This window comes from Molossus molossus, unplaced genomic scaffold (genome assembly GCF_014108415.1).
Source record: "Molossus molossus isolate mMolMol1 unplaced genomic scaffold, mMolMol1.p scaffold_m16_p_6, whole genome shotgun sequence".
In the NCBI taxonomy this organism is placed as follows: domain Eukaryota; kingdom Metazoa; phylum Chordata; class Mammalia; order Chiroptera; family Molossidae; genus Molossus; species Molossus molossus.
Genome location: NW_023425399.1, coordinates 114477256 through 114621434, shown reverse-complemented (window position 1 = coordinate 114621434; position 144179 = coordinate 114477256). Strand labels below are relative to the sequence as shown.

At 46.4% G+C, this 144179-nt stretch overlaps 1 protein-coding gene across 1 annotated transcript; it reads left to right on the top strand.

Annotated features, from left to right (window-relative positions):
- The first annotated feature begins 43627 nt into the window (after positions 1 to 43627).
- On the top strand, positions 43628 to 123707 carry NETO1 (neuropilin and tolloid like 1). Its single transcript, XM_036245442.1, has 10 exons — positions 43628 to 43681; positions 45627 to 45680; positions 45916 to 46053; positions 51874 to 52122; positions 96784 to 96825; positions 96938 to 97065; positions 103471 to 103699; positions 119444 to 119557; positions 121939 to 122500; positions 123647 to 123707. The coding sequence occupies exons 1-10, from the start codon at positions 43654 to 43656 to the stop codon at positions 123705 to 123707; spliced, it is 1605 nt and encodes a 534-aa protein (XP_036101335.1). The 5' UTR covers positions 43628 to 43653.
- The last annotated feature ends 20472 nt before the right edge of the window (positions 123708 to 144179 follow it).

Sequence of the window (144179 nt, the reverse complement as noted above, 5' to 3'; positions counted from 1 at the left end):
AAGTGGGGCAGGGGGAGGGGGAGGGGAGGGGCAGGAGCTAGATGGAGCAGCCACGGAGGGTCCTGGAGGTGGGAATGAAGTGGGGGAGGGGGAGGGGGAGGGGAGGGGCAGGAGCGAGATGGAGCAGCCTCGGAGGGTCCTGGAGGTGGGAATGAAGTGGGGGAGGGGGAGGGGAGGGGAGGGGCAGGAGCGAGATGGAGCAGCCACGGAGGGTCCTGGAGGTGGGAATGAAGTGGGGGAGGGGGAGGGGGAGGGGAGGGGCAGGAGCGAGATGGAGCAGCCACGGAGGGTCCTGGAGGCGGGAATGAAGTGGGGGAGGGGGAGGGGAGGGCAGGAGCGAGATGGAGCAGCCACGGAGGGTCCTGGAGGTCCCTGCAAGGACTTTGCATTTTCACTGAGTGACATGGGAAACCAAAGCAGGGGTTTGGAGCCGATAAAGTTCGTAATTAACTTGGCATTTCTACTGTATTGGGAACAGACCATGCAGGGCAATGGCAGAAAGAGGAAGCAGAGGTCTGGGGGCGACTGGACCACGGTGGGGGCCATTGAGGTGGAGAGAAGTGGTTAGATTTTGGAAAATCTATCATTGCTGTTTGAAATTCAACCAAAAAACGAGTGGGTCCCTGAGTCAAGGTCATCCTTGGATGGTGATGCTTGGATCTGTGGAATGGATGCAAGACTGTCGTAATTTATATTAGAAGTTAATTTGGCTAGGTCACCCTACCAAGATATTTTGTCAAACATTATTCTAGATGTTTCTGTGAAGGTCTATCTATCTATCTATCTATCATCTATCTATCTATAAGATTAACATTTAATCAGTAAACTCTGAGAAAAGCTGATAAATCCCCCAAACATGGTGGGCCGGTCAGCTGACAGGAGGAAGCCCGGCCCCTCTGGAGGAAGATGCTAGCAAATGGCCTTTGGACTCAGACAGCAGCTTCTCCCGGGGACTCCAGCCTGCCGCCGACCCTGCAGATTTTGGACATGCATGAACCAGTTCCGTAAAGTGAATCTTTCTTTGTGTGCATGTAGGTCCAGCTGTCCTGTTTCTCTGGAGAACTCGGACTACACAAGGTCTCTGGTGCCCTGCAGACAAGGGGCACCTGGAGAGGTAGGGCGCTTAGCCTGAATCGGTGGCTTCATTGTGGAGCTCCTACCATGTGCAGACCCTGAGAGGCTCCCTGGGGACTGGGGGGCTCTGCACGTCGGAAACACTCCGTAATGACTCCGGGTTTCAGGTTCTCCCCTTAATAAAAGTGGGCCCTTGAAGACAGAGGAAGCCAAGTGCCACCTGATTTCACTTTTTGATGGAATAAAAGAAAAAAAGCAAATTCAAATGAATAAACAAAACAACATTGTACCAGACCCATGGATAGAACAAGCCGATGGTCACCAAAGGGGACGGGAGGTGGGGAATGGGTCAAATAGGAAGGAAGGAAGAAGAAAGTGCCCTCCTCAGCTAAAAAAAGGGCATATGACAAACCTCATCCAGTGGTTGAGAAGATGAAAGGCCATAATGCCTGTAAAGTATTTAGTCACCAACCAGGCTCAAAGCAGGCTCTCAGTAAATGACAGTACAGTTATTACTGTCTCCCATTCAAACGGCATTATGTGCCTGTAATTACTGTTAATAGTACGAGTGGTCATAACAGAAGTGGTAATAATGCCTTACGTTGATCTGACTCATTTAACATGTTGTTGCATTATTGTGCCACGATAACCTGTGTGCATTATTGTGCTTTTAACTCCAGAGGAAACCAGGGGAATGTTACATGATGATGTCCCCAGTCCAGGACAGGGAGGATGCCTGCAAAATACAACCCTCTGCAAACTGTGGATGGCCTTTGATTTGGCTGCTGCGATGAGTCATCGTGGCTGAAATAATTGTTACACCAAAGGTCAACAAAATGCAGATGGAAAATATTCAGGAGGCATCCATGCTCGCCATCGGGCTAGTTTAAGGAACACCTCTACATTTTGTGGGAAATTTTATCTTAAAATAAACTTAATGAACAGAAGTTTTACGCATCTTAGTACCCAATTGTGCAGCTATTGTGTCTTTAATGGTGTTTCCCAGAATTGCCTTGGAAACGGTGTCGGTTTATATTTGATGTTTTCCAAAGAGTTTTGCACTGGAAGTTAGTCTGTTTTCCCAAAGATGAAACTGATTTTTTAAAATGTTTACTGTAATGGAAAATGCCAAAATAGGATTAATAATAGGAATGGCTGTACTTACTGAGGAGCCACAGGTGGCAGGCAGTAAGGTCCACTCCACAGGTGTTGACAGGCGGTCACCACTGCAGTCCTATGAATGAAACATCTTTTCTCATCTTCCCAGTGAATGCACCCAGCTCTCAGGAGGTCAGGCATCTCTCCTAAGCTGCTGCAGCAAACATGGCAGGGCTGGTATTTGGATTTCATTATTTGAATCTATGTCTGAAGACGACAGAGCAGAGTCAATAATTTTCCAATTTCATTCACGGTAGATCTGAGGAGCGTTGTTACCACGTAAATTCCTCCTGGATCAGAAGCTCTAAGGGTGGGGCTCAGGAACTTTGATCTCTAACCCGTAACTCAAATACTACTCTGGGGGCAGGAGGTTGGATGGAGATCTACAACCTGACAAACAGGGTAGTGTTGTTCATGGAATTATTAAGATATTGTTGACTGTGATTTTCTGTTTTAAAAGTTTTTATATGAAATCTTTGCAGGAAAAGAGTCTAACGTTCTGTCCTCATTATTGACTTGACGATGCATTATTATTTTTGGAAAGAAAATGCTTGGTTCGTGTTGAAGTGTCTTCCTGTGGCTTCAGCCAAGATTCATGCTCACCACGGGGCTGACTCTCTCTTCTCAATTTGTCATCTTTCTTTCTGTTTCATGTGTTCATGTAGTTTGTTCTTCCGATTCCACACACAAGTGAAAGCATGGGGCATTTGTCTTCCTCTAACTGACTTATTTCACTTAGTGTAATACCTTCCAGATCCATCCATGCTGTTGCAAATGGTAAGATGTCATTCTTTTTTGTGGTCAAGTTATATTCTGTTGTGTAAATGTGCCAATTCTTCTTCATCCAGTCATCTACTGATGGGCACTTGGGTTGTTTCTGTGTTTTGGCTCTCGTAAATAATGCTACAGTGAACATAGGGGTGCACGTATTCTTTTGAGTTAGTGTTTCGGGTTTCTTTGAATATATGCCCAGAGGTGAAATGGCTGGGTCACAAGGCAGAGCACAAGGAGAACTGGGCTGACCTACCTCTCTGGAGACTCAGTGAAACGTGGAGAAGTATCTCCCTGGACCATTTCTGTGTTCTGATGTTTCAGTCTACTTACATCAAATGCCATGAGGACTTCAAAATACATTTGTGTTGCATGTGTATCTAGTAGCAGGTTTAATACATTGTCATCAGTGGTTTAAAAGGAGGACGGTGTGGGATGGAGGAGAGTGTGGGGTGTTTAAAGGTAGGACAGGAATAGACATCTATTATAACAGTGCTGTAAAGGGCTGTAATTACAGTAATCCAATGTTTTAAAAATAATCATTTTATCTAAGTGATTTACTTATCCTAAATAACTATTATTCCAGCTAACATTTTTAATTTGATGGATTCCTGCACTAGAAATTACTTGATTAAACTCTGACTTTGCAAAATTTTATTTCTGTTAAGTCTCTAGCTATTAATAGCATTAGTGCACATAGTTGTTTTACGAAAACATGACGATGTTTTTGTTTTCGATGAATACTTGATAGTACTTTTTTGATTTAAATATATTTTTATCCTTAAGATAAATTGATAAAATTAGTAAGGAAAGTGATTTTTTTTGTGCATGTGTAAATAAACACATTCATGTTTTGACTTATGAATTTTCCCAAGATCATAGATGCAAGAGGTGGGACCTGGAAGACATTTAGGTCTGTGGACTTCTTGTTTATTTTTATTTATTCATTTATTTAAAAACATTTTTTTCCTTTATTGATTTGAGAGAGAGAGAGGAAGGGAGAGGGAGAGAGAGATAGAAACATCGATGAGAGAGAACATTGGCTGCCTCCTGCATGGCCCCCACCGGGGATTTGGCCCACAACCTGGGCCTGTGTCCTGACCAGGAATCAAACAGGTGACCTCTTGGTGCATGGGTTGATGCTCAACCACTGAGCCACACCGATCGGGCTGTGGACTTGCTGCTTAATGGAGGGTGAGCCCAGGAAGGAAGCTGAAGGGCGGAGGGCACCCTGACTCCTGGGCATCGCTGACCAGGCCCAATATCACAGACCTTCCAGCGACTTCATCCTCACAGCGACATCCAGATGGGCCAGCGCCCTCACCTTCACTGTCCTCGATGGATGAATCAGAGGTTCACGTTCATAGTTCTCCAAGTTTCAGTCTCCTGACTGTGTAGACAAACACTGCATGTCTGCTATGTTCAGCCTAAAGCTGAAATGTCGATCTGAGGGAAAAACCAGGACAGCACATCCTGCAATGACGGGGAGAGAGAGAGAGGGAGAGAGAGACACCCCCATAGAAGACGACCGCGGGTCCTTGGCGGGGAGTGCACTTGATCTTCTGAGAAAATGAGGAGTCACCGCTTCTGTAAGATAGCCAGCCGGTGGCTTTTTCAGTTAAAAGAAAAGAACCAAACAGCAACAATGGGGCTTTTTTGGGGGTCAAGTCGGAGTAAGAGTCCCTGACCGCTTCTCCTCCAACTCTGCCGCTCCGCACACCTTTGTCAAGCTGAGTTACGGTGTCAGTAACATCGCCCAGCTTTAAAATTCGAAGGCCATCTGCACTACCCAGGCTGCTGCTTCTGTTTTTGAACATCAGAGCTGTCCTTGAAAACGGCTGTGACTCGACCTGCACGCTCTCCTGGATCTGCAGAAATCGGAGAGACTGAAGTCACGGTCCCTCCACGTGCAAGCTGTGTGACCTTGGGCCGGTCATCTCACCTCTTCGTAGCTGTTTCTCCCTGACAAGAAGGTCGTTAGAGTAGTGGCTGCCTTGGTGTGTTGTGTGGGATCCGTGAGAATCAAGGTAAAAGACACAGAACAGCCCTTCCGAAGAGTAGGCAGTGCAGAGGTGTTCCTCGTACGGGGGAGATGCTTTGGCAACAAGCACCCCGGGAAGGGGGATGCGGACCGATGCCCACGCTGGAGCCGGGCTGCTCCTGCCAGTGTCCCACGGCGCGGGCAGGTGTTGGGGAGCCGCTGGGCCCTGCTGCCCAGTCCAGCGTGGAGCTGGTATTGACTGCACTGTGGACTCTCCTTCCATGCATAATGGAGACATATTCCTTTAAATAATTTACCAGCCACTTTGTCGCCTCTAAAATAATGTAAAACTGTGTGAAATCCTAGGGAAACCTGCCTAGCCCTTCTGTTGGGAAGCTTAAGGTCAGAGATTCAAGAAATGTTGACTCTTTTTCTCTAATGAGCCTACACCTCCAGCCCCGTGAGCCTGATGTTATGTTAAATGTCGTTGTCTTTAGGGACCCAAAGGGCAGAGGACCTCATCAGGGCAGAGGAGGACCCGAACTGTACGACTGGGGTCACCTGCTCACTCCTGGAATAGGGTCCCCTGGAGGGCAATGAGCCAAGACCTCGGTATGAGGTTCAGTGACTGAGATGTGTAACCCTTGAAAGGACACGGCGCAGACAAAGCTGGAGAGCTAACCCAAACAACGTCAAACAGAACAAACACGAAACATGGAACGGCTTGGAATAACCAAACCCACAGCTTCCCACGCTCCGGAAACCTCTGTGTGGATGGACCCGCGCCTCTCATTCCAAACTCCTCTCTGACCCGCTGGTACTGGCTCAGTCCCCCGGGACCCAACGCCTCCTTCTCTTCTGTTTGTTTCTTGGGCAACATATCAGCCTCACTGGAGCCTCAATATTTTCCCTTGCTCATCTCTCTGTTTGGAAAGTTTTCCTCCTGGGCCATCACGGGTTATTTTTTTCTTACTTGATTCAAGTCTCCAGTAAAATTCTGACCGCAGCCACCGGGCTGGCACGATGCACCTGTCTCAGCGTCCGATGAGGGACGTGAGCCCGCGCAATGTGTGTGCGAGGCCGCGAGGGCGGGCCCAGCTGCGTCACGCCCAGCATCCTCTCCTGGGGGTGGCAGGACAAGCCACCACCGGTTCTGCAACTCGTGGACACCAGGAGGCTCTGTTATTACGTTCTCCCAGTGTCATCATGTATCGTAGCATACCGAGGAGAATTCGGGACTTAATCGGTAGATGTAATTCATGTCAAATTGCAAGTATAAAATGATGGTTGCTCCTAACTTGCGTTTCGAAATCAGTGCACGAGTGTTGGTCTTTCTATCGTAGACCCACGACTAAACGCAGTCCCTCCCTACTTCTAGTACCTTCTGGCGGGCCGGCCTTTCAGTGCGGAGACGCCTACTTGGTGAGATGAGGGATCATGCGGCCAAGAGCACACAGATCGCGCCTCCTGCGCGCCAGCTAAACGCACGGTGCTCTCCGGGCACACAGGTCTGCAGAGCCCCTCGGCTCCTCACGAACTCACACTCCTAGGGGAGGTCAGTCACACGGACACGACAACGACATTGCTCACGGTGTCTCGTTAGAACCGAGTGCCTGCTGTGGCGTCAAGGGCGTAGAAGTGGAGAGAAAGAAATCCCTGGGCCACTCGGTGAGGCTGCGGGGAATGAAGCGGAACTGGAGCTTGACCTTGACGAGTGGCTGCGGCAGCTCTCACTCGCCGCCTGCAGGAGCCCGGGTTGGTCAGCACTCAGGCTGCCCTGAGTCAGCCGTCTCCCACCCGCCTCTGCACTCAAGGCCGAGCGTTTTGCCTCGTGTGTCCCTGAGTATCTGGTTTGAGTCACCGAGCATCAGCTACCATGGACACTGTAAGGCACTGGGTCAAACATGAGTGCAGACAGGTCAAGAGCCCCGTCCTTGCCCTGACCTCTTGGTGCAGGGTCGGCGCTCAGCCACGGAGCCACACCAGCTGAGCAAGAGAACGATTTTCAGTCACGCTCCTCAGTGTTCTGAATTGGAGAATCTTCCCAAGGAGGGTTAACGTGAAGGCAGCACATGAATGAAGGGTGGGAGTTAGCAAGTGACAAAGGTGAAGATGGGCTGAAACCAGGTGAGGCTGTGCTTGGTTTCATAGTAGCGTTGATCATAATCACAGCTGACACCTATGTGCCACTGGTAATACATACTCGGCGTTTGGTAAGTTCTTTCCTTCAATCAACTCATACAGTATTCACAGCAACTTTATGAAATAGGTACTATTATTATTTCCATCTTCTAGATGCGGAAGCTAAAGCACAGAGATGTTAATTAACTGGCCCCAAATCACACAGCTAACAGTGGGGGGGGGCGCCAGGTAATCTGTCTCCTGCGTCTTGCGGTGGCTCTGGTCCCAAGGAGGAAACCTCTCTGAGTGCCAGGGAAATTAAAACAAAAAAAAAGAGCTTGATTTAGATATATGTGTCTCTCTCCTATCTCATTAAAAGGTGCATTTCATAGGTAATTTTGTTTTATGCTACTTTTCAACTACTTCATATATTTTTATTGTTCTGATCATCTGGATTCCAATGATAGTTATAGTAATGTGCCAACTGGAATGAAAAAACACAGCCAGCAATGTAGAATGACACCATTCTAAATGGTGTCATACACGATGGTACTTATTATCTACAAGTACGTATGAGTATATATACTTGTGGGAAGTCCTAAGGGGATTCAGTTAAGTATTTTTAAAAATAAAAGCATATTATAACAGGATTGAACAATGAGGAAGGTCAAATGCGGTGAGGAATTTCAAGACAAGAATGGAGCAGTGTAAAGCTCATGTCTGTTAAAGAGGAGATTTTGTGTGTATTGCAAATGGATTCTGGTAGGTGATGAATGACATTGGTGTTTACAGTCGATGGCGTATAGCTAAGTGGGATTCAGTAGTTTTAGTGCATAATGTCAATATGTACAATATTGCAAATTACATCCTTGCCATTTTAACTTGGGATGAAAAGCCTAATATGTCAATTTAAATGTAAGAGGAAATATATACTTTTCCAAAGAAATTAAGAAAAATAGCCCAGCCGGTGTGGCTCAGTGGTTAAGCATCGACCCATGCACCAAGAGGTCACCGGTTCGATTCCCGGTCAGGGCACATGCCCAGGTTGTGGGCCCGATCCCCAGTGGGGGGCATGCAGGAGGCGACCGATTGATGTTCTCTCATCGATATTTCTCTCTCTCTCCCTCTCCCTTTCTTTCTCTCTAAAATCAATAAGAAAAAATAAAAAAGGAAGAAAAATATATGGAAATAACTATTCCAGATAATGGGGAAGTTAGGGTCTTTCTCCACATCTGGGAACCTCTGCGGCGCCTCAGGGAGATGCTGAGTGCTGAGGAAAGGGACCTGTTTCCCTCCCGAACCTGTATTCTTTCTGCCTCCCGTCTGCCCCGCTCAGGAAGAGGAGCTAACCTCCAACTTGGCCACATCCTAGACAAGGTCACAAATAACCACCCAGGGGTTTGAAGGAAAACACATAGTCCGTGATTCTTAAGCTCCCAGATGTCATGAATGAACTCATGGTGGTTACATTACAACATACTTTGGATGCCTGTGTGTTTGCAGGGTGCAGCAGGATGAGCCTCGCGGATCCGTAGGAACGATGCTAATCGCTGAGGAGACGTTTCAGCAGATAATGTTTTAGACAGAAAAGACCCGAGAGACTTGTTCTTTTCATTTTCACTTAAGTTCCACAGTTACAAGTCACTCCGAGGAAGGGTTTGCGACGTGGCTTCTGAGATGGTGGGAGCTTCGCCATGGCACGCTGCCAGGGCCGCGTTCACATCCAGACGAAGGAGGTGGTGTGGGAAGAGCTCACCACGCCCGTTACCGGAAACCTCTGGCTCGTGGGAGTTACGCGCACGCCACACGCCACACGCCACACGCCACCGGACGCCACCCAGCTGCTTGGCTCCCTGGCACCAGGGTTCTGGAAGGAATAATGGTCGCCGTCCAGCCTTGGTCTTGGACTGAACCCCAACTCCAGGCAGAGGAGCACGCCGTCAGGAACTAAAGGGTTCCCAAGCCACTGCCTGTCTCTTCTGTTCCACAAGCTCTGGGTCACTCTAGGTAGAAACCAGAGCAGGGGTGGAAACGTGCAAGTTTCTGAAGCAAACGTGAGCCTCTGGGCCCTCGTGGCTGATTGGTGGTCTCGGCCTGAGGTCCCCGGGCCAGCAGCAGCCTCACCTGCAGCTCGTTGGAAACCCAGGGATTCTTGGGCCCCAACCCGAACCTGCTGAGCCAGAACCTGGGGTTTAATAAGCCCGCCAAGTGATTTCCATGCACGTTAGGTTTTGGGGACAACTGGCCTGGAGGAGTGTCCATGTTCTTGGGGGGGACACATCCCTGAGCGCTGACACTGTGGATGACATCTGCTCAGTTACTTACCTTCTCTCAGTCTTAGCTTGTGTCTCAGTCTGTAGGTTGAAGACAGTGTTGACTGAGGTGATGCCCTCGTACACAGGATGGGGTGAAACACCCCGGGGTGCACGGATTGCTCCTCGATCCCCGAACTGGAGGTGCCATAGAATGGGATGCTGCGAAGGAATGTACTTCAAGCCTTCGGAGAGGACGCACTCTGTTCGCCAAGCCAGATGTGTGAGCACCCTCGTGTTCTGACACCGACAGCTGCTCCTGGTGGCTGCTGTTCCCAGAATGCCACCCACCCCCCCACACGGCAGGGGTGCTACGTTCCCTAAACTTGGTTGCGGTGGGTCCTTCCCAACCGCCAGGTGCCTTCTGTGCAAACGTCTGAGGCGGATGCGGAAGGCCCCGGGCTGAGTGTCCGTCTAGTTGGGGCTGGGAGAGGGGACCGGCCTGTCATTGTGTTCATCCGATCAGGAGCGTGACTGCCGGGCGCGGGTCGGTGGGGAAGAGCCGTCGGCTCACCTCGGCTGTGTGGACCCTTCTCAGGTGACGGGTGTGTGAGGTGTTGAGTATTCAGTAGGCACAACTCCTCACGGGGGGCCCTTGGAAAGGGCCCGATTCCGTGAGATTAGTGACAGCTCATGATTTGTGCGTCTGTGGCAGTGTAATGGTGATCCGTACTGTTAGTTTTAAGAAAAGTCACACCCCATGTTTGGAACCAACAGGGGATCTTTTCAGAGACAAGCCACCCAGGAGTGGGGCCCCTTCCCACATCAACCCGGCAGCCGGCAGGGATCTGGACAGTGTCATGGGAACAGCTTCCTTCCGACTCTGGCTAATGAGTAACCCCACTCTCTTGTCCTTCTTCCTTTACTTTCTCTGTGGTACTGATCAGTGTGGGCCTCGTGAACACGGGTGGCTGGACACGTCCCCTCCCGCGGCAAGCCTTCTGCCTGTGTGCTCACCACGGTGTCCCAGCACCGAGAAGCCTGGACGTAGCAGCCACTCAGTATTTGTTGAATGAGTTTGTCTCTTTGCTATTTCCATCCATCTATAATCATCAGCACACATTTTCAAGGTATAATTTTCATTAGAAACGAAAAGCTGGGCTGCGTAAATCCCCTCTGTTTCGAACAGCGGTGATTCCCCAAACTCCGAGAAGGTATTCCCAGAGGCCGCAGGGATGCATCTCCTCCTGATCAGAAGTCAGAACCGAAAGCATATACCTCGGTTTCTATATCATCCCGGTCTTCTAATATTCGGTGTTTTATTTTTTATTCCTATTTTTCAGTTACAGTTGACACTCAATATTATTTTATGTGAGTTTCAGGTGTGCAACTGAACAACAGGAAATAAAAACCTGTGACACCCCCATGAATTCACAGGGCGAGGCGATTGTTGAGCTTTTCGCAGTAAATCTCCATTTGGAGTTTTTTTTAAATGTCAGCAATCCACAGATCCGTGGAGGAAAAAAATGAGTGGGAAGAACCGCCTAGAGAACAGTGAGACATCGGTTTGCTTTCACAGCCTCGGGGGCAGGACGGTCGGGGGCACCAAAACCAGGGCAGGAAGAACAGGGGGCATGGTGGGCAGCGCCCCAGAGTGAGAAGCCCCCCAGGGAGGCCCGAGAGGGAGCCTGTCTGCAGAGACACTGCGGTAACAAAACCATCACCCGACTCGGAAACTTATTCGTGACACTTCCTGAAGGAATGACTGAAGCATGTCCCTGCTGCCAAGTGATTCTGGGAGGAAGAGCATGGAGAGGGATATCTCTGTGGCCCCGCAGGTGCAGAGCATGTAAGAGGTTAGCACTGTGGCTCCGCAGGTGCAGAGCATGGAGAGGGTTAGGTCTGTGACTCTGCAGGTGCAGAGCATGGAGAGGGTTAGGTCTGTGACTCTGCAGGTGCAGAGCATGTACAGGGATATCTCTGTGGCTCCGCAGGTGCAGAGCATGGAGAGGGTTAGGTCTGTGACTCTGCAGGTGCAGAGCATGGAGAGGGTTAGGTCTGTGACTCTGCAGGTGCAGAGCATGGAGAGGGTTAGGTCTGTGACTCTGCAGGTGCAGAGCATGGAGAGGGTTAGGTCTGTGACTCTGCAGGTGCAGAGCATGGAGAGGGTTAGGTCTGTGACTCTGCAGGTGCAGAGCATGGAGAGGGTTAGGTCTGTGACTCTGCAGGTGCAGAGCATGGAGAGGGTTAGGTCTGTGACTCTGCAGGTGCAGAGCATGGAGAGGGTTAGGTCTGTGACTCTGTAGGTGAAGAGCATGGAGAGGGTTAGGTCTGTGACTCTGCAGGTGCAGAGCATGGAGAGGGTTAGGTCTGTGACTCTGCAGGTGAAGAACATGTAGAGGGTTAGGTCTGTGACTCTGCAGGTGCAGAGCATGGAGAGGGTTAGGTCTGTGACTCTGCAGGTGCAGAGCATGGAGAGGGTTAGGTCTGTGACTCTGCAGGTGCAGAGCATGGAGAGGGTTAGGTCTGTGACTCTGCAGGTACAGAGCATGGAGAGGGTTAGGTCTGTGACTCTGCAGGTGCAGAGCATGTAGAGGGTTAGGTCTGTGACTCTGTAGGTGAAGAGCATGGAGAGGGTTAGCGCTGTGGCTCTGCAGGTGCAGACCATGTAAGGGGTTAGCGCTGTGGCTCTGCAGGTGCAGAGCATGTAAGGGGTTAGCACTGTGGCTCTGCAGGTGCAAAACATCTAAGGGGTTAGCGCTGTGGCTCTGCAGGTGCAGAAGATGCTACAACTATTCTAAAGGAAAAACATTCAAAGACAATAAAGGTATGAGCTTTCTTATTTTAGGTCAAGAAAGGAACAAAAGGACATTAATTCTCATTTTTTCTTCATGTAGGTTATGTAGAATTTGTACTTGAGTGTTCTTATTCCTGGCTTTTATTTTTCAACAAAAATACCGTTAATGTCCATATGCTCAAAATGATCGAAAAGGGAGTGTCAGGGGTGAGTCTCTGGGGCCATCGTTCACAGATCCCGGGATCACTGTGGACTTTGGAGGACTGGTCAGGCCACAAGGTCAGGGGTTAGGGGAGGGGCCCCCGAGGGAAAGCCACCTGCTTCCACAGGTAAGACTCCGTTTTGTACCTTATTATGTAAGAGCCGTCATCAGGGAGCCCTTCCACATCGCTTTGGGCAAAATCGTGTGTGTGGTGACAATGTGGCTATTTTACCCTCCATGGTCCTCTGGCTTAGTGAGACCAGTCTGGTTCCCACAGTGTGACCTCTGACCTTCACGACAGAGCCATTGCCTTCCAAAGCCCTCTGTGTTCTGCACACTTGCAGTCATGGACTGCATCCTCTTACGGAAACTTCTGTAGGCCCTACTCACTGATGGACCCCTCGGTTCAGTTTAAACAGTGTCTTGACGGGCAGGTGCCTGAAATGTAGCAAGCTTCATTAAGAAGGCTGTGTGTTCTCAGTTTCATCTGGTGTGAGAATCCTTATTTGCCAGAAAAAGAATAATCTGAATATGGTATCACCTCCTTTCATCCCTAAGCAAATAGCAATCACACTTCATTGATGGTGCTGAATAAAGTACATTCATAGCGGAAAAGTTCAGTCTCCCTAAACTTCTGAAGGTCCTTTCGCTAGACGGTCACGGGTGAGCCACTCGACCGTGGAGCCCCTGGGGAAAATCAGGACCAATCGACACGCAAACACCCAGCAGTCTTAATGTATTTACGTTTGCATTTTTTAACTTTGTATGAAAGTAGCAAAATAGATTTTAAATGAAAACTAGTGTTGTAGCCTTGGCTGGTTTGGCTCAACGGTTAGAATGTCAGCCTGTGAACCAAAGAGTGTCAGGTTCGATTCCAGTCAAAGGCGGGTACCTCGGTTTCGGGTTCAAACCCTGGGGTTGTGTGGGAGGCAACCAATCAATGTGTCTCTCTCACATGGATGTTTTGTTTTCTCTCTCCCCCCTACCCCCCATCTAAAAAAATCAATCAAAAAATATTCTCAGGTGAGGATTAAAAAAATAAAACAAAACAGAACTAGTGTTTGAGGTATTACAGGCAGATAATTCACATTCATTCACCCTGGAATTAATACTCAAGAAACAATAATTTTGGTCTTTGTTAGTAGAACAGAAATTCAAAGAAACTTCTAGATATTTTGGAAATATGACTAAAGGAGAGGAGAAAACCCGGGAGACACCAGCTTGCTCTTGATGAGTATGATTTCTCTATTTGTATTGTAGACACGTACAGATGTCCCGTGTCCCCCCTCTGCCCCTCCACCCTGCCCCGCCCCCTGTCTCTGTCCATCACCGCGCTGTGGTCTGTGTGGGTGGGTTATGCACTAATGTTCCCTGGCTAAATACTCCACAAGCATAAGCAGAGGAGCAAAGATCTGAAGCCCCACTCATGTCTCCGGAATCTTTCTCATCATCTTAACATCCTCGGGTCTAGAACATGAGCACTCCCTCCCCAAGTCACACGGTTCATGTTACCTACTTGGAAGAGTGTGACTTCGCCCAACCGGTGTGGCTCAGTGGTGGAGCATCAACCCCTGCACCAAGAGGTCTCTGGTTCGATTCTCGGTCAGGACACATGCCCAGGTTGTGGGCCTGATCCCCAGTGGGGGGCGTGCAGGAGGTGGCTGATCGATGTTCTCTCTCATCGATGTTTCTATCTCTCTCTCCCTCTCCCTTCCTCTCTCTCTAAAATCCATAAAGAAAAAAAAAATTCTTTTAAGAAAAGAGGGTGACTTAGTCATGAAACATTTTATTCTCAGTTGCATAACTGCTGTGAGCTTATGTGACATTTTCCAAGGAGCCATGCCTCATCAACTCTCAGGAGGCAGTTTGGGCTATGGTACGGCACCCTGGACAACCAGACACATCCTGCTTCTGCCATCGATCAGCCCTTGCTGGCGGAAACTTCTCTTCTCGCCGGAATACCTGGTCACGCGATGCCTGCGAGCAGGGGGCTCACGGGCCTCCCCTCCTCCCGCGGGGCTGCTGCGGGTCGGGGAGAACACATCACCGAGTTTCTGCTCCACCTTTTCTCTTCCCACGGTTCCTATTTAAATGTCCCCACTTGTCTAAAAAATGCCCCTGACCACATTCTGTCATCCAGTTTTCATGTCTCTTTACTTAACCCAACCCATGAGAGGCCCCTTATGTTGTCTTCTATGAGAATAACCCTTTGGAAGTCCCGGTCGCTAGTTTGCAGACTCCCCCACTTCCTGACTTCTCTGCTTTGTCTTTTTCCTCATTTTTAGGACACAGGTGAAACACAGTTGCCCCCCCCAATAAAAACAACTGCATAATACTACATATATTGCTATATACATTTTTATTTTTGTATTCCTCAATTATTTAACAGATGATTGTTATTAATAGAATGTACAGCAAATACCAGTGACTGACTGATGAGTTCAATCATCAAGCCCAGGAATTAATGGTGCCATGATAGATTATTCATTAATATAAAAAAAACCCCAAAGGCACGTGGCTTGCACAGGCATCTGAACACCTTACCAGACGCGTGGTTACTAGACACGTAGCTTTTCTCGCGACCAGGACCACGTGCTGCTTGGGCGGCTCCGAGCACATTCCAGGTTGAGTCATCACGGGGAGAATGACCTACTGAGTGTGAGTGTTGACTAGAGCGGGTGTCCGTCAGCGTGTGACTGGCGTCTCTTAACTGCTTCCAAGAAGGTAAACGAGTGACTGTTTGCTTCTCCGTTATCTGGGCAGTTCTTCGGCTGGAAGTCTGTCGGGGTGTGCACAACCTCTGGCGGCACGTTGTCCCGGCCGCGGGCATCCTCAGGTCTCGGCAGTGTCAGGGGTCGCTGCTCCCCGTCTTTCCTGGTGCCCAGCCCTTCGATGACTCTCTTCGTGATCTCTATATCTCCATTACCCCTCCAGATGTAAAAGTCCCTTCTTTGCCTTTTTATTGAGATTCCATCGTACATTCCTAAAGTGGTCCCTCTGATCTCTGTACCTTCTTCAGGGAAGGCTCCAGTGTGGAGAGCTATACTGATGCTGGTTCATTCTCTTGGCTTTGCACATAATTCCACTTGGCATTCGCTTAATATTGAATGGTTGCTCATATTTGTAAATTGAATGGTATTTTTCTACTGAAAATTTTCAGCATCTCATATTTGTACCTTAGGAGGGTTCTTATTCTCAATACCATCAGCCTCTCTAACTCCATAGAACCATGTCTACTATGGTTTTATAGTACTTCATGCTTTCTCAATATGAGACCAACATTTCCAAGTACGTGATGCATGTCAAATCATTTTCAGAGAATTAACAATGAGTAAAAATAGTATGGACTATAATGGCATTGCTTCTGTTTTGTACATACAAGTGACATGGGACATTTAGATGATAATTAATTCCAGCAATCATAATTGTAACCAAGAGCGAATTTGTTTAGTTGGAATAACCATTGGATATCTTTTTGTTGAAATGTAATCTTTGGGAAGAATATATGTTTCTTCAGTTATAGAAAATGAAATATAAAAATATCTTATTTTAGTAGTTTTAGGGAGTATGATCCTTATTAGTAAAGGCCACTGTCTTAAAACAAGTGTTGCTATTATTTTAAAGAAAATTAGAAGGCGAGAGGCCATAAAAATATTTTTAGAGATAAGGGACATCTTGATTATTTCCATATTACTATCCACTGGAAAGAACTTGCAATGTCGGCAGCTTCCAAGAAGGGAGGGGTCCTAAAGGGGATGGTTATGACCTGGTGGAGATCAGGAAGCAACAGAAGAATGTGTGTATAGCTCATCATTTGAGAATAATGTGCAGAATGAAGAATAATTTCGCATTAAAGAGTGGAGTACTTTGGTGCCTGAAACCGAAGAGAATGAATTCACTTGACTCCCATGGTCCGTGCCATTATTACAGGTGATCATCATAGTAAAACCCGTCACACCAGCCCTCTCGGGAACATGTGCTCGTTAGGGACCGAGTGAGTCAAATTATATCGGATCATTTTGTTAGAATCACTAGCTACATCTATTCCAGTCCATTTTCATTTGTCTAAGGCTTATTAATTAACACGTTAGTTCTAGCATCCAAAATTCATACTAACATAAAACTTCACAAAAGAAAGAATATCATAGAAATTATGTTTTTAGTTTGACTAATATGCCATTCCATTTCATATGTTCATCCGTTTGCAGCCGGTTGTCACAGGCCAAGCCCACTGCAATAGGTTAAAAGTCATAGGTTAAAAGTCATCTTTGCTTTATTTTCCCAATATTGCCTAACTTGAGTTTGATTTAATTTCTGCTTTTTGACATCAAATATTTTATCAGAAAGTATCATGAATCCACAGTCCATTTCAGACTTAAAACCATGTGATCAGTGACAAGTGAGCTAACTCATCATATTAATAGCCTCTTACACGACACAAGGTTATAATAGCTGATGGAGTGCAGTAAAGTGGCAAATTCCAACACCGTATAAATGATGACAACCCAAGACTGATGAAGGGGAGAATATTTCAGCAGGTTCAATGGATTCTACTGAGAGCTTTCTTAGGGAGATGAATGCATAAAATAAACAGGTGAAGTCAGTTTCTGACTTTACAGTTAAATTATGTCAAGAATGGGTACCATATCATTACTGTCTGGATGAAGTAAAGCATCACGTTAAAGCCAGGCGAGAAAAATTTCCCCCAAATAAACTGTAATGATTGTTTTCCCATAACTGAGTTACAAAGTATCTTTATTTTGTGTCCTAGCTGTCAGGAAAACTAAATCCACAATAAGTTTACAAATATTATATATATATATCAATTTTATTAAAGTATTCTATGTATCCCATAACTTTTAAAAATTTTTATTTACTTACATATTTGTCATCCAAGTTGTTCTCTTGATTGTTTGTATTTAATTGATTTATGCTATTTCTTGTTACATGGGTTCACTATAAATTAGTTACAATATATTTATGTCCTAGGGCTAAAAGAATGCTTATTATAAAATAAACCTTATAATCTGGAACTTGTCTCTTTCTACTCCCCAAATAAAGCCTGTGGGACTATTGAATGTGTGTCAGTGGCCTTCAGAGCCCAGTGATCCCGGGACTCGTCCCCCAGCAGCTGTGCGAGGGCTGGGGCGCCCCGGTGTGCCCGCCCTTTCTAGGGAGACGCTGACCACCCAGACCTGGCTGCAGGGACATGATAAGGCCCGTGTCTGCTGGATCCCTGCACCTCTGGGAGGCTCCCAACCAGCCCCTAGGTGTGCTCAGTTAGAAGCCCGATCCTCCCTCAGGTGGCAGACTTCAAAGTGTAAGGTGGAACCCTTTGGGGAAGACGGGGAGGGGGCGTTTGCCAGGTCCCCGTGTGCTGAGCCTGCGGGCAGAGCCAGGGTGAGTGTTCAGGTTCCCGCTCACGACTCCTTCTCTGTTTGCTTCAGTCTCGCGGGTCTCCTGCGGGCACACCCCACTGGCTTTGAGATGTAGGTGTTGTGGGGACCCGGCCCCTGGGTGTAAGTCTTAAAGTCTGTGGTGCAAATGGTCCAAATTCTCCTTGTGGAGAAGCCAGGGGTTTGGGGTTCCCTCCTGATGCCAGGTCACTGTGTTGCGGGTGGAGTTGATGGTAAGAATGTGTCCGGTCTTTCCTGTTATTACTAATCCAAAGCCCACGTGCTGGATGCTTCAAAACAAACTCAAAGAGTCAGGGTTTGACGCAGGAAAGGTTTACTGACCGAGAACATGCCAACTGAGAAGCTGGGAGACCTAGGGTCTTGCTGGATGGACCAAGTCAAGGATTTTTTTTTTTCCTCACCCGAGGATATTTTCCCATTTTTTGTACAGCTAGAGTGGGAGGGAGAGAGAGGAAGGGAGAGAGAGAGAGAAACATCGACGTGAAGGGACACATCGAGTGGCTGCCACCCACACGACCAACCAGGGCCGGGGACAAACTGCAACCGAGGTACATGCCCTTAGCGGGAACCGAACCCGGGTCTCTCCGGACCGCAGGCCGACGCTTTAACCGCTGAGCCAAACTGGCCAGGGCCAAGTCAAGGATTTTTAAAGGGCTGGAGAAACAGGTGTGTGGAGGTGCGGGTGGGGTGAGTTTTAATTAGAGGACTTGGAGCTTGGCCATTTGGGGTAAAGGGGTGTCCGCACCCAGGCTTTCTAGACATGGACCCTTGGCTTCTGAAAACGTCCTGTGTTCAAGTTTGGGCTCCGTCCTGGTACTTTGGCTCCATGAGTGTGGAGGAGGGGTCAAGACTTTGGTTCTGGGTGCAGCTAGAGGCCACTGTGCTCTCCTCTGTGTCCACCCACAGCTGCATGACTTGGGGTGTTGGTCTGTTGAGTCTGAAGAGCAACTCAGTGTCTTATCGACCAATGGAACAGAAGATCATTTTGAGCCGGCCCTGAGGTGGCGCCATCGGTTTGGGCGTGGGTTTCTCTTCTCCCGAAGTGTGCGAGTCTCCTGGCTAGCTCCCAGATGCTCCAGGCATGCTGCACGGCGTGTCCACGGGGGGAGGGTTCAGGAGACACCCCATCACCATCTTAGCGAGTCCCCCTGAGTCATTCTTTAAGTTTGAGACCCTGGCTCAGCCTTGTCCTCAATTACCTCTGTGTATCTTGTTTCCTGTTACTGAAGTTCTGTCCTGTGTGGACACATCCTTTCTCCGACTGATGAGGTTTTTGATTTGAGGACTGGCTACTACTCACTAACCCCCCCCCTCGGTTTTCCACATCAAAGAAGATGCTCTGTGGTCCTTATCAAACATCAGGCACGCCGACTTCGGCAGTGAGTGGGGTTACCCACAGCCTTCAGGCGGGCATTTCTCCTGATCACACTGACCCCTCTACGGCCTCAGACCCTCTTGCACCACTACCGACCTCACTGCGGTCCATCCCCAGCTTCCCTGCAGCCTCTTGCTAAATCCACATTCTCTCCGTCTCCCTGCCTCCTCCCCGAAACAGATCCAAAGCCTCAGGACCTCCCAGCCCTCAGTTTGAAATGATAGCAGAGGGCAGAGCTTGCTAGACAAGCAACCCCTTCAGAAGACGGCTGCTTTGTGTGTGGGCAGCAGCCAGACGGGTTCTGTCCCTGACCGTTTATTGGGGGATTTCATTGCTTACGTGCTGGGATGTAAAATGCCCGTTGAACAAATGTCTCAATAGGGTGAAGCTCGGAGCTGTCATGGAGAATGGCGGAAGTGGCATTTATAGTGGATTTGGGAAAACAACCATGAAAGACCAAAAGAGGAGACAAAAGTGTCATAGGAGGAAAATGTTCTGTGTCCCACACACGGTGTGTGTTTTAGGAGGAAGTGTTGGAGGAGTTAGAAAGTGGGCATGGTCCAGCCGGTGTGGCTCAGGGGTTGAGCATGGACCCTGCACCAAGAGGTCGCCGGTTCGATTCCCGGTCAGGGCGCATGCCCAGGTTGTGGGCCCGATCCCCAGTTTGGGGAGCATGCAGGAGGCAGCCAATCGATGTTCTCTCTCATTGACGTTTCTATCTCTCTCTCCTTCTAACTTCCTCTCTCTCTCAAATCAATAAAAGAAAATAATAATAATAATAATAACAACAATAATAAAAGAAGAAAATGGGCTTGGGCATTCTATAGAACTAGGAATCAAATCAACTAAGTCCAACAATTTCTTCTGTGACGTTGGTCAATTACTTCCCAAGACTCAGTTTTCTCTTTCTGAAATGGAACATCGGAGGGTCACAGGAGATGGTAGGCACAAAGAGCTTGCAGGGTCCCTAACGCTAGGTCACCACTCAGACATGGTAGTGGCCATGGGCATCATCATCATTATCATTGTATGGGAGAGGCTGAGATTAAAAGCAGTATATTTGAAGAAAAAAAAACCAAGCCTGGGTGATTGCTAGTTCATCGCCAGCACCATATAAGCTATCCTGTGTTTCGCTGTCCAGAAAGGTAAGCCAGTTATACACACGTTACCAGAAAATCAAAGCTACCTCAAGGTGAGAGAGCGACCAGTGTTGGTCAGCTCATGGCCCGGTGCTCCCCTAACCTGAGGGTTCACCTGAGCACTGGGCCTCGACCACATCAGGGGATTCAATGGTCAGGGGGAGCCTGAGAATCTGCATCTCAAGCTCCCAGTTGGTGCAGCGTCTGGAGCAAACCAGGAGTGTGTGTTTCATGTGAGGCACCAAGTCCAAGGACTACTGGCAAACTGGACCTTGTTTTATGGAAGTCATGGAGAAGTCGAAAGGTCAGAAACTTGTTTAGATGATGGGAGAAGTAATAGAAGGCACTGGGGACAAGAGCATAGTTCATTTTTGTTATTTAAGTCACAGGGAAAGCATCACAAATAATTTATTAAATGTTAAGGAGAGAGTGCTCTTTCTGTTTTTACGAACAGACAGCTTGGAGATGCTAAGCTGGGATACTTAGCAAATGTCATATGTGAAAGTGCCCCAGATGACTATTATATGCTTAGTTTTGCTAATATCATCTTGTTAAAGGTCAAAAATTAATTTTAAAACATGTATTAAAACAACTCATGATATATAAGTCTTTGTACTTGGACCGGGAAATTGCATAGCACAGTCTGCGTTCAAGAAGTCTCCCGAAAGTAGGTGATACCCATCCATAAACATCTACTTATCATATAATAAATAAAACATAAGCAAATGCAAACCATTTTCCAAAATTGCTACTATACTAGATCAACGTAATGTTCTAGAAAACCAAATATAAAAAATGTATTAAATCTTGTATCAGAAAACTGAATGGAACAAAAGGTCCGTATGATTCTAAGAGTCAGATCAATGGCCCGATTCAATGTCACATTTACTTCATCGTTCAGAATAATATGCCATGCTTTATTCCTGAAATAATCTTAGCCATTTTGTCATTATCGTTTATTCTGAGTATGCATCTACGGAATGTATAACAGGGAGTCGTGGTTTATGAACAAATGACCGTCTTATAACCTCTAGTTCTTTGAAATTACTCCAAATGCAACAAGAGTAGACTTCAAGGGAGCCGGCTGATTTGGATGTTGCTTCATTTTCACATTGCTCTCTGCTTCTCTGCCAGAGTCACTATTAAATAGATTACAAGGAGCATTCATAAGTGTGTTTCCCTTTAGAGGTTGCTTTGTCAAAGGTACAGACTGTATGTGTTATTAAAAATTGGGGACTCTCTGTGTGTGTGTGAGAGAGAGAGAGAGAGGGATTTTCTCAGAACCTTTCCATGTCAGACATGATCAGGTGGTATCTTTTCGCATGGTCAGCATCTCTCTTTCCCAAAACTGTGGCTGACAGGAAACCACAGGAAGAAGGGAATGCATTTGCAGAGCTTGACCTGCGTAGGCACCATTGAACAAATGATACACACGATAGAAAATATCTAGATCATTTATGTTAAACTGTTCATTCGTAATTAGTATCGCATCAAGTACTGGTGCCCTGGTTATCTACCAAGGCAGTTGTCAAATAGCCCTCAAGGTCTGAGCGCCGACACTCACTGAACGCCCCAGCCTGGGTAGTATCACATGAGCGCTAGACTCCGCGTCCGAGACATTGTCAGATGAACTCAGGCAGTAGCCTGGGAAAATGGTAAAACTAGGAGAGTGGGTCATGTTCACAATGGAATCTTTTGATTTCGAATGAGGCTGGGACTCTGGGAAAATGTGACATGTAAGAGAGAGTAACTACACATGGACTATGACATCATGACTTCCCGCTGGCCGCAGGATTTGACGCAAGGCCGTAGACCAATTTGTTCTCTTGGCCTTCGGAGCTCATTAAAGTGCAGTTGGCCTCGGTTTTATCTGCTGGCTTGAGGCCTGGAATGGAAGCTGTATCAGAGGGAGACCTGTGAGCACGCAGGAGGACCAGAGGCTGAGGACCTTCAGGTGAGCCCGCGCTGATCAGAACAACCCTGGGACTCTGCAAAGATAGGGTGCTGCTCCCCGAATCCATGTGGTGGTGGCCGTCCTGCAGAATGGCTCACGCAGCAGACTGATAGATAGTTTGAAAGAAACACATTTAAAAAAGTGGAGCCATCCAGGATCCGTGAGAGGTGAGAATAGAGTCTCGTAAAGTCCCTGTCTTTTGAAGTGTAAAGACAACTTAGGTGAGCTTTCCTTCCAACAATATCCATCCAAGGCAAATCTGGGAGGACCAGATAGGGCGAGCTGAGCACTGGAAACAATGTTAACTCTTCCATTTCCCATGCTCAAGGCACGGATGAAGAACAGCGAGGGTTTGCTCAAAACTGTTCTGCATTTTATTTGAGGGGAGTAAGTACAATCCCTTTAGGATCCATGTAACTAACTCACCCTTAAATATGCTATTATATGCAGAGTGAAGAGTCAGAATATATCTTAAAAAGCATCTCTATATACATCTGCCTTTCTGATTCTATTACAGCTTGAGGTTGGCCCCCTTCGCAATGGCATTCATTCCATTCTAAGACCTTAATTTGTATTTGGCCCCGGCTCAGTTCACTTTAGACGTAGACATGCGCCATGAAAGGTGAATGCAACGCCTGCCATGACTAAGTGCTTGGCCCCCGCCCCGATGCCCCAGCACTTAACACCTCCTCTTCCTCAGACCAAAGTGATCCACATTGCGCTTCTGTCTCAGGCGTGCAATTCATCCTCCGTCCACCAGAGGCGCCAGGAAGCTCTCAGTTCTGAACTGAGGGGGATTCTGTGGTCAGGTTCAATGATGAGGGCCCTCTTGTATAATATGGTAGTCCGATATTTTAAAATATAGTTGTCACACCAGCTTCTGAAAAGTAGAGACAGAGTTTCTATTAAGGGTTTTTAAACTATAAAAATAAATTTAAAAAAGCTTAGCTTCAAATATATATGATGTTTGGATTGTATGTCATGAATATGGAGATTTGAGGTTGACTGTTGGCTCTCTCTCGATATTATAGCTGCGATTATTTTTTTTCTGCAATAGAAAGTGTTTTGAATTAAAATTGTTGTATTTTTTTTCAAATACAGTTGTTATTTTGTAGGCTAAACAACTGCATTGCCTCCTGAATTTCAGAGCTTTAAAAAAATACCACACTTCTTAGATTTTATAAATGTTTAAATATAATTAAGAAGAAAAAATTACTAAATGGAAAATGTCAAGCACGTAAGGGTGATGATAAAAATAAAACTGATTAAAAGAGATTTTTAAAATTATTAGAAATTTGTTGAAGGATCTTATTCTTTAATGTTTTTAATTTAGACAATCTAATATTTCCCTTTCTGTTTTGTTTTATTTAAATTTCTACATAATGGTATCATGTTTTTAGTCAATTTTATGAGAACACACATGCTCTAAACTTGCTTATGGAAATTCATTTACCCCAAATCAGATGTTGTAGATGGAATGTGGTGTCCTGGGTGGGACCCTGGAAAGAAAAATTAAAGGCTTTAAAGGGGAAGGGGGCTGGAATGTAACTAAGTGTGGACTTGAGTTAGTAGTAGGGTCCTGATGTCGGTTTCTCAGCTGTGGCAAATGCATCGTGGTGATATAAAATACCAACGTTAGGGGACCCAGACTGAGAAGTGTACAATGACGCTGTGTGATCCTTGCAACTTTTCTGTAAATCTAAAATTGTTTCAAAGTGAGCATTTTATTTTGAGGATCATAATACCTCAATCACACATTTCTATACCTCTGTAATGGAAATCATGGTTTTTCTTGATGATAACCTACCTTTACATTGTATAATTTGTAAGAGTCAAAATATTAATTGTAATTAAAATTAGTTTGTTATATTCTTCCCCAAAGTAAGTGTTAACAGTTAGAGTTTATTTTTTGTCGTTGTTCTATAAATTGTGCCATTCTGGTGATGAAAATAAAGGTGAATTAATAATTTTTTTTGAGTCATTTTCATTTATTCAGCAAATCATATTTTCTATTTAATGCATTTTAGAATATTTTTGGACCCCTAAGACAGTGATGCATTGCAAGTCAATAAATGAAAGAAATATTATTTTAGATAAAAATAGGCTATCTCACACCTCAGAGTCTAGGATTAGGACCATCAATTTTGATACTTCATCACTACATGAAGTGTCACAGAGACTGTTTCCTTGGATCAAATATTCTTTCTACAGGACAGGGTCTGTCTACTTCCACACACCAGACAAATAAAAGATTAGCAATATTCCTCACAGAGAATACACTTTCTTTCCCAGATGTTAAAGAGATACACCCGCTCTGGAGATTCTGAATTGATAGCAGTCATTAGGCATGAAACTCACTGTCTTCCCGGAAAGAGAGAAAGATTTAAAGTTCAGGGACTCAAAGCCAAAACACATCGGGACGCAAACACTGGCACTGACCTTGCTGTGCCGATTCCGAGGACACCGGCCAGGTATTCACTTAAGATCAGGACCGTGCAGTAATCTGACATGAGCTGAACACTTGAAGGACCTTACTCGGAGTGTTTAGAGCCAAAGAATGGGGATGTTACTAACAAAAAGAGAAACAGCTTTGGGATGGGGAGAAAGATGAGGTTCAGTTACCGAGAAATTTGACAGACACAGTAAAAGCAGAGGAAACGCACAGAATACGTTCTCTGTCCCATTGTTTAATGCAAACCAGACCTGTACAGAAATAGGTACAGTACAGTGTGGCTGGGAAATGGATGGAGATGTGTCCATGCACCACGGGAGCCCAGGGACACGCTGGAGAGGAGTTTGTGAGAGGCCCTGTGTGCTGTTCACAGCTGCCCAGGGATGGAAGCAGCCTCGGGCCCTTTGGCAGATGCACGGTTAATGCAATGGAATATTACTCAGTTTTGAAATAAGGACATTCTGCCATTTGTGGCAACATGGATGAATCTGGAGGACATTAGGCAAGGTGAAATAAGCCAGAAACAGAGAGGCAAATACTGTATGATCTTACTTACATGTGCAATAAAAAAAAGTCTAACTTAAAGAAACAGAGACTAGAATGGCAGTTGCTGGGGGGCTGGGAGGCGAGGGAAGTGGGGAGATGGAGGTCAAAGGGTACAAGCTTCCAGTTGTAAGACAAATAGGACCTAAGGACCTAAACTACAGGATGATGACGATAGTTAACAATACCGTGTGGTATAATTACTATTTGCTAAGAGTGTAGATGTTATGTTTTCTCACAACATACACACATGCAGCTGTGAGGTGATGGATATGTTAATTAGCTTGATTATGATCAATCATCACAATGCATATTGTGCTCAATATGCATTTCTTATTGAGTGCTAAATCTTGGTAGTTTCTTTAATAATTTCCTATATTTCTTTTCTAATCCTCCTAGACTAGTGTGATTTATCCTCTGGGTTATTAGGCCAATTAATTTAAAATAATAATATGCTTTTAAAAATGACTTTCTCATGACCAGGGGAACCCTTACTTAGGAAGCGTATAGTAGGGAATAGCAATCCATTCATGTTTATAATTGCTTTAATTAAAACAGCAATTTATTCGGAATCGTAGAAGTAATTATTTGTTGTATTGCCTCAATTTTATTAGTGTACTGTTTGGTGCATAGGAAAAGAATAGATAAAGCAGTCTTAGGGATTTTAGATAATGTTAGAATATGGTGAGTAAATTGAGAGCTAATAATTATGTCCAAGAACATCTTGTCCACTTAAATATAAATGTCTGAACTTGAAAAATCTGCATCCTTGCATCTAGGACAAAGATGGCATAGAAAGAATGGGTAGAAAATGATCTCACTCGGTGTTAGCAGTGTATTGATGCCACATTGTATTCTGACCAGGACTTAGAACATCACCGAGTCTCCGTCATGAGTTCGCTGCTGTGGCACCAAGGGCACGCCCTCCCCTGGGGAAGAATTACAGCTCACAGGTGAATGTGTTCTGTGCTAGCTTCAGAAAAATGTCCTTTCCTCACCACTTACAAGTCAGTGTCATAAAAATGATTTAAATACTCTGTTACATTTTACTGAATTGGCTGAAAAGTAACCTTTGGTAACTAAACATGCTTAATGTTTTCATTGATACACTGTTGACATCCATTCATAACAATGTAAGTGTAAGTAATTTCACTAGAAGTCTGCCCTACAGGCTACTAGAAGTCTTACCAATAGACAGAGCAAACATATTTAGAACGAAACTTAAGGTAAATACTATGCATATTCTTTATTTTTTAAATATGTTTTTGTTGATTTTTTTAGAGAGAGATAGAAACATCTATGTGAGAGAGATGCATCGATCGGCTGCCTCACGCACGCCCCCTACTGGGGATCAAGGCTGCAACCCTGGCCTGGGCCCTGACTGGGAATTGAACCGGGACCTCTCAGCACCATGGGATGATGCTTAATCCACTAAGCCACTCCAGCTGGGCTACATATTCTTGATACATTTAAAAATATTTAAAATAGCTGTGTCAATTTCAATAATGTTGGTTCCTGTCAAAATTTACATGATCATCTTCATAAATGCATGTCAGGATCCCATGTGCCATATGATGTAATTCCATAAATTCAGGGAGGTTATTGAATTTAATTCCCAATATTTATACAGTAGCATTTGCGCAAGTGCCCAGAGTCATAAAGTGGGTATTATGTTCAGAGATTGAGAGTAGGAGACAGATTCACTTCACATTGTGATAATGTTTGCTATTGTTTTCGAGACTACGCTGTTTCCATAGTGACAGCATGAAGCTCCCAAATCCTCTCTTTTTCCTTGTAATATGCTGGAGGATAACTTTGTAATATTCTAATAGAGTAGAACGCTCACTGAATCATGTAAACAGGTTTTGTGTTGGCCACTCCAGCAATGTGAGGTTCTGAGCAGGAATGTCTTGGTCTTGGATAGAAGAACCTTTAGAGGTTCTTCTCAAAACAAACTGGAGAAAGAGGCGAGAAACAAAACAATGTCAGCGTTGTTGGTTTGGTCATAGCATCCTCATTATGTGGCTCACTTTCACGCATGGCACCCCAAGGCAGCATTGTTTGTCCAGACGGATGCTGAAGGCTAGGCTACAACTCATCCTTCCTCACATCAGTGGGGCACTGTCGTGACCTAAGTGGTGACCATTTGATGGACGCTCTTTGAAAAGGAGTCTCCCCCACTCCCATATCTCCAACCTCTGGGGAGTGTGCATGTCCCCCACTCTTCCTTCCTCATCTAATTCTGTTTATCCCCGGAAGCCCCCCGTCTCTGCAGCCCTGACTTCCTGAGCTCTCCCCAGCAAGGTGGTGACCGTGAACCAGCTAGAATGTCACGACAAGGAAGGAACAGGCCCCTCCAGCGAGGGTCTTGAACTTTTCTTCCAAAGAACGATCCTAGCACATTGCAGGCGACCTCTTTATTTTCATGGCTTCTTCAGTTAGAGAGGCAAGTATGAAAAAGGAGCAAACCGGTAAAGAAAGACCCCGGCCCCAATGCCGATGCCTTGGGATGCTTTATCCTGAACGTCTTTGATGTCCACCTGGCGCGAGCGGCTTCCAAGGAGGATGACCGCCTCTGTGGCGGTGAGGGGTTTAGTTTCAGCCCTGACTCAGCCAGGTGCCTTCACAGCTCCGCGGCCGGTGCCTGCCTACAGCCCCCCGTCCAGGGCCGGCGCTGAGGCCTCCATCCGCGGCCCTGGGGTCCTCGGGCGGAGGCCCCATGATTGTTCTCTAATGAAAAGCACACTCAGTCTGTTTACTCCTTTTCTTCTCCGGAGGTAACATCATTTTGTTCTCAATTTAATGCCAAATACTATTATCAATGTCCCTTGGAAATTCTACTTAATGAAAATGCTCTAGTCATAAAACTGCCACATTAAAACTTGGTTAAGATTTTTCAATTAACTGCACTTAATTAGAATTATATAATGTGAAGTAGGTCTGTTTGTGTAGCTCAGCCTAATCAAAGAGGTTCTGGTTTGGTCAAAATAAAGAGAACATCCACAAAGAACGGGGCGTCTCTAGATGACAGGGTCTTCTCCCCAGATGGAGTCCTGACCTGCTGACACAGCAAAGCCCATGTCCCCCCTAGCGTGTCAGCGGGAGCCGGTGCCCAGGACCCCGGGCGTCCTGCGTGCTGCAGCCACGCACTGTGGCTCTGACCACAGGGAAGATGCGTCTGCACCCAGAGCCGGCCCAGAGCCCGGGACGCCCCCCGTGGCACCCACTGACAAAGGCAGGGACGGAGAAACTACACAACACTGGCGCGGAAGTCATGTGGCTTCTGAATGTCATTCCCTTCAGTTCAAAGAGACAGACGTGGTCTCTACTAGTGTTGACGTACAATGTCCCGAGAGCCTACCCATCTTTTCAAAGAAAGAAAAGGAAGCGTGTTGTTAGGACGACCGGGCGAGCAAGGTCTGGTTCCTGTGCTGCTCCTGTGGTCACGGTCATTTCTTTCGAGGGTGTCGCCTGCTTTCCACGCAAACCGCATCGGGGACCAACGCGCAGAAGGGAAATGTCCTGAGCTCGGCGTGGGCGCTCCCTGGGCACCATAGTTAGTGTCTGTAAGTCTGCGCTGGGAATCTTCACGTGATGCAAATCCCGACTGGGGGTACAGGCTCATTGTCCCCTAGGAGATGGGGGTGTGGAAGCATGGAGTTTGGAGGCTCTGAGTCCACGCTGACCCCACTCGGGTGAACCGGGACACTCCCTGGGAGAAGGGAAACAGCGCAGCCACGCTCGTGGCTGGACCTGCATCCGCGAGAGGACAGAAGGGGACCTGAGCCCACAGCGGTGCTCGCACTGTGGCCTCGCCGGTGCTGGCCCTGATGCTGGCCGTCATTCCTTCCGTAGGAGGACTACATTGTAAGCCATTCTGCTAAATCGTTCGTGGAAGCTGTATCACAGAAACCGGAGCGGCAGCTCCGTGGGGCTCATGTCAAGTCCAACAGGTGAGCGTCCTACGCTGTCTCTTCTGGAGGCAGAAGCTGAGACAGGCTGCGGCGCGAGGGGTGTTTATTTGGGATAAGTGACCGTAGGTACCAGAGAGGAGACAGCAAGACCGCTCAGGGAGAAGGCAGATGGCAGAGCAGATCCAAGAAGCCTCCGCCACCGGCGGGGCGGGGGGACCTGCACGAGCAGCCGGCCAGACTTCTCTGGCCGGGGGGCTGGAGGGCTCCACCTTTATCACCTGGCCCCCTTTGATGGGGTGCAGGCTCCCCAGGTGAGGCAGCCAGAGAGGCAAGGCCTGGAGGAGCTGACATCTGCCTACTGTCTGCCAACAGCATCCTCTTTCCTGATGGAACGGAAAAGGACGTATCAGACAGATCAGCGGTCGTATGGCTCAGAGCCAGGCCATGATTACCTGCCCTGGCAACTGGGGTTACCACTGCCGCCGGCCAGGGTCGCCCTCCAGGACGCGTCCTCTTCCTACAGGGGCCAGAATGGGCAACGCTCATTAAAGAGGCATATTGTGGGGACTTGAGTCATTTGGATCGGGGGGCAGTTTTTCTGGAAAGGGTTGGATAGTACATACTGTAGGTTTTCTGAAGCACCTGTGTGAGCTAAGTGACTTCTTCTTTGCTTGTTTGTTTTCAGGATCCTTTAAACATATAAAGAACCATTCTTCAGTTCTGGGTCAAATGATAACAGGCTACAGTTTGGATGGGGCTCACAGGCTGTCATTTGCTTATCCCTGAGTTAGATTCCGCAAGGTGACCTCTGATTTCTGTCGTCTCTACCACTCCGCGCAGGGTTGTCCGGATTCACCACCATGGCCGAGGGTGCAGGGGCTTTGCTTGGCCCTCGCACAGTGAGACGTAGTGGTTACCTGGCTCCTCTGTCCCCTGTCCTAACCCAGGCCATGATTCTGTTTGGGACCTCCAGATAATAATGACAGCATGAACCTGTGTCCAGCGGTCCTCACAGCACTTTGATTCCACCCGTTCTTCAGTGTTATGGATTGAGCCGTGTCCTCCCAGATGGAGATGATGCCATCGAGACCCTCAGTACCTCAAATCTAATCTTATTTGTAAATAGTCACTGCAGGTGTAATTAGAATGAGGTCATGTGAATGGTGTCCTTACAGGAGAGGTTCATGGAGAGATGTGGGTGCTGCAGACACACCCACAGAAAGGACATCATGTCGAGGTGAAGGCAGAGATCGGGGCGTTGAGATTGGTCTGTTGTTTTAGGGTTTATCTGCTTCTCTTCATTTTTCTGTCGTTTCAATACATCTTAAATGAACAAATCCAACTACCTTGAATGAGAAAATAAAGACATGTTATGTCACAAAAAGGAGCATACGGCTTGAGAGCGAACTCAAGTAACGGGAGAGGGAGGGCGCGCCTTCTAGCTTGCGTCCGTCCACTCGTGTCTCTGAATAGTCGTCTGTGAATACCGGGAGCTTGTTTCAGTCCTGCGGGTGGGCTCCACCTCCTTCTGCTCCACCTGCTCTGTTTCTGAGCACCTGGCTCCTCTCCCAGCAAGTCTCTGCGGCACAGGACCGGTGGGAACAACTCTATTCAAAACCCTCTTTTTGCTGCTTGAGGATTCTTGAAACTGGTTTAGGAAAAGGGGGATGGGAGGAAGAATACTCTGGCATCACCAGCTACAAACGATGCATTTGATTCTTATTTTTTCGAATACCCAGTCCTTTTCTGTGTGCGTGTCACGGGGTACTTCTTCCGGGCATCCACAATCCTAAAATGTTTTTGCATCACGCATGGTGAATTTCAATACAGACCAATCTGAACCCAAGTGTAAGAGCTGTATAATCAGAATCTAAATTTCAGCGTGTATTGGGAAAAAGTGGTATTTCATGGAACAAGGCAACACCTTGAACAATAATAGCGTAGATCATCCACGTACTGGACATTGTGGAGGCGATGTTAACAGCACACTAATTTCACCAGCCAGGTTCTTTCTGTCTGTCCGTCCCGCACTGTCAGGAAGCTGACGTTAGCCTAGCCTGTCCCCTTGTGATCAAAGGGGCCACGGATCCATCTCTTTACATACCCTCAGGAAATAAGTCTTTACAAAGATGTAGATGAGAGTATTTATAATTGATGGGGGTTTGCCCTTAGTCTGATATCATTAAAGAAATAATGGATCACATCATCTTATTGCTCAATATTGGGTTTTCCTAAAAAAGTAAATATTTATCAACAACCGACTAAGACATAGAGAAGATACTGTATCTCTGAATAAGCAGCTAAGTGCAATTATTTCCTATTTATTTAAGGAATATTTTGGCTAATTCAATTATTCATAGTTAAGTTTTCCTCCTAAGACATTTCTAAATGGCAATTCTAGTAACTGATTATTTTTAAAGATGAACATCATCTCTGAGTCTTACGTTTTATTATCATGTCAGTCCTGTTTATTTATTGAATCACTAATTCATTCACACAGAAATGCAGTTATTTATTGACTTGATTCAACAAGCAATAACATAATGGAGAGGCAGTGTGATCTAATGTTTAAATCTCTGCACCCTGCTGTGAGCCTGTGTTCGAGCCCCGTCCTCGGTATATCACCCCTTCCATCTCCCGACGCCCACGTTTCTACCTGGAAAGAGGGACAAAGGCACATGCCTCCCAGGGTTATTATTTGTACATGAGCTCACATATACAAATGTCTTACAATAATCCATGGCTTCTAATAATTACTAAATAATTGTTAAGTGAAAATAAACAAATATACACAAGTGAAGGAAAAGATATACTATTTTTTATGAGCGCCACACTGGACTGTTTCTGTATGATCGAAAAGCATAGACATCCAGAACAAAAATAGCCAAGTGGGATCACATCAAACTACAGAGCTTCTGCTTAGCAAAGGAAACAACCAACAGAGAGAAAGATAACCTACGACTGGCCAGTGCGGCTCAGTGGTTAAGCACCCTCAAATCCACCAAGAGGTCGCCAGTTCGATTCCTGGTCAGGGTACAGGCCCAGGTTGCGGGCTTGATCCCCAGTGTGGGGCATGCAGGAGGCCAGTCTATGTTTCTCTCTTCTCAATGTTTCTATCTCTCTCCCTTTCTCTCTCTTTCGAAATCAATAAAAACATTTTAAAAAAAGAGATAACCTATGGAATGAGAGAAAATATTTGCAAACCATTTATCTGATAAGGGGTTAATACTCAAAATATATAAGGAACTCCTACAACTCAACAGCAAATTAAAAAGGGGGGAAAACTTGAATAAATATTTCTTCAAAGAAGTCATGCAAATGGCCAACAGATATATATATATAAGCTCAACATCACTGATCATCGGGGAGATAGAAATCAAAACCACAGTGAGATATCACCTCACACCTGTTAGAATGGCCATTATGCAAAGCAAACAGAAAATAACAAGTGTTGATGAGGATGTAGCAAAATTGAAACTCTTATACATTATTGGTGGGAATATATAACAGTACAGCCTTTATAAAAAACAATATAGAATTTCCTCAAAAAATGAATAATTAAAGTACCTACCGTATAACCCAGCAATCTCACATATATCCCCCAAACTGAAATCCAGATCTCAAAGCAATTCCTACACTTCCACATTCACTGCAGTATCATTCACAATAGCATAGTGGTTGAAACAACCTTAATGTCCATCAGTGGATGAATGGATAAAGAAAACATAATTTATACATTCAGTGGAATATTAGTCAGCCTTTAAAAAGACACAAATCCTGCCATAGGTGAGAACATCCATGGACCTTGAGTTTCACCAAGCATTTCTTTGTACTAAATGAAACAAACCAGTCAGAGAGAAACGAACACTACATGAACCCATTTATATGAGGAATCTCCAGTAGTCAACCTCATAGGAGCAAATGGAATTGTGGTTGCCAGGAGCTGGGGGTGTGGAAACGGGAGATGTTGGTCAATGGATACAGTTTCCATCATGCAAGATGAAAAAATCCCAGAGACCTGCTCCACCACAACGTGCATGTAAATGACAAGACTGTACACTTAAAACTCAATGAGGGTAGTTTTCATGTTATTAAGAAATAATCAGATTGATCCATTGAAACCCGGAAAGGCTGGGTTTGTTTGGGGTGCTCACACCCTCCAGCTGATGATCCACATCTTTTGTGCTCATTGCTCTGCCTGACTGGAACATGATTTCATCAGCCGAAACCGACTTTTGCAAAACTGGGCTTATTGACTCATAGAATGGAAAAACCCAGGAGGAGCACTTTAGGTGCAACTTCGTCCAGAAGCTCAAATGATTTGGAATCGTTTGTTTCTGTTCTGCATTTCCCTCCACTGGCTTTTTTCTGAGTCCTGGCCCTCTCCTGGCTCATTCCTTTGTGTCTGACAGCTCTCCCATCCTGAAAGCATGCTTCTTTCCTAGCTCATCTGTGCCCTCCAGATCTGGATATAGCGCGTATTAGCATAACATTGTCATTCCCGAGAAGTCCGGTGGGCTCAATAATACTCAACAGACCCTTTAGCCATATTCGTAGAGACCTCAAATCAACATGCACTTGGCTGCTCTTCTCTGCAGATACCTGGATCAATGGACTCTGAACATTTGGCAGAAGCAGTGTCATTATATTTAGTTGCTTGATTTGGTCCCATATTCATCCCTGACCAGCCACTTTGGCCGTCGAACTGAATGTTTTGCTTGGCTGACCCTCGGTCACCCTGACACCCTGGAGGCAGAAGCGGAGCGGTACGTTTTCATATTTTATGTTGTTCAAGCAAAGGGCAGCGTTGTTAGAGTGTAGTAATCCCTTTACCAACTTGGTTCCGGCGCTCATTCCGTCTCCAAATTCTGCAGGCAGTGGTGGGCTTCCACTCCACACAGCCGCCCCGGAAAGCACACTTCCTGTGACGCACCTCTGGCCACACTCGCATGAATCCCGAGTGTGTGCCTAAAATAAAGGAATATGAGTCGAAGGTGTAGACCAAGAATAAATTACAGAACTGTCTTATTGCTCAGGGTAACAAGAGAATTTGTTCCATCTTTAGAATAATACATAGGTTTCCTAAGGAAAGGCAAGCCCTTCATTTCAGAAAGGTGGAGAAGACGGTACTTGACAGTAGATTCTAGCTAGATAAGAAGTCCAGCGTATGAATGTTCACTTGCTCCGTATGTATCTATTATTGATCTATAAGATCTATTTTAATGGACTGAATGTGTTTTTCCTACTTGGGGGTTTCACATTTAACTCTCTTGTTTTTCCGAAGGAATCGATCCGCGTTGGCCGTGGGCGGGCACAGCTTCCCTGGGGCCGAGCGAGAGGCGCAGTTGTAGACCACGGGACCTTTGCGGATCAACCTGACCGTCTTCTCAGCCTCTTGCAAACCTGCGCTCTGTTCGTTCAATCCAGAGTCTTCTTGAGAAGGAGAACAGCCACTGGGAGCGAAGAGGCCACGTGTAAAACCCCCGTTCTTCCCCGGAAGTCTCTGCCATTGGAGAATGGTTTGGGAGACACTCCAAAATCAAGCCCACAGACAAAGGCAAAGGTCTCCTCACCAAGATGATCGTCATTTGCCCAGGTAATATATTGGGCATCAATTTGTCCCCCCGAGTTCTCTGGGGGACAGCCAAACGAATGTTTTCTCATTTTGAGGGTAGCTATACGGATGTCATGAGATATGCCCCCTTGACATTTAAAAATCAATCTGTGGTATAAATCTAATCGGCTGTGTCCTCAGTGCACACAGGCATGCGAGCTGGGTCCTGAGGCATGAACCCAGGCTAGCCCTCCAGCTCAAATACTTGCTCAAATACAGGAAAACAACCAGTTCTGAGCTGGAGATAGTATCATCACTTATGGTTCAGGACTCAGTTCCCCGCCTTCCTTCGCTGATTCTAGACCAATGCCTGGGCTCGAGGGTCAGCGTGGCCCAGCTGGGGAAACCCAGTTATTGTTCTGAGAGGAAGAGAGTTATTAGCAGCACCTGGGAATCCATGAGCAGGGGCCAGGCTGGGGACAAACTAGAAATACCGGTAAGGCGATTTTGACATGGGGGAACTTTCCCATGACTCGGGGCTTAATGGTTGACAAGGACACCTGAAGCCAGTTCTACTGGTAAACAATTGGAATGTCTCCTGGACATCTTGAGAAAACTAACGGGTGGCAATGGATCCCATGGAGACTCTGCTACTGAGGGCAAGTGACACCCTCAAGATACATCCGCGGATTCTGCTACTTGTCTCAGCACACAGACAGACGTCCCCCGTTAAGCCACACAGAGACTTGCACGTGGTAATTGGCTAGAATCAATGAAGAGAGAGGAGGTCAGACCGTTCCTGCGTGGCCCTTGGCCTAAAGTAGGGAACCCCAGGTTTGAGACAAGGAGGCTGCTTTTCTCTGCAGGAGCCGGTGAGGCACACAAGCTGGCCCAGGGGGTGAGGGCAATCCGAGTGTCCAGCTTTCTCCAGCACAACCACCGTGGCCTCTCCACAGGTCTTAGGGTCCCACTTCTTCCCTACACAGCCTGACGCTACCCAGAGACGGAAAGACGATGGTTTACTCCAGGGCACCTTGTCCTAATTATTTTCTATCCCATTTTTTCACAGACAAAAGCCTTAGATTTCACAATCATCTGGGGCACCAGGATCCCAGTTCTCCCCATTAGTAGAGTGCGTGTGACCATGGGCCAGGGAGTGATGTAAAAGCCAGAATCCCCTCCTCCTAAGGATCTGCATCCCAGGGACACTGTGCGATAAACCCAATGGTTTTCTTTGTCTTTCCTCAGAAAACAAAACAACCCCTGGGGTAAGAGTCAGAATGTAAGTAGGTATTTTATAGATTTTTCCAGGAAATACTGGTAGAGTACCGGAAATGAGACGAGGGAAGATAGACGGCCAGACAAGTGGGCTACGAACAAGCCGTCACTGTGGGCTACTGGTCCTTGATCCTGCTGGGAGGCCTGGGAGCCCGGGCAGAGCACCCACTTGGCATTGTGAGGGCACCCTACAGGCTGGTGAGGGACCAGCTCCCAGGAGTCGCTGTCTGAAGGTCACTTGTACTTTTCTGTTTTGAGCCTACTCAGCTGCACCCCAGCCAGAGAAAGGCCAAGAGAAATACTTGTGGGTGCTGGCAGGGGAGATAAAGCCAGTGACCACCGACGTGGTATCTCCGAGGGGGTAATTCCGGAACACCCACAGCAGAATCCAGCATGTCTGGTTTCCTGGTTTTGATGCCAAACTTCTAGTAGTTTGACGACATGAGATTTATAGCTTTTCCTCTCTCTCTTTTTTTCAAATTTTCAGAAACACCTTGTATAAGACATGGATTCTCATGTCCTTAGAAGATCTGAGGTTTCATCAGTTATTATGTTACAAAGAAAGGGACATGGGGATGTTATTACACTTTAATTTTTTTAATCTGGTTTTCTTCATTTTGAAAATGCGAAGGTGGGGCGAGGTACACCCGCCCCAGCAATGCCCTAAGCAGTCAGAGCGGGAGTCACGCAGGGGTGGACCGAGATGTGAGTGTCCATGTAAAGTGGGTGAGCGGGTCCCACACAACGTCTGGGAACAGCTGGGGTGGGTGGAGGCTGCAGCGGTTGTCAGTTGTTTGTTCGGACTGGAAGTCATTGGGCATGGTGGTCAGCTGTGGGCCCCCTGGGCTTGTAGGAGGAACAAGCAGATCTGGATTTTACCCCGAAGCATCAGCTTATCACCTTTGGCCCAGAGCAACTCTGCTGTGCTTCCCAATCATGAATTAAAATACTTTAACCTCGTCCTCTCTGAACTGAACTCAGACATCACTCAGTTCTCATACCCTGACCTGGTGAGGAAGCCTAGTTCTTATAATACCAAAGCATCTCTTCCATCCTGTAGTCTTCAAGTAAAACAAACAAAAAACCCCGTCTTTTTAATAAAATCTTCTGATTTGTGTCCTATGCATAGAAAATGCCCCCCCCCCCCCTTATATATCTGTCCATTTCCTCGAGGATTGTGTGTGGACAGCTCTCGGAGTGGCCCTCGAAATGTCATTGCTGTGTCGTTTCCAACAACCTTTTCCATCTTCCCGCTCCCCTGGAAAGCCTAATTTAGCAAGGGTGCAGTTGTGATGGGAGTCATGCATTATGCATAGCCCAGGAATAACTACAATAAATCCTTTTACTTCCCAGAGAAATGTATTAAAAGATTAACCGCGTATGTCAATTAGAAAACTATTTGGAAGACTGTTATTTTAAATGCTACATTTACTTCAAATGCATTGCTGACATTTCTCCTCGATTCTTAAAAAATTATCCCAACCATGACTGCTTGGCAAAAATTCCGGGGCAGTATTACTCCTTTCTGAAACCATCATTTTTTTTGCAACTTGGTTGGCCCTAAATCTGGGAGAAATGGCCATTCCATATTGCTCTTCTTGTCTTGCAAAAGGAAATAAAAAACACTTGGGACAGTGCCTTATACACGTTGCGTATAACAAAGAATGGACAGTCAAAGGAAGGAGACTCGAGAAATGGCTTTTCCATTCTTAAAATAAGCAGTATTGTCACTCAGCATTTATTGCTATGAGCCAAAGTGTGTTTCTCTCTTCAGAATTATTTCATGAGGCAGATAGAAGTCCTGTGCTGCCTTGACACTGGGTGTCAGTTACAACTAGCCAATCCTGGCTTTCATTACTCCCCAAACCATCCACATAACACTCATAAATCATAATAGTATAATGTGCCCCAAAGAGAGAAAGCAAGTAAATTTAGGTAATGCCATTGATTTATGTAATTAAGGATAACATTTTAAATCTAACAGATAGGCAACATTCATATACCTGATTTAGCAATTTTAAGTCAAGTTTTTGTTTGTATTGATAAACGGATGTTTTGAAATAGAATATGTAGATTCCTTCTTCAGCGTAACTCCTATTTTTCAGATACGGTTAAATCCATTTCTCGACTAGGGATGGAAAGCTGTTTTCTCCCCACAATACCAGTGCGTGGATTTAGTGGCGTGGCAGTCAGTACCAAGGTGGCCCTTCACAGAGCAGTGCCCTCCCTATGTCGGGATCCAGCTTTGTAAATGTTCCTTCAGGCCGATTTACAGAGTACTAGCTACTACTTAGGCTGGTGGTTATAAAAAAAGAATCTTGATGTTATTTTCACAAGCCACTGTCAATGAAACATGAGTCAGAAGGAAAGAAAAGCCTTTCTAAAGTTCTAGCAGAGGTTGGAGGATCACGACATCACCCGGGTCCCCCGCACGTCTCTCCGGAGACAGGGACACGCTCCTGGAGCACAGATGTCATTTCAGGGGAACAGCGCGTGACCACAGTCCTGGAAGAAAGATGGTCATGGCAGAAGACAGTCGTGTGAGGCGGATCAGGCCCACGAGAGGCTACTGTTCTCCAGACATTGAATAATACAATGGAACATCTGGACTTCGCAGAAAACCATGCCTTAATCTCCAGCCATGTTCATAAGTGGTCCTGTCTGGCTTGAATGTCTGACTTCAGAGACTGTAACTCTTCTGTTTATGCAGATGTTCTCCTCTGTCCTGCTGCCCGTGCAGACTGTGGACGAGAAACAAAGGGCCACCCAAATGTCGCCGAAAACCGGTGACCGGCTATTGCAGATCACTTCTAAAACCATTCCAATATTTGCACGCATATGCTTTATTCCCAAGTGGTTGTGCTAAACTAATGTCATGGCTTGTAGAAGGCTCGGTTCATAGAACACGGAACAACTTTACAAGTCACAGCCATGTCAATAAATGAAAACATTTAGACAATTTCAAGAAATGCATGTGATAGAGAATGTGTCAGAAGCACTATTTTCTTTCCGTTGTTTTTCTATGACGTCACCTCTTACACCCACCGAGAAACAACCTTGGAGAAGAGCCCAGTACTGCAGACGAATGAAGAACGAGCCCCTGTAGACCTGGAACTGGGTTCTTTTCTCTAGGAAACACGAGAGTGTGGACGAATGTCATTTGCATCCGAAGAGCAGTCTCCCACGTCCGTTCCTTTCAAGATTTTGGAGTCCTTCTCACCACTCGCTGGGATGAGGTGCGCGATGAAAGGAAACCAACAGCCTGTCAGGGGTCCCAGAGCGTCGGTCCTGTAAGTCGTCCCTTTCAGCGCGAGCCCTGGAGCACCGTGACGGAGCGCCTTCTCTGGACAGTCTACTGAACGTGTCACACGCTCTCCCTCCTGAAGAATCACATCCTGAAATCTGACCATATGTGTGCCTCACCTTCCCTGGAGAAGCTGAAATTTTCCCGTATGTTGATTGTTCTCAGGAAGCAAACACACCAACAAATGTGTGGGTCCCCCCTGGGGAGGTAGCATTACTCACAAGTGGTGGTTTGGAGCTTGGAAGTGTGAAGAAGGCAGTGTGCCTGGCCAGCAGGATGTGGTGGATGAGTGACAGTAGGTGTGCGTGTCTGTGTGACAGTAGGTGTGCGTGTCTCTGTGACAGTAGGTGTGCGTGTCTGTGTGACAGTAGGTGTACATGTCTGTGTGACAGTAGGTGTGTGTGTCTGTGTGATAGTAGGTGTGCGTGTCTGTGTGACAGTAGGTGTGTGTGTCTGTGTGACAGTAGGTGTGTGTGTCTGTGTGACAGTAGGTGTGCGTGTCTGTGTGACAGTAGGTATACATGTCTGTGTGGCAGTAGGTGTGTGTGTCTGTGTGATAGTAGGTGTGCGTGTCTGTGTGACAGTAGGTGTGCGTGTCTGTGTGACAGTAGGTGTGTGTGTCTGTGTGATAGTAGGTGTGCGTGTCTGTGTGACAGTAGGTGTGTGTGTCTGTGTGACAGTAGGTGTGTGTGTCTGTGTGACAGTAGGTGTGCGTGTCTGTGTGACAGTAGGTATACATGTCTGTGTGACAGTAGGTGTGTGTGTCTGTGTGATAGTAGGTGTGCGTGTCTGTGTGACAGTAGGTGTGCGTGTCTGTGTGACAGTAGGTGTGTGTGTCTGTGTGACAGTAGGTGTGCGTGTCTGGGTAGGAAAACAAGTGGAATTTTCAAGGAAAAAGTTGCAGCCATATCCTGGTAGGATTAAGGAAGCTGTGTGATGTCTCAGCGTCTGCCTGTCTCGGTCCCTTGGTGAGGGGACACGGTGTTTGAGAGTGCCTCTGTCACGAACCTGGCCCAGGACTGCACACTCACAACCTCAGCCCTGAGCTTTGAGGACACGTGCAACCCCGAAGCCCCGGGTTCCGAGACCACCCACACGCTGTGCATGAGATTCGATTCCAACCACAGACATACGGGCCACCGGGTTATGGGGGCAACCGGGACATGAACAGAAGGTGTGGGTGGACCCAGTCCCCCTTTTTCTTTTTCTTTTTCTTTTTTTTATCCTCACCCGAGGATATTTTTCCATTTTTTGTACAGATAGAGTGGGAGGGAGAGAGAGGAAGGGAGAGAGAGAGAGAAACATCGACATGAAGGGACACATCGAGTGGATGCCACCCACACGACCAACCAGGGCAGGGGACAAACTGCAACCGAAGTACATGCCCTTAGCGGGAACCGAACCCGGGTCTCTCCGGACCGCAGGCGAACGCTCTAACCGCTGAGCCAAACTGGCCAGGGCCCCCTTTTTCTTTACCCTGGGATTTCTTTCCTGTGTTTCCTGCCCCCCCCCCCGCCCCAATTCAAGGGCAAATTTCCACAGCCTGCCACTCGCTTGGCCAGGTGACAAAATCTGTGTCCTGGGAAACCGACCGGGGCAAAGGGAGGGAAAAGGTGAGGTGGATACACACGACCGGATGGATTCAGCAAAGACCCAATTTCCATGCTCTCTTCAAACTGCGCTTGAGAAAGGCAGTAATTTTCCTTGAGATGATTTTTAACGCCGTCACTGTTTCATTGAAAGATTTCATCATTTTCATAAAGCTGTATTTCTGAATGTAAAAAATAATTACCAACCCATCGTAATGATTTCAATATTACAGTGTCACCTCTCATCACTGGCCATTTTCCTGGGATCCTCCCTCCCCCATAGGTGACCAGTATCCTTTGTCATCTACCCAGTGGTCCCACAACTCTTCGGTGTTTTTGCTTCTGTGAAGTTGGGGCATTTCTTCCTCAATACCCCCCCTTCCACCCCGCCCCCCAGCAGCAGGAGAATAGCACGTGGGTCACATGACTCCTAGGGCCCTTCTGCCTCTCTCCCCTGGATCCTCTTACAAGTACGCACGTGGCAGACACTAGGGGAGTCTGAGAAGCTCCTCCCGCCCTGCTCCCCATCAGGACAGCCCGCCTCAGCTCGTCCGGAGCCTGTGGCTCCTCCCGCCCCAGCAGCGTTGATGGAGTTGGCTTTGCAGGCGCGCAGTCTCTTTGTCCCTCTGTTCTTCCTCGCTCTAGTTCTCCCTTCTCTCCTGCCCATCTAGTACCCACCTGTCATTGAATGGATGGACACACACACACACACACACACACACACTCCTCTCCACTTGGTGACTTTCCTGCACCTCCAAGGACTTGCAGCCGCCTGGAATCAGGAAGCTGAGATCTTGGTAGAGGGAGCCTGGGCGGTTGCATCTGGGCGCCTGGATCCTCTTTGGACTTGGGGTCACATCATTATCCCTCACCCCCAATGATTAGCGGGAGGCCACCACCCTCTCCCAATACCGTTGCCGGAACGGGGGCTGGACCGCCCGAGCCCGGCCCACCTGCGCGTCCACGTGGGCGCCCGCGCGCCGCAGCAGCAGGTGCCCGAGCTGCGGGCCTGGCTCCGAGCGCCCTGCTGGCCACTCCAGCGGCCCGTTCCTCCCTCCTGTGGCTTCTGAGGTGACCCCGGGCTCTGCAGCACAGCCTCTCTTCGCTTCTCACTGTAGCTCTTCCTATTCCCACCCCCTCACCGCCACCATCCCCTTCCCAAGCCCCGAGCCGGCTGCGGAATCCGGAGGCGCGGGGTCTGCGGCTGAACCCTGGGTCCCGGGTTCCAGGGCCTGTGCGTGGCCCCGGGTCGGCTGGTGGCGGTTCTGCGCAGAGCCGGGGGCGGGGCGGGACCGGCGGCGCTGGGGCCCTCTGCGGCCACCACCTTGTTTACTGTTCCTTCCTGTTTATTTGCCTTTTAGGAGCCGGGGCTTTTCCAGGGCTGTTTCCCCGGCAACTCTGTGCCCCCTCCGAGCTGAACCCCCTGAGCGCCAGCCGGTCCCCGGGGGGGGGGGCAGGAGGTCGCTGGCGTGCGCCTTGGGCTGTTCAATTCCTGCCGAGGCTGGAGGGAGGTTGCGAGCAGCCTATGTCTTTGCACCGACAGTTCGGCGGGGCGACCTCCGCGCGGAGCCAGGAGACGAACCAGGAAACTTTTGCCGCCAGCGCGGCCTCCCTGCGCCCCTGCTCGCTTTCCCGGCCGAGACCGATCCAAGGCCAGGCCTCCGCCCCGGAGACAGCGCCCGCCTCCTCCACAGATGGCATGTAAGGGCTGGGGTCGCCGCAACTCCTAACCCTTAAAAAGTGCGAAGTTAACCCTCCGAGGGGCTCCACCTGCGCCCCTCCCCCTTGCACGCCTTTTATCAGGCGCTGGGATCCAGCTCCGATTCGCTCGCTGCCTTCGGGCCCCTCGGCCTGGGTGGCCGAGTGACGGATCCCAGCCTCCCCCCCGCCCCCCCAGGATCCGAGAGGCTGTGCTGCCCTTGCCGCCGCCGCCCCAGCCGCCACGCACCAGCCCGGGGGCGCCGCCGCGCCCAGCTGCTCCACCGCCCGGCCCCGGGCTTCCTGGAGGGTCGGGCAGCCCACGGCTATGACTCAGGCGCCCACTTGGTAACTCTGCCATCTTCCTGCTCCTTCCCCGCCCTCCCTTCCCCGCCCCCTCCGCCACCCCCGCGCCCCTCCGCCACCCTCCAGCCCTCCTCCCAGACGCCCACCACCCTCTCCTCTCTCCGCAAGATCGCAGAGGTGGTGCGGACCCCGGCGCGCCGATGACAGACCCTGTCCTCCTGTCTCCGATGCCTCAGCGGAAGGTCCCTACGGGCTGGGCAGAGGAGGGCTGCTGGTCTTCCTCCCGGAGAGGCTGCCCTGACCGACTGCTCGTGGTGGATGAGACTGGGGACTGAGCACCCCGCCGCCACCGCCGCCGCCGCCACCGCCGCTGCCGTCGGTCCCAGGTCCCCGGCTCCGGGCGCCCCGGGCTCGCCGCCTGCGCCCACTGCCCGTGCCCTCCTGACAGCTGCGGCGGCGGCGGTGATGCAGAGGAGGAGGGCGCTGCCGCCCGCTGCGCGGGTGGTGGCGAGTGGCGCCCGGGTGTGATGCGAGCGTCATGGTGGGGCTGCTGGCTTCGCCGCGGTGACAGCGAGGGCGAGCCGGGCGGAGGACGCGCGGATTCGGATTCTAGGCTGTGTGGGCTCGCGTCTCGTCCTGCCCCTCTCTCGCTCCCCCTTCGTCTTGTCCTGGCCCATCCCTCACCGCCCCACTCCGTCCTCTCCCACCGCTGGGCGTCTTCCCGTCTCTAAATGGAATTAGTGCAGCCCGGAGCCTCTGCCGTAAGGAACAGACATGATCTATGGACGCAGTGTGCTTCACAGTGAGTACCGCTCGGCGCGCCGGCCCCTCCCTGGTGGCCCCGCTCGGAGAACCCGCAGTCCCCGCGAGTCTGGGGCAGGTGTAAACTTTCTGTATTGCAGCAAATAGCACGGGGCGTGGGGGCAGCGCGGGCAGACGCAGCTGGATCTGGGCACTGGCCGGGGGCAGCCTTTCGGTGCGCAGGACCCTCCCGGGGGCCAGGGTGGCTGGTAGTGGGAGGGTGCGCACGTGCGGCGGGGCTGGGAGTGGGCCGGAGGGCGGGCGCAGGCGGAGAGGAGAGACCGAGCTGCAGACAGCTCGCCGGATGGTGGGGAATATTCCTCCTCCGGCTCCAGGGGCTCAGCCGGCCCACACTCCCGGACGTAGTTTAGGGCACACCTGAACTCAGCTCTGGAGCGGGGGGAGAGGGAGGGGACCCCTCAACTCGCCGGCCAGTAGACCACTAGTGTGGCTTCGGGAGCGTGGGGTATGCCTGCAGTCATAGGAGAGAAACTGGAAATAAAAGCTAATGTCATCAAGTAAAAAGCAGTGTGAGAAACGTGTGGTGAAAATGTCACATTGTAACGCAAGGATTGGAGAGAGTTAATCCCCCGCCACAGAGTTGAAAGGCCGGTTTTGCCAACATGTTACCAATAGTACCTGTTTCAGGGTGCTGACCCCGCTGGGGCAGGGGACACACAGCAGACGGAACACCAACAGAGGTCCTGGTTTTGACGCTGCGTACCTGGGTGCTTGTGTGTGGACAGAGTTAAAATAAGGTTGTGTTCTATTTCAACACACATGGCAACAGTGGCTAATGTCTTGTTCTTAAAACAGATGACCAGGCTACAGCACAAAGTCATATAATGGTGCAGGTCTCAGACACTAACACCAAGGCCCAGGTACTTTTTTCTTGGAATAATCCTGAAGCTCACATTTACAAGCTCCCATAGTGAGCTTGCCTCGGGCAGTCACTGTGGAGTATACCCTCCCTTCCTGAAATTCATTTGAAATGGAAACATGAGTATATGCCTAATGGAAGGTATCTGCAGCTTTTAGATAATTGGGCAACGAAATAAAAAAATAAAGTAGAAGAGGAAGAATCGGGCGTTATGAAGAGTCGATTGCTTTCACACATTTTAGTGCTGAGTGAATCAAGAATGTTAGGAGTAAACAGAAAGTTCAGGTTCCAATGGTCGTTGTGAAGAGACAGGTCGGAGTCTCCCTGAGACCGAAACCCGGACTCAATGACATGCTTGTAGTAGTCACCGCTGTCAAATTAATAACCTGTCTCTGGGAAATACTGACTAATAAACCAGTTAAGGCTAGAAGAGATGAGGGTGATAGCTTAGCACATGCTGAGGACAGGGCTACTTGGTAGTACAGTACCTTTTCATAAGGAGCATTTTTATAATCCTGCTTAATGCTTCCAATCCACTGTCATTTGTCTGCCCCTGTCCCCCTGCCCCTCCCACCACAGGATTTGCTGTGTTGATTTTCTAAAACACAACAGCATTGCCGGTGGGTTAGCCTCAGCCCTGCGGTCTGTTGCTTCTCCTTTTCACCTTCTTTCACCTGCTGCCAAGTTCTCTCCCCGTGGAGATGCTCACAGCCCCACTCGAAGGGCAGCCTGAAGCACTGTGGGTCTCAGATCCTGCTGTGATGTGACACTGGTAGATCATTGATAACATTGCCTTTGGCCGCGAGGCAGGCATTTGCCTGAGGAGTTTGGGTCTCACCCATTCGTAACTGGCACTACTTTTTGAAGAGATCCCTGAGTTTTTCTGATTTGTGCATTTTGAAGCAATGGGTGCAAGTTCTGAGTCAACTTGGGACAGTTGATGATAATAAAATGAACCTGCTTTGATAGTTTATCGTTAAATTGTGTTATGGTGTTAGAGTTCTTGATCATTTGGTTGCATGTGAATATTATCTCTTTCTAATTTTTTTTTTTTTTTCTGTTTCAGTTGTAGCAAGTTTAATCATCCTCCATTTGTCTGGGGCCACCAAGAAAGGAACAGGTGTGTTTCTTTGGAAAACTGAGGGAGGGAGACCTCTAATTACTCCTATTTCCCCATCTCCCCCATATTCTTAATATTGCAGAATATCTGAACATGTGTTAGTGTGTATAATTGATTGGTTTTGACTAAGGCAACATTTAGAAATTAATTTACTAATGGATATTATAAAAATGTCCTCTATTTTTAGTTCTATAGAAAATTGGATGATGGCTCTTTTAAAACATTTTTTTTACAGAGAAGCAAACCACCTCAGAAACACAGAAGTCAGTGCAGTGTGGCACTTGGACAAAACATGCACAGGGAGGTGTCTTTACCTCTCCCAACTATCCCAGCAAGTACCCCCCTGACCGAGAATGCATCTACATCATAGAAGGTGAGGACAGGGACCTCCGGGCTGTGGACGGACAGTGTGCACAGAGACGCACAGATGGGCTCTGGATCTGCACACAGATATCTCTCAGTGGGCCAAGTGACTGTAAAATGTGGGATTAAGCTAATAACTGACATTATTAATAGTGGGTTAAGAACAAGTGCATTCTGAGAATTACAAACACGTCAGCAACCTAGTTTATTTGGCAGTTGATTTCATTGATGTGGAATGCTAAATGAATAGAATGGACGCACAGTTGGCCTAATGTTATCTAATGTGTCACAGTTTTGGAAACTAGTGTTTTCCTGGTTTAACAAGCACGACAATAACCTGTATGTTTGTTAGTTTTCTCTTTGCTAATATGAAGCACAAAACACATATGCATGTCAGAAATAAATCTCTCACCCCGTTTTCCAAACATCAGCCTGAACAGCAGTTGCCTGTCTGTGCTAGCAGGCGACTTCGTCGTACCTGAACGCCAAAGTCGGGGTCCCAAACTGTCGTGCCTCTTTGCATCATTTTCCCGGCTGGAAGGACAGACAGTGCTGAATAGAGACTCAGTGCCCTTCAGACATTTCCTTCCCACTACCCTTGCAGGCACCTCCCCATTAAGTATGATTTAAATGTTCATAGATGAACATTTGATCTGTGATAGGTTTTAATATGTGTTCGTAACTAACAATCCAGAACCAGCAACCTCCTTCCCAACCTGCCGCAGACAGACAGACAGACAGAGCTACCTTAAGGAAAAGATGTGTATGCTCAGCATTTCCTTATTAATAAGGGACAGGCTCATTTGATTGATCTTTTGAAGAAAAAGTCTTCATGTGTAACTGATTTCAAGAATTTCTGTTTGGAAATGACTCCTTTGCTTTTCGCAATTTGGGGACCAGGACCTTTTGTCTCTCCGTGTTGTACTTGAGCTTGAACTTTTAGCAGAGGTGCGCTTCTCAACAAGGAGGAGTCAGCTGAGAACAGGTCTGGCGTGGTAGCTTCCTCTTATGGTTGACAGAAAAGGAGGAGGAAACATGCAAATTCTGGGTTAAAATTTATTATTTTCATTAAGTTAATATTACATATCTACTATATAAGTATAGGTTAGGAACTTCAAATGACTTAACACAGATGAAAACATTTAGTCATAAGAAGTAGGTAATTTTTTTGGCCTGTTTTACAGATAAGGAAACAGAGGTTGAAATTCACAAAACTTGTGTTTTGAAGCAACAGTATTTTAAACTTTGAAATTATTAAAAATAATAGCATTAACTGGTTCTCTCACTTAAAAAAATTAATTCAGAAGCAAATCCTTGCATGTTAATGTGCTTTTATGTTCATTATAATTTGGAATGAAAAAGCATTGCTAACATTTGATTTTAATATCAGGTACATATTTGCATTCATTCCTAGTGACAGGAAGGACAAAGCTTAAAGTGAGTAACCAGACCTTCTGTGACTATAAATCATACTTCTATAGACTATTTGAAGTACTTCATACTAGTCATTTTTTATTCGTAAGTTTATTTAGCAAATACTTATTGAAATAACTACCAAGAAACAGCCACCCATCCAGGTACAGTTTCGAGAACGCTGAACCACACAGACATGATGCCCTGTGGGAGTCACCCTATGGCCTGGGGGCTCGACCTCTTTCAAGAAACAGTGCAAAGTCCCCAAACTAGCACAGTGTGTGCGACGGGGGAGGGGGAGCAGGCTACCAGGAAGAGGAGGAGATGCTCACGCTCATTGTTGAAGGACATGTAGGAGGTGATGTTGTTCTCTCTGGAATAAAGAGCACGTGCGGAAGTGGAGGTCAGGTGTGCTCCGCACCCACAGCAGGTCGTCGGCTTCCGCAGAGGGTGAGCCCAGGAATCAGCCAGGAGGCTCAGGAGGTAGCGTCTCAGAGAACTGGGAACTACACGTGTGTCCCCGGGAAGGTGTGAGCGACAGACGAGGGGCACTGCTGAAATGATTTAGAGAAATGAGAAGGTGACACTTCGATGAGGTGGCTAAGGGAAAAGCATGCTAGTTGAGTCTTACTGTGGAAGACGGAGGAAATATGAACAGCAGTAAATATGAACGACAGAAATGATGCTGGTGATGAAAGGGAGGGATGAGTGGTGTTTAGGGAACTGAACCCCGAGTGACTGGCCGTGGGAATGAGAGCTTGGGGGACCCTTGTGCGATTCTCACGTTTTTGGCTTGGTGACTTGTTAGATGGAGTTGTGTCAGACAAGGGATATGGGTAGAGGAAGGGGGTTTAAAGAAAAAGTAATGTGTTCAATTTTGGTGTTCTTAAAATGTCTTGTAAAGAGATTGGATATATGGATCTTTAACTCAGTGGAGGGTTCTGGGATGAAAATATATATATTTATAAGACATAAATGTAGAGATTGCGGTTTAAGATAGACTGTTGTTGAGGGTAATGAATAAAATTATCCAGAAAGAGTACTTGGAGCACTGTTTTTCAACTCTTTAAAAAATACAGACGCCTAGGTCCGTCCCCAGAAATGTTGAGCCACAGGCATCATTATACTATGGTGGCTCTCCTTCGCAATGACAGCGGCACCCACACCACTGGTCTAGAGAGAGAGAGGAAAGAAGACATAGACATTTTGGAAAACGAGGTGTAAGGGATGGTCAGAGGGAAGGGAAGGAAAAGCCAGAGGAATGGACTGGAGAGTCAGGTAAATGATCGCAGCAGCTGAGTGGACAAAGTCTCAAGGAGCAGGGGACAGCCTGTAGCTTCTACATCACAAGAAAAGTCAGTTCAAAGCAAATGCGTCTGCTGTGTGAGGCAGTTAAGAATCTGTTCATCATTTCAGGATGTGTGCTCTCACTGACACATTGGGGGGAGCCATGTCCCAGTGGCTGGAGCACTTGGGGATATTGAAGGACCCACCATGGAAATACCCTTTGTTGTTTTCCTTTGTCTCCTCTTCTTTTTAATTTTTTAAAAATTGATTTAGAGAGAGAGAGAAAGGGAGAGATAGAAACATCGATGAAAGAGAATATCGATCGGCCGCCTCCTGCATGCCCCCCACTGGGGATTTGACCCACAGTGGGCATGTGCCCTGACTAGGAATCAAACTGGCAACCTCTTGGGGCCTGGGTTGACACTCAACCACTGAGCCACAGTGGCTGGGCTGTCTTCCCTTTTTTTAATGGGGCCAATTGTCATGTTTAATTCTGTGAAGGACTGCCTATTCTGTAGGAAAAGATGGATTTCACATACGAGACCAAAAGGGCCAAAGAGTTGGTCAAGTTTCTTAAGGTAAGAAGATAAGTCGGGATCAGCACAGGGGGAGGAGTCACAGAAGGGAGGATCCCTTTTACGTCCTAATGCTCCCTCACATGGAAGGCAGGGTTCCGTGTACACGAGCAGTCTTCAGGTGAAAGTTCTCGGAGTCCTCAGCGTGTCCGAAGATTCTCCAAGAGGGTAAGGCCTCTTGGAGAGGAAGCTGTTTTGGATCAAGGATGGCTTATAAAAGTGCTACAGGGAAAGGCATCTGTGACTGGAGAGACTTGGGGGAAGACCAAGGAGAGTCGGAGTTGGATCTAGAGAGCTCCAGATGGTGAGCATGTACCATCATCACTCACCTTCCATCTGCCACGAAAACTGTATGACGTACTTAGTTTTAAAGAGTTATTTTACTACCTTCTAAAGTTCACTGAGTGGAATTTTAAATGTGAGTGTACATAGTTAACTTCAATATTCTGGACTAAAGAAAATGAGTTGTCTACCAGTTCATTGTCTGCATGGTCTACCCCATGCCGTGTGATAGTACATTTCCTGAAGGAACATTGCGAGGTTGGTTCATCCACATTGGGCAGACCTTAAGTAACGGTGAAAATAAAGGTGAAAATAAATGGATTCTCTTAGATGACCTTGTATGTCCTAATAGGGAAAATAGATGGATTTATGTTGATTGATAGAGTTTTAGCTAAATTAACTTTCCCTAAGCATACATTATTTATTTCTAAAAAAAAAATAAACTTTATATGCTGACAGTTTGTTTCCTCATAAAATTGATACTGACTTATCAAGGAGGAGATAACAGACATGTTCTGTAGGAAAATGACACATACACATGGTACTTTGATGCTAATACATATATAGGTCCAGTTTCTTAAGCATTTGCCTTTTTGTTATTAGACCTCGGGGGGGGGGGGGTGCGCATGGTTTTCCAGGTAATTTCTTAGGGTATTTTCCAATTTTCAGATTTAGAAAAATTACAGATATGTCCTCACACCTGTTGTTATGGTAGATACTGTATTTATTGACCTTTGCGATACACCTTAGTGGTAGATAGAAGTAGTCCTGATTTTACTTATAAGGGTAGCACACATCTCTTTTCAATGTCCAGAGAGTCAGAAACATTTTGAGAGACTATAAAACATCCATAAAATAGTCTTTCAACATGCATTGACCTGTAACCAGTTGAGCTTCGATTTTACCTTTGGAAAGATTACATTTTGGTTTTATAAGTCTCTAATTTCCAGTTTGCCTGTATCTCAAGCATACGCCCATTGCTGACATCCATGCGTGCAAAGCTTTCATTCTGAAGCCGTCCGAGGTGACGGGCAGCCACACCTAGGCCCCAGCACGCTGTGCCCAGCATCGTTCGGGAAGATCGCTGACCACGTGAGGGCCAGCCCCGCTGAGCCAGCGCTTAGCTTCCACGTGTCTGGAGGCGGCTGGTCCCTGAAGAGGGCCACGTAGCTGAGAAGCGCTCAGATGACTGAAGTCAACAGTTGTTTATAGACTAAGAAAAATGTGGGTAGCTATTTCAACAGCTGTTCTGGCAGTCCGGGTGTGTCCGGCTGTGGCAGTCCTGACCGCCTGCATGGGGAGCCGTGTGGACGTCACTAGCAGACGCACCCGCACGGAGGGGTCTGGAGCTGCGCTGGAAGGCCCCTCACAGGCCGTAGAGAGCTGTGAACACACGTAGGAAGATGCCCAGCTCACGCACGACGCGCCCAATGCAGACCCTTTGAGCAATGATCGCTGACAAAGTGCCATGCTGGGGGCTGCAAAAAGGTGAATAGAGACAGCCTCTGTAGTGAGTAGACTCAGAGAGGTTTCTTCTAAGTGAGAGTTGCCTGTGGAAACAGGAGTTCACAGTATTAGCTACTCAAAGAAGCGGGAAAACACACTTAAGCCTGAAAGAGCGTGTTGGTTCAGGAAAGATGACCTGGCTGCGGTGACACTAGCTGGGGCTGCAGGCAGAGGGAGGGGCCCCTGCAGGTGTGAGCCGTAGGGGACCTTCAGGACCTACGTGGGGAGTGAGGAGGGCTGCGGAGCAAGTCCGAACCTGGGAGTGACGTGATGAGCTATGTGTTCAGAGAAAACCGCTCTTCGTTGCGTTGTACGCGCGTGCTGGTGAGCGGGGCCATCCGGCAGGGCTACGTGAGCAGCTGCTTACCTCCCCGCTGCTCCATCCTCAAGGGGTCTCTGACCTTAAAACGGGCTCGCGTGGAAAACACCGGGAATGAGGCCGAAAAACGCCTCTCTGCTTTCTAAACCTGCGCTAACTGCCTTTCACAAAAATACTGTGATTTTTTTTTTTTTCCAGTTCTCTGTTAGACATCGAAATGGTCGTTTTCTATCAGGATGCTATTTTGTGCGATGTCTGAGGATCAGCCCTTCTTTCTTATGGAAACATTGTTCCTTCCAGAGCTAAGTGGCAACCTACTTGCTTTGTGTTTCCAAGTGTCTCATGCTCACAGTTTGATAGACGCGCAGATAAAATCTGAACGAGAATCAGAAAAATCTAATTAAAGATTTCAGAAGGGCTTTCTAGACATGATTTCTCTATTTTTCAGCGGCCCCAAGACAGTGCATTGAACTTCACTTTGACGAGAAGTACTCTATTGAACCGTCTTGGGAGTGCAAATTTGATCATATTGAAGTTCGCGATGGACCTTTTGGGTTTTCTCCAATAATCGGACGTTTTTGTGGACAACAGAATCCACCTACGATAAAATCCAGTGGAAGATTTCTGTGGATTAAATTTTTTGCCGATGGGGAGCTGGAATCTGTGGGGTTTTCAGCTCGATACAATTTCACGCCTGGTAAGTAAGTTCGTGTTTTATTTTCCTTATGTCTTTTTCTTCCTTAGTTTAATATCTTCCTAGTACAAGGACATTGGTAAGACAACTTCATATTTTTTCAAAGAATTTTCCAATTTTCTTTAAAATCAAACCGGTAATGCTCTCTCTTTCATTTCACAAATTCTGAAAGGGAAATAAGTTTTCCTTAAGCCTACACGAGAGTAAAGAGCAGTGACCCAGGGGTCTGGATGGCCCTCGGCAACGTGGTTCATTAAGTGGACTTCCATTCGGCTGAAATGAGTAATTTCAGAGACAGCCTGTAATAAAGAAACTAATTATACATTAAATCCCAATAAACTTGAAAAGGCAATTGTAGCACTGTAAAATGGATCCATCAAAATGATCTTTGGAGACTTTGAATAAAAAATTCATTTGTTCTGAAAATTATAATTTTTAAAGCAAATGGATTTTAGTATAAAGCAGTCTAATTTCTTTATGGAAATGAAAATCTCTAAGAGGGGCAATGAGAGGAAAACTGAGACCCACAGCAACCAGACATCCATTCGCAAGGCCTGGCAGTCATTATCCGTAATTATGTAATTGTGGTTCTATGTCAATTCTCTCTTAACCTGCTCGTGTTAAAACAGTCTGTGATGTTCACTGGCTCACGTCACGATGCCTTATCATTTAGTAGGGGAAAAATTAGTTATCGCATTTTAAAACCGCAAGCGTGTCAGGCTAACGCAATTTGAGATTTGATGAACAGATGTCCTTTTTTTTTAAATGGGAAAGTAAATCAAATTACATAAAGTACATAATTTATATATAATTGCATATTTTTTTTCCATTTGCACATATTGTTTTACTTAGGTTATAATGGGCGCTAGATGAAATTGGAATCTGTGTAAAATGTGTGGATGTTTCTCTTCTGTGTTACAAAGGTAACATCAGGGCAGGGCTAGGATGCTCAGTTTAAGCTCTAAAATTTATAAAATAATATAAAATGAGCAGTGACTTTCACTGTGATAACATGCTTCGTGTTAAATGAGTCAGATGTTACCTGTACCCTGTATATTCACCTTAAACATTAGGAATCTTTTCAGAAGATCACGAGGAGATCGTGGCTTTAATAATGCTTCGCTAATATTTGATCATTTACAGAAGTCATGCGTAGTTAACGCGTAGCTCTCAAACTCATTTGACAATATCTCGAAAAGGTGTGAAGATTCGGAGGACGTTCTGCGCGCTAGAGTTATAAACAAAAAGATACAGTTTGTCTTAAGTGCTGTTCTGAGTGTAACCAGGGCCTAACGGTAGTGGCCCAGGCTGTGGTCAGGGCTTTTACACGTCGTCTCCCCATCCTGAGATTGGCGGTCACGGGAATAATGTCCAGGATTTTAACTCGTGGTCCCATAAAGAAGGGAGCGTCAGCTGACATAGTTCATCAACAGAAGCAATGCGCCGACCTCTCTGGCCCTCCCGGAGACTACGTGAAGGGTGAGCTCGTCCCCCTCCCGAGGCGGGACCAGCACGTGTCCCTGGGCGGTGTCTTCCTCTCCTTGTCACTTCAGCCGCTCCTCACTTCACCTAGAGAAGGGGATTTCATGACCAGGGACGACGGGATCCGAGGAAACACGAGGAGGCGATTCTGTAAAACTAAGGGCGAGTGACGGGTTGACGGACGCCTTGGTTTTCACTCCTGGGCAGGGAAGGGGACACTGGGCACAGGACGGGAGAGTGGGGCCATCAGAAGGAGGTTTGTAGAGCCCCACGAGGGTGGAAGGTGATGTTCTAGGGTGTCAGGCCCTTGTCTGATGGCACAGCGTCTCCAGCTCACGCCAAGGAGAGGCCTTCCCGGGAGCCAGCTGCTTAAGGGAAGAGGGCGGGGCAGGGATGGGCGGTGGTGGAGACAGCTGGAGGGAACAGGGAGTCAGGCAGGGTCAGTTTACCTGGCTTAATTTTTACCTGGGGTAGGCTGGAGGTGCGGATTTGGGGCAACAGCCCAGGGAAGGGGAACAGAGGCTCAAGTGGACTTCCTGATGTCAGTGGTACCCATCGCTGGCCCAGCAGGGCACCCAGGTGGGAGGGATTGGAGGCCTGGCGGTCAGGCTGGGAACAGACCTGGCCTCGAGTCCGGCCTTCTCGTTTATTGCTTGCTGTGAACTTCGAGAACAACCCTCAACATTCTGTGCCGCAGTATTTTTATTTGTAAAGTCGGGATAATACTCAGCAGCTCGTAGGATTGGTTGAAGGCAGACTGGTTGTCAACCAACGCATATGGGTGTATTTATTCACTTCCTGTGAGGTCTCAGCTATTGGTGGCTCTTACTTTCATTAGTTTGACCAGGTTCTTTAAGAGCCAAGGAGGCTCGGGATAGACAATTAAGAGAACATGTCCTTGACCTTGTCAATTAGAGCAGCTCCTGCCCGGATTTTGAGGGCAGGTATTCAAAACTAATATCTGCACAATGTCACCTTTTCTTGTGAAGTTTGTTTAAATGGGTCTAGGCCTCCACGTGGGGGTTACAGTTACCTCTGTGGCAGTCATCAAAAACGTCAAAGTAGAAATAGCCATGGGAAGGCCAGGTGGTCTTATTATTTCTGTGAATTTATCACAGTCTGCATCTGACCCTAATCTTACAGTGTCAGACACCTGGAGTGAGCATGCTGCCGAGGTGCCATCCATAGGAAAGAATCATGTTAACCAAACAGAGGAGACACGTATGCACTTATACACGTACATATACATACACACACACATATAAACAGGCACACATTTTCAGTAGGAATTCTTAGAAGCACATAGCTCAGGTTTTCTCATGAACACACACACACGGGAACACACATTATCATCGGAAGGCTGGTGGTGCGTGTAGAATCCAAGTGTCGAAGCTCAGACGACAGGCGTGTTCAGTAGCATCCTGCCACCATGCCGGACGCATGTCCCTCCCTTGGGTCGTTTTTTCAGTGGTGCTCTGGGTCTCAAACCGCATGGGTCAGCTCCCTGCCCAGTCCTCAGCTCCCATCCTCCCTGACTAGGACAGAGTTGGGTCAGCGCTTATCGCAAAACTTGTTTCTGATTCTAAATAACTTCATAAAGTCAATGAGAGTCTCCTTGACTTTCTTCTCTACTCAACTTTAAAAAAAACCCTTCCATCCCTGTCTCCGCGGTTGCTTCAACGGGAAGTAACCAACTGGATGGGGAGGGTGGGAGGGAGGAGCCAGAGAGGGTGCCATGGCAACCCTCTTCCAGGGGCTTCTCCTGCATCTCCTGACTCATTCCCACGACTCCTCACCTGTTCCCGGAACTGTGCTTTGGGGGTACTGTCATCAGCCAGGTGCACAGTGCCATGCCGAGTCGCTTGGGATCCCTGGCGGGTAGTGGGATCGAGCAATGGTCAGAAGTCAGCCAGTAGATCCTGGGTCTGCAGACCTGAAGGACCAGCGTGAGGCTCAGGGAAGGACTGAGGGCCCAGGGCCCGCAGAGGTCCCAGATGAGAACTGCAGGGACAAGTTCTCTGCTTCCCGTGAGGTCGCCCAGCCGTTCACCCTCCCTCTCCCGGGAAGAGACAGGAGTGCAGAATCGCTGAAAATGTGGAAAGTCACATGTTGGGAAATTTGATAACCCACAGATAATTTAATGAGAAAGCATATAAAAGTGCTCACAGTAATAGAATGCTATTTCTTGTTTTCTCATCTTCAGACAACTGAGAGAAAAAGGCTTAAACCAAGTTTATTATATAAACATGAATGATGAGAAAATATGTGTGATAAAAGTACTTTAATACGACTAGAACACTATTCACCAAATGTGCCACAGCGCTGACCCTGGGCAGGAGTCATTGGAAATGGGGGGCCTTTGAAGGGACTAAGATCGAGAAAGGGGGGAAATTTATCAGCAGCATCGGTAATGCTTGAATTTCTGAAAAAAGATTCCATATGTTTGGCTTTACTTGTGTAAATAAAATTATTTAGGATTAAAAAAATCTAAAAATAAAAAAAAGACTATAGTAGGTCATTTTAAATGAATTTTTGGAAGGGAAAATATCACTTTTCCATATTCCACAATTTGTTTTTTTTTTTTACTCAAAAAACAACTTTTGAGTAGAGAATAACTGTCCCCATCTAGCTAGCTTTCTCCATGCTGTCATTTTTTTTTTTTCAGTTGAAAATATAAACTACGGAGAAAACATGCTGCAGGATGTCCCCCTCGTTTAGTGGTATTAGCAGGACTTTGCTCAACAGCAGGAAGGATGCTGCTCGCTCCTGGGGAGAGAAACCCTTTCCGTGTCGTTAGGAACAACCATTGGGTGGCCTTGGTTTCTACCCCCAGTGGAGAGATGTCCTGCCACGTGCAGGCAGAGCCTGGAGTTTATGCACACTTCCTCTGCTGACGATATGTTTTCCGGACCAGTTTCATGAAAGAGAGTTGTACACACCCTACTGGAGAAATTTCATGCAAGGGTTATGCCTCAAAGCACCGAATCGGTGAGGCTGAGTTAGGTATCGGCATGGAAGTGGGTGGAGTTTTTAAATAAGTTGAATTTCGAATGCTCCTCTGTACTTAAAGAACACCTTTCATCTGAGGAGCTCAAAGCGTTTTAGGGACGTTCCGCCCAGCTCCTGGCCTCCTCTCCACTCCGTGCCCACTGACTTCAAAGCCACGGAGCAGACACACTGCAGTGCTCTGATTCAAATGGAGTCTTTTTAAAAAATTTCTATGCATATTAAATCCAATCTATTAGTTAGGTAAAATACTGTCATGGATTTGGTGCAATTTCAATTATTTATTGTGATCCTGTTCCTTTTTTATCTAAAGTGTAAATGCATGTGTATTAACCATGCTGAAAGTTTCTGCATTTCCTTGTCTAGATAATGAGAATTTTAATAAATGCTCTGAATATATATATATATATATATATATATATATATATATATAATTCATTTTGACTTTGCCCTAAAGATGAAAGAAGGAAAGATTTCAGGTCCAGCAAAGGCTGATGAAAGGAAATGTATGTGGCAAAGTCACATGTCTTTCTAAGACAAATTTTTCAAGGAACGAAGTTAAAAGTTTGAGAGTCACAGAGGGACACATTTGTCAACATCCATCAGGTGTCCCGTGAGGGCAGTTCATTTATGCCTACTCTACGCACCCAGCCTGTGACTGGGTGGATCCGATGTACCCAACAGAAAACTCAAGAGGAATGAGGGGGAGAGAGGGGGCAGAGAGAGACAGAGAGAGACAGACAGACTGCTGTTGGTCTAGGTGGGTGTTCAGGAGCGATGTGGAGAGTGGGAGAGAAAATGCCAAGATTAGCTCCCATCTGTGCAGAGGATCTTGAAAGCAGTGGCGAAGGAGAAGGAAGATGAGAAGTTGGCTGCGCAGAAAGAATGTCTTCCTCGCCCTGTCGTGCCCTGCAGAGGGGACAAATGTCTCCGTGTGCTGCTGTCTGCTTGGCGGGGCGCTGCTGGGCTCAGGGCTTAGAAGATGACGTGCCCGCGGCCAGACCACGTAGTCTCAGCTGTATTTCCACAGTAGGTGTGTGTCTTCTTCAGGGCTGAGAGAGACCCTTGGAGTTCATCTCCTTCATCCTTTTCATGTTATTTATTTACTTTTTTCAATTTTCTCTATTGTTTAAAGTATTAGAGATGTCCCTCTTTGTTCCCCCCACAAATCCCCTCTTTCCCTACCTCCTGCTTTCCCCAAACTGCTGTCTGTGTCCGTTGGTCATGCCTATAGGCAGAGGAGGTCTTTGGTTCATCTCTCGCGGGCAACCTTTGCATTTTGAAGAAGGTTCAGGTGGAGGGAGGGTAGCCGGTCCGCGCACGCTGGGTGGAGTCGAGCCTCTGCACGCTACGTCGTTATGTAACCACTGGCTGCTGCGCCCTCCGTAAAGGGTAGAGAGCACGACTTTAATCACATCTCATGTTGCAGCACTGGTAGTGCAGTTATATTAAGAAATTTAATTAAGGGATATTCCTATATCACCTACATTTCACCATTCACTGGTGTGTGGATTTGAAAGTGCACCTCTTCTTATTTGTCTGCAACGTCCCTCCATTCACAAGGAGAATCTCCCCTCCCTTTCGTACCCACTCTGCCTCCCACCCACCCGAGCCTTCCCGGGGAGCACGGTCCGCTGCCCACGCTTCTCGGATCCCTGCCTGCCTGGCCGTCAGCCGTGCGTCCGGGTCTCGGGACCTGAAGCCTGAGGCTCCCATGCTGTACCCCCGAGAATGACCGTGTCCTCCTCTGAGACCTCCCGCAGTGTCACACATCCCTGACTTGTTCTTGTGATGCCAGTTGCTTGCAGGCGCCGACACCACCCCCTCTCCGGGGCTGCTGCATCTCCGTGTGCACTGGGACCTCAGTGGGGGGAGAGAAGGGCTGGCCCTTTCTCACGCGGAAAACCCCTGGGGTGCTGCACCGGGCCCGGGTCCTGTCCACTAATTTGCACACAGGTGTCTTACGGACCAGTCACGCCCGTGTCTCAGCCAATCACCACATCACCTCTGCGCCCAGTCACAGGGTCCCCACATCAAAGCACCAGCATCCGCCCTGGACTCAGATGTCCTAAGGAGAGCTTGTGTCATCTGAGCGAGGAGAATATTCAAGAAACAAAGCAGAGAATCGGTGCACACGCTCCACCCCCGTTCCCATTCCCTGGTTTTCCTCGGGGTTCCGTAGGTGCTCGGCTTCCTGGTGGGTCTTTTTTTTTTCTTTTTAGAAAACTCTAATGTTTAACGTGTATATTCAAGAGGTATGCTTTTCAAACTGTAAACATCCTATGTATTTTGCCTAAGAAAATGTTATCTAGCCTTTTCATTTTGTTTAAAAAACATTTTCTTTCCTAACAATTTACAGATCATTTGAGGCTTATTGTGGTTTTACATACATGCAAAATAAACCAAGGGCTTCTCAGGAGAACCACTCACAGTTATTTTCTTGACCAGAAACGTTTTCCTGTTTTAGAATTTGAACACCTTTGTAGCTACGTCAGTATAGCTCATGTAACTGTTCTTCAAGGGAGTGCGCAGGTTAATTTTATTTCCACGAGGGTGTATTTGCTGCTTACATTTATTCAACACATATTTATTTATCTACTAGGCTAACACCGTAGAGATAGTGTCTACAGACCCTGTCTTCCCTACAATGACGTCCCAGACTAGAAGAAAAGAGAATCCAGGCATTGTAGACACGTAGAAAAGTATGTCTGTGACCTAAGTCCTGGAATTTGAATATATGAGGGTACGTGGCAATTTAAGACAGTAGGTTGGATTAAGGATGCCAATCAGCTGACCTGAACACAGGGAGGTGAATTTGGATTATCAAAGAGGGCCCAATGTAACCCCCAAAGTCCTTCAGTGTGTAGAAGAGAGGCAGAAAGCCAGTGTCAGAGTAAGTGATGTAAGAAAGACTCCAATGGCTATTTCTAGCTTTGAAGGTGGAGGAAGGACCTGCAAGACAAGGAATGTGGGGGCCTCCAGATACTTGAAAAGGCAAGGAATTCTCGTCGAGAGCCTCCAGAGAGGAACACATTCTTACCAACACGTGCATTTTCACCCAGGGAGACCCATTTCAGATGTCTGACCTCCAGAACTAGAAGGTCAAAAATCTGCATTCCTTACAGCCACTAAGCTCCTAGTAATTTGTTACAGCGGCAGTAGCAGGCACACACACAGGTCTGGGTGCCTGGAAGTGGAATTTTCCATTTGGTTGCAACATTGTTTGGGACTGGTAGGTTCATTTACTTTTTCTTTCATTTCCTCCTTTTTTTTTTTTTTTGCACAGAAGTGTCTGTCCATGTATCCTCTGCCTGCCCACCATGTTTCTGGAGCAGCTAAGATGTTTCTTAAGTTAGACAGGTCCACAGATGGAGGGAACGTGGGCTCCAGAACAGATCAGACCCAGGCTCGTCCGCACCTGCTTTAGATGCTGCTGATGTTGCAAGGTGGGCCTGTTGAGCTGACGGCATTCGGACTTCGAGCCGATGCTGAGATGGGCGAAGACTTCTGCACACCTTGAATGCAGTGAATGTATTTTGCGTGTGGGAGGGACTGGCTTGTCTGTGGCCCCAGGATGAACTGTGGTAGGAAGCATCATGGACCGTACATATGTCTTCGTCTGAACGTCTGGAACCTGTGCGTCCGTTATGTTACGTGGCACAGGAGAATGAAGGCTCTGGGTTGAATTAAGATGGCTGTTCATCTGACCCAAAGATAGGGAGGTTGTTCTGGGTGGGCCTGGTGGTCCCACAAGGCTCCTTTAATGTGGAGGATGGAGGTAGAACCTCAGTGTCTGAAAGGTGCACTATGAGAACTACCCCTATGGTCACTGTTGCCTTTGAGGATGGAAGGGTGTCCCAGGAGCCAAGGGAGGTGGCAAGCTTCTAGACGCTGGGAAAGGCAAGAGATGGATTCTCGCCCTGGCCGGTTTGGCTCAGCGGTTAGAGTGTTGGCCTGCGGTCCAGAGAGACCCGGGTTCGGTTCCCACTAAGGGCACGTACCTCGGTTGCAGTTTGTCCCCGGCCCTGGTTGGGCCGTGCAGGTGGCAGCCACTCGATGTGTCCTTTTTCGTCGATGTTTCTCTCTCTCTCTCTCTCCCCTTCCCACTCTATCTGAACAACATATGGAAAAATGTCCTCTGGTGAGGATTAAAAGTAAAAATAAAAAATGGATTCTCACTGAGAACCTGAAGAATAGGAACAAAAGCCTAACAAACCTTGATTTGAACTCAGACCCACTTCAGACTTAATATCCAGAACTTAAAACACCTCTGATCCCAATGCAGGATACCTGGTCCTCTGAGCTGGACTTTCCTACACATACATTGATATTCTCTCTCTATAACTATAATTATATATACATATAAATTTTGGTTTTATGTGAATGCCATCTTTATGCCCAAATATGTCTACAACCACAACACAATAACAAATTGCCATTTTTCCAGAGAGGGGCATGCGATGGTGGTGTTTTGTTGATGGCAATGATGGCTATTTGTAGAACCTGGCACTTTTTAAGCCTCTTCACAGCATGTCCGCCCAGAGCCTCTACTTCCACAGCTCGGCTGCGTTCTGCTGGCTCAGTTGGCTGGCGTCCACCGCGCCGCAGCTCTGCTGACTCGCTGGAAATTCTGCCTCGGCACAGCCTCATGCACATCCCTTCCTCACCACCTTAGGATGCCTCCCGCAGCCTAGGCTCCCACGAGAATCGCAGAGTGACTGTCACACCACAGGACTCTCCGCAATCAGCAGCGCAGGCACCCACCAAAGACTTCAACTTGACCCGTGTAAGCAGGAGGAGACGTTAGCCATAAATATGTCACTTCTATTTTGTTCCCTATCCATCACAACCCAAATCGGAAGATCGTCTGGTCCCTGGACACTTTGCGTCTCAGATTTGCACTTCAAAGCCCCCAGGAGTTTCTCTAAGTGATTCAGAGAGGAATCCGTGCTACCTTAAAACATCCCCAGATTATTATGCTTGCCGGTGCCGTCGGAAAGGAATGTATTTCCCTTAGCAGGCTGGGTGGGCAGACGGAGGAGAATTGGTAGGATGGTCAGCGCTGTGCTGATGAACTAGCAAAGGGTTGTCATGGCAATGATAAGTGAGGTCTGACATGGAGGGTTCCCACCGGCTTCAAGTGAATCACCCTTGCAGAGACCTGCTGGTGTAGATAATTGGTTAAGTGGTAAGGACATTATTTCTAGCTTTTTAAAACGTAAATATTACTTTCTCTTAATAATCATCTTTTTTTGTTGTATTTATTGGGAGTGACACTGGTTAATCAAATCATGTGGGTTTCGGGGTACAGTTCTATAATACATCATCTGTGTGTCGTATTGTGTGTTCACCACCCAAGTCAAGTCTCCATTTTATCTCTCCCGTTATCCTCTCCTACCTCATTTTGAAATAATATTTGCATCTCAATTCTAACCTTTAAAAATGATCGTTCAAAATATATACAGCCAAGCTTATTTCTCTTTTAACTGTTTTACCTTTTATATCATTTCCATTCTGTCCATTCTATGCTTTAACCTCTGGGATTCTTGCTCTGCCAGAGTTTCCTTTCCAGCTCCTTTCACCCACCTGTGCAGGGCCTACATACCTCATTCCTTGATTACTCCCAAGCAGTGTGCTTCTCACTACCTGTCACTCACTGCTTCTCCAAGCTTGTGCATCTCCAGGTTCTACCTCGCACCTATTGACTCTGCCAGTCTCTTTTATCGTTCATTACGCTCTCCCATTTTCTAGAAAAAAATCCAGGCACCATTTCCATCTGAACTATTCGCCCTGAATATAAGGGAAATGGAGCAATTATATGAATAAGTAGGGTATTTCGCTTCCCCCGTGAAATGTCCGTGTTGGCATTCAGTTCATGGTGCTGAACTATTACTCTCCAGCTTGACTTAGATACATTGTTTTCTTCTAACAATAACGTGTATGTTCTGTTCTAGATCACAGAGTACCCACTTTCTGTTAACCTAAGGCAAACTAGTTCTGAGAATGTGATTCCCCATGGCCTTCTCATTATCTGCGGATGAAATATCTTTTATGCCTGTGAGGTACCCACGTTCTAGAAATGTTCTTCAGTGGTCCCACGTTATCTAAAATGTAACCTGTATTTTCTTCATCAGAGAAAAAAAAATTGCTAATCGTTTGAGGACATAATTTATAATACACATTCAACCACAGAGAGCTTAATTCAGGCCCCCCTTTGAAATGTGCTGGAACTCAGTTCCCTTCAGAGCTTGTTGGCAACATGCCCGACCATTGCTGTGGTCTATTTGTGTAGGTCTCCAGTTTTTGCTTTTTAAATCTCTGCATAAACCATTTTTTTTCTCATACTTCCATAGTTTTTTCACAGTTGTGTGTGTTTGTGTAAAATTGCATAGTTTCCTGAGACATGGTGAAACCTGGGCCATAGTGCCAGATTATCTAAATTCACCTCCTGGCTTTGAAACACTGTTATGACTTTTGGCAACAGAGATTTACTTAACCTCTTAGAGTTCCGGTTCCCTTGTGACACCAGCACTTGACACATTAGCATTATGAATTTTTCTACATGGAGATACAGTCAAAATTCTGACGTTACTTTACACGTGACGTGATGTTCCCTGAGGTCATGTCTCAGTCTTTGACTCATTATTCCATAGGTCACTCGCACCCACGAAGGATTGTGACCGCCAGGAGTTCTAGTTCCACGTTGCACGCTGCAATGGGACGATGACGGAGATGCAGACTCTGCTGTTGCGGAGTTTCCTGCGTGTCTGCTTTCTGCAGTCTCATAATAAGATACTCATCTCATTAAAAGCAATGAATTATTGAGCTCTTATTACATGGCAGGCGTTGTTCTCAGCACTTTGCAAGCATTGTCTAATTTGATGTTACAGCTCACCCATGGGTTATATCATTGCCAACCTTGTCTTTGGATTTAAAAAAAAATAGACTTAGACTGTTTAAATGCCGTACTCAAGGTCATCTCCCAGCGAAGCTGAGACTTAGACACAGGAAGTATATGTATTTAGGTATTGATGCCCCGCGGCCAACAAGTAATTACCGATTTGCTTGGAGGCTTTTTTCACCCTTTGTGATTTTATTGTTGAGCTTTGAGATGTTTTCAGCAATCCTAGAGTTTAATTCTGTAACATCTTTCATACAGTGCTGTATCTGCCTTCACATCACAATTAAGCGAAAAATTTCCCCTAGATTTTCAAGATCTCAATTACAATATGTTACTTCCATCATTGGTATCATCATCATCATTATCATCATCATCATCATATTAGTCATCAATATTAGTCATCAGTACTAATGATGATAGCCTGGCCGGTGTGGCTTAGTGGGTTGAACAACACCCCATGGACTGAGAGATCCTGGTTCAATTCCAGATCAGGGCACATGCCCAGGTTGGGGGCTCAGTCCCCAGGAGGGGGTGTGCAGGAGGCAGCCGATCGATGTTTCTCTATTACATTGATTTTTCTACCTCTCTCTCTAAAAAACAACAAAAAAATGATATTATTGCTTAATTGCTTATAATTTATAACTGATGAATCAATTTTAAACCTATAAACTATTTGTGTTTTTCAACTACATTGTAATATGCATTTGCATAGAAAAATGATTAATTCACTTAATCTGTCTGTTGTCAACCAGTTAAAAAAGTGAATGACAGTTTCCAAGGCTGAAATTACAGTGGACTTCAGCCCTTCCTTTTGCATATTTCTCCCCACAGACACTACTTTATGTTTTTGTGGCCTTTTAAAAAAATTAATTTCAGAAACAGTTGCAACCTTAGAGCAACTTTGTAAATACAATGAAAATAGCTTCCCTCCCATCTCTGAAACTTTGCTGTATGCATTTTATTTAATCGTTGCATGAGCAGAAAAAACAGCGTCACTCAGCTCTACCTTCTCATTAACTTTCAAAGGATCTCAACGCCTTTTCTCTTAACCACATGTTCTTGTCCATGACCGTCAAGGTGGAACGGCCCCTCGTGTTAGTTGTGGTGACAGGAGAGAGGGCCACGTGTCACCCTGAAATGAACACAGGCTCAGAGCAGCCAGCTGAAGCTAAGCCTGTAGGTGTGAGAAGGCCGAGAACACCTCGGACTGAGAGAACACGGGTTCGGGAAGGAAGGCGAGCCGGTCTTCAAGATGCAGTTTTAGGGCACTGGTCCAGCTATTCATGAAAACACAACCTTTGACCTTTCCGAAATCTAGGTTTCTGCTCTGCCAAGGGCTTGCCGTGTTAACTGTCCCATCCAGTTTTGCAAGGATGAAAGGAGGTAATGTGTGTAGCCTGGTCCCCAGAATCCTTTGCAGCCTTGTCTCTTGGTTTGGGCCCATGTGTGGACTGACCTCAGAAACCATGGCATCTCACACCAAACGCACCAACGAGCAGCGATGCCGTTGATCCAGATGCGGGGGTGCCGAAGGTTCTGTAGGAGCTGCATGGGGCAGTTAGGTCAAATATCAAAGAGCAAATTTCCAACTTATTTATTTATTTATTTTTATTCATCACCCGAGGATATTTTTCTATTTATCGTCAGATGACTGTATCTGAGGGAGTTAGGGAGGGAGGGAGAGAGAGAAGGAGACAGAGAGAAACATCGATGTGATAGAGCTACATCGACTGGTTGCCTCCGTGCCTCACAACCCAACTAGAGCCAGGTACAAGCTGCAACCGAGGTACGTGTCCTAGACTGGACTCGAACCTGGGACTCATTGGTCCCTGGGATGATGCTCTAACCACTGAGCCAAACAGACCAGGGCCCAACATATTTTATTTAAGTATTTGCTGTCTCTCTAAATAGTCTCTCCCTCTCCCTTACCTCAAACTTGTGTCAGCCCCTCTGTGAACCTGGCTCCAGCCCCCACCCCCGAACCCCCTCTCCATTCCCTTGGAGACCAGCTTGTGTCAGTTACGTGACAAACAACAGCTGTTCCCCAAATGCATGGTGTGAGGGAGGGGCTCCATCCTTTGGGAAATACTTGGTACAGAGCCCGGGACTATGTGGTTGGTGGGCACTCCAGGACAGGTTGCCCACACCTGGTGCCCACCTGTTCAGGCAGTCACCGGGCACCTGCTCTAGGTGTCTTCAGAGCTCCTCAGAACTATGCTTCTGTGATGCCACCCAGTGTCAACCATGCGACCTTGAGTCCCCAAAGCAAACACTGACCTACCAGGAGGAGTACCTTCCTTCACACTTAAATTAGCCACATCTTCTATCTGTATTATTGGTTTAATGCCAGACCGTGATTTTTAAGAAGCTTTCTTTTTTTTTCCCCTTTACCTCTGAGTTTGCTGTTGGAACACACTCAAACTTCTTATGGGGTTATGTAATGCATATTTGTGGAAAATTTCTCTAGGCCACTAACAGACACTCTGAGACCTTTATAAATCATTCTCAATAATTCTCCCCCCATTGCTCAGACCATTGGAAGATCGATCTCTGAAATGGGAAATGCTTGAGGGGCACCCACAGATTTGTCTGTTGGGGTGTCTGTGTGCCTTGAATTAGCACTCTGACCTTATGTATGAAGGCTTCTGAGTCTGGGTCCAACGACGGCCTACGGGGCGCAGTTGGTGATAGACCAAGAATGCGTGTGTGGGACTAAGAGGCAGGTTGGTGTAGGCAGATGCGGAAGGGACTGTGTGACCCACCAATGGCCTCATGTTTGCACCTTCCCGCCCCGTCTGCCCTGCTTCCCGCCCTCCTCCATCTCCGTCACTCACCCGAGAATTCTTTCATGCAGAGGGTCACTCTGAGCCAGTGACTTGGCTGGAGAACGGTCCCCAGACCAGTCTCTGCGGAGGAGGACTTTAGCTGATGAGGAACGTCACTCTCCCCCGCTGGGCAATCTGCGTTGTTAACGATGTCTCTCAAGAACGGGAAAACCTGTTAGTCTCAGAAGAATAAGATACGAAGGTTACACTTCTCGGCAGTGGGATAACTGGGGAGAGAGACTTCGGAACACGAGCGCTTTGCGGAGTTCTTTCCCCGCAGGCTCCGTGCTCTGCTTCGAGCACCTGCTGTGGGGTAGACGGGGGGACGCACAGACCAAGGATGTCACTGTCCTCCAGGAGGGCGGACAGACAGACACAGTCACCAGTAAATACAAGGAGCTGTGGCTGAATCAGAGACAACTTAATAATACCTTTCTTAATTATGCTTGAATGTCGGAGCCTCAGGAAAAAATTAGCCTTTTTCCCCTTTTTCATTTCTTTGATGTCAATATCTTTCTAGTTCCGTGGTCTCTCTATACCTCAGGGAGAGTCTGTCCTGTTTTGTGACAAGGAATGAAAGTAGGCGTCCTCAAGGCATCTCAGGTCTGTGCCGCAGGGAGAGCTGTCTCACCTTCAAGGCGCTCACAGGACACTGTGATCCATGGGGCTGGAATTCAGAGCTGGCCGTGTGACCTTGGGCAAGTCCTTCACCCGCTTAGGCCTCTCCTTAGACTTGACGGAGCTTGGTGGCACCCCAGGCTAAGACCGTAGAGCCACTCACTGTTCCACTAAAACCTCGAGTCCATACAAACACTGCTCACTGGTGTTTCGCCAGGAAACGGAGCTGTTTTCCCTGTTCCCTGGTTGCAGAGAAGAGTCTCCGAACTTCGAGCCTGCCTCAGTCTGTCCGGGTCGCGGTAACACGACGCCGTAGACCGAGTGGCTTGTTCGCAGGTGGACGTTGTTCCTCACAGCTCTGGAGGAGGAGTGGTCGCAGGCCAAGGCTCTGGCACGGTCAGTGTCAGGCGAGGGTCACCTTCCTGGATCACGGACAGCATCCCCTCACTGTGCCCTCACACGGAGGGAGGCGAAGGCAGCTCTCTGGGGTCTCCTTCATAAGGGGTCCCATTCATGAGGGCTCTGCCCTCATGATCCAATCATCTCCCCAAGGCTGCACCTCCAAATACCATTGTCTTGGGGTTCGCTCGTCAACTTCTGCATTTCAGGGAGGTAGGCCTGGCATTCAGTCCATGGGCCACGGCAGGGCAGAGTGCCTTGTGCGCACTGACGTGACTAATACCTGGGGGCTCAGAGCTACACCCCCCCTTTCTAACTCTGAGTTCCACGTGGTTTCTTTTTGTTCAAACCGGGAGACGAGAGTCGGAATCTTCACCTGCGTGCACTCCGCAGAAATTTCCTTGATTTTCGATTCTTAGCATAGCTCTCAATTTAAAAAAAAGCATCCTTCCTTTGATTTATTTTCTCTTGACATTATAATAGTGGAGGCTTAAGTTTGTTAAAGGTCATGAGGTTGTCAGTGCTTTGTGGAACTGTAGAAAAGTGACCATAAGCAACAGGGGCTCAGGTCCTTTCTGCATCATGGCCGTTAATCCCCACAGCAACCCTGAGCACGGAACATCACTGTGAATCTGACAGGATGTAATTCTGCCCCTTGACTGCCAATCTAGTCACAACAGCTACAGTTGAGCAAAGTAGGTAAAAGTAACGTTAAGTTCTAACATCAGCAGTCAGGTAGACCCGTACTGAACTGAAAGGGAGAAGCCTGCCCCCCACAGCATCCTCATCTTCCCAACAGCCCTTGTTAAATAGAAACTGAGACTTCACGAAGGCTTCGGATAGGAGCATCTTTATCCTGGTTAGGGATTCTCTAGAAAACCAGTCTTAGACAGTGGGGTTTCTGCCGGCATGGAGCTTGGACCAGCTCCCACGCAGATGCCCTGGAGCATGGGGCCAGACAGTTTTGGGGACATCTGCGCCCTGGAGTTCGGAGGCACAAGGAGTGGGGGTACCGCTTACTTGCAGTTTCCCGGGTTGGTGTCTGGATGGAGCCGCCTGTGAGGAAAGGGGAAGGTGTGGGAGAAGGCAGGAGAGCCCGCACCCCCGTATCTTGCTGTGGTAACAATGACGTTTTCTGTGGGTCAAATGGTCACTTCCCAGCCAGATGAACTACCCAGGAGATAACCCAGTGGTCCCAAGAATGGTCTCAAGATGTCAGTCAAAGAGAATGGGTCAGGGAAGAGGCGTCGAAAGTGCTCGTGGAACTTTGCCTGAGAACCATTATTCAAACGCCTGCCACTCCCGGTGGGGATTCATCAATAGTCAAAGGATAAATACAGATATCATCAGCTACACAACAGTGTGCTTCTTACCCTGTAGCCTGATCTTCAACCAGGTGGTTGCAAAAGACGAGACAGACGTGGGAACTAGGAAGAAGGAAGACCTGTGTCCCCTGTCCCTCCACGGGTCCCATGGAGACTCTGACAGGGTGGAGATGGGGGAGGCAGGTGTGTTGAGGATGTGTAACTCTTGGATTTCAAACAAAATACCCGAAAGTGCGTTGTCATGATCATAACCAGAAGTTTCTCAGAAATTGAAAAGGAACAGAACCCTCTGTCCTTCAAGGACAGGGAAAGGAAATTCCCCGTCAGCCAAAGTCCGTAGATGGAAGTCAAGTAAGACTCTTCCCTGGGACCACTGGGTTGAAACCCACAGAGATAAGCCTAGTGAACCGTTGAAGCATTAAACCGTTTTTATATTAGCACACAAGAAAGTAGGAGCTTAAAAAGTTAGAAATTTGCCCAAGGTCACCCATTTTGCAAATTACAGCAGAACGATTAAAATCCGATGCGGTCTGACCCTAAACTCTTGTTCTCACCTCCTCTGTGGCCCTTTCTATGAAAATTAAAATGATAAATTTTAATGAAGCTATCTTCATAAGGGAGAACAATACTTTGACTCAGTTTGTACTTTGCTGACTAATGCAGTGATCTTTTATTCTTAACCTCGGGCCACTTGGTACTTCCTCCTTCATCTGCCTGCACTCTCTCGGGAGACCCACTCCTGTACTTAGGGCTCCTCCCCGGAAATCTACAAGATGGGCTCTTGACGTTGAGTTTATGAGGCCCATCCTTGAGCTCATCGGCTCCGTACGCCCAGATGAACGTCACGTAGTGAAGATTTCCCCAAGCCTGTGTCTTTTTCTATGTTCTGTTTGTTATTGCTCAATAGCATCATGGTTCACCCAGAAATTCAAGTCCAATTCATATATTTTTTTCTTTCTTACTCACTGTGTCTGCATCCCTCACTAAGTCATTGTGAACTTATGCCCTTAAGTTTCTCCAATTCTTCTCTCTTTCTCCGTTCCTATTCACATCACGCTCATTCTGACCCTCAGTATGTCTCATCTGGTCAAGTCTCCTCTGTCAGACACGTTTCCCCCTCTATCGAACCCACTGTAGCCCGTTATATGGAACAAAATCAAACTGTTCGCATCCCCCAGGGAAAAGCACCCAGTAGCTTCGAGCACCATGGTTAGCATGACAGCGGGGCCCGCCGATCTGATTCCCGTCTGTACACCCAGCTGTCCTCCACCCCCTCCTTTCGACAAAGTCCTCCACTCATATAAAATGATCTGCAGTGGCAATCTTGTATGTTTTTGCATGTTTCTCCTGCCTTTTGTCATGTCTTTCTCAACACATTCATTGATCTGTACCATTGTGAATCAAGTAAGCGCTGTGCACCTGCTGTGAGGTTCTGTGCCGGGCGCCGGGGGACCCGGTGATCATGCGGACAAACATGGACCTTCATGTTAAAGACCTTAAGTGTCTAGTTACAGATATGAAACAATACATTTTAAATGACTCATGAGTGGCAACAAGGAAGTGGATAAAGGAGGAGAAGAGAATGTGATGCAGAGTGGGTGGCAAGCGGCCCCGACAGTCTATGAAATGACTTGCCTGGAAAAGAAACGTTGAGTTGAGGTTGCTAAGTCAACTGTGAAGAAAACGGGGCCTGTGGGCTGGCGGCAAGCAAAGGAGCCTCCCGGGCAGGGTAGCAGCCTGCACGAGGTTCGGAGGTGAGGGCAGCACCACCCCTTTGGGGTCTGCGTGTGGCAGGCCTTGAGGAGATGAGGGAGACAGATCCACCCTGCATGACTTTGAAGGATGTGAGCAGTTTTAATTTAAATCTTCACAGAAAGGAAACGTGTTGAAAGGTTAGAAAAATTGTCCCTGATATTTATGACGATCATCCTGGCTCCCTGGACTACTTGATAAACATGCATGCATTTGTTTGTTTATTATTTTTATTGAGATACGTAACATTGTGTAAGGTTAATGCAAGTAATGTATTGAATTAATACACATCGATTGAGAAGTAATGACCACAGTAATGTCAACTAACACCTTCATCCTCCCAGAATTACTATTTCTTTATTTCTAAAAGGTGCCTCTAGGTTCTTTCTTTCCTTTATAAGTTCCCTCTCCTCTCAGGAGCCTGTCCCTCCAAGTGCCATCATTGGGGTGTGTGTGTGTGTGTGTGTGTCATTGCCCTTTCTCGTTGCATTGTAATGATCTGTTTGCATAACTTTTTCCCCCACTAAACTGTAAGATTCAAAGGGAAGTCCCCGTGAGTCATATTTGTGTGCCAAACACGAGCAGAGTGTCACGTACGGCAGCATGCACTCCGAGTGTTCTCTCCTTCTCACCCGCCTCTCCGCCCCTGCTCTTCCCACGTACACATCCCATTTCCTCCTCGAGTTCAGGAAAATCAGGATTTCCTTCCTGTAAAGCCATGTCTTCCTTCTGCATTGCACATTTGAGGTGTGGGCACTACCGATCCCTAGCCCCCCAGCGGTAAACTGTGCGATGGGCCATCATTCTTCTCTCTCGCTTAACCCCTGCTTCCTTCAGAAACGCTTCCCACTGTTTCTTGATCTCTGCCTTAACTTCTATTCGGCACTGACTTACCCTCCTCATTTCTGACCTGAGTTAATAGGACAGGTTTTGACCTGTGTTCCTACTTCAGAACCGCCCCCCCCACAGTAGCCAACGATGCACCCGAGTGGGCCCTGAAATCCACACCTGCCCCGTTACACCCCTCCACCGATGGCTCCTGGCTTCCACAACGAAATCTAAGATCTGTAGCAGGACAGACAGAGCGTGCGGGGTCTCCCTTCTCCAGGCTCATTTCTGGACGCTCCCAGGGCCAGCGCCTAGATCTCACGCACCTTGACTCACCCTGACCACACCCAGTCCACTGTCAGTGCCACTGACAACGCTGTTTGTCCACCGAGAACATTCTCCCACCTTGCAAATTCCCGCTCCTCGCTTAAAACTCAGATGCACACAACCCTGCTCTGTGAGGCGCGTCCTGTGCTTATCCCTTCTCCGGCATACATGATCTTTCTATTATAATGATAGTGGGAACTTCACCCCCACCCCCACCCAGCATAGTGTGGCTTCTTCAGTCCAGAAATTATACCTTTCTTTTTAAATCACTAGTGCTGTGGGATTACTATATACATATCGTGTTTTTGCCCTAACAATGTACCGGTAAAAACGCAAGACAGAATTTTCCTTCTCCAACCAATGAGAAAGTTGGAGATGATTTCAGGACCAAACATAAATACAGAATTAATGGGTTACAAAACATCAATTTCCTCCAGCTCCAACTTCATTATGATCTGAACCACAATGTTGTGAAACTGAAGACGAAATTATTTTCCCTATTGCAATGTTACTCCCAAAGAAATGAATCATTGGTTGGCTTTTCAAAATACCATAACACTTAAAAATGGAATTGGAGCTTGGGCTCAAGTCTTTTCTTTCTGTTCTATGGTCCAGCGCAGTTTTAATTGCTAAAGATCCAGCATCAAGTTACACATATTCAGATCCTTTTCCCAGATTCTAAAGATTCTGCTAAAGCAAAATATAAGCTGTGGTGCGGAGGAATGTCTCTGACCTGGGAGACTTTGGCCACAATCCTGCTCTCCACTTGGTCCTCACGGGGTCTTCGTTGACCTTCAGCTCTCTCACCTATAAGGTGGGGACGACAGTATCAAAATCATTGGGTTACTGTGACACTTTAAAATGTAAGACATGATGCCCTGGCTGGTTCGGCTCAGCGGTTAGAGCATCAGCCCAGGGACCAAAGAGTCGCAGGTTTGATTCTGGTCCAGGGCACGTACCTCAGTTGCGATTCATCCCCAGCCCTGCGCGGCCTTGTGCAGGAGGCAACCAGTCGATGTGTCTCTCCCACATCGATGTTTTTTGTATTTTTTTTTCTCTTTCTCCCTTCCTCCCACTCTCTCTGAAGATTACTGGAAAAGTATCCTCAGGCAAGGATTAAAAATAAATAAGTAAATGAGTGTAAAACATTGAAAAATTTTGGTATATTATTTATTGCAACCATTATTCTTCTCTAGATCCAATGTAAACACTTAGGTCCTTCGTGATCACACATGATGAGATCTGTCTCTAGGGCAGAAAAATATTTCTAGTGAGCATTTTTAGTTGTAGACTAAAGGTAACCTGCACATTTCCTGTTTTGATTGAGATGATGATTCCATGAAGTGATTATTTTGCCTTATATTTTCCTCCCTTGATCTCATACATCAGAATTTACTTGGTGGTTGCCACGGCCACCAAAGAGGTACGCAAGGGGAGAAAGTGATGAAATAGTACCTGTTTTTTCTCTCGGAAAAGCTCTTCCCCACCCTTTGCCTTATTTTTGTCAGATTCCTCATCATTAATCATCAAAAGTACAGCTCTTCCTGCATTTTCCATTGTTGAGAAAAAAATGCTCTACTTCAATCAGAAAATGGTTTTTCCTCCAGCCGTCCCACCTTGGGACTTTGCTTGAAGTTCCGGTAACATCCTCCCCTCACCCACAGCCCAGATTTGTCCCTAGTTCTTAGCGCTGTTTCATTTCGTATGGTCGGTGTGCTAAATACTCCAACGTAGGCTTAACTTCCCTGATCTAAGGCTGTATCTTACGCAAAATCTACTGCGGGTCTTTTGGAACCAATATACGCATAATGATTATAGGTTGATGATCAGAAAGAATAAAGCAGAATAAATATTTTTAAAATCTTTACATTTGTAACAACTGTTTCCACTAAATGATACTCAGACTGCCCACAGGCATTTGTAACTTTGGCTCATTTTATGTAAGTTTCAAGTCACCGGCATGATAAATTACCCCTAAGAAATAGAAGGAAATAGCATCACTTGCTAATAAAAGTGCCACAGCAGTAAGAACATCTTGATTTTACACTACTATATAAAAGCAACAATATGTATGTAAACATCAAAACTATACATTGTTTTTTTAATCCTCACCCGAGGATATTTTTTAATTGATTTTCAGATAGAGTGGGAGGGAGGGAGGGAGAGAGAGAGAAACATCCATGTGAGAGAGACACATCGATTGGTTGCCTACTGCATGACCCCAACCAGGGCTGGGGATCAAACTGCAGCTGAGGTACATGCCCTTGACCAGAATCAAACCCATGACTCTTCAGTCCATGGGCTGATGCTCTAACCACTGAGAAAACCAGCCATGGCCAAAACTATAAATTTTGAAATAGAAATTGTGATAGACCCTTCTTTAGCCTGTGCACCACTAACTGCCTGTATTCGTGAGAGCAGCCAAAACATCCGCCCAGTGTATCACACAGCAGTTTCTCCGATGATGCGCAGACGCCAGAAGACATGTGTAACAAGACTTAGAAACCTTCAGTTCCAGATGTCACCTAAGAGCTCAAGACAGTTAGAGAATCTGCTTACTTCAGTGTATAGGTTAATAAAAGCCCAAAGAAGACTACTTGGCTATTTCTTAATTCTTTTGCAATATAATTTACAAGGGGCACTTCCTGAAGCATAAAATATAAGTGAATAAAATCCTAAACATTTATATCGTCCCAAAAGACAGTGACACAAATTACTCTCATTTCAAACCTGAGACTTCTTAACCATTGCAAACAGTAATGTTCTTCCTAGAAGTATTTTGAGTTGCACTGAGACTTCTGGGATACTGTGAAGTCATGGTTGAAATAAAATCCAGGGACGACATTTCAATTTAATTTTCTGGAAGTGACAAAATATTTGACATCGCATCAACAATAACAATAAGCGCAGGGTGCAGCCAGCAGGAATTGTCAGGTGCTGCCTAGTCCATCAGCCACCTATTCGTCTGTTTACCTGCGAGGGACTGATGGTCACAGACAGAAGTCAGACCCCGCGGCAGCCTGACTGAGAACAGAGCAGTGGATAAACCTGAGCTGCTGGGGCCTGGGATGGTCGAATCATCATCCAGGAGCCTCCTCTGGGAACCAAACAATGTGACTGAGGAGAACGAGGGTGGGTGGTGGAATGTGAGGGCAGTGCCCAGTCCAGGGAGGATTTTTAACGTTCAGACTTTGTCACTTCTTTAATTTGAGACTTGGCTCCACCAGGCATCAACCTTAAGACTGGATTCCTTTTGCCTTGTTTCTACCTGGTGAAATTCACCTCTCCCCACGCATTCCAAAGGCCGGCTTGGGTGCTCTGTCCAGGGTGCTGAACACGTGCAAAGGGACCAATGCAGCCCTCTCTCAACCCCTGCCCCCTATTCTACTGCTGCCCCTGTCTCCTTGGGGGCTGCTCCTCACCCATGCCTTGGCTGCCCGGATTCTGGGCATGACTTCATCTATACAGGGTGGAACAATAAAGCAATACGTCTTTCAGTACTTCCTCCTTGACCTCCACTGCCTATGTAGATCCGGGGGCTAGATCGATGCAGTCTCTGAGACATGCGCTCTGATCTCTGCTAAATCACCCATCTTTCTTTGTGTATCCAGAAGCCTCACTTTTCCTGGAGTAAGGCTTATTTTATTCCCCTGTGCACACACTCCCGTATATGCAGAGGAGGCTTCAGCTGCCTGAGCCAGTTGTAGGGTAGCGCAGTTTAGTGTCAAGCTAGAATAAGACAATGGTCATCACTGCCCAGGGCCCTGCTGCCTTTAGATCTGCTGGGATGTGACAGAACCGACAGGCAAGAGCAGGACCACCTGACCTCCTGACTACCCGGTGTCCACAGGTGCTGGCCGAATGCTGTGTCCTTCCTTAGGGCTCCGTTTCTGTCCCCTTAGTGTTCCATTTATATTTCAGTCTACTTTTTGGCAAAGGAGAAATGCTTTGCTTACATTCCACAAAGCAAATAAGCATAGATCTATTTGAACAGCCAAAGTAGAAGCTGGATGCTAAAATACGTATTTAAATTGTACATCAGGTATGTTGGGAATGTGCTAGGACTGCAAGTGATGATGACAATAATGAATGGCATTGCGATAAGATTTAACAACTGGTTGGAGTGTCTTGGATATTTTTGACCCTTGATTCTTTCACAGAAAGAATCAGCTTGTCACATTCCATTAAAGAGAGTCCCTCTTGGGATTGTGGTGGTTGTATTGGTTAAATCCATGAGGAGAGTGATCATGTCCAATATGTTGAGTTTATATTTTATGGGCATTGTATGACTTGACTCCTATTTAGGTCTTATCTAGTACCTCTCACTACCATTCAGTTCTAAATCTTTTAAAATCTCTTCTTTGTCTCATTTTTTTTTTTTTTACAAGGTTATGGTTTTGAATTTCTAAATAAAATGTATATGCTTTTATGTACTTATAATTTTAAGTTGCATTGTGATTGGAAATGAGGAATGTTCCTTGTTACTATTTTTTTAGTTTACGGATCTTTCTTGCACCTGAGACTGTTCTCAGATCATTTTTCTTTGGGAACTACATCCTCCGATCTTTCTTTAGAACACTTCTCTTGCAGATAAAATTCCTCAGTGTTGCCTTGCTCTCTGAGAGTTCTCATTTCCCCTTCATCCTTGAGAGATTCTTTTGCTGACTGACAGGTCCTGGCTGACAGGTGTTTCCTCCCAGGTCTTTGCAGATATTACTTGACTGTTGGCTTGTGTTCTTGCCATTGAACCGTCTGCAGTCACCTTGTCATTTTCTGTAATGGACATGGCCCCTTTCTGCTGGCCCTTCAAGGTTAGCTTCATCCTGGGTTTCATGATTCCATTGCCAGGTATCTAGGCTGACATTTCTGAGGAAGGTGCTGTACTTTCTAGATCAGTGGTTTCATATTTTCATTGGCCCTGAAAAATTTGTGGCTATCATGTCTTTAAATATTATCAATTTTCAATTCTGTTCTTTACCAGATATAGCTATGGAAATTCCATTTTCAATCTCTTGGTTCCCTTTGATTTCTTGTTGAGTATTTGCTTTTGTAAATGCCTCTTTTCAAAACATCATATATATACCTACAGAACGTAGATTCTCTAGTTGACAACTGCCAACTCTGGGATCTGTGGGGTGTTAGTTCTGGTGCTGTCAAAGGGGGTGACTCCCTTCTTGTTTCTCTCAGCTCTTTAACAAAATTTTATTGTCAAAAGTATTACAGATGTTCCCCTCCCCCCCTTGGCCCCTCTCACCCAGCCCCAGACCCCCCCACCCCAGGCCTTCACCGCATTATTGTCTGTGTTCCTGGGCTGTGTATAAATGCACATAAGTTCTTTGATTGATGTCAACTCTTTACTTGCTCTTTTAATCCATTGCCATTTGTCAACTCATTTTAGGAAGCATTCCTCCCAAGGTGACTCATCATCCTACCACCGTGTTTCTGCCAGTGATGCAGGGTTACCGGAGCACTGCAGGCCCCTCTGAGGTGTGGCTGCAGAGAGGACTCCAGGCCCAGCTCCCTTGTGTGTTCTTCCCCAAGTACAGAATCCTCACAGAAGGGTGGTGGCAGGAACCACGTGTGGGGGGACACTCCCTGCCAGCATGTCACACATGCATTCAGACCAATGTCCTGCACCCCAACTGCCTTCTCCATGATGGCAAGTTACTCCAGCCCAGGCCCCTCAGCCCTGTAGCTCTGTGGCATTGGCATTGTTTGAGCTTGAGCATCATCCTGTGGTGGGCGTAGAGGTCAGCGAGGCCTCGTGAGTGTGATCGGCAAAGCACTATTAGTGGGGAAGTATGTGTGTGTGCATGTGCATGCATGTGTGTGCAGGTATGTCTTTGTGTATGTGCGTGCACGTATTCATGTCCACGTGCATGTGTGTGCACGTGTGCATGTGTCTGTGCATGTGTGTGTGCATGCGTGTAATGTGTAGTGCCTCTCAGAACTTCTGGTCATTCATATGACAAGAAACAGAAGTCCTCAGAATCATTTTCAAATACTTATTTTACAATGAGTGTATTAAATATCGAATAAATACGTAGGGGATCTATTTAAAATCCTGCAAATCCACTGCTGAGCCTTTACACATGCTTGAAGGTTCCCGTTAAACAGGCAGCTTTCACATTTAAGAACAGCACTAGAGGTATAGAAATACAGTCTACAGTTTCCGAGCCATTAAAGAATGGAAGGGGGATGCACAAGTGTCATAAATCAACGGGAAGGCAGGAAAGTAGGGAATGGGACACGCGGACAAAGAGGAGCATTAAGGAAAATGAGAAGTGAGGGTCAAATACGCCCAGATACGTCTCTATCCGCAGAAGTGGAAACAGAGAAATTCACCAATCGAAGAACTGTGAGCGGTGAATTAGACTAAGCAAAAAGCCCAGCAACATGATGCTTATAAGATACACACCTTGCCCTGGCCGGTTTGGCTCAGCGGTTAGAACGTTGGCTCTTGAACCAGGGAGTCCTGGGTTCAGTTCTTGCTAAGGGCAGGTACCTCGGTTGCAGTTTGTCCCCGGCCCCGGTTGGGGTCATGTGGGTGGCAGCCAGTCTATGTGTCTCTCTCACATCGATGTTTCCCTCTCTCTCTTCCTCCCTCTGTCCCTCCTGCTCTATCTGAAGACGAATGCAAACATGTCCTTGAGTGAGGATAAAAAAAGAAAGAGATACTGGCTCAGGGGCTCACAGCTGGACATGTCTCCCTTCCTTAGAACTTCCTTGAAGACACTTGACAACTGTTCTTGGCCTATTATCCCAAAATGAAAATGTTAACTTCATACCTCATCCCACATCTCCTTTATGGTAACTTAAGTAGCTTCTCTCGTCTCAAGAAGTGAAATAAATATTTGGGAACTATTCTCAGAGGAGGACATCCTCAGTCGTTAAAGAGCATTTCCCAGAAAGTTTTTATTGCTCAGAAGGGACACCTAACCCATCTGTACCGACTACACAGAGCAGATACTGATAAATCCAATTCGAGAGCATAATTTTAAGATTGAAGCTCACAAAAATTTCTTGAGAAGCAAAACATATTAGCAGTCAAATGCCATGAAACTGTAATTTGAAATAACTTTATCTCCTGCCAAGACCCACACAGGATTCGAGTACATTCTTTCTGTAACAATTATTTCACGAGTGCCCACGAACAACTGGAAATTTTGAGAACTCTATTTATTGAGATTAAACAAACCACACACCTCTACCTACCTTCGAAGTACCTATCGAATCGTTAGGAGTTTTGGATGAGTAGACATTATAACTGTATCGCAAAAATGCTTCAGGCATAAAATTGTGTAGTAAGGTCAAGCCCTCGTTCCCAACAAATATTTTCCACAAAGCAGTCAGTGATACTTTAAAATGGGTGGGGAACCTTTTTTCTTCCAAGGGTCATTTGCATATTTATGACATCATTTGTGGGTTGTTAAAATGATCAACTTAAAAATTAGCCTGCTGTCTTTGGTCAGGCTAATTTGACGAGGCGTGTGATGCTAGCTGGTGTTGATTTCACAGGTCTTACACAGCTCTCCCCCCACCCCCCGGCTGGAGGACCCCCACCCAGCTGTAATAATGTAATCGAAGTCAGTCCCACCACTGAGCTGCCCACTGGTTCTTTTCCATCGGCCAAGTTTCTCTTGGGTAAAGGGCCAGAGAGTAGATGTTGGGGCCAGACCACCTCTGTGCCATGAGCCCAGCTCGGCCGTTGGATGGGAAAGCAACCCCGGACATGTACAAATGAGCGAGCCTGGATGGATGGGCTCTAGTATTGTTTTCTTTCTTTTTTTCTTCATTGATGTTAGAGAGAGAGGAAGGGAGAGGGAGAGAGAGATAGAAACATTGATGAGAGAGATCATCGATTGGCCACCTCCTGCACGCCCCCTACTAGGGATCGGGCCCTCAACCTGGGCATGTGCCCTGACCGGGAATTGAACCAGTGACTTCTTGGTGCAGGGTCGACGCTCAACCACTGAGCCACACCGGCCGGGCTTGTTTTCTTTTCTGATGGAGGGAGGGAGGTTGGAGAATGTCTTGCTACTGCTGCTTTTGTTGTCTTTGTTTTTCCAGAAGTCAGGTTGTATATGCAAATTTAATAATTCATAACAATCTAACAGTGTCTGCCAGAGCTGTTTTCAGCTTTATCCCTGTGATAATCCATGTTGTTCTGGTAATAGCAGCACAATCATTATTTATTTTGCACAAAACGCAGACCTAGAAAAAAGTCACTCTCAAACTGAAATAGTTTTCTTGACTCTCAGCTCATTATGTTGCTTGGCAATAGGCACCTTCATTTTATGCAGTGAGTTCCTTTCTCTCTTTCCTTTTCCTTCCTTCCTTCCTTCCTTCCTTCCTTCCTTCCTTCCTTCCTTCCTTCCTTCCTTCCTTCCTTCCTTCCCTTTAATTATTTTTTCCTTTATTGATTTTAGACAGAAAAAAAGGGAGAGGGAGAGAGAGATAGAAACATTGATGAGCGAGAACATCGGTTGGCTGCCCCCTGCATGGGGATTTGGCCCACAACCTGGGCCTGTGCCCTGACCAGGACTCAAACTGGTGACCTCTTGGTGCAGGGTCAATGCCCAACCACTGAGCCACCCAGGCCCATTTACTTTGTTCTCTGAACCACCCTTGCAGCCTGGCCAGGGGTGCATATCGTGCTCCGGGCTTCCTCACCGACACGGCCCAGTGGACAGTCTGCAGCCTCCTGACATCGTGGCCACAGGAGTCAGGCTGCCTTGCCCAGCCCACCTGCCTACCTCACGAGCAGCCATCGGTGCTCACCCCTCCCTGTCCCTTCCCTTCTCGTCTGGAGCCCCAGACACTTCCTGGCTGTCCAGATGATCAGATCCCTTGCGTGTGTTCGAGGAACCCTGTGTTTTTGTTAGTTATTGTTAATTGTACTGTGCTTAATTTACAAATTAAACTTTATCACAGGTATATATGTATAGAAGAGAAACGTGTCCTCAGGGTCAGGCACCCTCAGTGGGTCTGGGAAGGTAACCCCTGCAGCTAAGTGGGGACAACTCTATCTGTCTTGATTCCAGCTTCGCCCAATGTGCACTGTGTGCCCTTGATCGATGTTCTCACTCACCCTGGTCTCTCTTTCTTCACCTTGTAAAAGGTGCAGTGATAGCGGCCCAATGAGTTAAGTATTACTTTGAGATTTTGAGGATGAACGAGACCATTGATGGTGAAGTTTCTGCAGAAGGCCTGGCCCACAGTAAAGACTTGCTCCGTGTTAGAGGGTTCTTTGCAGTTGGTTCCCACACTTCTACTTGCGTATAGAAGGACCTAAAGGCTGCAGAAGTCTCCGCTCCAGGAGAGAACAAATCGGGAGCCAAGGGATCGAGAAGATGTAGGGTGTCAGGCAGGGCAAGCTGTTTCGGGGGGGCTTAGGGCTGTTCCCTGGGCTAGAGAGAGGCAAGAGAAATAAGCAGGGACAGGTCACAAAGGGCCTGTGCCATCCCTATCGGTCAGTGTTCTTCAGAGCAACAGAATCAGTCATATATGCATATGTGTAAGATTTTTGGTCAAGAATTGGCTCACGTGACCTTGGAGGCTGAGAAGGCCACAGATCTACAGTCAGAGACCCAGGAGAGCTGAGGGCGCAGTTCCGGCCCAAGTCAAAGGCCTGAGGACCAAGAGAGCCCATGGGGTAGTGACGGTTGGAGGCAGGCAGGCAGGCTGCAGACCCAGGAAGAGCCCATTTTCTCCATCCGATTCCAAAGACAGGAAAAGGCCGACGTCTCCGCTCAGTAGTCTGGCAGAAGAGCTGCCTCTTATTCTGCTGCCTTTCTGTTCTCTCGCTGTCGTCAACTCCTCCATCGACGAGGCCCGTGTGCACCTGGGAGGGCAGTCTTCTGGACCCTCTGTATGATTCCAAGATCAGGGTCATCCAGAAACACCCCCGTGGACACACCTAGTCGAATGTTTGGCCAAACATCTGGGCACCCGTGGCCCAGACAGGATGTCCCATTAACCATCCTCCGTGAAGTTTGCAAAGCTGCAGCCAGGAGCTCAGAAGTCTGTTGAACACACAGAACTAGGAGCAGGGTCGTTGGGTAAAGACAGCAAAGGAGAACGCAGGCTGTGTGCCCGGTAATTGACCTCTCTTTCCAAGGGCACGGTTGTCAACAGGCCAGTCTCGTCTGATGCTCCACACCAAGGAGCGTTGAGGTGAGCTGAAGCGTTAGAGACACAGGCTTGTACAATGGAACCCGAACACATTTACTGTTGGCCTTTCCAGAAACATCACGAGTACCAATACTTTATTCTTCTCTTCCTTTTCTCTCTATATATGTAAATTAAATGAACAAGAATGGAGGATCCATATGGCAAAAGGCCTCTCTAAGATACGTGATGAACTGGATTTTTTCCACGTATGTAGCTTTAACATGAAACATGTTCTTCACTTCCTCGTCATACAAAACCCACACCAGGAACCCATTCCTCTTTGTGGTGCCTGAGCAATGACCCTGAATGCTTGTGTTTTTATTGTGTGCATCTCCCGCCAACAAAATAATTGTAACATAGAGACCGGGGGTGGTTTCAGTCACTAAAATAAGCTAAGAAATATAGGTCTCCATGTATTTAAATTTTACATCATGAAATCACAGTCTTTTCTCTATCAAATATAATTCAAAATTAGTTTTATGTATTTAAAGAAAAAGTATATTTTTTGCTTTCAGCATATTTTATTTGAAATTTCTCTTCATGGAGCATTGCTTTTATTTTTGTTAATCCTCACCCAAGGATTTTTTGCATTGACTTTTTAGATAGAGTGGAAGGGAGGGAGGGAGGGAGGGAGAGAGAGGGGGAGAGAGAGAGGGAGAGAGAGAGAAACATGGATGTGAGAGAGACACATCGATTGGTTGCCTTCTGTGGGGCCTCGACCGGGGTCAGGGATCGAACCTGCAACCCAGATACGTGCCCTTGACTGGAAATCAAACCCATTCACGGGCCGACACCCTAACTCCTGAGATGCACCGGCCAGGGCTGAACATTGCTTTTTATGCTTAATATTATTTTATCTTGGCTGCGTCTCTGATGTGGAAATTTTCAGGACAATTGGCAATAAGAAATGTCAATGTTTAAGGAAGGGAATTTTCAACCTGTGAATTAACCAATTCAATCGCAATTACATTATGCCACAGTGTTTCAAAACCTTTTTAAGTTAGTTCTCTTAAATCCAGGTTTTAGTATATATTTTAGTGTTGGCATTCTTAAGTTTAAGTCAAGGCTTCATTATGAGGAATGAACTTGGGGTGCTCTGAATACATCTCACTTGGGGACGTAACGGCTCCGACGTCGACGCCCGCTAGTTCTGAAAGCGTAGCGTTACTCAGCTGTAAAGTGCTAATCGAGCCTCAGCCTCTCGGCATTTATATCGCTCTGTAGAAGCTCCCCGTCCCCTGAGAGGCCAGCGATCTCAGTGTATAAACACAGCGAGGGCTGCTGCAAGTGTCTGAACGTCACTGCGGTGACGTGCGGCGGGGTTCCTGGAGCAGTGTCACGTGGCCGCCTCTGTCCCCATGGAGCCGGCCGTGGAACCCCACAACGGCTGTGGCCTTGCGCCCAAGCTCTTGGTGTCATTCTCCCCAGAACCCGAAAGGACTCAGAGACACAGGGAGACAGAGAAAGTAAGAAGCCCTTCGAGGAGGAGGGAAAAAGGGAGCAATGAGTTAGATTCATCAGGGCTTAAGTCAACGGCAGATTTTTTAAAAAGACAGATGCAAAGAAGAAAGGATAACTCTGTGGAGTTTATCAGCATTTCAATCTAAATCAGTAGAAAAATACAATTTAGCCCCGGCTGGTTTGGCTCAGCGGTTAGAGCGTTGGCCTGCGGTCCCGAGAGACCCGGGTTCAGTTCTCGCTAAAGGCACGTACCTCAGTTGCAGTTTGTCCCCGGCCCTGGTTGGTCGTGTGGGTGGCAGCCACTCAATGTGTCCCTTTCACGTCGATGTTTCTCTCTCTCTCTCTCTCTCTCTCTCTCTCTCTCTCTCTCTCTCTCTCTTCCTCTCTCTCCCTCCCACTCTACCTGAACAAAAAAATGGAAAAAAAAAATGTCCTCAGGTGAGGATAAAAAAAAAAAAAAAGAAAAATACAATTTATTACAGAGGTATGTCTATGTGTTTTAGGAATAGAATGTACATGTATACACACACCTTTATACATATGTATATTTATATTTGTTTTATATAATTTTAAATTTTTTGTGCTGTTAATATTGGAAAATTATACATGCACTAAAATTACAATGACTATCACAGGAGTTTTAAAATAATATATTGCTTTTTGCTTTATTTGACTAATAGATAAACAAGAAAATCTTTTTATACATTCTAATTAGTATAATATTTTATGCTATAATTTTCCCCAAGGAACTATCATAACGTATATAATAATACTGTAATATAAAAACTTTTATCTAAATCCATCGTAACATCTCAATCGGCAATGGATTCTCTGGAACAGAAAACACCTCATGTATAACTACAATCTGAAAATACTAGGATGAAAAAAGTCGTGTTCTCCAAAAACCAGGCAAAACGGTCAAGGGAACATTCTGTTCCAAAAATGAAATTGCATATTTTTGTCTTGAGGAAGAAGAACGTGAGAAGCTCTGTCCTTCCCCACCGTGGTCATGAGGCACACGGATCCGGACAGTCGGTGGTCGAGTGACCCAAACTCTTCGTTGTGCCTTAATAGGGTTTCTTAAGTGCTGGGGAATATATTGCCAGAGGCAGGGTCCATCATATATGATGTTGCCAATATTTTCTTTAATACCCTGAAATTGCAAGAGGCAACTGCATGGGAGAATTTTATATTTTCCCTTGAAGATTTTATTGGCTTTAGGAGTCTTCTACAAGTGAATAAATGTCACGGTCAAACTCATTTTATGAACTATCCCTGCGAATTTCCAAACAATTTTTGCTACATGGGCAGGTATTCTTTTAGTTTCTTTTTTTTTTTTTTTTTTTTATCATCATAGGGTATTTTTGATGAATAATAACTAAGAATCAAAAAGTCCAGGGCTAGATTTCCTTGCTGTATGCCAACCGGAGGCTAATGTTATTTAAGACATAATAAAAGGTCAGTAGCTCAGTGAGCAAGATAAACACGGTCATCTCGGGGCTCCACCGGGCGGGGGTACGTTCCCTTGCTTGCCCACGTTGCCCTTAATGTGGCTAATCCTCATTGGCCGTTGGTCTGAGCCACTATCTTCCTGCTTTGTGGGATTCTCTGTTGGGTTTCATAGTATGGACAGTGACTTCCCCTACAGCAAATAGAGAGAGGGAGAGAGAGAGGGAGAGAGGTCACTGTCTCTGTAAGGGATCGTACGGGTCACATGCCATCACCATTGCTAGAAGTGAGTCCCTATTTGTTGGAAAGGAGTCACAAGCCCACAGGGCACAGTTACTAGGAAGTGGAGCATGGAGGGCCATCTTGGGGGCTACTTGTCACCTGCTGTTTCAATATCTGTAGTAGGTTTGTGAATATCAACCATTTTTTAGCATTTGTATCAACCGTCGTTGGGTTAAAACAATCACGCTAAGTTGTAGTGCGTCAAAACAGGAGCACTGCGTGTTCGTCACACTTCTGTTGGCTGGCGGTGCGTGTCCTGTGGTGCAAGCGTGGGGACGGTCCGAGGCCCTCCCTCCCATGGTTGGCAGGTGGTGTTGGCCACACACCTTTAAGGTCAATGAAGCTCAAACATTATGTGCAATATACATGTATAAATTTTATTTTGTAAATAGATACAAATATAATCTCTGGAGGAAGGAGGGACGGAGGCAAAGATGTTGGCGAGGACCCGGGGGCCCAAAGGGGAGGAGGCAGGGACTAAGAAGACCACAGTGGACTGGAAAGGGAGGTTGGTCGTGGGAGATTTCACAAAGAATAACTGAAAGCTCTTGGTGTCTTTTGATAAAAAGAAAGTGTGAAGAAGTCAAGTTAATTTTGTTTTTGAACGTTTCAGCCCAGGTAATCAGGAGCAGGCTAATGATTGATACAAATAAAGTCTAAGGGAATGTGACTGATGGGATCTCACCAGTCATTCTCCGACTGAAGAAGAGAGAGTTGATTCTCCCTTTCTGACCTCAACATCATGATATTGTCTTACACTACTTTAGACCATTGCTTTGGGGAAACCTGGGATGATTTTCAGACTTCTTAATGAAATAATTTTAGGTGCTCTTACATTTAACGAAAAATTGAGCAGAGAGAATCCAGATTGAGCCAGTGTCTCAAAAAAGAGCTGGACATTCAACTGCAGCCCAAGGGCACATGAGTTACTCAAGGGTATTATAACGCAACATGATTTTTACAATTACACTAATGTCTATAAAAGCCAATGGGAAGAGATGGCAGTATAGCACTACTAAAAATTTTAAGATACGTTTCCGTGAACTTTTTGGCTTGTTTTTGATGTGGGCTGGAAATATGCTTCATTCTTACAACCCTCAGATGATGGACTTGGGGTTCACGTGCACCCCAGCAGTCCAGCTCTGTCTGGTCTGGAGCTCTGGTCTGGAGTTCACTTCAGTTTACCAAGAGGGAGTTTATGCTTCTGAAAAAATAATTCTTTCTCAGAGGCAGAAGGGTCTGAAGAGCTTTGGCCTTTCTTAACATGTGGTTCCACACTGGGGACCCTGACCACGTGAATTCTGAAGGGGAATACTCATTGTCCAGAGACCCACCGATATTTTCCGGGTCACGGCAGTATTGGGGAGCAGCTGCCGTGGGGACCAGGGATGCAACACATCGAGATGGGAGGATTTTGAAAATCTTTGTAGATTTGAATCGCCCTATGCTTCAAATGGGCCCAGGTTCCTTGCTAGAGGAGAATATAAGAAAGTGATGATTTTTTTTTTTTTTTCTGTTCTCAGATACTTACATCCATCTAGAAGAACTGAAGGTTTCAGCCGTGACATTAGACATAATGCTTTTTATAGTGGCTTCATGCCTATTTAGGGTAGCGCAACTTCGCCATTATCTAAAATTTGGGTGTAATTTCTGAGCTAAACTGAACTGAAAGTGCTTTTGTACCTAGTGCATGTGGTTATGTATTAAGGAATAAGTAGATACCTGGACGTGTATGAGCATCTGGCACTGTTTGGATATTCATAAACATGCAGTAGGAACTGTTAGAATTTTCTGCAGGGTTCTGCAGTCAATCTGGAGCCTCTGGGGAGATGAGGGGAGCTCCCTATTAACCTCAGAGTCAAATGCCGCCCAGTAGCAACGATGCTGGGTGCGGAATGACGGTGAGGCTATCCGATGGCATTTAACTTTGTAAATAACGTCTCAGAGCAGCAGTAATGCTTTTGGTGTACTTTCTAAATAATCTCTTTATCCCTGTGTCACCCAGAAGCTCAAATTCAGAAGTGTATTTGGATGGGATGCCGTATATTGCTAGAGCACTTTAAACTTGAAGACATCTACATCGTCATCTGTTCAATCTAGTCGGTACTCCCAAGTCCTCTGCTTTGCATCAAGCCCCGTTGATACTTTTATCTAACCTTTTAGAAAGAAGGCCATTGTTCCCCGAGAAGGTAGGATTCTGTCAGTAACGGGGGTCAGGTGACACAGGCTGAGAATCAGGCAGTTTTCCTGCCGAGTTCTTCCCGAAATGAACGTCCGACCCGCCCTGTGGTTGTACGTGCTGGTTTCGCTTGGAAATCCAGTTGACCACAATGTCGTGGCGTCAGGTTTCTGACTCCCTGACTGGCGTGTCACTCCGTGTTCTGTTCGTCCCAGTCTCCCCGAATCGTTCCTTTGGCGCGGCTCCTCGGAAGAGTGTCGCAGGGCCCGTGGATTGAGGAGCGGAAGGGGGGCTCGAGCGCCCAGATTCTGACCTTGGCGAGAGGAGAGGAGTCGGGCCTTAGAGATAAGGACACGCTGACTTCTAAAGACAGAATGTGGCCACTCCAGCCTTGTCTCTGCACTGGCAGAAGTGAATCCGATTCGGGTCACTCCACGGCTTCTCCAGAGTTCGTCAAGAGGTGGCTGGTGGCTGCTTCACTGCTACCTATTGCTGGGGCAGCGCTGGCTTCTCACGTCCGCCCCCCGCCCGTCCCGCGGTGGCGCCCATGCCCTGGTGCCCCGCTGGGGCCTGGCACCGCCGTTCTGGTGCCCTCGCCAAGGCCGCCGACACAGAACGCTGCCAATCTTGCCCATTGCAGGTATTTCAGCTCTGTTTAGGGGGTGAGGCTCCTCACATTCAGGAAGCATGAAAGAGCTTGACTGGAAGCTCCATTTGCATGGTTTATACAGCTTCCTAGTGTCCGCAGAGTATTCAGTAGCTGTGATTTTAAGGCTTGCTCATAAACTTGCACTTATATATATTTTATCCTCACCCGAGGGCATTTTTGCATTTATCTTCAGATAGAGTGGGAGGGAGAGAGGGGGTAAGAGAGAGAGAGAAACATCGATGTGAGAGAGACACTTCGACTAGTTGCCACCCACACGACCCCAACCGGGGCCGGGGACAAACGGCAACCGAGGTGCGTGCCCTTAGTGGGAACCGAACCCGTGACTCTCTGGTCTGCAGGCCGACACTCTAACCTCTGAGCCACATCGGCCAGGAATTACTTGCACTTACATTTTTAATGAAATTGAGAAAACCTAACTTTTCTTACAAAATGGTTTAATTTCTTTTATCTTCAGTGGCATCATTTATTTAGCACCCAGGGACATAGTGGGATGACAGAGGGGGTGCCACCTCCACCACACAAGCACACACAGCACGCATGCGCACACACACACGCACACACCTGGTGGTGTCACCCCACACTCAGGTCTCGCTACTTCTCCAGCAAGCTACTCCTCTGCACGCATGTGCCCCACTTGGTGGCCAGGGTCCCCAAGCCACACAGTTCTTTGCTCTAGACTCTCACATGGCGTCATGAAAAGTCATTTATGATCTCATTTATGATCTCACGCTTCTGGGCGTGAAAGCGCAGACTGAGCCCCTGCCTACTGCTCTGGGTCAGCTCTACCCTCTTCCCCGGTCAACAGCTCTGCCCTTCTCCCGATCACTATCAGCACACTCTGCGCATGTCGATAAGCCTCGACGGATATTGGGAAGGGAGTGAGTGTCAAGTAATGGAAAGAGGGCATTGGAGCTGTTCATCAACTACCAGTGTTGGCGCCCCCTTGTGGCAGCAAGCGGCCCCTCCCTAAACCCATTCTAGTGGAAAAGATGGTTCAAAAATGGGCTTGTTTATTTTGGGTTTCATGTGATTGAGGATGGACTTATGGGATGAGTGAATGAGGGTATCCTGAGAGAATATGGGGGTTCAGATTCCTAATAATCCATGAGGAACTTTCCTGCTTTCTCTTGCACAGAAAAAAATGTTCTATGACAGCTAATTGAAATACGCAAACCCAAATACCACTGTTGGACAATGTGTGTGTGTGTGTGTGTGTGTGTGTGTGTGTGTGTGTAATTGAATTTACTGACATTGTCTTTATTATTCTTTTATCCTTACAATGAGTTCTTTACTTCTTCCCTCAAGTTGTTTTTTATTCTGTAGATAAGTGAATATTTCCCCCATAAAGCAACACTATTGCCTTGTGACTATCCAAAACAAACATTGTAAAAGCCTGTTTGCTGTGAGCATCAGCAACATCAGCTTCTCAGCACTCATTTGTAAGAGTTGTTTTCTCAATTTATTTAGAAATATGAACACAAGCAGCATGAGGAACCTTCACATATCACAGCTCAATAAATAAATAAGGAAGTAACAACTCCGCATGAGCCGTGCAAATATCGATAATAGTTTAAAGCACTTGCAGACTTCCGTCCTGAAATTCTTGTAAGGTTTGATTCCTCAGATTCATAGATGAGAAAATGTTGTGTTAAACTAGGAAAAATGCGGTCATGATATGCAAACCCTGTGCTGCCGTTAAGACAGGAAGGCAAACTCTACGTGAAGCTCTAATTGCCAACCCAGTACTCAGCGGTAACAGGAACCCTTCAGAAAACAGGTTTCAAACATCATGCTGTGATTTTATACTGAAGTGATGTTGCTTCTGGACAAGAGTAAAATAAATCAGATTGTTCAAATACTGTGAAGCAAGCTATTTTAGCAATGTCTTATCGAGATATTTTGTGCAATTAATTTTAAAACAGCATCTTTAATTCAGTTAGCTGATTTGAAAACCTACAAACACCGTGCTTTTCAATCTTGAGTGAGAAGCAAGGGGCCAACCGTGTGACAGGCTGCAGGAGGGTGGGGGGGGGATAGGGACGTGGTCGTGGAAGTAGGCAGTTACTGATGCAAAGCTGGTTCAGTGAAGCTCTGTTCACAGACATTACAGGGCTTTCAGTAGTCAGCGGGCTGTTTCCAGATCTTAGCTATTGTAAATAGCACTGCTCTGAACATAGGGGCACATGTATTCTTTCTGATTGGTGTTTCAGGCTTCTTAGGATATACTCCTGGAAGTGGGATCACTGGGTCAAATGACTGTTCCATTTTTAGCCCAAGTGTCCATCAGTAGACGAGTGGATAAAAAAACCTCTGGTACATTTACACAATGGAATACTACGCAGCTGTAAAAAAGGAGACTCTCTTACCCTTTAAGACTACATGGAAGGATCTGCAGAGTATTATGCTAATCAAAATAAGCCAGTCAGAGAAAGACACTTATCACATGATCTCATCTATATGTGGAATCTAATGAACAAAATAAACTGACGAACAAAATATAGATCCAGAGACATGGAAGCATAGCAAAGACTGACGAATCTCAGAGAGAATGAGATAGGGATGGGTGGGAAGAGATAAACCAAACTTCTCTGCAAATATGCATAACCAGTCGACACAGACAATAGTGTGGTGAAGGTATGGGGGATCCGGAGTGGGTTGGAGGGGGTTAGTGGAGGAAAATGGGGAGACACCTGTAATACTTCCAACAGAAAAAATACATTTAAAAAATGTCAGTTGCATGAGATGTAGAGGCAGTAGGAGCTCATGACATAATTTGAGATGTGTGAGGTTGTGAAAATTTGAGGAAAATATTGAATAACTTTCTCTGTGATGAGCTATTGGGTAGCATTGCAAGCATATCAAAGGGTCACAGTTGATTCCTGTAGCCAGAAGGTTTGTAATGTGGCTACGTGCCAAGTCAGGCCACTCCTAGAGTGTTGTTCTGACAATGTCACTGTGTTCTGTGGTAGAATGGCACACTTAAACTACGAAAGCTTAAACCAACAGCATCTTCATTACAGCTAAAAAAAAAATGGCAAGTTTTAGAAATATGTACTGATTCGAAATATAGAGATAGCTACTGAGCTATTTAGGTGAAAGGTTCACACAAGTCGCCTTTTTCTAAAGGGGTTGAACCTCCCATTTTGTTCAGGTGTGCCGCGAAGACACCTGTGATTGGATTCGGCCACAGTGTCATCAGATGAACAGGTATGCTGGAGGTCCATCTGTGGCATGGCTGGCGCTGAGCACAAGCCTCAGTTAAGAAACAGCAACTTAAAGTTGATCTGGGGTCAGTTAGGGCCGAAGTTCTGAAATACTTGAATTTTGAACCCCTTTTAAAAAATACTGAAGACCTCAAAGTGCTGCTCTTTATGTAGCTATGTCATTCAATATTTACCATATTATACATTTAGACAGATAAAACTTTAAATAGCTATTTATTAATGCATAGAACAATGACACCAATAAACCAATTATGTGTTAACATAAAAAGCATATTTTTAAAACATTAGTATTGAAATATTAATCCATAAATATTTTAGTAATAATAGATAATTACATTGTTTCACATTTCTGTAAATCTACTAAATGTCTGGCTATTTAATAGACAACTAGATTCTCACATCTGCTCCCACATTCAATCTGTTACAATGTGTCTTTATAAATAAAGTATATGAAGAAAATTCAGCCTCACCAAGATATATAGTTGGAAACAGGGAAAGTATTTTTGTAGCTTTTTCAGATGGATATTACTTCCATCTTCAAAAAGCAAGTTTCTTGAAGGTTAGTTGGGATGAGGAGTGTGAAACAATATCCATGAAACGTTTATATTCGGTTACATTAGGATCTGTCGATGCATTTTGCTCTTCAGTGCCTGTCACCCACATGTGGTTGTTTAGCATCGGGCGTTAGTTACCAGCTGACAGTTATTGGATCACTGTTACACAAATCTCTTGAATGTTGACACATTTCATTATTAAAGATAAAAAATCACATTTGTTCATATCAACAGCTGCACTTAAAAAATCTTCAGGATTGAGAAGCTGTCAGACACACAGCAATGGAGACGTTTTCCTTGCTTTGAAGCTTGAATGTGATCATTCACGGCCAACATTCTCCATTGCTTCCCTCGAAGCCAACAGATCCGCTAGGTTCAGCCTGAGGCAAAGATGTGCACTCAACATTTTAAATTTTCCAAAATGAGTCGTTTTCAGTGCTTCATCAAGGAGACCTTTTAAATCTTTTTCTGTTTTTTATTTATTTTAGAGAGAGGAGGGAGAGACATGGATTTGTTGTTCCACTTATTTATGCATTCATTGGTTGATTCTTTTGTGTGCCCTGGCTGGGGATCGAACCCGCAAACCTTTGTGCATCAAGATGATGCTCTAACCAACTGAGCTACCCGGTCAGGGCTCACAAGGAGACTTTGCAGTAAAATAGTTCTGTGCCCCACAAAGGCACGAGGATGAGCTCTATGGGGATGCTAACAGCAGCGGCTGGCACCACTGTCTGGGGTCCTGTTACAGCATCAGCATTTCATTCACCACCGACTTTGCACCGTCACAGATGTTCTTACACCAGTCAGAAGATTCCAGTTATCCAGCCACTGGGACATGTCATCACTACTTGCCTTGCTACCAAGCACGCACAGAAAAGCAGTCTGTGACGAGTGCTCCACGCTGGAACTGGGCGCAAGCAGAATTAGCCAGGCCGATGTCTGCACGTTCGAAGGCAGCCGTGACCTGTTCTCCCCACTGGCCCACGCCGTAGCCAGTCACCAGGGGCGGCTGTTCCATTCACTTCCCGAGAATCTTCGTGGGCTTCTCCCACCAACGTGACGCACTCGCCCACTTTGTAAGATGTTCCGGCCACTTGGTCATTTCCAGTTGGAGAGCTGTGACAAACAAGCTTGAACATCTATCCATTTTTTTTGTCTTGTTTTGCAACATTAATCAGAAAATGTCCTTAATACAAAAATATTATAGAATGACTGTTTTATAGAATTATGGAACACACTATTATATACTTACACAGTTATTATATTAATATGTATTGCTTCCTTATAAAATAGATGAAACATTAGCTATGTGGTTTTTTTGTGGAAAGGTAGCCTGCAGACATTTGAAAGGGAAACAGACCACCCGCTTCCGTAACCCGACAGCGCCGTTTCTCATCTAAAGATGCTGAAAAGCAATGTGCAGAGTCCTCTGCCCCGTGGAAGTGAGGAGCCCACTCCAAAGACAAGGACAAACTTCTACATAAGAAACAAAAACATAATACAATCTCTTCTCCCCTCACTTTACGGTTGTTAAAATGTAACCGATTGTGTGTGGTGGGACACAATGTTTTTGGATGGTCTAATCACTCACGCGATCACTCGGTCGTAGCCTCCTTTGAGATCACTCATGGAAGAAAAAGAACGGAATGTTTCAAACATAAATGTGCGAGCTCTTTAAATCCAACAAATACCTGTTATAGCTTCAACCCGTCAGTGAAAAAAAGTCTTAATGGGCGAGTTATCATATCGGCGGGAGAAGCCCACACAATAGCCCAGACTTTTAGCTTTTCAAGAGCTAATTATGTCTACGTTTGAAATATTTGATACTTTTCAAGTGATTCTTTGTTTCAAAAGAATGTTGCAATCAAACGGTCACAATGAAATCACTGGAAAATACTTTTTTTTTCTGCCCGAATCACAGTAGGGCGCATCATGGCCATTGCTGAGGCTGAAGGGATGATAGCTTTGTCATCTGTTTCTCGTGGACAGTGCTCCCACGTTGTGGGGTTGATGTCTCCGCTCCAAAAATCAGAGCCTCTTTAGAATGCTCAGCCTCATCCTTTTCGCCAGCTTCAGACACAGTGTAATGGTGGTGGCGAAAGGGAGTCTTTCCGTCTAGGGGGAGGATGTGGTCGACACAATGTAAACAAATAGCAGAAGCATAGTCAACTGTTGCACAAGAAACAACATCACGGTAAACAGGGTCATCAGGAAGATGCTCCTGAGAATATACTAGGTGATCAGATAACTAAAGAATGAGAAAGATCCAGCTTGGCAAAGCCCTGGGGGAAGGTGTCGCGGGCAGTAAAGAGTCTGAGTTCAAAGAGCTGAGCATAGGAACAGCCAGTGCTGCAGAGGAGAGAAAGGTCCCATGTGTTTTGAGAGGAGAGAGCAGAGGTGAGCAACGGGGGTGCCGGGGCCAGGTGGTCAGGGGCAAGGACCCACAGGGCGTCTAGTCCATGAGAGTCGTGGTTGTATCCTAAGGGCCGCGGAAAACCAGTCGAGTATCATGATTAGGTTTACATTTGTATTTTTAAAAAATGTATTCGAGTTGCTTAGTGGCGAGTAGATTTGGGGAGGAGTCTACAATAGAAGACATCTCAAGCAATGTCATGGTGTGTCTGCACAATAGTTTGTCCTTGTCCTTGAACAACCTGGGACAATACATCAATCTTAATATTCTTAAATGTGGCATCGGCCGCTTTTAGAAAGCACTGCAGTGTTTATTTCTGTTTGTTTCTACAGGCTGTCTATTTTAGTGATGGTGCTGTGACCCATGGCTAATTCAAACGGAATTGCAGAAACCATTTTTTTCCCATAGTTTTTTTCTCTTTCTTTCTTTCTTTCTTTAAACTATCAGTGCTCTGACCATTAACACAAAGACAAAAATAAATGTTTAATTCTCAGAACTGGCATTTCTCTCAACGTTGTCTGGCACGAGTTATAAAAGTGACAAGTGCTCGCCTTCAAGTAGAAAAGAGAACGCCGGCCACATGCCCACCAGGATCATAGGAACAGCCGCACACGGCGGAAACATGCTCATCGAAAAGGAGGCAGTGACTAATGATGATGACTATTAAGCATTATTCAAATTGGTCTAAAGGTTATAATGAATAATAAAGAATCTGGATGACTGAGGTGGGCATGTAGGATGTCAAAAGAAGGAGAAGTGTGGGTAGTCTCTTCAACGGCGACCAGACCACCTTGTGGTGGCACCCATCTGCGTAATTCTACACAAATTGTGGTTCCTTTCCTTGTACAGTGGGCATTAAATCTACAGTGGGCATTAAATCTACAGTGAAAGTTAAATCTACATCGCCTGAAAGAATGACCAAACATCTATAGATGCAGGAAAAAACCCTATGGGGTGTCCTAATCCTAAGTGATCATGTTGCCCTTATTTCTGCTTCTTTCATGAAATATACAATTCCCATTGCTTCCCTCCCTCCCTCCCTCCCTTCCTCCCTCCCTTCCTTCCTTCCTCCCTTCCTTCCTTCCTTCCTTCCTCCCTTCCTCCCTTCCCCAGAAAGATAAAAGAACTGTGTTAAAAAGAGTTACACAAAGGAATTTGTACCTTGATGCAAAATGTATTACCACTGTCTAATAATGTCCCGTAATAAACCGAGTCTGAAGAACAGGTTATGTGACTACGCTGTAGACTGGCGGGGCCTCACAGACACAAACACAGCCTGTAACAGGCACCGTGGGCCTGCAGACGTGGGTTCAGTGCCCCCAAGCTCACAGACACCCGGGGAAGCACTGGGCGCACGATGCACCCACACGCAGTCTGAAGACCCGAAGCCGTTCCCTCGGGAAGAGGGAAGAGCTGGTCTCTCCTGCCAGGTCCTGGACTCCAGCGAGCAGTGCCTGGGCCAGGACCGGGCCAACGTCGGTTCAGTTATTCGTGTGGAAAGTAACACGGTCATCAGTAAATAACAACACAGGCTTAGACTGTCTCCCATGCTCACAGCTGTAAGCGGACTTTGGCGCCCCCCCCCATATTTCTAACTTTAGGAGATTTTACATTTATAACTAATATCATTGTACTAAAACAAAATTAAATTACAGAATCATCTTTTAAATTGGACATCAAGTGTCTCGAACATAAAGTATAGACTTTGAAGCCTTTGCCCACTCATTAAAGGAAATCCAGTGGGAAGTAACTGAGGCTAGAAGGACAAGTGTGGTCTGGAAAGCAACCCCTTCCCCGGGGGAGTGCAGCTCCCGAGTCGGTTCCTCCCGAGCCCAGTGGTACAGGTGAGGACTCCTGCCTCTCCAGGTCCCCATTCTGCTCATCACAAGGTCACTGCACGTGATCCCAGAGGGTCCTGTGTGAACATGACATGCATGAGCCCGGAAAACGTCACCTGCTTGGCCTCTGTTATTACTGAGGGAAAGTCGCAGCAGCCCTCCAGTGGGCTGGCCTTCGTACCACGCAGGCTATCTCAAAATCGGTTCCAGGAAACCGATTTCACGGGAGATCAGCATTTGGGGCTTCGAACAAGTCGGCCCCTCTGAGGCTCCTGGCAGATCAAGCGACCCCGACATGGATGTGCAGAGATGATGGACAGACGCCTGGCCTGCTGGGGCTGCGAGGAAGCAGCCCAGTGCGTACGGAGCAGACACAGAAGAACCCTGGGGGTCTGCAAAGCCGCAGGGTGCGGAAAGTTAGGGAAAGACCCCATGGCAAGAAGGCTGTGCGCCACCAGGGGGCAGCAGCCTTGGGTCTGACATCTTCACTCTCCGCTTCTACGTTTCAGTTGAAAACTGTTTCGACGATTCACAGACTGAAATAGTTGAATAGTTAAATCAGATGAAATCGTTGTATCTAGAGTAGATGGACGTTTACCCAAACCTTGAATTATCTACGGGTATATTACAAAAACATCTATTGTCCATCTGTGGAGTTAAAGATAATTAACGTTCTTATTTGATGATTCTTATTTGATGATTAGAGGGAAGAATGACATTGGATGGTTTTTTAAAATGGCTTATTTTGTCTTGATAAAAACTCTGTCGTAATAGCAACATGTTACGTAAATTAACATTTCAGTCTTAACGTGATCACGCGGTTTTGATTTAAGCATTTAATTATCCCCTAATGTGGGTATTTAGGCAGATTCCCGCATCTTTTAATGGTATATTACTCAGCATCCTTGTAAGTAATAAATACCGAATACGACTAATTGTCTTTTTCTCAATTTTTAAGATCCTGACTTTAAGGACCTTGGCGTTTTGAAACCGTTACCAGGTCGGTAAAACAGCTATTTAATCGTGTTCCGAGGCCCTTGTTTTCTGCTCTGAAATATACTCTTGGTTTATTACTCAAGCTCCATCCCTGTGTTTGGCATCTCGTTGTTCAGCGTGTGAGTTCGAGCTGGGCGGCCCCGAAGGCATCGTGGAGTCCGTGCAGATTGTGAAGGAGGGCAGAGCTGCCGCCGGGGAGGCCGTCGATTGCAAGTGGTACATCCGGGCACCTCCGCGGTCCAAGGTCAGTCTAACGGTCACGCCCAGGCTCGGCAGTTGGCTCGGGTCGCAGCCCGCACAGCGCTAGCCAGCGTGCTCACCGCGTTTCCGACTTCCGCCACAGCTGTCATTCTGTCTGTCTGTTCCTGTTCATCCTGTCCGAGGATATTTTTCCCATTGATCTTCAGAGAGAGTCCGAGGGAGGGAGGGAGGGAGAGTCGATGTGAGAGAGACACATCGATTGGTTGGTTGCCTCCTGCACGTGCCCTGACCTACTGGGGCCGGGGTAAACCTGCAACCCAGCTACGTGTCCTTGACCAGGAATCGAACCCAAGACCCTTCTGTGCGAGGCCGATGCTCTAACCACTGAACCAAACAGGCCAGGGCTATTTTGGGTTTTGAAATGCAACTTGTCTGCCCCTGTCCAGTGTAACTTTCACGGCATAACTAACGCCGAGATGTTGCCAAAGGTCATTTGATAACCTGAGCAGGAGACTACTGTAGTGCCACCCCTCTGGAAGGTGGACTGAAACCTTGTTCATAGTGACGGTTCTAAGTGTAACTACAGTCACGCTTTTCAACCTGAAATCACGTCGAGGGAAGAAGTGGTCCAGGGCTTACAAAACTACGTGTCTCCAGCAGGTAAAACAGCTGTGTGAGGGATGGGGCCCGTGTGGACAGGACCTGGTTGAGCACCAGGGACACCTGCAGGCGTGTGCCCAGGAAAGTGCCGTGATCAGACCTGTGTTCTGGAAGACAGTGTCCCCTGCGAGGCAAGGACAGCAGGGTTTACGCCGTAAGCAGAGGCCCCCGAGGAAGCCCGGGTAGCAACCCTGGTGATGCTTGTGGTTCTGGACAGAGGAGGGGGTCTGTGACGGTAACCCCGACAGGTGCCGCAGAATCTGGTGGCTGGACATTCAGGACAAGGGGAAGCCAGTCACCTGGGAGCCAGCTGGTGTTTCAGGAAATACACTCACGCTTCTTCGCGTGGCCCCCCCGGCTGTGTCTCTGGGGTCTGCACAGAGCTTGGAGTGTGGCACCCATTCCCCGAACTCCGGTACGGAGATCAGAGACCACGGCCCACGTTCCAGCTGTGCCACGTGCTGGCACCTTGCATCTGACCAAATCCTTGAAAAAAATTAACCGCGAAGAAAGGCAGTGGGTCCTCCTTCAAACAGAACAAACAAGGGCTATGGGTTCCCAGCAGCTCAGCTCCCCTTCCGAAGGGGCGGGTTGCTCTTTGCTCCGCCCTTTGACTCCATCTCTGGTTTCACAGGCAAACACTCTGCATTTCTCTTACACTCTATGAATGAGAGACTTTCAAAAGCCGTCTTCTCCACTGGACACATGAGCCCAGCGTTATCATCACAGCCAGCCTCTTTGTCACTGCTATCGTCACAGAGAGGGATTTAAGGGACGGCAGACACAGGCCGCGTCCTCCCAGCGGGTGGAGAGGCTGCCCTTTGAAAGGCCCCAGGACAACAATGCCGCGGTACCATCTGCTGCAGACGCTGACGTCCGTGACCCAAAGCGGAGGCCACCTGCAGAGCCACACAAAGATGGCTCAGTTGTGACAGGCTTTGTCTGTTCGGTTAAAGGTTAGAGGCCAGCAAGTAGCTCTGAGTAACCGGAGGAAAGTAGGCGCCAGAGATGACTGCCTACGGGCCTTCCTATTGGTGTGGCGGCCCCAGCAGCTTAGGAGAGGAGACCGTCACCGCGCAGGTGGAAGGTGAACTGGCCCCCAGGGAGTATTTGAATAACCGGTGATTGAAACACATTGCTTATTTGGGTTCTGTTACCATTTATGTTGAGTGTGTATTGCTGCTCAGCCTTTTGACAAGTAGAAACGACAATATCTGGTGTCTGCTTTGGGTGAGACTAGTAATGCAGAGGGTCACTTTTAATCCGAGTGTGATTAATCCCGTTTCTTAGAATTTGAAATGCCAGTCAGGGAGAACTTTGGAAATCCGATACTCACTGGTTCACTTGACAGCTGAGTCAGGATAATGAAGTTTTATATGGGTTAACGATGGGAAGTCAGAAAGGGCCGTTGTAAGCAACTTTTTGGGATTCATACAGACTCTAGAGCAAGGATACTGGATGGGTATCATGTTGTCTCGTTCTGGGTCTGATCCAGAGACAAATGCTGGATGATCAAATTATGGTAACTGCTTGAACGTTAATTTCATAAAGTTTGGACTTAGTTATCCGTGCCAAGCAAAATGTCTGTCATTCAGTTAAAACCATGGAGAAAATGAGCAGATGTCTATCTAGAGAAATGGACGTGGTAGCCCTCTTCAAAGATCTGAAGGACTGTCGTATGGCAGGAATAAGAAGAGAAGGCTAATCTGCTGGGTTTAAATACTGCAGCGTGTTTGCATGCTTGAAACGGGGGGGATGGAGCTTTGCATTCAATATAGAGATGCTTTTTGTTTTTCCTTTGGATAATGGAGCGGCCCAAAGATCAAATGAGGTCCCTTAGGAGGAGTGTAGTAGAGTCTGGCAGGGATTTTGTATAATGATTAAAAAGTCAAGTACATTTTTGGCACAGATAATATTAAACTCCTTTCAAGACCAAAACTTGAGGAGTCTGTAATGACCGCCCAAGTATTTGGTGAGCCACTGATGGTGCTGAACAGGGCTGTCACCTTCTGACTCCCAGTCTAGTCCACAAAGCCACACTATTTGGGGGAACTGTGAAATGTGATCAGTTAGGAAGGGATTAGTCAAAGACATAAAAATGTACAACTGGAGATAATTTAACAACTTTAGGTCCTGGGAGAATAAAACTCTAGCTTTGAATAATTGCCCATCATTTAAAACTCCAAATTAATTTTGAATATGTTGTGCCTTATTTTAAAAATTCTTTAGAATACAATTAAGACTAAAGTCAACAGAAAACCTGACAGATACAATACAATGTTTCATAGCAATGTTGTATTCAAGTTAATTATACCGTGAAATTAATTGTTGTGGGCAGAATCTTAAAGATGATCCCAAAGATTTCCAGCCCAGTCCCTAAGACTGTGAACAAGATAAAATATCACACACTTGATGATGTTAAATTCCTGGCAAAAGGGATTTTGCTGATGCAATTAAGGTTCCCAAGTGGTTCACTCTGAGTTAATTAAAAGACAGTTTATCCAGGTGAGCCTAATGTAATCAGATGAGATTTTTAAAAATCAGAGTTTTCTGGGAGCTAAAAGTGATCCCCGTAGACAATCAAGAAAACAGGGTCAGAGACCTGGGTTTTCTGCCTTGTGTACACTCGCTTACTGAGACCAAAGTCCAGCCTCCAGAGATGATAAATGGGTGTTGTGTCAAGCTGCTCGATTTGTGGTAATTTGTTATAGAGCAAGGAGCAAACTAATTCAATAGACACAGGGTAGTAACTGTAATTGATCACGAGGATAAGTTTTAGGGTTCTGAAGATTGAGTTTGCCCTTATTATCTTGAAAAAGAGAAATAAAAATTGGCTGAACAAAATGAAAACTATAACTGGGGTTACTACCCATTAAAATGTCATAGTTCAACTCTGTTCTGCAGTGATAGCTCAGTTTTGCACTATTGTATTTTGGAGAGCCACCCAGATGAACTTTTTAAATGTTTGGTGTTCGTCGGTGGGGGTCAAAAAAGCATTTTGATGTTGTTGTACCAGGATTTGTTGCAGAGTGTGTGTTTCTCAGCATTCCAGAAAAGAGGCTGGTGTTCTGGTTCCGTTCTGGATGCTGCTCTCCTCCAAATTCACGGGGTGTCCTGCCTGCAGGGCTAAGGCCTCGCCTGCCAGGCCCCAAGTCAAAGAGCCACCGCACCCACCCTGGCTGCACGGATTCAGAAGGTGCTTTCTTGATTGCGGTGGGGGTTTGAAAACATGGGCAGGGTTTCGCAGACTGTGGCGAATTTAATTTGTCTTTCTCATGGAGAGAAGTGTTCAGGCACGTCTTAACAACCGCCCCAAATAGTCTGTTTTCTGTACCTCAGTGTGACGGGAAGGGAGGGACCGGGTTGAATGGTCAGTACTGGATGTGTAACTGTGTCACTTAGGGAACCGTTAGCTAGATTTACCTGCTGGCCCTCGTGGGAGGGGACGGCAGACTAGAAAAGTGCGGTATGTACCGAAGCTTCCTGAGTCCCGTCTGGTAAACCCCCGTGGCAGCTCGAACTCCATCGAGTCCCGTGAAGAATGCACCGGAATGACTCGCCGAGAGGAGCTTGGGATCGGACTAGCTCACTGGAGTGTGTGCGATTCTTTGATCATGTTCTCCTTCCCTCGGGAGCTTCCTGTGGTTGGCTCCCCGGACAGAACACAGCGCCGTGCGGCCCCTCCCCCAGGAGACGACGTGTACGAGCTGTGAGACGCTGGACTGTTATGTCCATCACAGAGCAGGGAGGATTTCTCTGTGATTCCGCTGGAGCGCGTGTGGGAAGGCTAACGACCTGGCAGGGATGGCCCTCACCCAGGGGAGCGAAAGACCACTGGCATTTTCTTGAATGATGGAAAAATACGTTAAAAAGGTAATTGAGTCCTTCAGCAGTAAATAATAAAATCCAGTGACTGTAATAGTTCACCCCCCCCCCCATCTAATAAGAATGGCCTTTAACTATAGAAGGTGCTTAGGTGCTTAGACCTTGGTCACTGACGTTCCTGTAAGAACGCAAGTCAGTCACCTTCTAGGGAAAATAGGACACGCTCTAAAACCGTCACGTGGGAAAACACAGCCTTGCTGACTGCACACCATTCTTCTCTAAAATCTCTTCATCTCTGGAGAACACTGAAGACCGCCCTTGATTTCAGAGGGACACACTTACCCTCCATGAACCTCGTTTATGTCGCCATCGTCAACATCGTCGCTTGCCCCTTTAGGGCATGGGGGTGGCTTGGCTTACTTTTTAATTTTGTTGTAGCCTGTTTGCTTTAAGATTTTAGCTTCCTTGATGAAATGTAAGTCTGTGAGAATTTATAAAACATGCCCTGAGGCCGTGTAGTGGCCCCAGGGAGCAAACCGTCTGGACGAGCGGAGTTCAGTACCTTTCTCAGGGGTCGGCATCACTTTCAGAAAGTTACCTAGTTTTTCCAAACCTTGTTTTGTTTTCTTTTTTCATTTTAAGATGGCGTTGACAAAGTGTTCCTTATAATTCTGCAACACACTGTCTTTTGCTTTTATGTCACAGTTATATAAGTATGTTGTTCTGAGGTTTATTGCATAAAAATAATAAAAATGTCCTTTGTTCTGTGTAAGTATCATTACGTATAGCACTGGAAACATTGGCACAGAGGTGCCCAACAAATATGTAATGGCACCTAACAAACAAAGTCAGTAAAGAAAACAGAATTTCCGACCAACCTCTGAACTAGACCTTGAAAATTCGGGAAGAGGTTGGTTGGCAGAGAATGCCCAGTGCTTAGTTCACGTCGAATTTATGTCGTGGGGAGGCTGCTGAACTAGTGGATAAGTGGGCAAGTCACTCTGTAAGTCTATCACTGGTTGAATTAATTGCTTGTAAGTTTTAATGCCCTTTGGAACAGAGTCAAATTTTAATTGTCGATCATAACAGTGTGTGTGAAGCCGCATGACCCTGTAGGAGGATTATCGAGATTATACATCAAGGAGCTAGCGGGACCTCATGTCGAACTTCCAACGTACATCGTTTGAGTATTTTCATTTGAATATGACAAAAGAACTTTATATAGAGTTGTTGGGAGTCTTTAAAAATCACCTATAAAGTAGATTGCACAATAGCTTTTACTCACTAAATGTTGCTTTAATTTGTATCTATGTGGACTTAACTAAATGACTTATCTCTATATTATGGTGAAAATAATTGTAGGTTAGCTATATAGAGAGAGCTCACCTACCATTTTATATATATGTTGTATATATATTATATATAAATTTGCCTCAAAGATGCAGCAGTGTAGTTAAGTGAAATAAATTCGACAAAGCGAAGTCAGAGGGGACCTTTTGATACCCTCAGTTTCCCTTTGGTGTCGATACAAATTATTCATGTCCACACACTTTGGGAAGTAAGTGGAAGCCATGGAACTCGAACAGGAATTCACCCAAAGTATCTGTAACACGTTTGTGCTGATCCAAATAAAACAGTTTTTAAGTATGAAAATGAATAGCTCATTCCAGATAAGTTACGAGGAGAAACAGGATCATTTGGGTAAAAATACTCAGCCATGGAAAATGGTAATTTATATAAAGAAAGGATAATAACATTTGGGGAAAAAAAAACACAAAACCGTTCAACACAACTTGAACTTCCTCATCCGCCCTCTCCTCTTGCCATCCACAGGGAAAATAATAACATTGATTGCAATCAAGACTGGCTTGTGAGTCTAAGAAAGGGAAAGGGAGTTGTGGGCCTTACTGAACGACTTTCCTATTTCGACTCGGGACACGGTCGGATGTGTTCTGCCTTGCAGATCTACTTGCGGTTCTTGGACTACGAGATGCAGAACTCCAACGAGTGCAAGAGGAACTTCGTGGCTGTGTATGACGGCAGCAGCGCGGTGGAGGACCTGAAGGCCAAGTTCTGCAGCACGGTGGCCAACGACGTCATGCTGCGCACCGGCCTGGGCGTGATCCGCATGTGGGCGGACGAGGGCAGCCGGAACAGCCGCTTCCAGCTCCTCTTCACATCCTTCCAAGACCGTAAGCTTGGGGCGGGCGGTGCTGGGGTGCAGCCTCACCCGCTCACGGGGGTTGCGGTGCACCGTCTGTGCACCAAGGTGCGCCCCGAGGAGTCGTTATGCTCGGGAAGCCCCTCTCCATCTTGTGGTCCAGGGACAGGACAGGTTGCATGTGACATTCTGCCGGCTGTCTGCCCAGGCCTCGTGGCCTTGCTGAGACAGCCCCCCATCCGGTGGATCCTCTGTCTTTGGTTGGACTCTCACAAAGCTTAGAGGGCTGACGTGGCAGCGTCTGGTGACATCTGGGGACAAATCTTAAAAGCTCAGGTAGAAATGTTCGGTGGGCTCTCATTAGTGAGCGTAACTTGCATTGATTTCAAGCAAGTCTGTGCCTACAGAGTTTCCCTTAAGGTAGGCCAAGAGGGAGAAATGCTTGAGAAGGAGAAAAAGTTTCGGAAAATATTAAAAATGGCTCAGTGGGCGATACTCAGACTCCAGCGCAAAGCTCAGCCATTTTAGGAAATTATGTTGTAACGAGTAATGAGTCATATAAATAGGTACATGTTTGGAGTGTTCTATAGGACCTCGGAATAACTTATGTTTCACATGGGGATGCACGTGGAGAGTAATCCTGAGAAACGCACCTTTAACAAATCGGCACCTTGTCGTTTGAAGCTGTACCTTTTGGATATATTGGAAATTCCAGGAATTTCTCACCCATACAGCGGCCAGTATGTTCTCAGTTCATAGATGCTAATTCGCTCAGACAGTTCTTTTATACAGTAAACAAACAGTCTGGGTCTTAAATTCCTCCCCAATGACCCAGTGGGAGACTTCTAGGTCCCCAGAAATGTCACGCGGTCTTTCTGAGCCCTGACGCCATCAGAGAGAGCGCGAAACAGCGGCACTACCGCAGACTGAAACAGCAGGTGGGCCTTTATGTCTCCATTTCAGCAGTTGGTCAAAATGGTAAAAGTAGTCCCTCTTGATTTCAGCAAGGTGTGTGGCAAACAAACACACCGACAGAAATCCACCAAGATCTTGTCATTTCCTCGAAGACATTCAGGCTACGAGACCGCGCCTCTGGTGACGTCTCTGGCGATGGCTCCATCATGTCCCACAGACGGCCTTTGATAAGGGGTTCCTGCATACTTCATTCACTATTCCTTTCAGTCTTGGATAATAGTATCTAATTTAAATGACAAAGCTAGAAGGCTTAGCTAATATTTCAGATGATGTCAAGTTTTAAAAAATGTCACAAACATCTGCATTTTTTTCCAAAGCCACTCCATACCATGTAGTAGAGACCAATTTATATATATATATATATTCTTGTTTCAAATACCAAGTAAACAACAACAGCCTAGAAGAACCTGGTATAGGAAGTCCTAGGGCTTCCTAAGGTTTTATCTCATTAAACTCCATTGAAGCTATTTTTTGAATAATTGACAAAACGTATCTTTTGCCGTCTCGGCTTCTATTAGGGAAGAGCAATGAGTGGTCAGCGGAGCCAGCCCGTGGGAAGCCGCGGTGCGGAGCCTGCTCCCTTCTGGGTGCCATCGGTGAGGAGGAGGCTGGCCAGGAGGCAGGCGCATCTGGAATCGTGAGAAAGGGCTAGAAATGTTTATCTTAGAGATTTTTTTTTTTTTAATGGTTCAAAATGCAGTAACTATCTTGGGCTTGTGTTGGGTGTTGTGCCTTCTTGTCTGGGAGTTAAGGTTGATGCTTTTCAACATAATTAGAAGGGAATATTTGAGTCCAGTGTATGACCAAAAAAAAAAAATAGGCGTTTTGACATTCTAGAACTGAATGTGTTTCCACAGAGGATATTGACTCTGAATCCAGGGCTGATGCGGTTGAAATGAGCTCCATCTGGCCGGGGCGGTGTGGGGGCGTCTGTGTTGGATGATGGGAGGGCTGGCTACTCTCTCAGGTCCCTTCCAACTCGGAGTTTGATGAAGATCGATAAGTCTTTACATTTTTTTCTCCTATAAGAAATGGTGAATGATATACTGTACATATATTTTTCAAAATATTTCTATTAGAGGTAAAAGGTAAATGTTTCCATGCACCTTATTACTATTTCCAGAAATCATTCAGGTGGTTGGGTTTTTCAATGACGCATCCAGAAGAAACAGGGTATTCTTCCTCCAGAGGAAGGAAGCACCCAACTTTTTATGTTCCTACACAGTGGGTAGATGATCACTCTCATTTGAATAATGTGTATTGCAATGACATTCTCCGTGATTATCTCGTAAATTTACAATAACTTCTACTGAAACAAATTTAATCTTTCTCATGGCCTATGTAGTTTTGCTTTGATATGTATCCAGTGGAGATGGGTATATATATGGGCACCCCAAAAGAGACCTCAACATTTTTAAGTATTAAATTTGACTTGTATTCTTTAAGAAAGATAACTTATTTGTAAACATATTCTGAAGTGACTAGTAAAATTTATTGAACATTGTAAACACACAACCTTTCCGTAACCACCAGAAACATCAAAAGATTGCAGTGTCAGTAACCGAAAAGTCCTTTCAAGAGGTCAAAGTTATGCTTTACAGACCCCCATCAAACTGGAAGGCCTCCTTCCAGTGCCTTTTAACCATCCCAGCAGGAGCAAGGAGAGAGAAAGGACGATCTCAAACAGATTTATGGGTGTGACTTTTGTCTAAGAGAGCGAAACCAAGTGAATTGTAAACCAGGTCCACAAAGTTCTTGAGAAAATTATTCCAGCAGAAACACTGTCAGCTTGGACTGAAAGAGACAGTGAATACCAGGTACAGATGGTTTGTCAGAAACCCAAAGTCTTAATGGTGCAAAGCAAGTGATAAAACTACTCAGCTGTAAACATGTTACCTTTCACTAGAGAGAAGGGCTAACTCAGAGAGCAGAAGCGAGAGCCAGGAGGGCAAAGTCCACCGCTACAGAGGCTTAAGTCCTGGGACGTGAAACACAGTCAAGAAAAATCCAAAAGTTTGGCTGCTGGATTTCAAACTTGCTTTGGACCAGTGACTCCTGGTTACTCTCCATTGCCTTTTCTGTGAGAGCCAGAATCTCTATCATTTATTTTATGCCTGTACCACCACTGTATGTTGGGGGTGTTGAGGCAGGTAGCTTGTCTCTTTGCTTTGTTTTTTTTTCCTTATTGATTTTTCAAGAGAGAGAAAGAGAGAGATACAAACATCAATGAGAGAAAACATCGATTGGCCGCCTCCTGCATGCCCCCCACTGGGGATCGGGCCCACAACCTGGGCATGTGCCCTGACTGGGCATCAGACTGGTGACCTCTTGGTGCACCGGTCGATGCTCAACCACTGAGCCACACTGGCTGGAGAGGTAGCTTGTCTCTTTGATTTCATGAGTTCGTATGTGGGGAGAAAGTGTACCCCAGGGATGGAAGGTCATGATCCTTCAAGGTCTGCCCTCAGGAGCCTCCTTTGCACCATATTTAGATGATTGCGATGGTGAACATTTGGACTTTGAGCTGGTGAGATTAGATGAGATTTTGGACTTTCAGTTGATGTTGTAATGGGGTGACGTTCTTGTGAGTCTTCAGAAGAGGTGAACGTATTTTGCACCTGTGATGGAAATGAAGCATTGGGGACCGATGGGTGGACTACGATAGGCAGAGTTTTGTGCTGACCCCAATATTTTCTCTCCTGGTGTACAAGTCTTATATGTATCCCCCCCTTTTAGTGCAAGGAAAGTCGGTGAGTATCATGGTATATTACTCCATGATCATGTTACATTATATGGCAAAAGGGCAATTGTATAAGTCGTTGAGACCCCTAATCGCTTGATTTTTAATCAAAAAGGAGACTTTCCTGTTTGATCTAACTATACACAAAAAGTATTAGTAATAATTTTTATGGACTTTTGGAAGTTCTAAAGATCAGGATAGACGATGTCAGAATTTTAAGCTATGGCCAATACCCCTTCCTGCCGGAAGGCCTCAGATTGGCATGTCACAGAGAGGGCTATTTAGCGGAGAATGGTGGGTGGCCTCCTGGAGCTGAGAATGTTCCCCAGTTGGCCAGCCAGCGAGGAAGCAGGAACCTCAGTCCTACAACCCCAAGGGAGTGAATTCTTCCAATGACCTGAACGAGTTCTCTGCTTTTGATGCTTCCTTGATTTTGACCATTTGAGACCCTAAGGAGAGAACTCACCCAACCCAGACTTCTGACCTACATAACTGTGAGATAATAAATGAACATTGTTTTAAGCCAATAAGTTTGTAATACTTTGTTAATCAGCAGGAGAAAACGAAAACATTCATTTAATGTGATGGATAAATCCTCATGTCAATCTCTATATGTTACTTAATATAGTACTTAAAAGATATTAATTCCGATATCACTATTTGTTACTGTCTTTTTATTCCTGAACTCGGTAGTTCAGGAGATGTGAAAAGATATAGCTGTAGGCAATATAAGAAAAATATTCACCCCAACATCAGCTTGACCTTGACGTCGAGTATCTACTGCACTTTTATTAACAGAGTCATCAGAGTTTTTACTTTGATGCTGTTTGTGTTCCTCATCCATTTGTTTGATCCTTCTGTACACGAAGCACCCAGGCCCTGTTGGCACCAGATGGGTAGCATGGCTGTTCCCCTTCAGGTGCTGGCACAATCATTCAGTGAAGTTCAAGGGTGAGTCACCTCAGGAAATGTGCAGTTACGTCTGGTACTGAGTTCTGCATCCCACCACACAATTCGGCATTTACCTTACTAAATTCTCTGCTCGAACCCGTCTTCTAAGAATCCGAATTCTCTTCTTGTAGAGTTCTTGTCTCCTTCAGTTGCTTGTATTAGTCTCTACTCTTCTGCCCGGTGATCGATGATGATTTCACAGCTCGGTGTTGTGACCTTTCTGGAACAGTACTGGCCCTTCCGCCGGCCTCGTGGGCACACAGTTTGTCCACACTGGACAGTGCAGATTCCGAACTTTGTAATACACATATAGCATTGTCTGTCCTGTCACCTCAATGAACTCACGTGATGGACCCTAAAGGGAAAAATGTATAGAGATCATGATGTGATAATTAACGCAACGTGCACAAAGTTCAGTGATACTCTGAGAAGATGCACTAAAAATATAATAACCGACTTGCAACAATGACATTTAGTCTCGTGCTAGACAAAGCAAGACCAACCATGTTTCCAAGTCTGTGACAAATTCTAAGACCAAAAGTCCTTGTGTTCAGTACTATGTACTTAACCACGAAAAGAAAATAGTACATAATAGATGAAGCAGTGTTACCAATTATAACATAGATTAAAATGGATGTTCTATAGATCTACATGCCTTACCCTTATGAGTTGGTGTATTTTATTTATTTATAAATATATTTTTATTGATTTTTTTAGAAAGACAGGAAGGGAGAGAGAGATGGAAACATCGATGTGAGAGAGAAACATGGAGCAGTTGCCTCCTGCACGCCCCCTACTGGGGATCAAGCCCACAACCCAGGCATGTGCCCTGGCTGGGAATCGAACCGGGACCTGTCAGTCCATGGGACGATGTTCATTCCATTGAGCCACACCATCCGGGCTAAGTTGGTGTATTTTAAAAAGACCAAGACCACTGTATTAATGAAAAAATATTTACTTATATATGTCATCCAGCCACATAAATAACAGATAGTATAGATTTAAATATCAACAATACAGAAAATATGCTGGAAAAATTATGGATTGTGTCACATTCTGTCCCGCCTTCCTAACGTAGATATATAACAGTGCTAATAAAGGAAACTACCGCTGTACACACACAGACAAAATTTAAGATATTCATGAATATACAGACAAGGGTACACTAAGAAGGGAAACTGAGCTGGAGAACAGTTTGCCACATCAGAACAGACCATGGGTAAATATTCTGATGGTTTAAAGAAGGATGTTCGGATGAGACAATAAGAAAAAGTTACAGAAGCATACTGATAGAAAATAGGGCAAATAAAGTGAAAAAGAACTCACAGGGAGGCCTACGTGGCCTTTGGTAGCGGAAACAATCACCTCTACGTATTGGGGGTGCACAATCTATGTAAATCCAGTAGGAATAAGACATTATTCTCTTCTACCAGTTTTTTTTTTTTTTTTTTTTTTTTTAGAAAATAGCTATAATGAAATACCTACTTTTGGAGAGGGTGCATGAAAATGAAGAAACATGCCCACTGGCAGGGAAGTAAAAGCTTTCTGAAGAGCAGTTTAGCACCATGTATCCAAATTCTAAAGTAGGTGAAAAAAAAAAGGGCCCCATTTGTTGAGCTAGAAAGTTACCCTTGGTGTACTCACTAGTGGTGGGTGTTCAGAAGCATTTAGAAAGTGGAAGTTGCTTGGATGGCTTTGGTGAAATCACTTTGGAAACCTATGTATATAGGTTTACTATTAAGATGATTGGGAAGATTGATACTTCATGACATTGAGCCAGGTTAAAAATTAGAATTCTAAAAGCAAATAGCAAACAAACATGCACGCATGATAAATATACTCATGTAAACATGCAATAAATAATTAATAGGCAGTGTCTAGTATATAGGACATATATATGCCTGGAAGGCAAGGCAATTAAAATATTAATGGTAATTATTTTTAGGTATTTAGTTTTTTTTTGCTTACCAGTATTATCTGAATTTTCTACAATGCATATTTATTATTTTGATAAATATTTTTAGACAAATAAATATACTTTAATAAGACTTTCTGGAAGAATTTATTAAATCTAAGAATACAAAATAATACCCATTTTTCATATTGGGATAATTTTGACTCATCTATAATAAAGATGTTTGTTGGGGGGGAAGGGATGACAATTAAGTCAACAGCTGAAGAGACCATATCACTATCTAACGGCCTGTCCTTTTAGACGAGATAATCACCACCGTCTACACTAGACTTTCTCCACCGTGCATCTCCAAGACACAGTGAGTCGACGGCTCACGTACTGCATGACAAGTGCCACACTGGAGGTACCACCAGCCTTTTCTCTCCCAGGTGGCATGAGTGAGTCTTTGAATTAGCCCAGATATTTTAAATGGTGTAATGAATGAGAAAATAGCGCTCTTGACACATTTCACAGTGAATTGTGACCCAGGGTGGTCAGGGTGTCCAGTTGAAAATGGTTACAGTCCCACATCAGAGGCAGAAATGTTGCCCATCTCTGTCCTTCTCCACCTGCGCAGTGGTGGGCTGGGCGGGTCCCCGGCGTAGCTGCACATTCAGGGGGCCGGCGGATGCAAGTCTGACTGCCCCGGAAGCCAGCTGCTGGGTAGAAGTCGGCAGAGCTGTTTCCTGTCCTTGCTGTGACTGACGACCACACATTTAGTGCTGAAAGCAGCCCTAATTCACTATTTGACATGGGCTTCACGGGGCTGACACCGTGGGGTCAACCAGGCAGCTCCCCTCGGGAGGCTCCAGGGAAGGATGCATTTCTCGCTTGTCCCAGGACCTAGGGGACCTGGGCCCCTATCTCCTCCTCCGTCAAAGCCAGCGTGGTCACTCCCCAGCTCTCTCTACCTCCTGGATCACTTCCGTCCCCGGGAGCTGCTGCCTCCCCTGACAAGGACCCCATGTCAGCGTTGGCCCCACCTGGATAATCTAGGGTCATCTCCCCACCTTGAAACCCTACATCACATCCACAGAGTCCCCTTTGCGGTATAAAGTAACATGTACACGTTCTGGGAATCGGGAGGCGGGCACTTTTAGGAGTCATTATGAAGCTCACCATAATAGGTTTCATATTTCTCTCTCTCTCTCTTTTTACTATTGACATTATAACAGATGTCCCCTATGGTCCCCCTCCTTTGGCCCCCTCCACGCATGCCCTGCTCACCCCCCGACCCTGGCCACCTCCACCACACTGTTGTCTGTGTCCACGGGCTGTGCATACATACATGTATGTTCTTTGGCTAAGAACATACCTCTGAGATCTGTCAGTGTGTTCCACGTTGTCATGCTAAGCGAAACAAACCAGTCAGAGAGACAAGTACCGTATGATCTCACGTCTGTGTGGAGTCTCATGAACCAAAGAAACCGACAAACAGGACCAGAGGCATGGACACGTGGTATTTCTCTTTTGGTTTTGCGTGTTTGTTTTTATTAGACTGATAAACTCTTCATCCAGAATTATTACAAAATAACCTAGTTGACTTGAAGACCAAAGGTACACAATGCAAAGGGTCAATCTAAACACATGTGGTCTTCATACCCTGGTTCTCAATAAATACTCTCACATCAAAATTAATTAATATGAACTATTTTGCTGCAAAAGGGGGATGCATCATAAAGATATGACTATATAATTTTTGCAAGTATACAAGTGTTTGGAGTTTTCAAGTTAATGTTAAACAGTTCCGGAAACAAGATCACACATCAATCATTTGACAAAATTATTTTCTGAAAATCTGCAATAGGATGACGAAATGTGTAAGAGAATGCTTTTGGGATCAGTCAGTCAAGTCCGCCACTTTCTGGCCCTTCACCCCTTCTAGCCTCAAACCCTTTTCCAGAAAAGGGGAAACATCTCAGGGCAGCTGTGACTTCAGCTAATGTGCCCGGGAGAGAGGTCCCCATCGGAAGACGCTGGCTGCTCTTGTGTCTATTGTACGTTGGAACTTGTAGAGTTAGCAGTTTCTTGCTTTCAAATATAATAAGTCTTTTTTTTTTTTTTATCCTCACCCGAGGATATTTTTCCATTTTTTTGTACAGATAGAGTGGGAGGGAGAGAGAGGAAGGGAGAGACAGACAGAAACATCGATGTGAAAGGGACACATCGAGGCTGCCACCCGCACGACCAACCAGGGCCGGGGACAAACTGCAACCAAGGTACGTGCCCTTAGCGGGAACCGAACCCAGGTCTCTCCAGACCGCAGGCCGACGCTCTAACCGCTGAGCCAAACTGTCCAGGGCTATAATAAGTCTTTAGAACCAAGGCAAATAACAAATTTGTATAAATTGCCAGGGGCTCCCCCTGACCCCAGTCCTTGCTTCCTTCTAAACATTTCATGGAATCCGCGGAGCCCCAATGTACCCTAAAGAAAATACCTGTCAAAAGTACCTTAAATATACAAAGTTAATTTTTGTTGGACATTTATCATTGTCTTGCTCACTTAAGTCATTGAAAGAACTCTATGCATGTAGATGTACAGATCAATAGAATGATTAAAATTTAATGTCAATTTCCTCAGGTAGTATTTTTTAGACTGAACCAATCATCTGCATTTAAATGATTTGGGCTGCTGTGTTTGTTTATTGAGTTCCTTAGAAAAGTGTGCAGAATTTTCAGTGAACTTTTGAGATAAACACTATCGTTGTAAAGCAGGGATCCACCAGGGATCCTGTGGTCATGCGTGAAGGCAGCTGCTTTTGGTGGGACTCCTGGGTATAAAATACATTCACCTCTTTGATTCTGGCTTTACAGCTGCTGTACTTTGTATCTGTCGCGGAAAATAGGCACGTTTTACGGAGCTAGAAGACGATTATTCTGAACGGTCAGCCTTTGAACGCACAGAATCACAGGCCTGAGGAGGGTGGTCCATTTATGCTCGGCTCGAATCATGAGTTCTTGTGAGTCCTCCTTTTGGGAGTCGGCAGGGTCAACAATACAGTGCCTTTAACAGAAGGGTGTGTCTCAGCGGACGGCTGCCCTACATATGTGGTCATTAGTCATGGAGACAAAGCCTGAGCCCCTGGTCCAAGCTCCAAGAATCGTCAGAGTGCAGACCCCAGAGAGAAATAGCGTTCTCCTTATTGCCATTCTAGTCACGTCTAATTGCACACAATGAATAAATCGTGAAGTTGACCCAAGGTGGACATAATCATAGTATAAAATGTGCAATAAGTCATTGCACTCAAGAAGCAATGGTTAAATCATAATACGGTTCATGCTCTGCGTCAGGAGGAAAATGGTCTCTAGCTACGGAACACCATTTTCACGTGAAGGTGTTTCTCTTAACGCCATGTCTCATTTTACCACAGCAGGAAAATGAAATTTTAGCAGAAATATGGAGGGAGAATCTAATGGGAGTGGTATTAATTCGAAATCGTGAGTAGAATTTCTTGTATTAAAAAAAGAGATTAAAATATATCTTACTAAATAATAGTGGATATTTTGACCGATTACCAAGTCACATTGGAACATAGAGTTTTAGAGGCAGGTATTGATTTTTCCAAAAAAAAAAAAAAAGAAGATGATAAAGGAGTCGAAGTGAAGATGGCACGAATCTATTTCTAGCCTCGACTCTGGTCATCATTTTTCAAATAAAATGACATTTCTTCTGATTGCGTAGCCTGAGGGCCATTTTAAGTTTAAAGTAGATGGCAGGGAAGATTTTTCCATTCATTTTGGGAGGAACAAAGCAAAACTTTTATTTTGGGGTTATTTCTGATGGCCAAATATGCATTTTCTGTATTTCCTTTTCCTGTAATCAGAATACTACTATTGAAAATGATACTTAGCAGCAAGCTGTACGTACTTAAAACAACGCTAAGCTTTGTTCTCAAGTCTTCAGCAATAAAATGATGGGCTCTGGAGCACTCAGAGCATCAGAAAGTTTTAATGAATCGAAGTCTTCTGAGCTGATCAAAGTGGAATTCAAGAAATGAAGCCAGGGCGTGTAATTGTCCTCCCGGCTGCCTTCCACTGTTTCTGCGACCATCTCCATCCACTGTGAGACTGGACGTGAGGGTCAGACAGAGCGGATGTGGGAGAGCAAAGGGGTGTGTGTGTGTGTGCGCGCGCTTGCGTGTGTGCATTTACACATGCACACGTGTGTGAGTCTGTGTGTGCATTTACACATGCACACATGTATGTGAGTGTGTGCGTGAGTGTATGATCTGGTGAGTGTGTGAGCCTGTGTGTGCGTTTACACATGCACACATATATGTGAGTATGTATATGAGTGTGTGAGCCTGTGTGTGTGTTTACACATGCACACATGTATGTGAGTGTGTATATGAGTGTGTGAGCCTGTGTGTGTGTTTACACATGCACACATGTATGTGAGTGTGTATATGAGTGTGTGAGCCTGTGTGTGTGTTTACACATGCACACATGTATGTGAGTGTGTGTGTGTGTGTGTGTGAGGCTGTGCACACACACAGGCCAGCACAGACAGTGAACTTGTGACGGCCGTCAAATGAAAGGCTGAAAGCGAAGGTTTCGCAGAGAGCAGGCGCAGGGAGAAGGGGTGGATCTGGGATGGCGGCGGGCACTTTGGGGCGGCACCTGGCCGTGAGCCCTGAGCTGTTGTTTAGATAATGCCGTGATCTTTAAGGGAAAGTGGGATCGAGCATCACTTCTATGTCCAGATTTTCTTGATAAAGTCTGATATTCTTTGGCTTTGAACTAAGCTACCAGTGAATTTTATTAACTATAAAACACAGGCATTTCAAAGATCAATATTTCAAAAAGAAATCTGCCGTTTTTACTTCCATTATGTTTTAGTATTTCCTGGATCGTATTGAATGGATTTCTGAATTTAACATGAAATGGGGGGGGGCACCTCTAATGGTTAGAATGAGCATGCGCACCTTTAGCATTCTAAGTTAAAGTCTTTGAATTCCTCACTGGAAACATCAGTTATAAGCATGTGACAAGATACTGAGAAATAATGAAAAATCATGACTAAACCTCTAACATTGTAGCATAGATGTTACCTGATTCTTTATTCAAATTTTAAATAAAACTTCCTTTGAGGCTACCTTTCTCTCTCTCGCGTGCCCTTACCTAATTCAGATATGCTCAGAATTCTTTTGGTTGTCTCCTGCTGAAGTTTTCATGTCTTACGAATCAGGAACAAATAGACACAACAAACGTTGTTTACGCCAGACGCATTCAGGGTTGAAGCATCCTGCTGGAGCGGGAAGCTATTTCAAAGTGTGGTGCGTGCTGCCACCTCGTGGTAAGAAGGGGAGCATGTGAGAATTTAAAAAACCCCAAGAAAGTGTTCTTGGGAACTGCCTGTCGGATGGAGTTCCTCTGCATTGTGAGTACTGCTTTCTTAGCTGCCGTCTTATTACAAGTAAACCTTCACTTCGAGTTTCTCCCAGGTCACCTGAGGAGATAAAAGTGCTAGCTTTCAAGAGGCAATAGCTTTTGAGGTACGCACACTGAATGTCTCAGTAGAATGTGTTCTCTGCAAAACGGCAGAATGTGCATTTCTCAGCAACAGGGCGAGAGCACAGAAATGATGCCGAGGTTGACTTTCCGAGAACACCACCGCTTGCGTTGTGCTGGAAAGTCGTGGCACTGAACGCAAATGCATTTTCCACGCGCGAACACACCTGTGGGAGTAGTCAGCTCTCTGGGGTCCCCAGGCACGCAGCCTGGCCGGCGCTGAATCCACTCGGTAACGTTTATCAATGCAAACTATCTGCTGAATATGTACTACAAGCCTAAAACTGCTAAGCCACATAAGAGATTTTTAAAACATGCAAAATTTAAAGTCACGCACCCAGCCTCAAAGGACTTCCAGGAAAGATGATAAGCATACATACTGTGTTGAACTCTTTTGGAAATTATAACCGAATTTAAGAAAAAGAGAACTCTCTATTAGATTGGAATATTGCAAAGCTGGGTTGAAAGTGCCGTTCTGCTGTGGTTTGGATAGCTGCATGGACAGACAGAGGAAGAGAATGCTGTGTGACCTCTGAGCTAAGGACACCAGGCGTGTGTTGGGGGCAGGGGGAAGTCATGTGGGCGACCCCAGTGTACTCAGTGAGAACGTAGCTTGATTTGGGAGTAAGAAAGGTGCCATTGAATCTTTTTAGCAAGAGATAGAAATGAAACTCTTTCATTATCCATTGCCTGTTTGGATTTATGCGAGAAATACCCAGACATACAATATCGCGAAAATTCAGATTCTGATAGGTTTCAGTTCTGGTGTCTAGGAAACAAAATTGGTTTTTGTTTGAGGATTGTAAGTTGTTACACACTTTTTTTTTTCCTTTAGCCTTGGCAAGATTCACTTGTTTGTTTTATGGTCGTTTGCGTAGCAATTCTACATATATTAGCAAAGGAAGGGGAGAAAAGTCGGACTAGTACCTGAATGGTAATACTTTTCAAAAGCCGGATGATCCCAGTTAAGTGGCACATTTGCATCATTATTGGATGTAAAGAGGCGGGTCAGGATGTGATTTATTGAGAGTCCTGGCTCCCCTGTTCCATTCCAGTTCAACCAGCACCCTTTCACCACTGATACTGGGACACACTGGGAGTTTATAAGACGTGTTCCCAAGGACCAAACAGCAGAATCTGGAACAAGGTCACGTTGGGAGAACTTGGGATTCCAGCCTCAGTGCTCTTACTGACCTGCTTCTAGAGTTCACTCAGTCACAGAATGTAGTCGTTTTCACATATTTATTCTTTTATAAACTAACCCATCCTATTTAACAGGAATTATAATACATTTTCCAGCTCATTCTGGTAGATCAAGATGTATGCTCTGTCAAAGGTATTCTTCACTTGGTGGATAGCTGTATTTTCAAAACTGCTGCAATTTGTCAGGTAACCCGTCGTGCACATTTTTTCCTGAAGTATTTTGCAGCCCCTGCCGTCGGGGTGCAGAGAAGTTCTCTTTGTTCTTTGCACACGGGGCTAAACACACCTGCAGCAGACACTGCGGCTCACTGCAGAAGTTCACGTTGAGTCTCTTACAAAAAGCAGATTTTCACAGTAACGCCCTGGGCCATGAAAGCGTACGTTATAAAGGGTTTGCACAACGCTGGACAAACTGCTAGCCAATACAGTGTTCCACAGAATACTTTTCCAAAAGACTCCTGTAATTTTCTACTCTTTAATCCTTTTCTCTTTTCAAAATGACTGTTCCATTTTTTTTTTTTTTTTAACTCTTTAACCAGAGACCTAAAGTCAAACCAGCAGAAGGAAGAAAAACTCCATTCTTCTGAGAAGGGTTGGGGGCGGGGGGCAAGATTCACCTTGCTGGTGTTGGTCAGATCTTTATTCCACTATTTGATTTTCCAAACTCAAACTTTTCTCTTTTAAGGGTTCCTCTAAGAGTGTTAAAATCTACGAAGTTGCCTTATGCAAAGTGTTTCCCTGACCATTTTGATTAATATAACGAGCACAGTTGACCTTGACCAGAGTGAGGTCAGCAGCCGTCTCCCTCACCCGCTCTCGATTCTCCCCGAAGTAATTGCTACGAGCCGGAGCCTCACCAATAACACAAACGGAGATCAGCACATGTCTTACGTGTATTATACGCTGTATTCTTACAATACAGTAAACTAGAGAAAAGAACGCATTATTAAGAAAGTCATAAGAAAGAGAAAAGACATTTACAGTGTTGACTGAAAAAAGGTCCATGTATACGTGGACCTGTGTGGCTCAAACCCACGCTGTTCAAAGATCAAGATTCATGTAAAGATGTGAACTTTCACCCAGGCCTGTGAGCTCAGTGGTCAGAGCGCCAGCCCTCGCACCAAAGGGTCTCAGGGTTGGCTCCCAGTCAAGGGCGCGTACCTGGGTTGCAGGTTCCATCCCAGGCCCCAGTCAGGGTGCGTGTGGGAGCAACCAGTCCACGTGTCTCTCTCACATCGATCTCTCTCTCCCCACTTCTACTCTCTCTGAAAATCAACGGAAAAAGTATCCTCGAGTGAGGATTTACAACAGAAAAGATAGTAACTTTCTCAAATATCTGCAATATACAGTTTAAAGCTGGAAAATCAATTATAATGTGATTGTGCTATTTAGATAATATTGATCATTGATAAACCTTTGCTGGTTAATTACCCACTATAAATTACACGTAGTATCGAATATGGGTGGTATCTAGTATTTCTATAACATCTATGCTTCCAAGGGTCACAGAACTGTTACTGAGAAAGATAAACACAAAATTACATCGTATGAAATATTTAGGATGATGACAAAAATTAAAACAGAAAATAGCTTTGTCTAGATACCAAAATTTCTAAGGTAGTATGACCCCATCAACTGATTTTTCTAAGTATTTTATGACTTTGATAATGAAAGCAAAGCATTTTTCCTAATATTGAAGTCATATCTAACATTTTTTGTCTTTGCCAAATCAAACTCTTTACTATTTGTCATATTTATGTGGCCATATTTCCCACACTGATGTGTTCCTTCTTAGGGGTACCCCCATCACCCTCACTGCACTTATAACCTGGGGATCACGGACCATGGGCCTCAAGTTACCAGACTGTGAAATTCCTACAAAGCCAAGTTCACCACCATATACATGTTAAAAGTTGATGAGAATAATATATCTCTTTCTTTTGTTGCTCATGATTCATTTTCTCCTGTTCTGAATTCTCATGACGCTGTTTTTTCTCATCTGCTTGAATAGTGTTATCGGGTTTTGTCTAATACACAAGCTTTTTCATTAGCGTCTTGTAGGTTTATACTTGTCAACATTATTTCAATATTGCAATGAGCCTTTTCGCTCGGTACAGCCAAGCGTGCACAGGTAGAACGTAAAGCACAATGCTTCGCTACATGAGTGCACCAAGGTAACCAAAGAACCCACATCCATAACAGATTTCATCTTCATGATGGTAGCCCCGTGCCCGTTATCGGCTGGCATCTCTGGAGGGCTGCCAGCTCCCTTAGCAGCTCCGGAAGTAAGGACCCTCTGCAACCCTGCTGAGGAGGAAGGTCCGGTCCTTGGTCTCAGTCGGGAGGGGAAGTCACTGCTGCGAGCCTTTTGCTTCAGATTTGCAGACGGCTTCCCACGGAGCCCCAGTCACACCTCCCCTGTCTCTCTCTCTTGCCATCAGCTCCCTGCGAAGGCGACACGTTCTTCTGCCACAGTAACATGTGCATCAACCACACCCTGGTGTGCAATGGACTTCAGAACTGCGTGTACCCTTGGGACGAAAACCACTGCAAAGGTAAGAGCTGGTCCTCGGAGGCGGCAGTACCCGCTCCGGGCAGGGACACGTTCGCCAGTGGGCTGTGCGTCAGGCAGCCCGAAGGTGCGGCGCCGGGCCCCTGGGAGCTCGGGGCTGGAGCATCGCTCGGGAAGCCTGCTTTTTGCCTTTTTGGGCGCTGTTGCCAGAAGTATGTCATGATTAATGCACAGTGGTCCCTCCGGCGGCTATGACCGCTCATGGGGGCATCTCTGGAGGGGAGCCTGCAGGGCCACAGAGGGACACGCGGGGTTCCCACCAGACCTGGTGCCCTGCGTCTGGGTGGCACCTGTCGTTACCCAGGTGGGCGCGTGGACCTCGGTGCACCTGCTGCGCAGAGAAAGTGCGTGGAAGGCAGGGGTGCGCTTGTTACTTCCAGCCTCTGAAACTCAGCTTCCGTGTGGGGAACCAGAAGGCTTCTCCTCCCTTCCAAGGACAGCAGCTCCCCATCCTCCCCCTCCTCCAGCCTGTGCCCAAAGTGCGTTCCTGGGGACCGGAGCCCGGGCTCGGTTACACTGCTGTGTGTTGCAGCGAGGCTGAAGGGTTCACACACCTCTTGGCCACTCACTGTGAACCGTTTGCAAAGGAAAAGACGCGGCAGGTGACTCTTTCCTGCCCAAAGCCCAGTATGATCCACTGAAACGCCTTCTGAGGGTAGACGCAGCCCTGGGCCCCGCGCTCACGCAGGAAGGGGACCCGTGGCAAACGTTTGAAGGTGGGATGTGGCGATGATCGAGTTTCTGTCCGAGGAGCGCTTGGCAATGGCTGGGGAGTCATTCTGTGAAGACTCCGCGTCCAGCACTGGTCATTTCTGCTGTTTGGGAGATTTCCGGGGGCGTGGGCACCTCCGATCCACGGACGGTAACCTTCAGGGGGAGCCGCAGTCCGTCTGCCCTCCTGTCGGACTCCCTCTGCGCCACGGCTCGGGAGGAAGGGGACGGGGACAGCTTTATGACCAGGGCCCGGGGGAAGGTGGTAGCATCTGGTCTTCTCCACTGGCCTCTCCAGGTGGTTCCACCCGCGAGTGAGCGGGCCCGGCCTCCTCGGCGCCTGGTCTGAGCCTCGGGCTACCAGTGCGGCTGGGGCAGGAAGGGAGCCCAGACAGTGGCCACGGCACTGGGAGGGGGTGAGAAAGGTGGCTCGTCCCCCTGGGCAGGTGGCTCCCCCTGCTGGGCAGCTGCTGTCCCTCTCCTCGAGGAGCTGTGGGGGGAGGAAGCCCCGCGTGTCTGAAGTCCCCAGAGCAGACTGTCACTCTGATGACCCGGGAATGCAGATGCTTGTAACGTCTCAGGCGCTCACCGACCTTAAGGAAACAGACTCATCTGAGTAAATCTACCGCCGTTTGCCATTAGGGCCCTTTCCCAGACCTTAGCTCGATGGCTTTTTTTTTATCCTCACCCGAGGACATTTTTCCATTTTTTGTTCAGGTAGAGTAGGAGGGGGAGAGAGGAACAGAGAGAGAGAGAAACATCGATGTGAAGGGACACATGGAGTGGCTGCCACCCGCACGACCAACCAGGGCCGGGGACAAACTGCAACCGAGGTACGTGCCCTTAGCGGGAACCGAACCCGGGTCTCTCGGGACCGCAGGCCGACGCTCTAACCGCTGAGCCAAACCGGCCAGGGTTCGATGGCTTTTTAAACATAATTTTTAGCAGGTATGGTTGTCCATTAGGGGAGCGGCCCAGGGCCCTGCCCGCCACCATTTCCAAGTTGTCTGTCTTGAAGTTTAATAATCCGTCTGGTTCGGAACCGTGGTACTGCTGTGCCTTCAGTGTCCACGTCGGAACCAGCTCCCTCAGACACGGGCACACTCACGGTCCCCTCCCTTGTACCGCAGGGAAACAAATACTGCTTCTGACATGTTTTCTGTATTGATTTTAGAGAGAGAGGAAGGGAGAGGGAGAGAGACAGAGAAACATGGATGAGAGAGAACATGGACTGGCCGCCTCCTGCACACCCCCCACTGGGGATCGGCCCACGACCTGGGCATGTGTCCTGACTGGGAATCGAGCCGGGACCTCTTGGTGCGTGGGTCGATGCTCAAGCCGGCCGGGAAATAAATCCTGCTTTTAAAATAAAGAGATGGTTCCCAATGCCCCTCGGAAGGCCTCACAACCTTCTGCAAACACTCGTTTACAGAGCAGCAGGGATGTCGGTCGGAGGCTGGAAAACGGGGTCCTTGTGAAAAGTGACCATTTTTGTTTCTTTGCAAAGATCACTGAGCGTCACTTTAAATACTTCTTAATTTTTAAGAACTCCAGCCCAGCCACGGGCCCGGGCCGCGTCGTGGCCGCTGGGACCCCGCGAGCACGGGCCGGGCGGGCGTGTGTCTCACCTTCTCCTCCTCACTCTCGACCCAGGAAAGAGGAAGGCCAGCCTGCTGGACCAGCTCACCAGCACCAGCGGCACGGTCATCGGCGGGGCCTCCTGCATCGTCATCCTCCTCATCATCATCTCCGTCGTGGTGCAGATCAAGCAGCCGCGGAAGAAGTACGTGCAGAGGAAGGCGGACCTGGACCAGACGGCGTTCCAGGAGGTGTTCGAGCCTCCCCACTACGAGCTCTGCACCCTGAGGGGCGCGGGGGCCGCGGCCGACTTCGCCGACGTGGCCGAGGACTTGGAGCACCCCCACCAGCTGCGGAGGGCCCCGTCCAAGTGCGCCCACGACCACCACTGTGGGGCCCGGCTGTCCAGTGCGAGGGGCAGCCGCAGCAACCTCAGCGCCCGGGACGCGGCCGCCACCCCCGAGCTGCCGCCGCCGCCGCCGGGCAAGGCCCCGGGCCCGGCCCCCAGCAGGAGGAGCATCCTGGTCATGAAACACAGCTACTCGCAGGAGGCCGCCGACGCCTGCGACATCGACGAGATCGAGGAGGTGCCCACCACCAGCCACAGGCTGTCCCGGCACGACAAGGCCGTCCAGCGGTCAGTACCCGTCGGTTTTCTGTGACAACCCCACCCGAGGATGCAGCGCTTCCCGGACGGGGCGGGGTTGTCTTCCTCTCTCGGTTCCCCTTCCCAAGGGCGGTTTAACGTGGTGTCCCGTGTGTTCTCCCTTTCCTCCCTGTCCATGCCCGCCAGGCCCGGGGCACGCGTGTGACAGCGCGCCCACCAGGGGTCACTAACCTCCACACTCATCGAACACTTACATCTACGGACATAGGTTCCGATTTATATCACATGTTTACATGGCCAGTTTGCTTACACACGGTCACGAATATTGTCCCAATCCTTACATTTTTATTTTAAAAATTTATTTTTTTTATTGATTTTGGAGAGAGAGGAAGGGAGAGGGAGAGAGAGAAACATCGATGAGAGAGAGCATCGACTGGCCGCCTCCTGCACGCCCCCCACTGGGATTTGGCCCACAACCTGGGCATGTGCCGTGACTGGGAATCAAACCAGCGACCTGCATGGGTCAACGCTCAACCACTGAGCCACACCAGCTGGGCCCAATCTTTATGTTTTTTAAATCTATGAAATGATATTTGGAAATAATTGCCTTACCGAGATGGTTAACTCATCTCGTGGAATAATTTTAATGTAGAAATAGCATATTTTGCAACATAATGTATTCTATTTTTGGTATGAAAATGAAAATACTTTTTCCATGTATTACATAACACTTGTATTACACATTGCATAGGGCAGCATGATATGCTAAAATACTACATATTTATATTTAAATGCAGCAAAGGTTAGTAGAAACATTTGATTTCCTTTTCCTTTTAATATGATCTGTTTTGTATCATTAGCCCTAAAATGAATAAACATTGAGGGAAAATTTAGGGGAAAAAATTATTTTAAATCCCCAAATCACATCTACTTAAGTTTTCTTTTCGCATGTTGAGTAGCATTTGGTTTGGTTTGTAAAGTATATTGTTTCTCAGTTCATCATACACTTTCAAAACCTAAAGTATGTTAGTTGATTTAATATTTTGCATGCTGACGGCAAAGATCTATTTTCCTAGTTTTATGAATTTTTAGGAATGCTTTTAGGTAAATCTGTATGTGCGTATTTATTTCTGTGCAAATATTACTTTGTTGAATGAAATAGCCGTAACATTCCAGGTTCTGCCTCATTGGGTCCCTAAGCAAACATGAATCTGAATACAGCACCACCAGGGTCTAGACAGAAATCCCAGGTAAGCAGACGGCCTCAGTCCCTTCTCCCGTGTTGTTGCATTCCATTTCGTTTTGTTTTGTTGCAACTGTCTTGCAGTTTTTTTAGGGAAAGGGCTATTTATTCACTATTTCTTGAGATAACATGTTTCCTAACATTTCATAGAATGGATTTGATGCTGATGGAAGGACCACTCTTAGTACCTGTATCCTTAAAACAAATATTAATATTCTTACCATCCAGCCTTGTACTGCAACGTTATTGAAAAGGATGTTCAGTTAAGACAGGTTTTACATGTGTTAAGGTAGAGATACAAAAATCAGTGACCTCTTCAAAGACATACCAGAAGAAACCTGAGGTTTTCATACTGAAAAAAATCGAGCATTGTCTCACTATAACTGAAGTCAATCTATAAAGTTGATAACAATTTTTAGACTTAATTTGGCAATATTTTACACCAAACTCGTACACTAAGAATTTGGTTGTTCCCATACAATATGTGCACTCTTATTTTTGCATGGATATGTCGCTTATTTCATGAAAATAAAATGCAGGAAGTTACAGTGAATGCTTGACAAGGCACAGTGTTCCGTAAATACCAGCGGTCCGTGCATCGAATGTGTCATTGAGTCAGGAAGCTCTTACTTGTAGCAGTTAAGAGTCTATTTCTACACGAGACTAGTTTGTCTCCAATAAAATTTGCTTGACAGCTGATCTCTTACAAACTCTTTCGGCCTATCATCTGTTCTTGAATTAGCTGGATGCATTCCCTCGCTCTAGATTACCCCGATAAAGTGGTGTATTTGTGTGCGTTTTTCACTGGGAGAATTTGTTTTAACTGTGTTTTGTTTTCAGAGGAGAACTATTTATACACACACGGGGACTGTGCGAAGAAAAGTCTATAGTGAGTTGTGAAAAGTGGACCTATTTCTAAATTCATTCCACTGCCTTTATCCAAACTTAAGAACTACAGACATCCGTTCTCTCTTCGGCAAGACACCCCCGCTGCACAATGATGTGTTCATTTCGTAATTTGGTTGCTGGCCACCAAGTGCTCCTTAGTATTTAAATACATTTTGAGATTTACTGGAAACTTGAAGAAGAAATTAGTTCCTGAATCAGACTCCCCCAACTTCATTGTTCCTTCACGCCGTCTCCGTGTTGCTTCAAGTCTCTTCGACGGTTATCCACAGTGTGCTTCATGGGAAAACACGGTTTGGGGTGAACTCTGTGTCACAGGTGCATCGTTGTCCCTGTATAGCCCGCGTGAGAACAGTGCGCTCCTGGCTGAGTCTGAACGTGCTCCCGTGCAAAGTGACCCTGTGGCCCTGGGGACAGCAGCTCGAGGTTTTCTGGCCTGACTGTGAAATCCGTGGTGTCGTGATCAATGCAGGAGTGAGTAAAATTACTGGATGGCAATAAGAACAATCTCATCCTTTGGTCTTTCCTCTGTGCCCCAATTTCCTTTGTTTGGTTTGTTTTTGTTTTGTTTTATATCAAAAGAAAGTACCCAGTTTCAGAAACAGTTTTTGAAATCGGTATTTTGCCATTTATACCCTTCAATAGCAACGTTTTTTGATGAAGCCATTAGCAATACGACTGAATTGACGGACAGTGTGAGAAAACCCCCTGCATGTCAGTTCTGGATATTTCGGTTGGGAAAATATCCTTTCTCTTAGACACATTGTAAAAAGCATGCATTCCCCAACACCGCTGTCTCTCCTCCATTTCTTTGTATCATCTGCTTGCTCCTTGTAACTTTTTATATAAAGATATATAAAAATGTATAATAATTTCCTAACTTGAGTTAAGAGAGATGTTTTCTTCTATTGGAGTAAGAAAAAACCAAACTTACACACTTTGTATCAACTCTTCACACGTTTTGGGCCCAGCGTTGAGGTTTACAGTTTCCAAAATGGGTTGGAATCCCTGTTTTAGAATAGGAAAGTCTTTTATAAATGCTTTAAAACCACCGGCCATTTTATGACGCAAATTACACCATTCAGGGTTGTTCATACTAAGAATGTATGATACCTGAAGTCTTGCTAAATAAGATGTGTTTAAATAGAAATACATTAAAATCATTTAATATATTTAATTGCTGCTGAATGATACACACACTCTTTCATGTTTGATTCAGGGATTGGATACTTTTAAAATACTGAAGGCGCATTCTTAGAAAAGAAATTTTAACCAGAATTTCTATAGATCTGCTTACAAACATTTTCAAAACTGCTGAATTCTATCGTTTAAATTCTGTCCTTTGGCAAAGTAGCCTGTCACTCATGCCGGCTTTACAAAGCCCATGGCTTAACTACTCACACACACCCCCGTTAGGAATTCAATTTCGAGAATGTCACACACAAAAATAAATGGAAAAGAAAAGAACATTTTGGTGATAGAAAAAAATTAAAGAATTATCACACCAATTCTGAATAGTCTATATTTTAAAAAAATGTCAAGCTCCATAAATAGTCACTCCCATGAATGTGATAAGCTGGTGAATAGAAAACATATATATTGAATATAATAAAGATACATTTTTATTTTCCAACATATTTTTATACACATTGCTTGTGTTAAAATTTAGCCTTTTTAAATTGACGTGACTGATTTATTTATTAGCATGACTACTCTCATGCCCTTTAATTCAAATTTAAGAAGCCATATTTTATATTACCTTATTTAGCAATCTTCACGGGCCCTTGGCACTGCGAGTGAATAATCTCAGAAAAGGGTGATAGTCAAGGCTCCGTACAACAGCACCGAGGCGGAAAACAGCCAGGTGAACCTCTCACCCTTACTTGTCCTGTCTACAGCCCTTCCAGCCTCCACAGTTCTTCCTGAAGACACACAAGCCTTCTGACTTGCTAGTTCAACACCTAAAAGATATTTGCGCCAGAATTCCACTGGTGGAGACTTAAAACAAACATCTAGTCACACCAACTACAGTGATTAGATGGACTTCTTGCATCTACTAAATACACGATAGCTCCACGGGAAAATGAAAATATTTCAATGAAGAACAGGCCCCTTCAGTGGTAATACTGGAAAATATTCACCAGTGAGCATCACTGATCGGACAGGACACCAGTGATAACGCTGAGCAGAGTCTTGGAGGCGGGCCCTCGTCCCTGGCCATCACTCTCCACGCGGGGCCGGGGCTTGGGTGTGGGCCGCTCCATGATACCTGGGAGATGTTCTATGGACACACTTGGAAGAGAATCTTTATTATTTATTTATTTATTAATCCTCACCTGAGGACATTTTTGCATTTATCCTCAGACAGACCGGGAGGGAGAGAGGGAGGAAAAGAGAGAGAGAAACATCGATGTGAGAGAGACACATCAACTGGTCGCCACCCACACGACCCCAACCAGGGCCGGGGACAAACTGCAACCGAGGTGTGTGCCCCTGGCGGGAACCGAACCCAGGACTTTCCGGTCCACGGGACGACTCTCTAACCACTGAGCCAAACCGGCCAGGGCTGGAAGAGAATCTTTAAAAGCCAGTATTGAAATCTATCCATACAGTAAAATCTCCTATTTACTGACCGCCAGACCACTTCCCTGAGTATCACCTTCGGTCCGCTCTCAGCTGGGCAGAGCTGTGGAGGTAAGGAAGGAGATGTTTCAGGACCTTTGAGATGCTTCAATATGCTTCAAGTCATGTTGTTCTCAGAAACAATTATATTTTTGATAAACTGATTTCAAATATTAGTTACACCAGAGCTTTAGTAATGCCATGTTTTCAATGATGTAACTACACATTACGTCAGTTCACTGGAAGACAGCTGTTTCGATTTGATTGCTCTGTGTTTGGATTCACTTGGAAGACCTGGGAGGCGGGTCATCACGGGACCACCCACGAGGCCTGCGCTGGGCTCTCTGTCTCCTGCTTTGCAGGTGCCTCGCACAGGTGGGCGCTGACCAGCAAACTCCTGTGCGATCTCCTGGTACCTGATTTCAGACACATGCCATTTTGTTGTAAAACAGGCTTGTGATGTTTGCTTGGCCACCATGAACTTCCATTTCATTAGATGATCGGAGGTCAGCGTCTTTGCTCTTCTGCGGGAGAAGCAGCCACGTGGTGGCCGTGCCGGCTTCTCTGCTTCCCATCGTTGTTCTCTCCTAGAGCTACTTCAACGGGTCGGGCTCCGTAGTCTTTCCTGGGGTTGAATTCAGTGAGGTCGGACATCATCTGCAGATTCACTTAGGCGGTTACATCGACTTATCCCAGGTTCTTTCCCCTCGGGAATGTGGGTTTTCCTCAAATTGGATAAGCTTTTTGAACAATTCCACGAATGGACTTTCCCTGACCTCGGAATAGGCGCGCCACAATACCGGTTTGTTATCTTCATTAATGTAATAGCAAGTGATTCATTGATGTTTTGATGAGAAAATAAAGACTAGCGTTTTATCTTACTATGAAGTTTGCATATTTCAGTGATGAAAATGGGTTCTGTTGGAATCCAACTCTGGGGGTGGGAGTAGGCTTAAGAAACAAAATCTGTAACGTTCTCTGACTCCTAAGAGGATGTGATTTGGAAAACCTGTTTCAGTGTTGCCAGACTTTCCTGTTGCCAGTTAGTGGGTTCTCATCTCATCTTACTGACGGGTCTTCCTTTGCCCATTCCTCTCTCACGGAGATCCCAGACGAGCAATCGTTGGCTAAAAGTGATATGACCAATTAATTATTCATCTCTTCTTCATTTAATTACTATTTCCTGTGCCCCTCTGAAAGGCGGAATAAAGTTGCCCAATAAATTATATTGCTAAAGCAGCCAGAGATGTGGTGTTTTATTAAAAACCCCGTTCAATATATCCGAGGCCCTTTGTTAATGGAGAATTACCCTGATTCATTTTATGAATGAACTGAAGTTGCTCTATGGATTTCTTTCACTGAATTTTATTATCCAAATAAATCAAACAGGGTAATGCTGTCAGACACTCCTAATTTCTCCTTCTTTTTTTATCGCGGCCTCTGGCTCTGTACTTCTTGGTATGTTATTAAAGAAGTAAACACCCTCTGATTATGTCTTTAATTCCTCAGAGGTGTGGGTAGTAGAGTCAACCTGCTTCAGACTCCTGCCATGTACTAGGGCTGGTTTCCAGAAGGTTCTTATCGCCGCACCAGCATGATCTAAGAGGTAAACCAGGTCTTTGTGTCCATGACAATTGCCATCAACATGCTCTTAATTGTTTCTGATCCCCACCCGTCTCCCAACTCAGAGGCACGCCCCTTCCCATTGGTTCTTTCTTTGAAATATTTCTTCTTCCTCTTAATAGTCCCAGATACAAGCACAAAATGTAAAAGTGGCCAGAAGGGAAAACGTATGAATTATTCAAAAGAAAATGTTTCTATTGTATCCCATAATTAAATTTGTACTCTTAATTCACTTTCTCATGAGTTAAATTTAATAATAACAAAGCCAAAGTTTTCTGAGCCTACACAATCCAGATACCAGGCTTCTTTCCGAGTGCTTTGGAAATGAGAGAGAGAAAAAAAAAGGTGGCAATCTAGAGGGAACATAATTACGGAGCAGTCTAGAAGGAAGGGTGCTTGCAAGAGCTAGAGGAGGTAAATGAAGCCCAAAGTACTGGCCAAGTTTCCATCTTGAAAAGCTAATTCATTTCTTCTAGTTTTGGATGGAGGGTAAAATACATTCAACTGTCCAGAGAAGGTAATACAGAAGGTGTTTCATAATAAAGAAGTTAACAACATAAATATGGGGATAAACTATATTCTTAAGGGATCAAGAGAGGTTTTATGGAGAGTTGTCCTTCTAAGCAGGTCTTGAAGGCTGGAGACCATTGTCAGACGTGGGTCAGGGAGAGGTCTCCACCTGAGACAGGCGGAGTCGCCCCGGAGGCTCTGAGCTGGGTTGGCGGGAGCGTGGGCACAGGCGAGGGGGTCTAGTGGATCTGGGGGGAAGAGGGGTTGACGTGGTCCTTCATGCCTTCTCAGCCCATATCATGCCGTCCAAAGGAGTTCACGTTTTGTTCACAGGAGAAGATTTTCATGTCTCTCAGCAAAGGATGGCTTAAACCTTGTGTGTTAAGGGGAGTCCCTGGTCAGCTGTGTTTGCTACACTGAAGGAGATTGGAACACACCCAGGAAACTTCCAAACGGGGCAGAGAAAAAGTCATTCAAAGGAATCACTGATGGAATCGCTAGGTATCTAGAAACACCTGCCCAATACCTGCCCTGATTTTGTAGCTGCTTTCCACCCTGTTGCATCCTTTCAAGGTCAGGACTGACTAACTGGCCGGCGTACACAGCTGTGTGCTTGGCTCCGTTTGAACGTGTTACGTCTACGTGTTCTCTTCGCTGTCCTAGCAATGCTGTGACTAAACACGAGAATGCTCGTTATGGTGGCTATTGTTATCATTCCACTGCCCACGTGGAAACACGGAAGGGAGTTTTGGAAACTTTGCTAAGATGGCACCTTAAGGAATAAACCCAGCTGTGCATCTAAGCGGATTAACCCGAGTCAGCCAGCAACCCTCACCGTGTGTGATGCGGCCCTTCAGTACACAGCATGGTATGTGTCCCTGGAAGAAGGTGATATAATTCATCGTAGCCCTGAAGTGTGCTGTTTCCTCATCTATAAAAATATGTGTTATCACACCTCCTCTCTACCCTATAGCATTTACGATCAAACGACAGTGCATTGGAACATCCGTTTTATACTCTAATACATTATCAATAAATCGTTTTCCTAAGTCATACGTCAAGTTCATTGCATGATCAACATGGAGCAAACGCACCATCTAGAAAGAGCAGTGGTGAAGGTAATATCTAGAGCCCGTGGGTTCTTGTATCACCCGAGTGATGTTTTCGACATTGTTTTATTGTATCATCTTATTCGAGAACATTGAACTCCAGGTCCCCAAAGCCTGCATCTTCAAGTATACACAGAAAGACCAACACTGGAAGGAAAGTCCTGTCTTCCATCCCGGACAATGACGTGGTGCAAATTCTCATCATAACACAGTGGTAGATAAGCAAACATACAGACGCCTCTGTCCATAACTGTGGTCCCGAAATCATAATTATGACCTAAAAACATGGGATAAGGCAGTGAAAATAGCTTCCGACAGAACTCATTCCAGTCCCGATTCGAGTCTCGCTCCGTTCGAAGCATGAGCTCCTAGGAAGGCGGTCTGCACCCCAGAGTCGCTCTTTCCTTCCGGAGGCAGAGGAGACTGGCCAATGGGGATGGTGCTACGAGACCGGGCGAAGGTGCCCGCAACCAACAGCGGGAACTGGGGGATGCCGACGTGGGGGCCCCCACTTTCACATTTCCGTCTTACTAGCTGGTCCTTCAGAGTGGGGCCAGTGTCTCCCGCAGGCTGTGCTTTTCTGCGTCTGTGACCCAAGTGTCGCACCTTCCCGCTGGACGGTGTCCCTGGGTTCAGACAACGCAGGAAAAGGCCTGGCCCTTCGAAGGCACTCATCAGCTCAGATTGACCTCCGAGGGGTTGTCACGACAGGGTCCCTGGAAGGAACGTAGGGGTGGCAGGTGGGGAGAGAAAGGCCCCAGGTGGCCATTAGCTCCTGCCGTCACCCTTTGGCACACCTGTGATGCTGCTGGGGGACACACCAACCCAGGCAACTGTTCTCATGTCACTGAGGACGGCACGTTTCTAGAACAAGAGTATCTGAAGACAGGCATCGGGACTGACTCATTTGGGTGCCCTTCAAAACAGCTGCTCAGTGTATAGTCAATACGGGTGTGTTAAATGAGCAAACGAGTAGAAAAGTTACACTGAAATAAATAAATTCCTGTATTGGTCTCAGAAGCATGGTCCAGACCCAACTTAGATGGATTAGCCCTTCTTTCTAGAAGGTGCAGACTGACCCCGACTCCAGAGAAAGCCAGAAGGTCTATGCAGTCACCACGGGTAGGAGCACGTTGTCTTTTTCCCTTTACAATATAACTAATGTATAGATTGAGTTTTCAAAACAAACTCACCCACAAAATACAAAGGACCGTAAGTTTCAAAGCACAACACTTAGAATAACGTTTGGATAGAATTGCTCGAAGTACGTATCAATTCAGTTACTTAGGAACCATGGATCGGTCGAGATTTTATGTTTCTCACATATGCTGAGATTTGAATACAAGTGTCTTTTTAAAATCACTCTTTCAGAGGCAGCCGTTCCCATAGATTATTGCTAAGATGTTTCCTACGAACACATTTTCACATAATAGACTTGCCCAGCCTTCTGAAAAGACAGCCTTTATGTGTTAAAAAGATTAATGAACTCTTATTAATTGATCTTATTAAAGCATTTTACAGCCTGGCTGGTGTGGCTCAGTGGAAGGAGTGTCATCCCACGGACTGAGAGGTTTGATTCCCGGTCAGGGCACATGCCCGGGTTGCAGGCTCAATCCCCAGGAGGGGGCGCACAAGAGGCAGCTGATTGATGTTTCTCTCTCACATGGATGTTTCCATGTCTCGCTCCCTTCCTCTCTCTTTCAAAAATCAATAAAGACATTATTTTTAAAAAGCATTTTATAAAACGTCGATGCACTTGGGAGAAAATGCTTTCTCTCTCTACTCTTCTCTAGCCAAGCTTTTTCTCCCAACTATCTTGAGACATTGATAAACTCTATAGATATTTTATGACCAGATGCATATCTTGATAGGTACTTGGAAACAGGCATCTTTTTTTTAGAGGACGATGCTAGTTGCAGGATATTGTGTCTCACCTTCAAATCCTCCGCGCTCTGAATTCCCAGGCCTGGGACTCTGCAGACCACCCATTTCTTCTGCTGGACACTGTTCCCATGTCCCAGCAGAGGGGGGGAGGGGGAGACGGAGAGGCTCACGAGGACTTGCTTTTCCAGTTGCCTCTTGTACTGTCAGCACCGTCTAAGAAAGACATGTGGACTCAACGGTCGCCTCCAGCTTCTGCTATCACCTGGAGACCCAGCCCCTCGTGTCCTGCACCAGCCGGGTGGCCTTCTCTGCAGGATGCCACCCGGACTCCGGTTTCTGAAGCCCCGTGACCCCCACTGTCTCCTCTGTCCTGGGGGAGTGGAGCTTCGTCGAGCTTAGTATCCACGTGTTTCCCCCTTACTCCCTCTTCTTCCCCAGCCTTTCACACTGTGTAACGGCCCCTTTCCCTGCCGGTGTGTTTTCTGTTTCACCGACCAGAGGGCCATGATGAGTTCTAACTGGAATATTTTTCTTCACTAAGGGCATCTTGAAATTCTCCCCTGAGATTCTTTGGCTTAATGTATGACTCTTTGCCTAATTAGATTTTACAATATAAAAACAAGTATTTGGCAAAATCAATTCTGGAATATTCGTTCTGTAGCATGAGATACTCTGTTTGATACGGTCACAATACTTGGGTTTATAATCAGCATGTGTTCCCGCTTGGGGGGTGGGTACTTCTCAGTTCTCATGGGGACTTAAAAGGAGGGATGTCACTTCTGTGAACGTGAAAAGGCACCACAGGTGTCCTCTCTCGTTTGTCTCCCTGACCCGGCCAGCTCTAGGCAACTTCTTAACGTATTTGTGCGGACCCCCATCAGTTCTTGCAGATCTCGAAGTTCTACTGGATTCTCTGGGAACAAAGCCCTTTTCAGAATGGACAGCATGGGGGTGCACGCCGATGCCTTCACGAGAGCCCACAGACCCCCCTGTCCAGAGCTGCCTGGGAGCATCCGAAACTTAAATTCTAACGACCGAGCCACAGGTCTAGAAAAGTTAACATTTTTTAACTTCAGTTTTTTACAAGATTGACTTCAAATCTCATCTCCCAGCGATAAGAAGTTTAATCTCTCTAAAGTCGACCAGCAACACCCTTGTGTCTCTAGGGCACAGGGGGACAAGGACATGGGCTGGCAGGTGAGTTGAGCTGTTTGACCCGGTCAGCGGTCTGTTCACGGTGGTTCCCGCAGTTTCTGGTCATACAGGAGAAAGATCCGCTTGTTTTCGGGCTTAATCAGATATACCTTGATATAATAAACTTACACCACACATATTCTCGACATTGCTTAAATGTGGATCCGCACCAGAATGCGTGCAAGTGTATATTCCTGCTTTCCTAGTAAATGGAGCAGATGTAACCATTTCTCGAGACACACACAGAAACAACAGGCTTTGTTTAAAAAGAGAGATGACCAGCAAAACAAGGTTTGCGCATTGAAATATTAAACATCAGTAACCACTGTTGAACGTTCGGTGTGAGACCCTGCGTTAGGTCGTTGACAGGCATTTACCCAACCAGTTCTCGCCGCAGCCTGTTAGGGTATCATCGTCAGCTTTGTTGCACAGATGAGGGAGCCTCCTTCCCTCTGGCCTCGTCCCACCCAGGGTCCCCCGAGGAAAAGCGCAGGAGCCTCTGAGAAAAGTGAACACGTGCAGAGAAGCCTGCGGAAATGAGGGGGTGAACGCTTTTCCCTAAGTGCTTCTGGGGCCCAGAGCGCTTTGGGGAGCAGAGGTAGATCGCAGACACGTGTACAAAAGGCTACAGACATCACAAACACAGAAGGAGTAACACTGTTCTCATCACTATCTAGGAATGAGGCGGAGGATTCAGTGTGCTGGTCATGACTCTGGTTTATGTCGACTGTATTTTTTAAAATGTGTCGTCTGCGGAATGCGCCTCGCTTTTCGTTATTAACGGGGCCACCTTTTATTTAGGGCGTTCAAAATGTGAGCCCATGGAGTTTGCATGAAATAATGCATTTTTGTAATAGATAATATAGTGCAAAGACGTGAAAGTAACACATTCAGAAAAGCAGGTATTTTTAAAAGCTGGATATTTTTCTACTGTAAACACGAGGTCCTACGCCGGACCAGTGGCAGCATATTAAACTACCTGTGGTGGAAAAACCAGCTTCTCGTGTGCAGAGTATACAGAGCTGAGCACGTAGAGTGATAGTCGCTGTCCCGATGCTGTCATGGAGATGAATGTACAGGAAGTCCTGTGAAAATAACACCTGCTCTCAAATGCTCGGTGCAATTAACATGATGAGATTCAGGCCCATCTATCAGGAGCCACTAAATAAAGATTAATGACCTGTTCTCCACACAGGTGTTTCTTATTCCTACTCTGTCTCCGCCTCTGAGGGATGAAAGACTCTACCCACAGTGCCTCTGCGGAGTCACTGTTGAACCGATAGCTCTGGAGATGTACACAAACGTGTTCCTATTTGGCTCCGCCATCTGATCGAAACGGCTCCACACCACGCTGCTACGCGGACGGCAGGCAGCTCACCTAGACCTGAGTGAGGACTGTTGTGAATTCAAAATGTGATTTACTGAGGATACTACTTCCCAGGATGAGATGCGAGAGAACGAGGCCTCACGTGGTAGATGTGTAGTGAACCTTCCCAAGCAGGGCCACCGGGAATGTCTCTGAGGCCCGTTCCCAGCGGACAATGTCACCCCCAGTGGCAACAGAGGCCCCTGGTTTCTGCCGGTTCTACTTAAAATGCTCAGCCCCTTGCGGTTGGCACCGTGAGTGACGGCGAATTGCACACATGCCCGAGAGGACATTCGTCTGATGGGGTTCGTCGCCGCAAGGTCATGCCGAGTTTTAATGTGCAAACGGAAAGAGCTCATCAACCTTCTGGGGGGTGGGGGGGACACCTGCTATTGTATTCTTGGGGGCTTCTGTCTCCGTTACTTACTTTTATAGCATCTGTAGCGTCCACTTTTCCTGCTTATCCCTGCTGCTTAACCTTCATTTTGGCCAGAACACTGTCTGTTACTGGTCTTGAGTGAACACTTGGTACTTTGTTCCTGTATTCCTGTTGGGGTGCTCACTGCGCCCCCTCCCTACGGAGGGAAACCTTACTCCTAGGTGCCAATGACTCGTGTAGAGAAGTCACCCCTAGACTGGAAACCCCATTGAGGGTGGCACTCTGTACTGAATGGCTTAATTATGTGTCCACGTGGGGTCTAATCCTGGCCCAGCAACAGAGCGGGCTATCAGTGTACACTCGGCGAATGAAGACATCAATGGTTCAGATTAAACACTTTTCAAAATAATACTTTATGTCTAGGGGGTTTTGTTGGTTTGTTAGTTTTTTGCTTTTCATAGCAAGGGGCCAGTGAGCATGTAGAACATTCTAGAAGGACACCGAGGGGGGTATCTTGAGCTTTGATGTCTCGCACCCGTGCGTGGCTCTGCTACAATGCTCGGCTTGGCAGCAGTGAGATGTGACCGTGGACTCAGTGGCCCGTGGCGACCACGGATTTCCCACTCTCCCGCGTGTCGGGGCTGTGGGGCTCCTCCACTCCGCTCCCCTGGCCTCATTCCCGGAGCTGGTCTGCAGAGGGCGCCCTCTCTGGAGGAAACGCGGGAGCGTTGGCGGGAACTAAGGGGTGTTTCTGGAGTGTCTGTCGGTCTTGGCCAGACCCAGACTCAGTGGGAGGGGTGTCAGGTCGTCTCCGGAAAAGGAGGGGAGCAGACAGCTGGTGACACTCCTACTGTCCCCCTCACCTCTCCGTGAAATGGGTCCCGTGGAGCAGGCGTCTCTCAGAAGGCCGTGCTTCTTGGAGCGTGAAAGTCAAGGGCTGGATTTGTTATTTAAAACGTTTAATTAAAACCGTAGACATCAGACAGGCTTTGGCATGCAGCACGCTAAGGTGGAGATTAAAGTGAGCATATACATGACTTTTGTAAATTTTATGGTTACCTGCCTTTTCTGAGGCTTGGTGTCAGCATATGTAAAAAAATAAATAAAATGAATTGAAATACCTACCTTACAGAGTTTTTGTGAAAATTACATGATCATGTGAAAAAGGTCCAAGGCCAGCTCCAGACTTGGAGTAGCATCTCCTCTCTCTCTCTCTCTCTCTCTCTCTCTCTCTCTCTTTCCCTCCCTCCCCCTCCTCTTTTCCGTTCTCTAAAATGTGCTAGAATAATCACTTTGTTTCATTGCTTTGCTCAGTAACGTTTGTCTGTCTGAACCGCATCTCCTCTTAGCATTTGTAACAAGAGAACAGCTGAGCCCCCTTCCCCGGGCTCTGCAGGAGCCGAGGGCGGGGCTTGTCCTCACCTCCAGACCCTGGCCGCGGGCACTCTCTCGACCCCCCGCCCCCGTAGCCGAGTGGACAAGGGCGGGCTCTGTTTGTCCTTTCTCTCTGCCTCTCCCAGGTCCCTGTCATTGCTTCCGCCCTTCCCTGGATCCCTCTTCCTAAGACAGGGGCTGAGAAACTGATGTAAGGTCTAGTCACAGGCAGCAAGCAGCTCAACCCTGCTCTCCTGCTGTTGAAGCGGCTCGTCCCGGCCCATGTCCTGTCAAAGCGACAGAGTGGCCGTGTGCTGTCTTCCCTGAAAGGAATCTAAACTTAAAACATTAAACTGGAACGAGCGAACAAGAGCAATGCCCTACACGGATTTCGCTTCGCATGTAACTGGATGCTTTTCTGAAGCCCTTGGCAGGTTCTCGGTGAAAACCAAGGTCGTTTATTAATTTCACTTTGGACTGGCAAGAGCAACAGCAGCAGCAGCAAGAAAGCAACAAAAACAAATCCGTATGGTAAATACCGAGAGTGCTTTCATATATATACTCATGTATGTATATATTCTACACATGAGAGAGTTTTGCAATAAAGTAATGTAATTGTGCTCCTAGAACTGCTTCCTCATTTTTGCACCCAAAACAGGCTTCTGTGTCTACTGACGCCTTCAACCGTGGCTTCATATATTAAATCAACATTTATGAAGTTCAGGCTCTGTGCCAGACACCTATTTTGGGACCTAGAATTTAAACATGAGCATGTTCTCACATGGAAGGAAGTCAGTGCATCGCAGATTCAAGCCCTCTGCAAGGGGACGGACAGGGCTTGCATTTACCTACAGTGCAGACCGTAGGCACAGGTTGCCCAGGCGAACGCAGCTGCTTCCCGAGACAGTGAGAAAGTGATGACCCCAGGCCTGAGGGTGATCTGGTGGTTTCACTGTGCTGTCTCCTCCTGACCTCACAGGGACCACCGTGGTCTCTGGCAGGGGGCACCTGCCATTTGCCTGACTACACAGCCGACGCCACTCACCTGCCTCTGTACCTGCTAAGGGAGGGAAACAGTATGGAAGGGTCCCTGTAGAGCAGGGGTTCTCAACCTTCCTCATTCCGCGACCCTTCCATATGGTTCCTCGTGTTGTCTGTGGGCGTGTCCGCATGTGGGCGTGTCCGCGTGTGGGCGGACCTGCCTGGAGACTGACAGAGGAGCGGTGTCTCTGTTCCTAAGACCATTGGAAATAGGTGTTTTCCGATGGTCTCAGGCGACCCCTGTGAAAGGGTCGTTCGACCCCCAAAGGGGTGGCGACCCCCAGGTTGAGACCCACTGCCCTAGAGCAGTGTGAGCCTCTGAGGACTGGGCTGAAGGGCATGCAGAGTTCTCCCTCCTGCAGGGGGCAGTGTGTGGGCTGGAAGCCATCTGGACTCCTGGGGTGTGAAATGCTGGCTTTGGAGATGAGCAATTCGGGGCCAGACCGTGTTGCACCCCATGGTCTTGCAGCAGAACTGAGGACACAGTTTCACCTCCCAGCTGCTTGTTGGGTGCTGTTGGACTGGACTGATGCCCAACGTGGTCTAGGGATGAACGGCGGCAGGAGCATCACGACAGGTCCCAACGCACCTCAAAGGGGATGTCATTTTCCAAGACCACCCGGGATTCCATACTAGCAGCATCTCAAAGGGGAAAAGAAAACCTTGTCTCTTTACAAAGGAAACAGAAATACGAGGCCTCCTGGTCGTGATGGTATGGACTCCAAGGACTCCTAGGAACAGGCCAGGTGGGGAACCTAGTGAGGCCCAGAGGGCATGGCTGCAGCCCCTGGGGCACAGAGGGCACGGCTGCAGCCCCTGGGGCATCAGAGGGCACGGCTGCAGCCCCTGGGGCATCAGAGGGCACGGCTGCAGCCCCTGGGGCACAGAGGGCACGGCTGCAGCCCCTGGGGCATCAGAGGGCACGGCTGCAGCCCCTGGGGCATCAGAGGGCACGGCTGCAGCCCCTGGGGCACAGAGGGCATGGCCGCGGCCCCTGGGGCACAGAGGGCATGGCCGTGGCCCCTGGGGCACAGAGGGCACGGCTGCAGCCCCTGGGGCACAGAGGGCATGGCTGCAGCCCCTGGGGCACAGAGGGCACGGCTGCAGCCTCTTGGACGTGCTTTCATCAGCCCATTGACACAGAGCCTTGGGTGTTGATGTCAGAGCAGATGAAACACATCCTTTCAGCTTCTGGAGAGTTTGGCGGCCTCCCTGGAACCAGATGGATTCTAAGTGATGCAGAGCTGGATGCAGCTACTTCACTCTCCTCCTAACTGGCAGCCTGAGATCCATGTGGGATTTACCTAATGAGTCTATTCCGGGAAACGACCATTTGCATTAATTAACTGCATGGTATGAACAGGAAGCATTTAGAGGGTAGATAAAATCCAGGCGACAGGAACCAGCTCTCATCTCTTGGCTCCTTTAGACTCTTCAAGTTCAGGAATTATTTTCTAGAAGAGGGACGACATCCCCAACACCATCTCGAGTTCCTGAGCCTTTGGAGGGTCGTCACTGTGGCACCCTCTCCCTTTGATGACAGGCTCTGGGTCCGGGCTCTGGGCCAGCCTGTGTGACCGAGACCCAAACCCATCGGACAAGCCGGCTCCGCATTGACATCCCAGAGCCCAGGCAGCCAAGGTTTCCCCGGAACATTCTTCTTGCTGCTTTGCTGAGAACATTGGTTCCAGTTGTTAAGAGGTAAAGAGGGTTTCATTTTGTTATAACCAAAGGAATAAATTATAAATACATATTAATATGGATTTGTGTCTAGTTTTATTTGTCTAAACATGTCTACGTGGGCCTTAGTCATTCCATTTCTACTTCAAAGAGCACTTGGTTGTGCAACCATTTTACCTCTGTGTTGCCTTCAGTTTTCGTCTGTTAAACAAAGACGAGCACTGTGTTCACTCGATGGCTTAGCGATCAGTGAGACCGTACACACAGCCCGCCTGAGACAGCAGAGAAACGCTGTCGAGCTGTGGCTGTTGATTTTCTATTGACACAGTTGACGTGTTAGTTTTTAGATGTGTGAACTATAATTTTTTGACCCAAACTAGATCTGAATTTTGATCGTTATATTTTGCCTTAGATTTTCATTCTCAGGGTGTACGGGGTGGGGGGCAATGTAGGGTTACAGTTGTTCACACAGAAAACAGTACAATAATCCATAGATGACGATACAAGAGTGAACTCTGTTTCACGTACTCACAACGTAAGCCCATGTTGGCCCGCATTCTGCTGAGTATTAATTCAGGAACTGAGTTTGTTTCCCCAGGGGGTGATAATTACACCATTCAGTAGCTCGTTACTGGGTGATGATCACTGCTAAACAGCGACACCAAGGGAAACCAGTACTCTCAACCCACGCCCAACTTAGAGCTTTTCCATGTGGGAAACTCCTCCCAGAATGCACCACCCCACACCCAGCTGGAGCCTGGCTTCAGGATGACTCATGGGAAAGTGTGTTTCCTTGCGCGCAAGTGAAGACAGCTGCAGACAGCTCGCTAGAGAGAGAAGAGGTGCTTCTGAGTTGAGGTGCCTCTAACAATCAGTGGCCTAAACCAGCACCCGGGAGCCCGCGGAGACACCAGTCTCCTCCCGAGACTTCACAGTTCGCTGTGTGTGTGCAACGTCACTTGGTCTCTCTGGAAGGGCTGAGCTTTTGTACTTTGGAATCAGAGTCCAGATTATGTTTATAATCCAGAAAATAGAAATGTATTTGCTTTATTCTCTTTTTTATTCCAGAAATAATAGACGATCAAATAAATAAAAATAGGTAAATGTTTCTCATGCTTTTAAAATTTCTGCAAGAAAGAAAACTTCAATGTCACCCCGAAATCCTCTGATTAGGTAAGTGAATTATTTTCCTTTGCTGCACAATTATTTTGGGGTGAGACACAGAGTTGTCTATATTTGAGGGGTGTCTGTTGCTTTAGTAAACAAATTTGGATGATAAATGTCCTTGATATAAATAACACACATCTCTGTGGTGATAACTTCTCCAGTTCTAATAGCACCTGCTGAAATGAGACGCAGAAAAGAGCTTAAAATATGAGCACCATTTACCATGTCATGACTTATTTCTTAAAAGATATACTTTATGTTGTGTTGGGCAAAAGCTGACAGGCCAACATTGTGTCGATATAATCGAGCTCCTTTAGAAGGAGGGATTTCCTGTGGAAGAAGTTTTTCTAACAATACTTGCAGAACATGTAAACTTACATTGCACGATGCCATACAAAATTCACTGAAAGACAATATTGATCTCTTTAAAGAATTAGGTTGAGATTTTCATAGATCTTAGAAAGAACCAGATCTTTGAAATTGAGACTAAAACATCTTCTTACTTAGAGGTACAAAATAGTGTAATCATAAATCTTGTTTCTAGTAGCCACTATGTATGAATGTTCGCTGTACGCCAGACATGTGCTCACCAACTTACAGGCACATCCTGCCTAAGACCCTCAGCCACCCTCTGACATGAGTATTATGTTTTTGCTCATTTTAAATGTAAGAGTCCTGAGGCTCAGAAAGAGCGAGGGTCATGCTCAAGGCTACTCAGCTGGGCTGAGACACACATCTGTTTGTCTCCAAAGCTCCTACAATATCCTGCCAATGTTTTGTGTTTTTATTTATTTTCAATACAAGACTGTATCTCTGTGATTCTGGCTAATACGCTTCTTTATGATTTAAAGAATGGCCTTTGAAATGTATATGATGAAGATGACCCTTTCAAGTGCTTCTTGATTCAGAGGATGTAATTCTACAGAGACAGGTCCTTGACTCTGTTCAATGGGGTGTGCTTTCTAGCAACCGCGCCAGGGGGCGCTCTCCATGCGATGAGGCCGCAGTTCCCCCCTCAGTCCGTGGTGTATCTGGTTGAAGAACCTCAGGAGAGGGCCTGGGATTGCAGCCCTGGCCCCCAGACGCCAAGGCCCTAAGGGTCTTTGTGCATAATGAATCACGTGGGTTTTTGCCTCTATTCCAGTTGATGATTTAGGGTTTTCCAGTCTAATAACATATCACGAAGTGTGTAAAATTTAAGCCAGATTGAAAGTAACTTTCCCAGGAGGCTGCAGATTGATTACAGACTCTAGTTCTCCATCTAGAAAATGGAGATTGTAATACTTGGCTATGTCACAGTTGGGGGTGGTGAATGATCACCTGTAAGACTTCAGCTCATTAATGTCATGGATCATTGCTAAGGGTCCTTTTCACCTCTGCTCTGCCAGAGGGGTGAGAGCGGTGAGCTCACGGGCCCCTTCCATCCCAATCATCATCGACGTGGTCTGCATTGGACTGGACGAGAAAAATTTCCTCCTTCAGAAACTCTTACCGAACGATTAGACTTGGGGAAATCGAATTCTACTTTACCGCATAAAGGTCTGAAAATGAGGCAACCTAAGAAGTCTTAGTTTTGCTTTGTGGGTTGTTCAAATAAGCTAACAACATAAAACCAACAATTCTCTTAAATATTACGGTAGTATTTGTCTCTCTGTTCTAGAGTTAGTTTGTTAAATAAAATTATTCTAAGACGTCTAGCTAAGCAACCGATGTCAGGTGCCCAGGACGTGTTGGTTCTCCTTCTTCAGGAAGTGAGATGTGTACATTTTTACTTACCCAGGGACCCAGCAAATGTTTCAAACCTTGGATTTTTCTCTTTTCAAACACTACCTAAGTCACTCTAGATACACCTGCTGTTGACCAAGCTTGATTTGGATACTGTTTCTATTTTTCTAGCCTGCTCTGTATGTATGAATCTGTCTTACCTATTGCACAGAGAACTTGGGAGAGTGTTGCATAATATTTAAGAAAGCCCCATTGCCATTGTGTAACTCATTCTACGGTTGCAGTGTGCTACCATTATTAGAAACCAAATCAACTGAGTTGTTAATGAATTACTGACATTCAATGGGCGTGGGGATAATGTGCCTTTGACTCCATAAAATCCCAGATGATGACGTTTTATGCTGTCTAGTCGTCCACTTCTCACGAGGATGGGATTGTACACTGAGACATTGGGATCGAGCTATAGCTACACCTATGTATTCTTTATAATCAAGAAAAGCTAGGGCCACAGATTCTCACTATCCCCGAGTATATTTACTAATTAATTTACTTTTAATTGTGTACAAATACTACTGTAATATTGAAGAAAATTATTGGGTTTGTATTGTTAACTTATCTGAACAACCCACAAAGCAAAAATAGGACTTCTTATTTAAAAATAAAAGTTTTGCTAAACTTGGAGGAAAGGGCATCTTTTCCCTAAAACGCGAATTCCAGTTGACCACAGTATTTTCTAAGAAATCGAGTCGTGCCACGACACCCCTGAGAACTAAACCTCTTGGTCTAAGAAAGTAAATCAACCGTCTGTAAACTAAACCTGTAATCTGCACCTTGCCTTCTCCGCCAAGCCCCTGAAATAGCCAGTACTCATCCAACGGTGTTTGAAAGGCACTCGGGGGAATCGCCGTTTGCAAGAACCAAATAATATATTCTCTTTCAATGTGACTAAATTATGTCCTCAGTTAAATTTAGATTTTTTTGCATCTCAAATTTCCTATCCAATCATTCCCAATAGTTTTGACGTTATTCCCGAAGCTGCTTGTTACCAACCTTCAAAATGTCTTCAATGTAACATGCAACGGCCTTGGAAACTATGCTGGGCATTTGTTCAGTGGTGAGCAATCCGGGGGTCACATGTTTTTCATTACAAAGTAAGTCCCAAACATGACGCCTGAGTGTGCTCTGGGCCCCGTGTCACATTGCGGTAAGGCCCGGCGAGGCTAAGGGAACAGGTGGCATCGGACTTGGCACTTAATGAAGCGGAGGCTCCTGCAGGTGGACAGAGAAGGAAGGGACGACTTGACCCGGGGTCGGAATGCAGCACAGTGTGCGGGTGCTGAGGCGGGAACTGTGTCCAGGCCACGAGGCCTCCGCGCGGCGTGCAGGGGCTGGACTGGCAGCCAGGCCCCGGAACTTGGACTTTATTTGCCATCAGTTAGATAAGCCGGAGGGCAGAGCGTTGGGATGTGGCGCGAGCGAGCTATTCTGCACACTGTGGGTGATCTTATTTAGAACGGGAATCGTCTGGATGCGTGGGGACCCATCAGAACGTTCTGTGAGAACAACTCCGGGTGTGCTTCCGGGCTCACCTGCTAGGGTACGTCTTCACGTGCTGCAGAGTGAAGTCCTTGCAGTGCCTCACCCCTGAGGAAGGGGGGGGGGGAGGGCTGGCACAGGAGGGCAGAGGATGAAGCGGCCCTGGGGCTAGGATCCAGGCCTGGGGATGGGGGCACCGCCCCAGCTCAGCCTTGGCTTTTCTGCAGGGAGACGGGTGTTACGGCGACAGAGCTGGGAACTCGGGGAGCCCTTCCACCGACTTAATGGCCATGTGTGGAAGCTAAAGTGGGGAGCTCATAGCCAAGGCAGTCCGTCCTGAGCCCATTTTC

What these genes read in the sequence shown, in the direction of transcription:
- NETO1 (XM_036245442.1), top strand. Translation starts at nt 43,654, where the DNA reads ATGATCTATGGACGCAGTGTGCTTCACA. An exon ending in TGGACGCAGTGTGCTTCACA is followed by an intron (nt 43,682 to 45,626) that starts GTGAGTACCGCT and finishes TTTCTGTTTCAG; the next exon opens with TTGTAGCAAGTTTAATCATC. An exon ending in GGCCACCAAGAAAGGAACAG is followed by an intron (nt 45,681 to 45,915) that starts GTGTGTTTCTTT and finishes TTTTTTTTACAG; the next exon opens with AGAAGCAAACCACCTCAGAA.